A 144,179-nucleotide genomic window follows, 5' to 3' on the forward strand; every position below is an offset into this window, starting at 1 on the left:
TGGCCAACAAACGAAATACTAACGCAATTAAATTAGCTACTGTAAAAAGACCTTTAGTTTTAACCCCTTCCCGCCAATGGCATTTTTTGATTTTCATTTTTGACTCCCCTCCTTTTAAACCCCATAACTTTTTTATTTCTCCGCTCCCAGAGCCATATGAGGTCTTAATTTTTGTGGGACAAATTTTTCTTCATGATGCCACCATTAATTATTCTGTATAATGTACTGCGAAGCTGGAAAAAATTCAGAATGGGGGGAATTTGAAGAAAAAGTTCATTTCTGCGACTTTCTTACGGGCTTCGGTTTTACGGCGTTCACTGTGCAGCCAAAATGACATGTCCCCTGTATTCTGTGTTTCGCTACTATTCCAGGGATACCAAATTTATATGGTTTAATTTACATTTTAACCCCTTTAAAAAAAAAATCCAAAACTGTTAAAAAAAAAAAAAAAAATTTCTAAAAGTCGCCGTATTTTGACAGCCGTAACTTTTTTTTATACATCGGTGTACGGGGATGTATAGGGCATCTTTTTTTTGCGGGGCCAGGTTATCAGAATCAAAACAGTGAAAAAACTGGGGTGGCCTATCTCCTCTCCCAGCCCAAAATTCCTAGCAGGGCTTCTCTGAAAGCCTACTCCTCCGCTGCAACCTCGACCACACCTGTGACCTGTAAGTGCTTCAGCACTGGGTTGTGGAGATGTCAGCAGGTTGTGCTGAAGCTCATCAGCTTGGCCGACAGAAAACCCACTTCCCCCGAGGTCAGAGATGCCATCCTCGATGCGACGGCAATGTGGTTTTCCCCGCTGCACCTGGGCCCAGGCATGTTGGCGTATGTGATACCTGGTAGCAGATCTGGAGCTTGCCAGACTCAAATGTGGTCCACACATGGCCCACGTTTTCAACTTGTTGGTACAAAGGTTCTTTGAAACCTTCACCATTGTGCCTGATATACTGGTGAAAGTGCAGCCATTTTCGTAAGTGATAAGTAGCCTCTGCTAGGCTGAAAACATTCAGGGCATACTCCTGTCATCTTCGCACCGTTGGCTTACGGAGGAAGACGAGGGGGATGAAGTGGCATTTCATGTCACTGTCCCACATGAGGCTTGAGGGGCAGTTCAGTGCATCCCATTGCTTCAGCACGGATGGTGTGAAGGGGAGTGTAAAATGGAGGAAATGGAGAGTGACCCTTACAGTTGGGGGCAGCGAGGTCATGCCAAGTAACACTCTGGCACACATGGCTAACTTCATGTTGGGTTGCTTTTCAAGAGACAAAGGCAGAGTTCACATCATGAAGAGCAAACAGTACTGGATTTTTGAAATCCTTGACCCCCAGTATAAGAAAAAAATCTCTTCCTTCGTTCTGGTAGGGGAGAGGAAAAATCGCATAAATGATTGCCACAAGCAGAATATGATGGAAATGTTTCTGTAAACCCTCGCTGGTGGCAGAGAGGAGATTTTCTCCAAGAGGCTAACAACTGCCATACGGTCCACAACCACCAGTGGAACACTCTCCAAGGTCTGGAGCACGTTAATGGCCCTCCCCCAGCCAAACTACTACCACTGAGGGGCCTAGTGTCATCAGGAGGGAAAAGTATAGGCGCATGTTGCGTGAGTACCTGGCCAACCATAGCTCTGTCCTCTCCGATCCCTCTGTGCCTCACACGTATTGGGTGTAGAAGTTGGACCTGTGGCCCTTGGGGTGAGTGTAGGCTTCCCCCAGCTGAGGTTTAGGTCAGTTTGGCGAGGGGTTGCAAGTACGCCCCACAGTTAGTCTTTTTGGTTACATAGTAGATGATGTTGGATAAATACATTAGTCCATCAAGTCCAAACTATAACCCTACAATCCCTACAGTGTTGATCCAGGGGAAGTAAATAAAAAAAAACATGAGGTTTATGCCAATTTCACCATTTCAGGGGAAAAAATTCCTTCCTGACTCCAAATCTGGCAGTCAGTATAAAAACCCTGGCTCAACGTCTCCTTAAAATCATGGTGGCATAGAGTGTACACAATGAATCCCAACTGTCACTTGCAGAGCCACTCTTCTCCTTGTAACTGCATGATAGAACCTGTGTGTCTATGCTCTCTTGAGTTAGACACAGATTGCGGCCCCTACATTTTAAGTTTATGCCCCATTCTTTTGCTTCAGCCCATAAACAGATGTTATTTTGTGCCCATTAGTGCCAATTCAGTTGTGCCACCCCCAGGATTAATTCTCTTACCCCTCTTTTGGAGTTGTCACTTGCCCCAGCGGAGTATACAGTGTCAGGCCGACCATTCAGCTTCAGCCCATAAACAGAGATGCTATTTCTTATTTAGCTGTATACCACTTTTATTTGGGAGTGGAATACAACCAGTAAAGCTGGATTCAGCGTATATATACTACTAGAGGGAGGACCCGGCTTCGCACAGATATATTACATTTTATGTTTGTGTAGTGGCCCCGTAAGAAATGTCCAATTTTGCACTGGTGCATTTTGTATGTGGTTTGTGTGTATGTCCATAAGCGTCATGTGATTATGTGTATCTCATTTTGGATATCAGTGAAAAACCTGTGATCAGTTGTTATGGATACCTGGATTAAAGCTGTATCTAATCCTTCCCCGTGTAGTACTGTGTTTAGACTCAAGTATCTAATCCTTGGTGTGGTACTGTATGCAGATGCACATATCTAATCCTCCAGCGTGTGGTACTGTGTGCAGATGTGTGTATCTAATCCTCCCCCGTGTGGCATTGTGTGAAGAGGCACGTATCTAATCCTCCGGTAAGTGAAACTGTGTGCAGAAGTGCATATCTAATCTTACGGCATGTGGTACTATGTGCAGACGCACGTAATTAATCCTATGGCATGTGGTACTGTGTGCAGACAGGTGTATCTAATCCTCCCCCGTGTGGTACTGTGTGCTGAGACGCGTATCTAATTATCTGGCATGTGGTACTGTGTGCAGACACGTATCTAATCCTCCCCTGTGTGGTATTCTGTGAAGAGGTGCGTATCTAATCCTACCGTGTGTGGAACTGTGTGTAGACGTACGTATATAATCCTATGGCATGTGATACTATGTGCAGATGCGTGTATCTAATCCTCTGGCGTGTGGTACTGTGTGCAGACGCGCATATCTAATCCTCCCCGTGTGGTACTGTGTGCTTAGATGCGTACCTAATTCTCTGGCTTGTGGGCCTGTGTGCAGAGGCATGTATCTAATCCTCCAAAGTGTGGTACTGTATGCAGACACACGTATCTAATCCTCCTCTGTGTGGTATTGTGTGAAGAGGCACGTATCTAATCCTGTGGCACTGTGTGCAGACCGCATATCTAATCCTCCCCATGTGGTACTGTGTGCTTAGACGCGTGTCTAATTATCTGGCTTGTGGTACTGTGTGCAGACACACGTATCTAATCCTCCCCTGTGTGGTATTGTGCTAAGAGGCACGTATGTAATCCTGCGGCGTGTGGAACTGTGTGTAGACACGCGTATCTAATCCTACGGCATGTGGTACTGTGTTCAGACGTGTGTATCTAATCCTCCGGCGTGTGGTACTGTGTGCAGACGCGCGTATCTAATCCTCCCTGTGTGGTACTGTGTGCTGAGACGTGTATCTAATTCTCTGGCTTGTGTTACAGTGTGTAGAGGCATATATCTAATCCTCCAAAGTGTGGTACTGTATGCAGACACACGTATCTAATCCTCCCCTGTTTGGTATTGTGTGAAGAGGCACGTATCTAATCCTACGGTGTGTGGAACTGTGTGTAGACGCATGTATCTAATCCTATGGCATTTGGTACTGTGTGCAGATGCGCGTATCTAATCCTCTGGCGTGTGGTACTGTATGCAGATGCACGTATCTAATCCTCTGGCATGTGGTACTGTGTGCAGATGCGCGTATCTAATCCTCCCCTGTGTGGTACTGTGTGCAGATGCACATATCTAATCCTCTGGCATGTGGTACTGTTTGCAGATGTGCGTATCTAACCCTCCCCCGTGTGGTACTGTGTGCTGACGTGTATCTAATTCTCTGGCTTGTGGTACTGTGTGCAGACACAGGTATCTAATCCTACGGCATGTGGAACCGTGTGTAGATGTGCATATCTTATGCTCTGGTGTGTGGAACTGTGTGCAGATGCGTGTATCCAATCCTTTGGCATGTGGTGCTGTGTGCAGAGGCATGTATCTAATCCTCCAAAGTGTGGTACTGTGTGCAGACACACGTATCTAATCCTTTCCTGTGTGGTATTGTGTGAAGAGGCGCGTATCTAATCCTACGGCATGTGGTACTGTGTGCAGATGTGCATATCTTATGTTCTGGTGTGTGGAACTGTGTGCAGATGCGTGTATCCAATCCTTTGGCATGTGGTACTGTGTGCAGATGCATGTATCCAATCCCCCGGCGTGTGGTACTTTGTGCAGATGCACGTATCTAATCCTTCAGTGTGTGGAACTGTGTGTAGAAGCGCGTATTTAATCCTCTGGTTTGTGGCACTGTGTGCAGACGCGTGTATCTAATCCTCTGGCGTGTGATACTGTGTGCTGATCTGTGTATCTAATCCTCTGATGCGTGTATCTCAGTTTGGATATCAGTGTTGGGTTGTGTATGTGGAGTGACCGTGTGTATTGCAGTTGGAATATGAGTGAAAGACTTGCAGGTTTGTATTGGCTAAGGAGGGGGGCATTGTGTTTGGAATGCTGTATCTCAGCAACGGTATGTCCGAGCGAGTTGGAGTCTCGTCTTAAACCTTCGCGGATACCTGAAGTATCTCTGTACTAAATTTGGTGAAGATCGGTCCAGTCGTTTGGTTCGCATTAGAGAACAGACACACAGACAGACAGAAATTCATTTTTATAATATAGAGAGATACACAGATTGTATACCACTTAGGTTTTTGGGGGTACACACCTTTAAAAACTGGATTGAGCGTACATAGCCTGACAATTGCTGTGTATCCCCCTTAGGTTTGTGAGGGGGGACACCTTTAATAACTGGATTGCGTGTATACAGCCTGACAATTGCTGTGTATCCCCCTTAGGTTTGGGGGGAGACACACCTTTAATAACTGGATTGAGCATATACAGCCTGACAATTACTGTGTATCCCCTTTAGGTTTGGGGGGGGGAACACACCTTTAATGATTGGATTGAGCGTATGCAGCCTGACGATTACTGTGTATCCCCTTTAGGTTTTTTTTTTGGGGGGGGACACACCTTTAATAACTGGACTGAGCGTATACAGCCTGACAATTGCTGTGTATCCCCCTTAGATTTGGGGGGGACACCTTTAAAAACTGGAGTGAGCTTATACAGCCTGACAATTGCTGTGTATCCCCCCTTAGGTTTGGGGGGGGGACACACACCTTTAATAACGGATTGAGCGTATATAGCCTGACAATTGCTGTGTATCCCAATTTGGAGGTACACACTGTAGATATCTGGGTTGAGCGTCTATATCGACTCCTCTCCCCGCAGTATAGCTCTGAAAAGAGCTGTTGTTGTTCTTCAGTTTTTCCCTGCCTAGCAGAATCTAATCCCTCTCTAGCCCTCAGCAGCACCTCTGTCCCTACCTCTCACCAAGCCGCAAAATTAGACAGAGAAGGCGGCGACTGTTCTTATAAATCCGAGGTCACCTGAATTCGGAAGCCAATGGCTTTTTCCATTTATTTTTCAATGCCTACGTTGTCGTATTTCCTGTCCCACCTCCCCTGCACAGTTATTGGTGCAAAAAAGGCGCCAGGGAAGGTGGGAGGGGATACAAATTTTTACTGCGTTTGCCGCGTGGTATTCAATTGGAATCGAATACCTCGAACAGCCTGATATTCGATGGAATACCAATTCGATCGAACGCCGTTCGCTCATCTCTAGTTGGTACATAAATATATAGCTATGTGTATTTAAAGGGATTCTACCACATAAGCAACATTTTTTTTCTAATTACCACGTCAGAATAGCCTTAAGAAAGACATTCGTCTTTTACCTTTAGACGTGGTCTCCACGGCGCCGTTCCTTAGAAATACCGGTTTTAACCGGTATGCAAATGAGTTCTCCGCAGCAATGAGGGTGGGCCCCAGCGCTCAAACAGAGATGGGGGCGTCCCTACTGGTGCCCGAGAGCTCTTCAGCTCCAACCCCGCCTCTTCTGTCGGTCCAACTTCCGACGCCTGCGCAGTACGCTCCTGTATTGAACTACAAGAGCAAGAGCAGCCTCACAAAAATGGCCGCCAATGATGGGGTCACTTTTCAATATGTGCCAATGTTTCCCTAAAATATTTCTAATCGTGTTGTGTCAGTGACTGTATGTGGTAATAAAGTTAAACTTCCAATTCTCATTGCTCAAGTTAATGTCTTTGGTTGAAGGCATTCATTTTGCGTAAGAATGCCTGCTCTATCCCTTGCTGCTGATATGACCTGGCTGGGATATTTCTTTTTTGTAAATCTTTTGGACATTATGCTGCTTTGTTTCTGGTAGTCAACATTTAATCAGTTTCTACCTCTTGAACCTTAGGTGTTATGTTACTACTGATAATCAGTTTGAATGGGTAACCTATTTATCTTTAGCAGAATTCGACATTAATAACATCATGTCTCTCTGAATACTTCACCATTTTTTTTGTTTCACTTCGTTGTCCTCAACTCCTGAATGTCCACAAGATAATGTGGAATCAAAAAAATTGTGCACAGTTTGGGCTTAGGCTCAGTCAAACCTGAAGAATTCCCAATTAAGTTCTAAGAAATTTTAGATAAAAGATGATCAGCAGGTCCAATTATGGCTCTAGGGGAAAAAGTGTCTCTCTCTTCAGATTCTGTCTCCTAATTTGGGTCCTAGGTTTAATGGCCCTTATGAAGTTTTGGAGGCTCTTAATCCTGAATCTTTTTGTTTACATATATTTCTCCCTACTTCAACTTACACTTACATTCAGGGAGCCCTTGATGTGAACAAGCGGATAAGTGGGTCAGGTTTTTCTTTGCCCATGTAAAAATGGAGTCGAGGATGACTCTTTGAGGAGAGGCTGAGACCTGGTTCCTCCCTGCTTGTTCAGGTATAGTACAGTGGAAATACAGGCTGACTGTAACTTGACCGCTTTCCCTCTGAGAAGCGGAGCAAAATGAAACAGCCCCAGGAAATTGGCTCTGAGTTCTTTCTGATTGGATGATGTTCCCACCTCCAACTTGTTCCAACAAGGTTGAACCGAGAACCTTCCATCTTTCGCGTATATCCACCATCTGAGGGAAAGATGGGTACTGTGAGAAGGGCAGATCTTCCTGTTCAGACTCCTCGAAGAACTGTTCCAGACACTCAACACCTCACTCTGAAGGGGATGCAAATGCCAAAGTGCCCAGGGCACCGCCGTGGCCGAAGATGACATCAGGCCAAGGACCCTCTTTGCAGTTCTGATGGAAACGTGTCGCGTCCTGAAGAGAAACCGGAAAGCTGTTATTATCCGTTGTTTCCTTGGAATGGTCAAGGAGATCTACAATTTCACAGAGTCTAGGAGCAATCCCAGAAACTTCCTCTGGGTGGATGGCACTATCTCCGATTTCTCCCAATTTATCAGCCATCCTAACCTCTGTAGGAAGGATATGGCTATCTGAAGATGTTGAAGATGGATGGTATCAGACTGAGCTTTTATGAGCCAGTTGTCGAGGTAGGGAACTAGGGCAGCAACAACTGCAGCCACCACCTTGGTGAATACTAGGGGGGCGGAGGAAATGCCGAAAGGGAGAGCGGCAAACTGGTAATGCTCCCTGTGACTGGAAATTTGGCAATTCTTAGGTACCTTCCTATGTGGTGGGAAGATGGGTATATGTAGGTAGGCATCTTTTAAATCCAGTGTGACCATGACCTCGCCGTGCTGTAGAAAGGAAGTCCAAGATTCCATCCTGAAATGTCTTCTTCTTATAAACAGGTTTAGATATATGAAATCTGTTATCATCCTCCAATCTCCTGAAGGTTTTGGAACCAGAAAGAGTGCGGAGTACATACCTAGCCCATACTCTGAAGGAGGAACCCTTTCCAGAGCTCCCTTCCTCCTCTTCGGCAATCCATCCTAGAAGAATGGATTATACTTGGACCGATTCTTCTAGGATGGATTGCCGAAGAGGAGGAAGGGAGTAGGTCCACACGAACCGATCACATGAAGGTCAAAGAAACTTATCGCGTAACCACGCTCTATGACCTGTAACACCCAGGGGTCTTAAATTAAATCCCACCATGCTGCCAAAAAATGGGGTAGACGACCTAGGACACGGGAAGCAGAGTCATGTCAAAAGTTGGGCTTCTTTTTAGGGTCGCCCCTTGAGGCCCCCATCCGGACCCTCTGGGGCGGAATCTTGAGCACGACTGTGCCTGAGGTCTGCCCTGGGAAGAGGAACCATGCCCTCTGGCAGAGGCCCTGTGTCTGCCTCTAACCGCCTGGGGCAACAGCTTCCCCTTAGTATCTGCCAGACCCTCCATTAGCTCACCAAGGCCTTTACCAAAGACCCGGGATCAGAAGGCAAAGAGAGGACTTAGAAGGTAAGTCTGCCCTCCAGCTCTTAAGCCATAGGGGCCTCCTGCTGTGGTAGAGAGAGCCATGGACTTAGAAGTGAGCCTTACTTGCTGACGGGAAGCCTGCCCCAAATAGTCAGCTGCCAAAAACAATGGAGACAGAGAAGAGAGGATGTCTTCCCTTGGAACTCTCTCCAACTGATAGTATACTCCAACTGAGCTAATCGACCTCATAAGCTGTCAGAGACAACAGTGGAAGCTATGGCGACTAAAGTCTGAGCAGCAGCAGTGGAGTAACACTTCTGCATAGTTCTATTTGCCCAACAGGCCAGGGGGTCTTGTAGGTCTGAACCGTCTTCAACTGGAACCACCGCCCATTGGGATAGTTTAACGACCACCAAGTCCACCTTTGGTACTGAGCCCCAACAATCCAGCTGTGATGATGAGATCGGGTACATAGCTCTAAAATACCGAGCCACTGGATGAGCCTTTTTGGGGTTGATCCATTCAGATAAAGATGGCGCCGCATGAGTGGTCTATGACCAGACATAATAGTAATGTAGAGAATCTGCCATAGACGGCAATACACTTGTATTGCTGTCTATGGGACTTGCAATCAAATGATTGCAGGTTCAAGTTCCCCAGGGGGGAGCTAAAAAAAATAGTAAAAAAAAAAAAAAATAGTAAAAAAAATAAAAGTTCTAAATCACTCCTTTCCCTAGAATACATATAAAGGTGGGTTCACAGCACCTGATCTCAGTTTTGCAGGTTTCCGTTTTCTGTCGGCAGAAGACAGAAACCGACATTCAGTGTCAGTGAGTGTCTTCTGCTGCCCATGGCAGGACACAAAGTCCTGCATATCCGACCAAAAAAAAAAAAAAAAAAAGGTTTTGCTATGGAGAGCAGAAGATGCTCACCGGCAGACACTTTCAAACCCATTAATAATAATAATTAATTAATAATTAATTAAACCCATTAATTTTTCTCGGGCAGGGAACGGAAACCTGCATAATGGAGATTGGGCGCTGGTGTGAACCTGCCCTCAAAGTAGAGAATGACTGTGAAACACATACACATTAAGTATCCCTGTGTCTGAAAGTGCTTGGTCTACTGAATATAGGGTACCTGCAGTGCTTCTATTCCGTCGGGAAGGGGTTAATAGGAGCACTGCAGATACCCTATATTCAGCCAGGCTGAATTCCAAGTGGGGGTAAAAAACCCAGTCCTCAAGCTCAGGGAAGGGGCAGACAGACAACTAAAACATCCCCTCCCCTTCCCCAGCATCTACTGCACCCAAGAACTCTGCCATTTTAATTTTTGAAATTTTCCAGTAGCTGCTGCATTTTCCCCCTAGGCTTATACTCGAGTCAATAAGTTTTCCCAGTTTTTTGTGGTAAAATTAGAGGGGTCGGCTTATACTCGAGTATATACGGTATATATGTTGCAGGCAAAGTACGAAATGCAGTCATTCTATAGAATACCTAGGCATTCTATAGACTGCCTGGCGTTTTTAGGCAAAGTATGAAATGAGAGAATCGTTACGTACTTTGCCTAGATATTCTATAGAATGCCTAACGCTATTTAGGCAAAGTATGAAAAAGCCCCTCAAACGAGCTGCTGCTGTTCCGTGAAGTGGCGTGAAAGAATAAATGGGAGTCCATGACGTCGTACCGGATATTAGTTACTGACGCCTTCTTTAAAGGGGTATTCCCAACTCGCCTGTTCACCAACTTGCAGGCTGTATGCTTTGTTCACTTCCTGGTTTTCTCTGTGAATTGGTGGGCGGGGATTTCACTTGCTGTCTCCTAGATAGCTCTGCTATCTCTCTTCATAGCAGTACATGTTTGCAGTCAGTAATGATGGATGGTTGCAAATAATTTAGCATAGTATCACTGGAAGATACACAATATAAAGCTGATGTAGCAGAGCTGGATTTGATAGATGATGAGAATCCCAAATTTACATGCTACAGGACAGAGAGTCAGCTTGCAATATACTCACTTTTAGGTCTGGGTTTACATACAGAGGTAACAGACGTCCCATCTCAGCCCTTATCAGCAAAATTCAATTAGCAGACCTGATAACTGTTAAAGCGGGGATAAACAAGCCCGCTCTGAGGAGCACTCAGCTCCCCCTCCCTTCCTGAGAGCAGGGAGCTGTGTCACTTGTTCTGGGCGGAGAGATAAGATCATCCCCAGGTCTGTGGTTATGGAGACGCAGTGCTGAAGCAATGTATTTAAGGAAAAGCTGCCCGGGAGCTGCCGCTGCTACGAGACTGGAGAGACTGCAAACTTCCCCAGGGCAAGGACGGAAGAAATAAGGGATTCATTGACTTTGTTCGTTTCCACTCCCTCCTCTGCTTGAAGTTTTGCAAGAACACACAGGCAGAGCTAAAGTTCCAGCAGACACCGCGTTCCCTGTCTCTGCCTGCTTGGGATTGAGGCTTTCACTTGTAGGGATTAGTTTGAGGTTTTGGTAATGGTAGCAGGGTGCTGCTGCCTGTCTGCGGAGGAGAAGGAGTCCCAAAGGATTAATGCAGAGATTGAGCAACAGCTCCGCAGGGACAAGAGGGATGCTTGGAGGGAGCTGAATCTGCTTGCTGCTGCTCGCCTAAGCTATTTCATACTTAGCCGTCTTCTTGTCAGGCATTTTATAGAACGCCTAGGCAATGTGTGAAATAACTAATCATTTCATACAATGCCAGCTAGTTTTAGGCATTAGAATGCCTAGGCATTTTATAGAATGGCTGATTTCATACTTTGCCTGTAACATATATAATATTAAAGGCTCTATGCAGTGGCATAATTAGGAATGGCGGGGCCCCGTGGCGAACTTTTGACATGGGGGACCCCCCCCCCCCGAAGATCTCGACCGAGTCCCTACTACGCATTCCTGCGCGCTATTATGACCAATAGTGGCCACTGCACACAGTATTATGTCCCTTAGTGGCCCCTACAGGACTAAATACTGTCACGGTCGTGGCTAGAATGGAGTTGCTCCTGGTAGGTATGATGTCACAGGGAGGGGCGTGGCCTCTCAAAGGAGGGCGGAGTTTCGGCCATCACTGCTCGGTGCTGTAGAGAGGAAGCCGGAGCCGAGCACATGTAGATGGAGAAGAGAAAGCAGAGAGGATTGTGTTGTGGTAATAGAGGATGGAAGGGGAGAGACAGGTTTGTTCTACATGGGACTGCATGTTGGATGAGGCTGAGGGGAGAGAGTGATGTAGTTACATGGGACTGTATGTTGGCTGAGGGGAGAGAGTGATGTAGTTACATGGGACTGCATGTTGGATGAGGCTGAGGGGAGAGAGTGATGTAGTTACATAGGACTGCATGTTGGATGAGGCTGAGGGGAAAGAGTAATGTAGTTACATGGGACTGTATGTTGGCTGAGGGGAGAGAGTGATGTAGTTACATGGGACTGCATGTTGGATGAGGCTGAGGGGAGAGAGTGATGTAGTTACATAGGACTGCATGTTGGATGAGGCTGAGGGGAAAGAGTAATGTAGTTACATGGGACTGTATGTTGGCTGAGGGGAGAGAGTGATGTAGTTACATGGGACTGCATGTTGGATGAGGCTGAGGGGAGAGAGTGATGTAGTTACATAGGACTGCATGTTGGATGAGGCTGAGGGGAAAGAGTAATGTAGTTACATGGGACTGCATGTTGGATGAGGCTGAGGGGACAGAGTGATGTAGTTACATGGGACTGCATGTTGGATGAGGCTGAGGGGAGAGAGTGATGTAGTTACATAGGACTGCATGTTGGATGAGGCTGAGGGGAGAGATTAATGTAGTTACATGGGACTGTATGTTGGCTGAGGGGAGAGAGTGATGTAGTTACATGGGACTGTATGTTGGATGAGGCTGAGGGGAGAGAGTGATGTAGTTACATGGGACTGCATGTTGGATGAGGCTGAGGGGAGAGAGTGATGCAGTTAAATGGAACTGTATGTTGGATGAGGCTGAGGGGAGAGAGTGATGTAGTTACATGGGACTGCATGTTGGATGAGGCTGAGGGGAGATAGTGATGCAGTTAACTGGAACTGTATGTTGGATGAGGCTGAGGGGAGAGAGTGATGTAGTTACATGGGACTGCATGTTGGATGAGGCTGAGGGGAGAGAGTAATGTAGTTACATGGGACTGTATGTTGGATGAGGCTGAGGGGAGAGAATGATGCAGTTACATGGGACTGTATGTTGGATGAGGCTGAGGGGAGAGTGACGTAGTTACATGGGACTGCACGTTGGATGAGGCTGAGGGGAGAGAGTGATGTAGTTACATGGGACTGCATGTTGGATGAGGCTGAGGGGAGAGAGTGATGTAGTTACATGGGACTGCATGTTGGATGAGGCTGACGGGAGAGAGTAATGTAGTTACATGGGACTGTATGTTGGATGAGGCTGAGGGGAGAGAGTAATGTAGTTACATGGGACTGTATGTTGGATGAGGCTGAGGGGAGAGAGTGATGCAGTTACATGGGACTTTATGTTGGATGCGGCTGAGGGGAGAGAGTGATGCAGTTACATGGGACTGCACGTTGAATGAGGCTGACGGGAGAGAGTGATGCAGTTACATGGGACTGCACGTTGGATGAGGCTGAGGGGAGAGAGTGATGTAGTTACATAGGACTGCATGTTGGATGAGGCTGAGGGGAAAGAGTAATGTAGTTACATGGGACTGTATGTTGGCTGAGGGGAGAGAGTGATGTAGTTACATGGGACTGCATGTTGGATGAGGCTGAGGGGAGAGAGTGATGTAGTTACATAGGACTGCATGTTGGATGAGGCTGAGGGGAAAGAGTAATGTAGTTACATGGGACTGTATGTTGGCTGAGGGGAGAGAGTGATGTAGTTACATGGGACTGCATGTTGGATGAGGCTGAGGGGAGAGAGTGATGTAGTTACATAGGACTGCATGTTGGATGAGGCTGAGGGGAAAGAGTAATGTAGTTACATGGGACTGCATGTTGGATGAGGCTGAGGGGACAGAGTGATGTAGTTACATGGGACTGCATGTTGGATGAGGCTGAGGGGAGAGAGTGATGTAGTTACATAGGACTGCATGTTGGATGAGGCTGAGGGGAGAGATTAATGTAGTTACATGGGACTGTATGTTGGCTGAGGGGAGAGAGTGATGTAGTTACATGGGACTGTATGTTGGATGAGGCTGAGGGGAGAGAGTGATGTAGTTACATGGGACTGCATGTTGGATGAGGCTGAGGGGAGAGAGTGATGCAGTTAAATGGAACTGTATGTTGGATGAGGCTGAGGGGAGAGAGTGATGTAGTTACATGGGACTGCATGTTGGATGAGGCTGAGGGGAGATAGTGATGCAGTTAACTGGAACTGTATGTTGGATGAGGCTGAGGGGAGAGAGTGATGTAGTTACATGGGACTGCATGTTGGATGAGGCTGAGGGGAGAGAGTAATGTAGTTACATGGGACTGTATGTTGGATGAGGCTGAGGGGAGAGAATGATGCAGTTACATGGGACTGTATGTTGGATGAGGCTGAGGGGAGAGTGACGTAGTTACATGGGACTGCACGTTGGATGAGGCTGAGGGGAGAGAGTGATGTAGTTACATGGGACTGCATGTTGGATGAGGCTGAGGGGAGAGAGTGATGTAGTTACATGGGACTGCATGTTGGATGAGGCTGACGGGAGAGAGTAATGTAGTTACATGGGACTGTATGTTGGATGAGGCTGAGGGGAGAGAGTAATGTAGTTACATGGGACTGTATGTTGGATGAGGCTGAGGGGAGAGAGTGATGCAGTTACATGGGACTTTATGTTGGATGCGGCTGAGGGGAGAGAGTGATGCAGTTACATGGGACTGCACGTTGAATGAGGCTGACGGGAGAGAGTGATGCAGTTACATGGGACTGCACGTTGGATGAGGCTGAGGGGAGAGAGTGATGTAGTTACATGGGACTGCACGTTGGATGAGGCTGAGGGGAGGAGTGATGTAGTTACATGGGACTGCACGTTGGATGAGGCTGAGGGGAGAGAGTGATGTAGTTACATGGGACTGCACGTTGGGTGAGGCTGAGGGGAGAGAGTGATGTAGTTACATGGGACTGCACGTTGGATGAGGCTGAGGGGAGAGAGTGATGTAGTTACATGGGACTGTACGTTGGATGAGGCTGACGGGAGAGAGTGATGCAGTTACACGGGACTGCATGTTGGATGAGGCTGAGGGGAGAGAGTGATGTAGTTACATGGGACTGCACGTTGGATGAGGCTGACGGGAGAGAGTGATGCAGTTACACGGGACTGCATGTTGGATGAGGCTGAGGGGAGAGAGTGATGTAGTTACATGGGACTGCACGTTGGATGAGGCTGAAAAGAGAGTGATGTTTTACATTGGACTGTATCCTGGAGGGTCTGGGGGATTGGATTGATGTTTAGGGTGGTATAGGAGTCGTTGGCATGGAGGGAGACAGGGTCCTTTGGGTGTTCCTGGCATCTATGCTCAGCAGTGCCCGCCCCCGCCGCCGCCACAGTATTATAGGATTACATGCCCAGCAGTGTCCTCACCCCCAAACAGGATTATATGCCCATCAGCAGTGGCGTAACTACCGGGGTAGCGGCTGCCTCAGGGCCTGGAACATTAGGGGCCTAGCGACAGCCGCTACCCCTGCCTTTTTTTTCTTTCTTAATAGGCTGTTACCGGCAGAGACCGGGATCGGTAAGTGACACCGTGGGGCCCCCAAGCACTATTATTATACTAGTTTTTTTTAATACTACTATTATACTATTTTCAGAACCCCAAGTATAATGATTGGAGGCCCCGGAAAGGTAAGAGAACATAATAAACGTCACACAACTAGGCCCAGGTCATGTGACGTCCGTACGTCATTAAAGGTGGCCGACACCACCGAAGACTGCAGCGGAGCGGGTGATAGGTAAGTTACAGTGTTTTTTATGTTTGTATCACCCTTGGTCTCCGATTATTATACTCTGGGGTCTGAAAAGACACCAGAGTATAATAATTGTTCATGGGTGGTCATTATGGGGCATAATACTGTGTGCAGGGGCCACTATGGGGTATAATACTGTGTGCAGGGGACACTATGGGATATAATACTGTGTACAGGGGCCACTATGGGACATAATACTGTGTGCAGGGGCCACTATGGGACATAATACTGTGTGCAGGGGCCACTATGGGACATAATACTGTGTGCAGGGGCCACTATGGGACATAATACTGTGTGCAGGGGACACTATGGGTATAATACTGTGTGCAGGGGCCACTATGGGGTATAATACTGTGTGCAGGGGCCACTATGGGACATAATACTGTGTGCAGGGGACACTATGGGACATAATACTGTGTGCAGGGGCCACTATGGGTATAATACTGTGTGCAGGGGCCACTATGGGTATAATACTGTGTGCAGAGGCCACTATGGGGTATAATACTGTGTGCAGGGGCCACTATGGGGGATAATACTATGTGCAGGGGCCACTATGGGGCATAATACTGTGTGCAGGGACCACTATGGGGCATAATAGCGCATGCAGAAATGCGGCGGGGGGGTCGTCGGTCGAGGTCTTCGGTGTCGGTCAGGAAAGGGGGGCATGTCAAAAGTTTGCCATGGGGCCCCGCCATTCCTAGTTACGTCACTGCCCAGCAGTGTCCCCCACCCCCAAACAGTATTACCGTATTTTTCGGACTATAAGACGCACTTTTTTCCCCCAAAATTTCGGAGGAAAATGAGGGTACGTCTTATAGTCCGAATGTGGGGGGAGGAGCGGATTTACAGCATGGCCGCGCTACTGCCACCGCTGATTTTCTGCAGCGGCAGGAGCGTGACAATCTGCAGGCCCCGGCAGCTAAGACACTCCCCGGCATCCGCCGGTCTATTACAGCAGATGCCGGGGACTGTCTTAGCTGCCGGGGCCTGCAGATTGTCACGCTCCTGCCGCTGAAGAAAACCAGCGGTGGCAGTAGCGCGGTCATGCTGCAAATCCGCTCCTCCTCCGCAGGTCCCGGCAGTTTAAAGTTATCCCTGGGGCCGGTCCCCACCGGCCCCATACCTTTAGTGATGCAGGCCGGCTCCTGCACGGCGAGGCCGCAGGAGCCGACCTGTTCCGATGACAGTCGGGAGCCTAATGAAGGCTCCCAGGCCTGTCATAGATATATATTACTATCGCGGCTGGTCTATGACCCTCCGCGATAGTAATGTATAGAATCTCCCATAGACGGCAATACACTTGTATTGCCGTCTATGGGACTTGCAATCAAATGATTGCAGGTTCAAGCCCCCTAGGCGGGGGATAATAAAATAGTAAAAAAAAAAAAACCACTTAAAAAAATATAATAAAAAATAAAATAAAAGTTCACCTCCTTTCCCTAGAATACATATAAAAGTATAACATTACTGTGCTAAACCACCGGGTTTTTCTCACTGTTTTGCCTCTGATTTAAATAAAAGGTGATCTAAGCAATAAACATTCCCCAAAATGGTATAACTAAAAAGTATACCTGGCCCCACAAAAAAAAAACAAAACGCCCTATACATCCCTGTACAGCTGCAGGGTCACCTGTCAATGTGGCCTTGCAGCTGTTCCAAAACTACAACTCCCATACATTAAATATTTTACCATTTTTTGCCTGAAATTTTTTTCCCCTATTTTTCTCCTCTAAAAACTGTGTGCGTCTTATAGTCCGAAAAATACGGTATATGCCCAGCAGTGTCCCTCCCCCAGTATTACATGCCCAGCGGTTGGGATTTCCATCCCATATTCCAATAAAATAGTCAGAAAAGGCTGGAAAAAGAGATAATTAATCCAAACATGTGAAGCTCATTGTTCTTTGTGCCTGAACTACTTCTTAATACTTTAGGGGAACCAAACAGAATTCTGGTGGTTTGAGGGGTTGAATAATAAATGACCCTCTAAATAAACTTTTCACAATTTAAAAAAAAATTAAACAAAGAAATAAAATTCTTTTTTGCTGCAGTGCATTTCACACTTCCAGGCTGATCTACAGTCCAAATGTCACAATGCCAAGATAATTCCAAATGTGTAAACCTGCTAAATCTGCAGGGGGTTGAATACTACTTGTAGGCACTGTAAAACCGCATGTACCCCAAGTGATGAAAGGTCCTCTTTAAACACCGTGGAGAGTGAGCAGTGCAGAATGTTTATGCATACAGCTCACAACCTGGATATAAAGGGTGGGACAGTAGGATGTGGGGGCCATTCTATTTATAATGCAGGAGGAGTGAGAATATATTTAACACAGGGGCACTACTGTATGTGATAACTTCAGCGTCCCTGCGCTATGTAACCAGAGATACGTGATTTACTCTGCTTACACCCAAGCAGCCCCCTTCCCCAACCACCTACTTCACACATGCAGAAACACCCCAGGGACTCCACACACACTAGAAAAGCGGCACTCCCCAGGATCCCCCTCCACCAACACACAGATGACAACCCACCAGGGACCTGACCCCATGCACACAGGTGGCAGCCTGCCCAGGGACACCCACAGCCTCCCCTCACACAGAGGCAGCGCGATCGACGTATTGGGCACCCCTGCTCTAAGGGATCCCCCTTCCCAAGGCATAGACGGCAGCCCCTAGGGACTGGAACCCGTATCATACAGGCAGCCCCCCAGGGTCCAGATCACAACAGCTCACAGACAGCAGTCTCCCAAGTACCGGAGATCCTAGTACACAGATGCAGGCCCCCAGCATACAGGCAGCAGCCGCTCATGGACCGGACCCTCGCCCCCAACACACAAGTGGTAGCTTCCCAGTGTCTGGATCACCTCAGCACACAGGCAGCAGCTCCCCAGGGTCCAGATCACAACAGGGTCCTGGATCCCCCTAGCTTACAGACGGCAGCCCCTGCGCCCCTCTCAGGATACAGATGATAGCCCCCCAGGGACTGAAGCCCCCATCCCCCTCAGCATACAGCAGAAGCACCCTAACACATAGGTGGCAACACCTCAGGTGCCGGACCCCTCCAACACACAGGTAGCATCCCCACACGCACACCGGTGGTAGCATCTCAGAGCCCATCAACAACCCCCGCCCACATACAGGCAGAAGCCGCCCATGGACCCTCAGCATACAGCAGAAGCACCCTAACACATAGGTGGCAACACCTCAGGTGCCGCATACCTCCCAACTTTTGAAGAACTGAAAGAGGGACAAAATGTGCAGCGCGCGTAGAAAATGTAGCCCCGCCCACTTTTGTGTTGACTCCGCCCACTTATTAATTTTCCATGTGCCCGCACACAGTATAATCCTCCTACAGTCACCCGTAAATTATATGTCCCCCCTCTATCTCTCCCCCAGTTTCATATACACCCTTCATCTGCCCCCAGTTTCATGTCCCCTCCATCTCTGCCCCAGATTCATGTCCCCTCCATCTCTGCCCCCAGATTCATGTCCCCTCCATCTCTGCCCCCAGATTCATGTCCCCTCCATCTCTGCCCCCAGTGTCATGCCGTCCCCTCCATCTCTGCCCCCATTGTCATGCCGTCCTCTCCATCTCTGCCCCCAGTGTCATGCCGCCCTCTCCTTCATCTGCCCCCAGTTTCACGTTCCACCTCCACATTAAACTTACCTTCTCCTCCGCTCCCTCGCCGCTCTCTGCACGCCTCTCTCGCTGACACATATGCGGCTGAAGCGAGGAGCTGACACAGGTCAGCTCCTCGCTTCAGCCGCATATGTGTCAGTGAGACCGGTGGCAGCGGGGAAGCGAGGAGCTGACACAGGTCAGCTCCTTGCTTCAGCCGCATATGTGTTCAACTCAGATCTGCGTCCTCTGGACGCAGATCTGAGTTGAAATCGGGACATACCTCCCTCCATCCGGGACCGCGGGACATGTCACTCAAATCGTGACTGTCTCACGGAAATCGGGACGGTTGAGAGGTATGGGTGCCGGACCCCTCCAACTCACAGGAAGCATCCCCACACGCACACTGGTGGTAGCATCTCAGAGCCCATCAACAACCCCCGCCCACATACAGGCAGCATTACAGGAATCCTCCATTTACATGAAGACATCACCAACATGACCTAAACACTACAAAGCAGTACCTCGGAACCTCTGCCACATGCCCACAGGTGGAAGTACCCAAGGGGCCACCACGAGCACCCCCTCACACACACAAGTAGCATCCCAGGGACCTCCAAACAAGGACACAGGTGGCAGCACCCTGAGACCACCTCCAGAACTCCCTCTCACACACAAGTAGTGCCCCAGGAACCCAACACACAAATTCAATACCCCTGGGATCCCATACAAACGCATGCAGCAGGTCCGCTGCCCACCATTACATGCAAGCAGTACCCCAGGGATGTTTACTCCCCCTTTAGATGCCAGCAGCACCCCAAAGGCCCCGCCGCTCCTTCAGATGCAAGCCATACCCACATATAACATTAAGTACTTTTTCTGGGTACACCAATTATATACATGTTGGCATAAACTGTAGACTGGGCACACAGCAGGGGGCAGATGTGAAGGAGCTCTACGTGGCTTTTGACGTGTATATTTAGATGTTTGGTATCTTAACCCCTTCCCGACATGCGCCGTAATAGTATGACGCATGTCGGGTCTGTAACTATGGTGACTGCCCGGGAGCCGGGCGGCCGCCATAGCCGCCGGGTGTCTACTGCTTTAAGCAGTAGACAACCGGCTCTAATGCCTCCGATCGGTCCCCGGACCGAACGGAGGCATTAACCCCTCCGGCGCCGCGGTCAAAGGCGCCGAAGGCGCCATTTTCCCGGCGGCGCATGGGCGCCGCCATTTTGGCCGGAATCGCCAGCTCCTGGAGCATGCTCCAGGGCTGACGTCCCATTGCCATGACAGCCGGGAGCCTTGTACAGGCTCCCAGGCTTGTCTGCAAATCCTCTCTTTTGCAGGCTGGTCTATGCAGCCTGCAAAAGAAAGGATGCTTTTTTGCAATGCATTAGCATTGTAATGCATTGCATTAGTGATCAGACCCCCTGGGGTTCAACACCCCTAGGGGGTCTAATAAATGCAAAAAAAAAAAAAAAAGTTTTAAAAAAATATAAAAAGAATTAAAAGTTCAAATCACCCCCCTTTCCCTAGAACACATATAAAAGTAGTTAAAAACTGTGAAACATATACATGTTAGGTATCCCCGCGTCCGAAATCGCCCGCTCTACAAATCTATAAAAATATTTTTCCTGTTCGGTAAACGCCGTAGCAGGAAAAATAGTCGAAAGTGCCAAACCGCCGTTTTTTCACTGTTTTGATTCTGATAAAAATTTGAATAAAAAGTGATCAAAGCAATAACATTTCCCAAAAATGGTAGAACTAAAAAGTACACCCGGCCCCGCAAAAAAAGACGCCCTATGCATCCCCGTACACTTACGTATAAAAAAAGTTACGGCCGTCGGAATATGGCAACTTTTAGAAAAAAAATTTAACAGTTTTGGAATGTTTTTTAGGGGTCAAAATGTAAATAAAACCATATAAATTTGGTATCTCTGGAACCGTACTGAAACACAGAATATAGGGGACATGTCATTTTGGCTGCACAGTGAACGACGTAAAACCAAAGCCCGTAAGAAAGTCGCAGAAATGCATTTTTTCTTCAAATCCACCCCATTCTGAATTTTTTTCCTGCTTCCCAGTACATTATATAGAATAATTAATGGTAGCATCATGAAGAAAAATTTGTACTGCAAAAATTAAGACCTCATATGGCTCTGGGAGCGGAGAAATAAAAAAGTTATGGGGTTTAGAAGGAGGGGAGTCAAAAACGAAAATCAAAATATGCCATCGGCGGGAAGGGGTTAAGCCTCTAAAGTACCAGCAAAGTGGATTCCCCAAAGGAGTGACCCCATTTTGAAAACTGCACCTCTTAAAGAATTTATCAGGGAATGTAGAGAGCCTTAGTATCCCAGACGTGACTGCACAGCGGATGGTGAAAAGTAAATATGAAAGCTGCGCAGAGTACATTGAGAATACCAAACTCCCTACTATTTCCCAAGTAGCTCCTATGATTGGGGGAGGGGGTCACTCTGGGGTCTTTTCCCTTGTAAGCTGTAAATTTGGGGTGTCTTGTGATATACACTAACACAGCTTATACATTCCCTTCCTGCCGCAGCCAATTGTGTTCTAATGATTTGGTGATCTTTGGGGGTGTTATACAAGCTTTTTTTTTTGGTGATGCAGCCATATGAGGGCGTGTAGTTTGCAGGGTAAGATGCATTTTGTAAAGACATTTCTGTGTGCCTATAACTTATAGTTATTCTGGTATTGCTTTCTACCTTTTTACCACGCAGTGTACAGTATAACTTAGGGCAGTTTCACACCTGCGCCCGGTCTCCACTGTACAGGTTTCCGTCCCCTGCCCAATAAACTGGATGGGAGGTGGAAACGGGCAATCAGTTTTCTAACGCATTCATTTGAATGGGTTTGCAAAGTGTCTGCCCATGAGCGTCTTCTGGTCTCTGCGAAGAAACCATTTATTTATTTTTTTAACCGGACACAAAGTCGGACAAGCAGGACTGTGTGTGCCGCAGGGGGTGCAGAGGGGGAAAGTTTGCAAGGTGAAACCCCCTTAGACGCTGCAATCAAACATTCAAGGGGTGAAAGTCACCAATCCGGGCTCATCTCCAATTCAGGGTTAAGAACCTAGGTGTTAACTGTCAGTTACAGCTAACATCTGCTCCCGCCCATGGCATTCACTGTTGCAGAGAAAAAATTAAGATACCGCAGTCACTACTGTCTGCGGCATCTTCTGGGTTAAACAGCAGGCATTGGTGTTATCACTATCCCCGCTGTTGCAGCTGGGGCCCCCCCCCCCACAGTAATCGCACGGGCTCTGCTTCTGAGCGTGCTTTATCACCATCATATAACTGTACATGGAGGATATGGGAACTTCGTAAAAATGCGTTAAAGTGTTTAAAGGATATTATACTCCTACCTTCCATTCTTTTCTTCTCCCCACCGTTTGTTTATATCTGTTTCTTGCAATATGCAAATTATGCTCAGGGAGAACAGGGCATCAAGGTGCCTCTTGATGAAGCCATCCAGGCGAAATGTGCGTCAGGCGTTTCATCTTTAGTCTCACCTTTGGTAGGCAGAACTCCTCCCTGACTGGTGACCACTTATGTCTTAAACATGTCTCTGGGTATGTGCTATTGATTTACTATACTAGTAGAATATGTTGTATTTCTTGCATATATATTTGTACCATTTCCTTTAGAGGGATTTTTGTTCTGCTCATTCATCTGTGAGAGGATTCTGGTATTTGTTCACCACTGCGTGCTGAACTGTTTTTTTTGTTTCCCCTTGTCATGTATATGTGTTTTATTTATTGTAATTTAATAAATATTTCTATTTTTAGTAGTACATTTTTTGTTGTGTCTATGTTTTTTGGTGCGTTGCTGATATTGGTTGGAGACTTCTTATATTATTTGAGGTATTTTTTGTTTTTGGTTATATTGATGCAAAAGCCTGAACATTAGTGTTGAATAATTCTGCTCACGAGACAGATTCATCCTGAATATTCCAAATTGTTTGGTAAACAAACAATCTGGGATGTGCTCCAGACAAACAAAAATGGCCACAGCAACATGATTTGCAGTAAAATTACTATACTCTGGGGTCTGTAGAGGTGTAAAAAAATTAAACATTTATACTCACCTTCCTTCATCTCTTTCAGGTCTCCTTGCGGCACTCAGCAACTTTTGTCTCAATTTTTTTTTCCTTTTTGTCCCCCCCCCCCCCCAAGAATGCGGGTTGCAGAAAATACATACCGTATATACTCGAGTATAAGCCGAATTTTTCAGCCCAGTTTTTGTGCTGAAAAAGCCCACCTCGGCTTATACTCGAGTCAGCAAAAAAAAATATTTTTTTTATTTATTTATTTATTTATTTATTTATTTTTTTTTTTATTTTTTTTTTTAGGAGGGAGGGTCTATGATCAGCCACAATATTAATGTATAGAATCTCCCATAAAATAGTGCAAAAGAAAAAAAAAAAAAGATTTTAAAAACATAAAAGTTCTAAAAACACTCCTTTCCCTAGAATTCATACAAAAGTAGAAAATGACTGTGAAACACATACACATTAGGTATCCCTGTGTCTGAAAGTGCCCGGTCTACTGAATATAGGGGATCTGCAGTGCTCCTGTTCCGTCGGGAAGGGGTTAATAGAAGCACCGCAGGTACCCTATATTCAGCCAGGCTGAATTCCAAGTGGGGGGGGGAAGAAAAAACCCAGTCCTCAAGTTCAGGGAAGGGGCAGACATACAACCAAAACACCCCCTTCCCCTCCCCTTTCCCAGCAACTACTGCACCCAAAAACTCCGGCCATTTTAATTTTTGAAATTTTCCAGTAGCTGCTGCATTTCCCCCCCTAGGCTTATACTCGAGTCAATAAGTTTTCCCAGTTTTTTGTGGTAAAATTAGGGGGGTCGGCTTATACTCGAGTATATACGGTATGTGATTGTGTCTTGTTAGTTGTTATAAGCATTATAATGTCAAGAATGATTCTATCCAAACAAGTTTGAACAAAGCAATCCTCTGGTTTGGTTAGTCCAAACACAATGGAATTAATCTTCAGAGGTTTGCCCACCCTTACTGAAGATGAGGATATCATTTTACCCACGCCAATGCATTACCCAGCACCAACAATGATATATGTGACACTTTAAAAACGCTTTCTTTGTATTGTCCCAATTTTAAAGCCACCAAATGGAATAGAAATATTAATTACATTACATTACTAAAACAAGAGAAATCACACAGGCATGGCAGTCTCCAAAAAAGTCTGAGACCGAGACCTGGGCGGAGATGGTATCTTCCTGGCAATTTGGGAAACCATTACTCTGCACACCTAGAGCAGTTTGTCCTCATACTGGCTCTTGATCATCTCTCTACCCCCCAGCACCATTTGGGATGTTTGGTTAGAAATTGTATGAGTGAGTATGAGTATGGCTCAGTATGACAATTTACCTTTACAGGGCATGTCTGCATGTTAGAATACCTCTAGCATGTTAGAGCACCTTTAACCCCTGATGATTTAGGATTTTTTGTGTTAAATTTATCCTGATGAAACATGCATGTCGGGTGTCATGCTCTATGGTTTTAATTATTCATGAGTGACTTCAGAATTCCTACAGGGTGGCCATATATTTAGGGAAAGGTTCCAGTCAGGCCATTTACCAATAGGGGGTTTAGAGGGCTAAATAGCAATCTCTCCCCCTTCCTAGTGTGTGTCTGTTACCTATATACCTTGGGCCACTCTTATCGTGGAACTATCTGATTATGTACCAGTTTGTTACTATGAGCAACCTCCCACCTAGAATGGCACTACACGCAACATCATCTGATAGGTGAGTGTTACTGGTTTCATTTTTTAGAGGCTGCCATGCCTCTGTGATTTCTCTTGTTTGCACAGCATATATTGGTACAAGATTTTCCTTCCCCTGCCTTTTAGGATTGTTATTAATGCATATTTATTAAAAGTTATGTTTTATAATTAATATTTCTATTCCATTTGGTGGCTTGTGATAAGTTGAATAGATTAATAACATATTTTTTTGGATAATTTGTCCCAATTCTAGACATTCGTTAGACATTACCCTACAGCCTGTCAGCTGGCCACAGCATTTTTATAATACAAAGAAAACTGTATGTCAGATAAGTTTTCGTTTTCCCAAAAATGCTGTCAGAAATATTTAATGGATAAAAAAAACTACTTAAAAAAACCCTTGCATTTTAAACAAACAAGGCTCATCAGTGCCGAAATACTTTAATAAAAATCAAGCATGGTTATCTTTCACACAGACAAAATATGGAACAAGTTTAAAATCGGTTAAAGTCCATCTGGCAGTAAATGTGATACAAACAGTAAAAATGTAAATGAAAATACAAAAACCTGAGATGGTTTGTATAATACAGACTTATTACAGATTTATTGTATTAGTGGAGAAGCCTATAAGTAAACAATGTCTGGAATGCCAAAATACAAGAATAGAATTTCAAGAAATAGAAATGTACAACTTTTTAAGAAGGGTATCCGAAAAGACATGAATGAACCTTGGTACTCACCACTCTATGCATAGGTATTTCATGGAGACAAAAACAACCAAACGAGTACAACAGACACTCAGCATAAATGTCACTGATACTATGACACGAATAGGTATTTCATGGTCTAGATGCAAGGTGTACTACCTACAGCCATAGGTTGTAGACTTGTATCCAAAACATGAATTAAAAAAAAAAAACAAAAAAACAAAAACAAAAACACACAACATGCATGGAATGGGGAGTGCAAAAATTTTGTCTTTACAGATACATTTGATTAAGACTGTTCTTCTACATCTGGGAGCATCTCTGCACGCATGAAGCTGAGCCTGAGGTAGAAGTCAAGCTTTAATGAGAACAATCGAGTCAAGTAGTGCCGATCTGCCTATTTCTTTTGGTTTTCTTTTTAAGAAGGGTGCCTTAAGTTATCACAGCTTAAAAGGTGTATGCTATCAAAAATAGATTAAAAAATACATCACATACAGTGAACTATATCATAAAAATGCAAGTCTGTTCTCCCAAGCAATCCTCAGTTGCAGAGGGGGAAATCTCAGCAGTTAGCTTCCACAGGCAACAAGGTAGAGATAGAAAATGAGGAAATGGAAACTGCATCTCAGTGGCACATCCTCAAGGTCATTTCTTTCTGTAAAATACAAAATTTAGGAATTTAAAAATCACAAATGATGACTTTCAGATTATGTGATGTACAGGGAAATATATAAAATATATACACACATATGAACGGCGTTGATATTTCAAAAGGGTATCAAAAAGTCAGCTTAGAAAATACACACCCTATGAATCATTGAAAAAAACCTGCTATTTTGAATGCAGCAACAACAAAAAGTAGTTTAGAAAATAGATCTTTATTGTGCAAAAGAACATTTAAAACCCCCCAAAAACCATAAATGCAGCATCACTGTAAACATATGGCTGGTAAAATGAAAATTATTTGGGATATAGCGTGCTGAATGTTATACGAAGTGAATTAAAAAAGCACCATTTGGCCTACCCGACATTACTCCTAGTTCTCATAACCAAAATATCCTAAACGCCCCACATCTACCCAATTTATCACTCCTGTTTTTGTATTTCCACTCTTCCATTGTTAACAGTACAGTTAGCCCTGTAATGTCAGGTTCACACTAGCATTTGGGTTTCCGTTCTTCAGGTCCCCTTGAAAACCCCAAAATAGACACCTTACCAGCATGCAGGACTTTTCGCTCTGCATATTTTAAGCAGAATGGGGGCGAGAGTCCCTGAACGCTTGACTGCAGCCTAACATGTAAATTATTTGATTCCCACACGTGACAACTTTAGTACACAATGTAGAACTCTATATGTTGGTTACCAATTAGTTAAAACCTAAGTTCTGGTGAAAAATATATATATATATATATATATATATATATATATATATATAAAATTTTAATTGAATGTGCTCCATATGTAAAAGGTTAAGAAGTGAGAAAACTGGAAGCAAGGTTTGGTCTAAAAAGGACTGGGCACAATACACCTCATTATACACCAATACAGCCTATTATAGCAAGAGCAACCATAGGTCAGGAAAATGTAATCCTTAGTTTTCTACACTGCCAACCTATTCCCACCTCTGTGGAGTTTAACCCCTTAGAGACACAGCCCAAAAGTGACTTAAGGACCAGGCCTCTTTTTTCAAAACTGACGTGTCACTTTAAATGGCAATAACTTTGAGATGCTTTAACTTAACCAAGTGATTCTGAGATTGTTTTTTCATAACACATTGTACTTCATGTCAGTAGTAAATTTTCGTCAATATGTTTTGTCTTTAAGAAAAAATAGAAAATTTGGTGAAAATTTGGCAAAAAAAAAAAAGTTTTCAAACTGAAATTGCCAGCCTTTCAAATGGAAATCCATACTGTCCAAATTTTTTCATAAATATAATTAACCAGGTCTCTGATTTATGTAGAAGTCAAATTTTAATCACCCTTTTATTTTTTTCAGATATTATAAGGCTTACAAGTCAAGCAGTAATTTTCAAGAAAGTTTCCACAACACATTTTTCAAGGGACCAGTTCAGTTCTGAAGGCAACTTGAAAGGCCTCTCTAATAAAAACCCCCATAAGTCACCCTTATTCTAAAAACTGCACTCCTGAAAGAATGCAAAACAGCAGTTAGAAAGTTTCTTAACCCTTTCAGCAGTTCACAGCAATTAAAACAAAATGGAGGTCAAATTTACATTTTTCAATTTCTGCCACTAATATATTCATTTAGCCCTAGAATTTACACATTTACTAAGAGTTAAAGGAGAAACTGCAGCCCACATTTTGGTACACAATTTCTCCCGAACACAACAATACCCCATATGTGCTGGTACCCTAATGTAAGGGCACACGGTCGCTCTCAGAACGGATGGAGCGCTAATTGGATTTTGTAGGCCAGATTTTGTTAAAATAATTTGCAGACACCATGTCCCGTTTGCAGAGCCCCCAAGGTGCCAAAACAGTGGAAACCCCCAAAATGTGACCCCATTTTGGAAATTAGACCCCTCAAGGAAATTATCAAGGGGTATAGTGAGCCTTTTGACCCTACAGGAGTGTAACAGAATTGACCAAAAGGAACAAAAGGAAAAGTGACATTTTTTTGCCATAAAATGTTGCTTTAACCCCAAATTTTGTATTTCCACAAGGGGTTAAAAGAGAAAATGCACCCCACAAATTGTCAAACATTTTGTCCCAAATACAGAAATGCCCCATATGTGGATGCAAAATGATCTATGGGCACGCTGTAAGGTCCAGAGCGGAAGGAGCGCTATTGGGATTTTGGAGGGCAAATTTAGCTGGAATCTGTTTCAGGCACCATTTTGCATTTGGAGAGCCCCAGACGTGCCAGAACAGTAGATTCCCCCCCCCCCCCTAAATGACCCCATTTTGGAAACTAGACCCCTCAGGGAATTTATCACTTAGCACTTGGATCCTACAGGTGTTTCACAGATTTTTTTTTTTTACCATTGAGATATGAAAATGAAAAATTACTTTTTTTATAATAAAATGTCACTGTAGCCCCAAATTTTTCATCTTCACAAGGGGTTAAAGGAAAAATTGCACCCCACATTTTGTTACACAATTTCTCCCGAACACGGCAATACCCAATATGTGGCCATAATCTGCTGTATGGGTTCATTGTGGGGCTCAGAGTGGAAATAGCGCTATTTGGCTTTTGGAGGGTGGATTTTGCTGGAATAATTTTTAGGTGCCATGTCACATTTGCAGAGCCCCTAGAGTACCAATACAGTGGAAACCCCCTAAAAGTGACCCCATTTTGTAAGTTACACCCCTCATAGAATTTATCTAGGGGTACAGTGAGCATTTTCACCTTACAGCTGTTTCACAGATTTTATTAACTATGGGACGTAAAAATTAAAAATTACTTTTTTTTTTCCAATAAATCGTCCATTTAGCGCCATATTTTTAATTTTCGCAAGAAGTTAAAGAATTAAAAGACCCCCCACCCACCCACACACAGTTTGTTACACAATTTCTCCTGAACACGGCAACACCCCATATGTGGTCATAATCTGCTGTATGGGTACATGGTGGGGCTCAGAATGGAAAGAGCGCTATTTCATTTTTGGAGGGCAGATGTTGCTGGAATAGTTTTCGGGTGCCATGTCGCATTTGCTGAGCCCCTGAAGTACCAATACAATGGAAACCCTTCAAAAGTGACCCCATTTTAGAAACTGCACTCGTCAAGGAATGAATCAAGGGGTATTATCATTTTGAGCCTAAAATGCTTCCCAAAAATTAATGCACAAAATGAAAATTGAAATTTTTAAAAGAAATATGACATTTCGGTGCCCTGTACGTTGCACCCACTTTGTGTTGTCAGAGACCTGCACTCCTAAAACTATTAAGGGGCCATCCTGAGGGGCAAAACGTGTGGGTGTAAACTGCTGCTTGGTCACACAGCAGGGCTCAGAAGGGAAGGAGCACTGTGCTTTTGAGATTTTGGGGTACAGTCTAATTCTGTGCTCCAAAAATCAAATAACCTTCTTCCCTTCTGTGTCCGGCTGTGCCCTAATATCAGATTACACCCATATATGACATTACATACGTTATCCTGGGTACACCAGTGTCATACATGTGCCCTGATATCAGTTTATACCCACATATAACATTACGTACATTATCCCGGCTACACCAGTGTCATACATGTGGCATAAACTGCAGTTTGGGCACACAGCAGGGCGCAGAAGGGAAGGAGTGCTATGCGGCTTTTGGAGTGCAGATTCAGATGTTTGGTATCTGGACGCCATATCATGTTTGTAGAGCTTGTAAGGTATCAGAAAAGTGGATACCTTAAAGGAGTGACCCCATTTTGAAACTGAACCCCTCAAAGAATTTAATCAGGAGCTGTAGTGAGTATTAGTATCCCAGACGGGACTGCACAGCGGATGGTGTAGAGGGAATATATAAGCTGTGCGGAGGACATTGCAAATACCAAATTCCCTACTATGTGCCAGTAGCTGCTATGATTGGGGAGTCACTCTGGGGGGTCACTTTTGGTGTCTTTTCCATCATAAGCTGTAAATCTGGGGTGACACCTGATATCCGCTCGTACAGCTTATACATTCCCTTCCTGACGCAGCCAGTTGTGTTCTAATAATTTGGCGATTTTAGGGTTTTTTGTCCTCACATTGCTAGATGCTATATTTTCTTTACTTTTCTGGTGACGTGGCCATATAAGTGCTTGCTGTTTGCGGGATGAGATGCATTTTGTAATGACACCATATTTGGGTGCCTACAACTTATTGAATACATTTTATTAACTCTTTATTGCTGGATTAAAAAAAAAAAATCTGGCATTGCATTTTACTTGGTAACACATGAAGAGGTACTCCTTAAGTACAAAATCGCTAAGACATAACTTTTAATAGAACCAATAAAATATCTAAAGCTCGTCCCCCCTCAAGTACTAAAAATAAAAAGGAAATAAGGGATAGGAATTATGTAGCATCAGCAAGCCTATCCCTACATGTATGATTAGATAATACAGGAGGGGAGGGTACGGGTGTTCCTAATCAGTTCCATGTTATTGCCTACCATGCATCATTGGCGATATACTAACAATAGAACTTATATGAAACCCCCACTCCGTATCCCCTCTGACACTCAGTTAAGCCTGCATGCAGCCCTACGCCTGTGTTCAAATGGTCGGTAAGTGTTACTAAATAAATCAGGAGTACATTGTAACACCTTAACATTCATTTATAGGTTGGTGCACAAATATACCCCATATCTTCTAATCAATATACAACCCAATGAGAGTTCTCTATGGCAAACACCCTGAATAGTGGGAGAGTCTCTCTAACTAGGGAGGTTGATATTGGACTGCATTAGATAGGCATAGGTAGCCCCGGCGCTGTTTTTTACCCAGGAGCTATCAGTTGATACCGCGATCTAAACCCTCTCTACGCGTTTCGTGTTTAACTCCTCAGGATATATATAAATTTCAATATGAGCGTCAAAAAATAAACAACTGCGGTAAACACCACATTTCCTGCAGCCCAAATGGTGGATTGCAGTACTGAAGCGAGTCCGACGCTGAGTGCTGTCTTAGATGTGTTTAAAAAGGCCGGGATCCGGTCTCCGCTCCTCCCCCTCAGAACACACCCATCACAGACCGACCATACAGAGTGTCGCAGGTCGGACAGCGTCATGGTGGGCGTGATTGGGGCAGAGTCTTGTTCTTCGCACAATCGCCGTACTAGTCTACGAAGGATGCCCCATAGTCTCGGGCATCGACAAGTTGACGCAAGGGATTAGCAATTATCTTGACATCATTTTGCGCCCTTATGTCTTGGCGCTCCCGTCGTATGCCCGAGACACCATGGATGTCCTCCGACATCTGGAGGGCATTCAGATACCACCTGGGGCGGCCCTTGCATCACTTGACGTGGAGGCGCTCTACAGTTTTATACCCCATGAATTGGGGTGTAGGGCTGTGGGGCGCTTCCTTGGGACCCGGGGGACTCAATACAACCGACACAGCTCCTTCATCCTAAAACTCCTTGAGTTTACCCTCACCCACAATGTATTTTTGATCAATGGTCGAGTGTTCCATCAGCGGCGGGGCACCGCGATGGGGTGCCCCGCCGCACCGACCTACACAAATCTTTATCTTGGGGTGTGGGAGGAGGACATAGTTTTTGGAGAGGCTAATGAACAATGGAGTCGGCACATTGTTGTCTGGTTAAGATATATAGACGATGTGATGATGATTTGGTCAGGATCTACCCAATCCTTTGAGGAATTTGTTAGCCATCTTAATAACAACCAGCTTAACCTGAGGTTCACTTCCATGATTCATCCAAAAACGATTTCATTCCTGGATATTGAAATCACAATATCTGAGTCAGGAGAACTGACCACTACCTTATTCAGGAAGGAGACGGCGACCAACGCGTTACTGCGATATGATAGCCACCATCCCCAGCCCCTGAAAAGAGGGATTCCAAAGGGGCAGTTCCTCAGAGTCAGGAGCAACTGCTCCGATATACAGACATGCTAGAGATACCCCGAGGGAATCTCTTCTGACACCCAAACCCAAGAAAGAAAAGGACAATACCATCCGCCTTATAGGAACCTTTGATAAACACACACAGGAGGTTCGACAGATCTTGGGGACATATTGGGAGATATTACTTCAAGACCCCGACATTCAAAAGGTCATTTCACCAATAGCATCAGTGACATACAGACAGGGCCGCAATTTAGGGGATATACTCATGCAGAGCCACCTGGATCCAGATAAGAGATCTACATGCCTAACCCCTGAATTGACACCAGGTACACATAAGTGTGGCTCTTGCAGGGCCTGTGGCTATGTTAAAAAGGGTCGCGAAGTTATAGCGTACGCCACGGGTAAGAGATACACCACAAACCAATTTATCTCCTGCTATACGGAGGGCGTCGTTTATGTCATCTCTTGTCCATGTGAACTAAACTATGTGGGAAAGACCAAAAGAGAATTTCGACGACGCATACTCGAACATGTAGGAGATGTGGTGAGGGGCACTGATACACCTGTGGCGAACCATATCCGTCATATACATGGAGGTGACGTATTTTGCCTGAAATTCCAAGGGATGGAATGCATCCACAAAGATGAGAGAAGGGGTGATTGGGACAAAATGATTCTGCGCAAAGAAGCGCAGTGGATTTTTAGGTTCAACTGTGTTAGACCAAAGGGCCTAAATGAGAATTTATCTTTCCTTCAGTTTCTGTAAAATGGGATGGGAAACAAGAATGAGGGTGTGTGTTTAGATATGAGAATGAGACCAAGTATAGTCAGGGGTGTTCATATATGAGAATGCAATCAGGGACCAGCTGTCGGTATTTCCGGAAAAGTGAAGACCCTGTACATGGATCAGTAGACACCCTGAGTATGGGAACTAGAGAGAAATACGGGGATCTACATATGGAATTAGTGTATAACCATGATTCTCTGGGCAAGGCCTTAATCATTTTAATCATTTGAGCCGTGGGGTTATACACAAACAGAGGGTATGAATAAAGGCTTCGATGGTCGTGAAAATTACAAGAACCCGTGTGGAGTTCTTGGGCCCCAAGAAAGGATGGTGGTACTATAAGGCATCTGCTGATACCCCCAGTACGTGGGGGAAAAATATAGATAGATAGATAGATAGATAGATAGATAGATAGATAGATAGATAGATAGATAGATAGATAGATAGAGAGAGAGAGAGATGTGTGCCACATGAGTTGACGCCTATGGGTACTTACCTACAATCTGAGTTGTGTCATCATCGGAGAGGCTATGACCACATGATCGGCAGATTGCCACTGTGTCCATGTGTTTAAACAACTATTAGCAATGGCGATTGTGGCCATGGACTAGTGAGTGTATTGACTGATGTACTGCTTTACATGGGTCAGCTGACAGTCTGGATGCTGATAACATGATCGGGGATGAATTGCTGCTATTAGTAATCCCAATAGACCTGGCATCGCTGATACCCATATTAAATGGGGGAATATATGTACATATGTGCCACAGGAGGGTATACTGAGTGATACGGGCGATGATCACAGGACCGGAAGACTATCACTAGATCCATGTTTATAAACAACTAGTAGCAATTGGAATCGTGGACTAGTGAGGGAATTTGATTTATGGAGTAATATATACGAGCCAGATGACGGTCAGGATGTTGATGTTATGATTGGGTATGAAACGTTGTCATTAGTACTCCCAATAGGCCTGACACTGCTCAGATTCCAACATCATGACCAGGTGAGAAATGCAGATATAGTTACTTCTATGGAAACGTGATCGTATGATACATTGTGAACGGTCTGTGGCTGAGTTACCCTGTCAATCATGGCTCAGTAGCCCCTGTCCTGGACACTTCAGGGATCAATTTGTTCGGGATGATAACACAATTGGTATCAATGAGACACCCACTACTTGTTATACCTACCTATTCAGAGATCCACTATGCTGGTTTTCCTTCGTAGACTAGTACGGCGATTGTGCGAAGAACAAGACTCCGCCCCAATCACGCCCACCATGACGCTGTCCGACCTGCGACACTCTGTATGGTCGGTCTGTGATGGGTGTGTTCTGAGGGGGAGGAGCGGAGACCGGATCCCGGCCTTTTTAAACACAGCTAAGACAGCACTCAGCGTCGGACTCGCTTCAGTACTGCAATCCACCATTTGGGCTGCAGGAAATGTGGTTTTTACCGCAGTTGTTTATTTTTTGACGCTCATATTGAAATTTATATATCACTCTCCTGAGGAGTTAAACACGAAATGCGTAGAGAGGGTTTAGATCGCAGTATCAACTGATAGCTCCTGGCTAAAAAACAGCGCCGGGGCTACCTGTGCCTATCTAATGCAGTCCAATATCAACCTCCCTAGTTAGAGAGACTCTCCAACTATTCAGGGTGTTTGCCATAGAGAACTCTCATTGGGTTGTATATTGATTAGAAGATATGGGGTATATTTGTGCACCAACCTATAAATGAATGTTAAGGTGTTACAATGTACTCCTGATTTATTTAGTAACACTTACCGACCATTTGAACACAGGCGTAGGGCTGCATGCAGGCTTAACTGAGTGTCAGAGGGGATACGGAGTGGGGGGTTCATATAAGTTCTATTGTTAGTATATCGCCAGTGATGCATGGTAGGCAATAACATGGAACTGATTAGGAACACCCGTACCCTCCCCTCCTGTATTATCTAATCATACATGTAGGGATAGGCTTGCTGATGCTACATAATTCCTATCCCTTATTTCCTTTTTATTTTTAGTACTTGAGGGGGGACGAGCTTTAGATATTTTATTGGTACTATTAAAAGTTATGTTTTAGCGATTTTGTACTTAAGGAGTACCTCTTCATGTGTTACCAATCAATTTTGTATGGTACTACTAACCCAGTGTGTTTAAATGCAGCGTACAGTATAAGTAACATGTGACCTTTATTCTGTGGGTCGGTACGGTTATGGCGATACCTCATTTATATTTATTTTAATGTGATACTAAGTCTACAGAACAAAAACACATTTTGGGACATAAATCAGTGATTTTTGCATCGCCATCTTCTGAGAAGTGTAGCATTTTTATTTTTCGGTTGACTGTGTTGGTTGGGGGCTTATTTTTTGCAGGACCACCTGTGCTTTTTATTGGTACTGTTGGTGGGTACAGATCACTTTTTATAGCATATTTTGTAAGGCAAGATGGCGAAAAATCACTACTTCCGGCGGGTTTTTTTCCCATTTATTTTATCCGACGTTTTCCGTGTACATTAAATATTGTTTCAGTTTTATTGTACAGATTGTTACGAATGCGACGATACCAAATATGCATTGTTTTTATTAATTTTTAGTTTTTTTTTATATCATTCATTTTCTTTAGAAAAAAGGGAATTTGGGGAGCTTTATAACTATAAATTTTTTCAAACACTTTATTGATTTCTCTTTTTCTTTTCTTTTTTTTCTGTACTTTTTCACATGTCCCTATGGGACATTTGAATCAGTGATGTTTTCATCACTGATCCTGTATTATGCAGTACGAGACATAGCATTCAGTGTCTCGTACTGCATAACAGGAAGTGAGGCTGTGTGCGCACACAGCCTTGCTTCCTGTTCAAACGGCAGGATCAACCAGGCAATGGGGGCATGTAGTAGCCTGGGGTCACTGGCCAGACCCCAGGCTACATGTTTTACACACTGGCACCCCCCGATCTCGCTGCGGGGGGTGTCGGGGACCCCCACAAGATCAGGCAACCCGTTGTTTGCCGCAATCATATTTGATCGCAGCAATCAATGGGTTAAAACCCCAAATCGGCGCTCAGGTCCGATGGGGGGTTAGGGAGCAGCATGTTAGCTGTCAGATACAGCTAACGTGCTCCATTTATGCCCGACTGAGAAGGGGACTGTTTATACCCATGACATACTATTACCTCATGGGTCATTAAGTACCTAACTCCCATGAGGTAATAGTACGTCAAAGGTCGCTAAGGGGTTAATGGGGCAGCCATTGACTGATCACAGACAAACAAGAACAAAAAATTATCCTAGTCCTGAAAAGGGTTAATGAGAGATACAAAGTCTCTTAAATTCACCTGCACTATTGAATTATGAAAAGCAGTCTTGTAATAGGAGAGAACGTTAACATGTTATGTCGTTACGTAGAATGTACAATTATGGCCACCATCTTATTTCTCTGTTCTGTGTACCCTTGTAAAATCACTGCTCCTTGCACTGCACAGTATGTTGCGTAGACAGCACATATCCTCATATTTAGGGTCCATTCACACAGAGTAAAGTGGCGCTAATTTTGGCACGATAACTCGCGTAAGAATCAGCGCTGGAAAAAAAAAACAAAAAAAAAAACCCTCCCATTAACTTCAATGGGTTCCATGTGGAAAACGGAACCCATTGTAGTCAACGGGAGTCTTTTTCAGTGCTGATTCTTACGCGAGTTATCGTGCCAGAATCAGCGCCACTTTACTCCGTGTGAACGGACCTTTACATTTGTTGTCACTTGTATGGGTTTGCTTTCTGTTCTCTCCAAAAAACCAAGAGGTCCACCCACTGCAAAAAAAAAAAGAAAAAAAAAAAAAAGAAAAAAAAAAAAAAGTCTGCAGCAGAACTCGCAGCATGTCAATTATACCAACGTAAACACTGGCGTTTTCCGTATAGGTATAATAGAGGAAGAAAGTCTGCAGAGGAAAACTCAGTGGGGGCCCACCGTGGAGCATATAATACTGTGTGGGGGCCACTAAGTGTTTTTCTTTTACGTTAATATAGGAGCTGTTTTTCTCCAAAATAAAACCTCAGTGTTAAGGTTAAATTGCCATGTTGTCACTTTACAACCCAAAACCCAATAAATTATTGCAGTTTAGGCAATTGATCTCCAAAGGGCTAGTTCACATGGGGTAAAATGGTCAGGTGGTCTGGAATATACGTCAAAATCTTGCCGGCTCCCATTGAAATCAATGGGAGCTGGTCATTTCCTTTTTCCACGAGCGGTTTATTCCCGCTCGCGGAAAAAGAGACGCGAGCTGCCCTTTCTTCAGGCGGATTCCGCGGCTGAATTCAGCCGCGGCGTCCGCCTTGCGACACTACCCTCTGGACTAGGCCCATTCACTTGGGCCTAATCTGGAGCGGAAAGCCACGACAGGATGCCAGTGAACTGCAGCGGCATCGGAATGTGTTCACTCGGAACCCTGTGTGAACTAGCCCTAAAGGTTTGCCATCACTGCCCTAAAGTATTAATACAATGGAAACCCTCCAAACGTAACACCATTTTGGAATCTACACCTTTCAAGGAATTTATCAAGGTATATAGTGACCATTTTCACAGCATTAGCATTGGGACATAAAGATGAAAAATTACCCCCACCCCCCAATTAACTATCCATTTAGCACTTTTCATTTTTACAAGACGTAAAAACAGTTTGTTGCACAATTTCTCTCAAATACTGCAATAGTCCATATGTGGTCATGAAAGGCATGGATACATTGCGGGGCAGCTTTTTCACAGATTTTATTAGCATTGGGACATAAAAATGAAAAAAAAAAAAAAATGTTCCTCTCTCTAATAAACAGTCTATTTAGCCCCAAATTTTCACAAGGGGTTAAAAGAACAAAAAGCACCACACAGGTCGCTACACAATTTCTCTTAAATATGGCAATAACGCATATGTGGTTGTAAGGCATTGTATGGGTAATAGTGGGGCTAAGAATAGAAAGAGCTCTATTTGGTTTTGGAGGGCAGACTTAGCTAGAATAGTTTTTGACTTCCATATTGCATTTGAGGAGCCCCTATAGTACTATTATAAAAGGAAACAGCTGTGGGGTCAAAATGCTCATCATACCCCATGATAAATTTTATGATGGGTGAAGTTTCAAACATGGGGTAATTTTTTTTAGGAGTTTACACTGTACTTGTACTGCAGACATTTACATTATGTGGGACGGGGTTCAGGTTGTGCTCGGAGCACAGTGGGAACACCCCTGCATTCTGTGAACAATAATTTGCATAAGAAAAAACACAGCTTTTTCATGAAAAAAAAGGTACAGTGTTTCCCCGAAATGAAGACTGTGTCTTATATTAAATTGCGGTCCTACATATAGGACCTGTCTTATTTTCGGGGGACGTCTTATGACAACCGGCAGTCATTCCGGCGCTCCACTAAGGAAGTGCATGACTGCCGGTTGTCATAAGACGTCCCCCGAAAATAACACAGGTCCTATATTTAGGAACGCAATTTAATATAAGACAACCGGCAGTTGGTGTCCAACGTACTTTTCCCATATTCGTAGTAGCGCTGGTGCTGCTGTTTGTCCCGGCAGTGGTGGGCAAGGCTTAGCGAGGCTTTGGGGGCGGGGCTTAGCTATCCTCACTTCACTGACACATCAGCCGGCTGGATGCTGTGCTCCATGTGCACGGGAAAGCCGGCTGCTGCCTCTTGGATGAGCTGGGAGAGTGAACTCCCCTCAGCATATGAACAGCGGGCATCTCCCAGCATATCCTACAGCAGCAGGGACAGTGGATACAACAGCAGAGGCAGCAGCTTTTTTTGGGAATGCCTTATTTTCGGGGGGTGCCTTATATTAGGCAATTCAACAAAAAAACAAAACCCATGCCTTACTTTCAGGGGGTGACCTACTTTCGGGGAAACACTGTATGCCCATAATAGCCTTTTTACAGGCTACATGAAGATAGGTTTAGTTAAAATTAAAAAAATCCCAATGATAGACTCCCTTTAACTTCTGGTCAAGTTCGTATCATCTTACCTTTATTTTCTTCTTTGTACGAGAATATTGGGTTATGTGCACTATATATATGACAGGGATCGACTATTTACGTTTTTGATTTTCTTTTAGGTGGCTATTGACTTTTTGCACTTTATATTACACACGGTTGTGTAGTGTTGGGATAGTTTTGGGAATTTTTACAATCTAGTAGGTAATTTTACTTCTCATGGTGCACTTTACCTTGATACACTCGTGCTATATCATATTTCAATTGGAGAGGTCTATTCTCTAAGTGTTTTAGCATACTTTTGCCAATAAGATTTACACATTTTATAACTTTGGGTTGATCACTTTCTACAAATAATTTTGCCCTTTTTCATTGTTACTTGCATGTTGTGGTTTAGTCTACTCCACTGGGGAGTTATTCCCTTGCATTGGGCAACATGTGAAATCACACAGTGTGGGGGGAGAAGATAATCCCATCAAGATAACGCCTTTTAATCTCATAGCCATGACTAAAAGTGTGGGATTTAATTTCTCTTGGTTGTATGTATAAAAAAAACAAAAAAAACAAGACACCACTAAACTGTACTCTTTAGAATTTAAAAAGTTTACAGCTAATGCCGTCACACAGTGCTGATGGATGCACACATCATCCATACTTGTATTGCTAATTATGAGCTACACCTGTACCTGACGTTGCGTCACATTACAGGTACGACTCAACAATTCGTGGTAACAGCATACAGTTGGGAGAACTGTGGGGCACCACAGTTATTTGGCTAGTCAACCTCATCAGTATGTTGTTAGTATGAGTGCCCAGCTTAAATGGAACAAAGGTGGCCATCAAGTCCATTTTCTTTAAAAGTATGCTGTAAAAGTAAGGTCTACTGTGTTTTGTCATTATAAATACTTACCAGTGGCTCAAGTTCCTTGGTGTCTATCAGATTGAATTCTGTTACAAAGTAGTAAAAATGCTTGTAGCAGGTATTTACATGAGCTTCTGCTCCCATCTGTATTATTCTGTCAAAATGGTGAATGTAAACATGAACAAATACTCGAAAAAGTCTGGACAATATTTTTTTCACAACTTGTAGAAAATTCTTTGGGAAAGGGGTACCTTAAAAATAAAAAGAAAAGAAAATAGTGAAAATTACACACACAAATTTTTTTACAGATTCTGCAATCCTCAATTAAAAAGTGCCCAATAATGCAAAACCTTTCCTTTAAAAGCTAAGGTTGTGCTTTATCAAGCCAGCAGGATTCTGCTTTAATCCAGAAATGAAACTGATTTAACCCCTTTCTGCCGAAGCCAGGTTTTGACTTCTTAACAGAGCCAGATTGTTCAAATATGACGTGTCACTTTATGAAGTAATAACTTCGGAACACTAACTCAAAGTGATTTTGATATTGTTTATTTGTGACACATTGTCTTAGTGGTCAACTTTGGTTGGTCTGTTTTGGGTTTATGAAAAAAATAAATAGGAAATTTGGTGGAAATTTTGAAAAATATGCATTTAAAAATGTTTTTAAATTATATTCTTTGCATTCATATAGGTCATACCACCCAAATTAGATCATAAATCTAATGTACCAGATCTGCTTTATGCTGGCATCAAACTTTATCGCCCTTTACATTTTTACAGACATTATAAGGCTTACAATTCACACAATATTCAAAATTTTCAAGAACATTTCCAAAACCCATTTTTCAAGGGACTAATCCAGTTATGAAGGGCTTTTGAAAGCCCCTTGTATTAGAAACCCCCATAAATCACCCCATTTTCATAACTGTGTGAAAAACAGCATCTACAAAGTATCTTAATCCTATAGGCGTTTAACAGGAATTAAGACAAAATGAAGGTAAAATTTGCACGTTTCACGTTCATTTAGCCCTAGTAGTTACACATTCACAAGGGGATAAAAGGAGAAAATGAACCCCACAATTTGTTATGCAAGTTCTTCAGACTACCGAAATACACGACATGTAGGTGTAAACTGATATATGGGTACACAGCAAGCCGCAGAAGGTAAGGAATGCCAAAAGAGCTTTTGGAGGACAGATTTTGCTGTGATCAGTTCCAGGCACCATGTAGCATTTACAGAGCCCCTGAGGTGCCATAACAGCGAAAAACTCTAGAAAGTGACACCATTTTGGAAACTAGAGTCCTCAAGCAAGTTATCAAGGTGTATAGCGAGTATAGTGGGTATAGAGGTATAGTGACCCTAAAGGGTTTTCACTGAATTTATTACATAGGGATGTGAAAATGAAAAATTACCTTTTTTTTTTTCAATAAAATGTCATTTTAGCCTCAAATTTTTCATCTTCACAAAGGGCTAAAAGGAGAATAACCAACAAAGTTTTTTCTCCTGAACACGACAATACTCCATATGTGCTGGTACACTGATGCACGGGTACATGGTAGTGCTTGAAACGGAAAGAGCACTAACTGGCTATTGAAGAACAGATTTTGCTGGAATAGTTTTCAGGTAACATTCCATTCGTAGAGCCCCTGAGGTGCCAAAACAGTGGAAACCCCCATCCCCTTTAAAAGTGACCCTATTTTGGAAACTAAAGCCTTGAATAAATTTATTAAAGAGGACCTTTCACGGTCTAGGGCACAGGCAGTTCTATATACTGCTGGATTCAGCGCACTGTCGGCTTTCCCGATCTGTACCCTGGGTAAAGAGCCATCGGTCCTGGTACCGTAGTGCTTTACAGTCAGAAGGGTGTTCCTGACAGTCAGTCAGGGACGTCCTTCATCACAGCAGCGCCTATCGCGCTGTACAGCACTATAGGCGATGCTGTGAGGAAGGGAGTTTCCTGACTGACTGTCAGGAACGCCCTTCTGACGGTGAAGAGCTATGGTACCGGCACCGATAGCTCTTCACCTGGGGCACAGATTGTAAAAGCCTTTCTAGCGGTATATAAAACCGCATGTGCCCCAAGTGATGAAAGATCCTCTTTAATTTTGGAAATTGCACCCCTCAAAGGGTATAGTGATCATTTTGACCCCAAAGATGCTTTCCAAAAATACACAGAAAATGGTGCAAAATAAAAATTTATATTTTCCAAGATAGGCCATTTCAATGCCCAATAGGTCCTACCCCATCACGGCACTATGAAATGTCAGCTCTCCAGTTATGCTCTGTCTCCTGATTTTGGAAACCCCCTATATATGGCCCTATTCTTTTGCCTACAAAAATGGCAAGGCTCGAAAATTAAGAAATGCCATACTTATTTGAGGCCTAATTTAGTTCTTTACATTGCATTGGTGAGCCATTGCTGAGGTGTCTGAGGCAAAAATAAAAAAAATGCACCCCCTATTTTAGAAATCACTCCCCTCAAGGAATGTATGGAGAGGCACAGTGAGCATTTTTAACCTTCGAGTAATGCAATTATTTTAATTTCCAGAAATATATGTGCAGTGAAAATAATTTTTCCAGAGATTCACCATTTCAGTGCCTGATATGTTTTGCACAGATTGTGACAGTAGAGACATTCACTCCAAGAACAGTTTAAGCGGGTTACCCTTGGTACAACCACTTTTGAAGCATTTGTCTCTTGCCACAAGCTGGGCACAATATATTGTGCAATGAAATGATGTATTCCTGGAAAAATCCAAATTTTTCACTCTGCGCAGCTGATGGTGCATTCATTTCTGGAGAACAATTTAATGCAACAAATGTGGGATAAAAATTCAGTACCCAGTATAAATTTCCTTGAGGGGTGTAGTTTTCAAAATGGGATAACATTTATGTATTTAATTTATAAAAAAAAAAAAAAAAAAAAAACGAAATTTGGAAAATTAGCAATTTCCAAAATGTGAAATGCTCTGCTTTTATGGCATATATTAGAAGGTACCCATATAAATCACCCCATTTTCAAAACTGCACCCCTGAAATTTCTCCAGAGCACAAAGACACTCCAAAAATGAATGTAAACTGATATTTAGGCAGTGCATGGAAGGGAAGGAGAGCCGTTGGCCTATAAAAATATTATATTAGAGTGGCGGCTCTTCATGGGTAACGTATGATAGAGTGTGTGTGTTGTACTGCGGAGCATATAATACAGTGTGTGTGTGTGTGTGTGTGTGTATTGAGGAGCATATAATACAGTGGGGGGGGGGCATACTGAGGTGCATATAATACAGTGGGGTGGGGGGTATACTGAAGAGTATATAATACAGTGTGGGGGGGTACTGAAGTTTTGAAGTAGCCACCAAAAATATTTTTTGGTTTGGGGTCACTGCAACATGATGAATTGTATTGCGGAGTCACGGCATTAGAAAGGATGAGAACCACTGCCCTAGGCAGTGACCCCATGTTGAAAACTAACCAAAGAAATTAATCAAGGGGTTTAGTCAACATTATTATCTGGATATACACTAGCAAAGCTTATACATTCTCTTTCAGCAGAAATTAGGTTTGTTTTTTTAATGATTTGATGATTTTGATTCCTTTTGTTCTGATATTGTGCAAGGTTTTTTGTTTGTTTTTTTTATTTCCATTGATGTCATATGAGGGGTTGATGACTTTTTTGTTACCTATCAACTTCACTACATTTTATTAACTTTCCTGGATGATTTAAAAAAACAAAAAAAAAATGCTGGCATTTTCACTTTTTCCATTTTACAGCATAAGTAACATGTTACTTTTATGCATACGTACGATTACTCTGATTCCTAGTTTTTTTTTGTTTTGTTTTGTTTTTTTTGGGGGGGGGGGTTATTCCATTACCAATTTTGCAAAACAGAAAACATTTAGGCAAATCTTCTAAGTTGTGTAACATTTTGTGGAATGAGCTGTGCTTTTTATTGGTACTGTTTTGGAACATTCATGACTTTTTAGACTACATTTTGGTCAGAGAGATGGAAAAAAAATCTTTACATCCAGAGGTTTTTGGTTTTTTTTTTGGTGGGGGGGGGGGGTGTTTCCCACTGTGTTTACACAGGTTAAATAATGTTTAAGTGTCATTGTACAGGATGCTACAGACATGGTGATACCAAATAGGTTTTGCTTTTATCCCTTCATTCACAAGTTGTTTTATGTTACATAATTTTATATAGGAAATGAGCCTTTTTAAAGGGATTCTATCATTAAAATCCAATTTTTTTCTCGATCACACATAGGAATAGCCTTAAAGGCCATTCTTCTACCTTTAAAAGTCTTCTCCGTGCCGCTGTTTCTGTATGCAAATGAGTTCTCTCGCAGCATTGGAGGCGTCCCCAATGCTGCGTGAGAAATCTCCAGCGCCGCCTCCACCTTCTTCAGGAACGGCCTCTCCCTGCGTCAATCTCCTAGGCATGCGCAGTCGGCTAGGAGATTGAAACTCAGCGTGTCGAATATTTGATGCACTTAACCCCTTGGTGTTCGGCCACTTACACACATTCCTATGGCGGCGAGGTATTCGATCGAATACTACTCGCTCATATCTACGGTTGATCACATTTTATAGCATATTTTGGAAGTGATTGAGAGACGGCGGAAAAATTGTTAAATCCAGCATTTGTGATCTTTACGACGTTTACCATATAGGTTAAATAATGATTAAATTTTATTCTATGGGTTATTACAGACATAATCTGCCCCCTCTGTGCCGTGTGAACGAGCCCTCAGGCTTATGGTGTGTTCACTATCAATGTTAGGAAAGGTAAGTAATGCAAGTTTTACAGCTTTAGAAATACCCTGCCTCCTCTAAGACCCTGCCAAAAACAGCAGTCATAGGTTCTTCTAAGCAGCTGCCTAGTACTCTGAAAATGAAAATGGTGGAGGACCACAAAGCAGGAAAAGTTTGTGTATGGGGGCCCTCTTCTGTGGTGCCAGATCGGTGATCTGCATATCAGATCTTCTGATCCTGTGTGCAGCATCCACTATGCAAGCCTGTCAGCCTATATATAAGTGTAGGCTTACAGCCATTATAAACTACAACACTTCTGTAAAAAAATAAGAGCTTGATCAGCTCAGACAATAGAAATTTATGCCTCAGCAGATGGCAATGGAAAAAAATGATTCCCCCCCCCCAAATGGATTTGTATTGTGCAAAATTAGAAATGCACAGAGAATCTCCGCTTTCTTGGTATACTATCAAATATACAGCCATTTGAAGGAACTATCTTTCCCTTTGTCCATACACAAAATCTCTCCCAATGCTGTGAAGCACATACTCTTTAGGTAATCCGGTGTCTGAAAACGGCCAGTCTACAAATTTCTAAGAATATTTTTCCCAATATGGTCAATGTCATTGCAGGAAAAATCTAATTAAAAAAAAAACAAAACAAAAAACAAAAAACACCACAACAAAAAATAAATAAAACTGAACTGAAGGCGATCATGCATGTCAAAATATGGTAACTCCAAGAATTATTATTATTATTTTTTTTAAAGTGGTTAAAAACTATGTACCGTATATACTTGAGTATAAGCCGACCCGAGTATAAGCCGACCCCCTAATTTTACGACAAAAAAACTGGGAAAACTTATTGACTCGAGTATCTGCCGAGGTAGGGAAATGAAGCAGCTACTAGAAAATTTCAAAAATTAAAATGGTTTTTGGTTGCAGTAGTTGCTGGGTGCTGGGGAAAGGGGAGGGGGTGTTTTGGTTGTCTGTCTGCCCCTTACCTGAGCTTAAGGACTGTTTTTTTTTCCCCCCCCCCACAAGGAATTCAGCCTGGCTGAATATAGGGTATCTGCAGTGCTCCTATTAACCCCTTCCCGATGGAACAGGAGCACTGCAGATACCCTATATTCAGTAGACCGGGCACTTTCAGACACAGGGATACCTAATGTGTATGTGTTTCACAGTCATTTTCTACTTTTAGGGTGCATTCACACTTCGGATACGCTACTGATTCTGAACGTTAAAACACGTTCAGAATCAGCGCGTACAAAGCAGATCCCATTCATTTCAATGGGGGCCGGTATACGAGCACTCCCATTGAAATGAATGGGAAGTTAGAAGCGCTCGCGTGTACGGCTTGGAATAAGCCGAGTGCTTACGCCGTGTGAAGGGGCCCATAGAGAAAAAAGCAGCCCATTCATTTCAATGGGGAGCGCTCGTATGCCGGCTCCCATTGAAACGAATGGGATCTGCTTTATACGCGCTGATTCTGAACGTGTTTTAACGTTCAGAATCAGTGGCATATCCGAAGTGTGAATGTACCCTTACATGTATTCTAGGGAAAAGAGGGATTTAGAACTTTTAATTATTTTATTATATTTTTTTAAAGCTTTTTTTTTTTTCTTTTTCACTATTTTATGGGAGATTCTATACATTACTATTGCTACTGGTCTTATTGCTTGACTCGAGTATAAGCCGAGGGGGGCTTTTTCAGCACAAAAACTTAAAAATTCGGCTTATACTCGAGTATATACGGTAAATAAAAGTATAAAAATTTGATATCAGTGGAATGATCCCCACCCATACTGGTGACATTCATCTTGGCTGCACAGTGAACACCGTCAAAACAAGCCTGTATGAAAGTCAAACAGTTTTTCTCCAATTCCACCCCATTCAGAATTTTTTTCAGCATCCCAGTACATCGTGTGGAATAATAATTGGTACCATTACAAAAGTACAATTTTCCCCACAAACTAAAAGCCCTCACATTGCTCTTTGTACGGCCTGCATTCAAAAATGACAGGCACCTTTCAGCCATTATAATTTTTGTCCCATGTAGATATCCTCCACTACTCGCCCAGCCTTTCCCATGATGCAAATACACAAAGAAAAATCTGTGAATCCAGCTCACCCTCTGTTAAGAAGTAGCATGTCAGAAACAGCAAGCACGGAAAACCTTTTCGGATCCAAATATATACTTTGTATGAGATAAAAAAATTCCAGCTCCAGGTGAGGTCCAACAGATTCCAACGTACGTGGTAAAATAAAATATAGCTTTTATTTAAGCCAAAACAATAAAAACGTCACATAGTGACCCAGTAGTCAATAATACAAACTTTAGCTACGCGTTTCGGGATATCTCCATTCCTTACGGCTTGTTAACACAAACTGCTCCAAACCCTTATAAAATACACCCGAGTTACTGACTCCTCCTAACATTTAACCTGTTACTACCCATGTCTCATTCCAATCTCGTCCACGTACTTGCTATCATAAATACATCAAACATGTACACATCCAACATATGTCAATAGTTGTCCACAACATGATTACCATACATATACCATAGATTATAACCATACTATAGTTACAATTTTAACATTACATGATATTACATAATTTCCCATCAAAATATTCCAATTCATATACCACAATTCACAAACACATCGTTATAGTATCACCTCATTCATTATAGTTCACATATCATATATCACATTACTTAAAGAGGACCTTTCACCACTTTTGGGCACATGCAGTGTTATATACTGCTGGAAAGCTGACAGTGCGCTGAATTCAGCGCACTGTCGGCTTTCCCGATCTGTGCCCGGTGTAAAGAGCTTACGGTGCCGGTACCGTAGTGCTCTATGGTCAGAAGGGCGTTTCTGACCATTAGCCAGGAACGTCCTTCTGCCTCGCGGCGCCAATCGCGCTGTGCTGTGGAGCGGGGAGGAACACCCCCCTCCCTCTCCTGATAATACTCGTCTATGGACGAGCGCTGTGAGCAGAGGGAGGGGGGAGTTCCTCCCGGCTCCACAGCACAGCGCGATTGGCTCCGCGAGGCAGAAGGACGTTCCTGGCTAATGGTCAGAAACGCCCTTCTGACCATAGAGCACTACGGTACCGGCACCGTAAGCTCTTTACACCGGGCACAGATCGGGAAAGCCGACAGTGCGCTGAATTCAGCGCACTGTCAGCTTTCCAGCAGTATATAACACTGCATGTGCCCAAAAGTGGTGAAAGGTCCTCTTTAAATAATTCTATCAAAAAACGCACTTACCCCACATCTCTCAGCTGTTTTTAAGGGGAACCTAATGCGTCTTTTCCCTATACAGAGTCAACTCCCGTTTCCTCGATATATAAAACGTAACCTAGCAACACATCACGTGACTGAATCCCACACGTGACGTAGTCACATGATATGCCCCTCTATCACAAACGGAATTAATGACCTGTATTGTTACTATGTAACTGACAATACCCAAATATACCTGTAAATTGCCACCTACTAAAGTAGAAATAGGCGATCAATATTCACAACAGCCAATATGACCACCCAACTGCTACATGATCGCAAATACAATCATGACAACATGTAAGCGATTAGGTAAGTCAACAGGGTGGTCATACCTCAATATATTTCCCCTGATGCAGTGTGATGTAAATGAACTGCCCAAGCCACAACCTCAACCACCCCTCTCAGTGACTCAGGGCTCGTTCACATCTGCGCCCGGGGTCTCCGTTCTGCAGGTTTCTATTTCCTGCCCAAAACTGGGCAGGAGATGGAAACCTGCAGTCATTTTTCAAACCCATTCATTTGAATGGGTTTGAAAAGTGTCCGGCCGTGAGCGCCGCTGAGCGTTTTGTGTTGTCCGCAGCGAAACCATTTTTATTCAACCAGACACAGAGTCGGAAATGCAGGACTGTGTGTCCGGTTTATAAAAAACGGTTTCGCCGCGGAGAGCATAAAACGCTCACAGCCGTGCCCAGTCTGAAAGGTTTCCGTCGTCTGCATGCAGGAGATGGAAACCTCAGAACGGTGATCGAACACTGGCGTGAACCCAGCGTAAGAGATTATTAGGTAGCGGCATCTCTTCTTTGACTCTGTAGCTAGTTAACATGCAGCATGGTAGAGAAAAGTTCTTGGAACAGTGTCTCAGAGTGGAAGCTTTAGCTGAGGCTAGTCCCTTATCTAAATAGACAAACACTTCCTGAAAGCCAAGTTGACAGAAGGTTGAATACACAACTCTTGGTTTTAAAGCAGGCAGTCTGTCAATCACAATGCAAGAACAGGTCCTTGTACAAGAAGGTACAGTAGTAGGGTTACTGAGGGAAGCATAAAGCAATGAAAGAGTGCTAGTATCTATTTGTCATTCAATCACAACATGTATTTAATATTTTCACACCAATTCAATACTCTGACGTAGAAACAACAAAAAAAGTCCTTCTCAAGAAAAGTAAACACTTGCATATTAAGACGCAAGGCCAGTGGCACCTACCAGCGAGCATGTGTATTATAAGCGATCTTGCACTGGCTAACAGGCCTCTGTAGCGGAAACTACTATAGTATACGTATGTGTGCTAGGACTTAGAAAAGTTATGGCACGTATGACACACATGCTCCATAGTCACAACGTGTATGTTAAACAAATGCATGGTCTCTATAAAGCAAGAGGTATAGGTAAACATGCATTTAACGACTATTGCTTAAACCAAACTAAATAAAGATTTAAAGCCTACAAATGGCATGTCTAATAAAAGGAATACTATGCTTCTGCAAGGCAAATATTAGCGCAATCATACAAGGGTAACAAGGCTCATTCTTAAAATATTAAAAATCTTTCAAGTATTGAAATCGCAATCAAATAATCTGAAAAGTGTGACGTGCAAAAGTATTCAGCCCCCAATATCAATACTTTGTAGGGCCACCCTTTGCTACAATTACAGCTGCAAGTCTTTTGGAAATCTAGAGACTAAGATTCTTGCCCATTACAGAATGGGCTGCTGATGCCCCTTCCCCATTTCTCACCACTTTTTAGGCTCCTGAATGCCTACAGCATCATGTCCATGCTTCTCTTCACTGGCACTTCACTGCTAGCTTGCCCCGGCTTCTGATAGGCTATAGGATGCATCTCGCCCGGTGTATTCAGTTGTTTGCACTTGAGAAAGGACCCGTGGTCCGAAACGCGTCGTGCTTGTTCTTGTTCCACATCAATAAATTATCTATGGTTTATTCCAATATCTGACTACCCGTCATTTATCTAAGTCTACCAGTGAGCGCGGACCTGTGTCTTCCTATAGCCTACTCCTCCGGTACTTCTGGTGTTTTGCTGGTTCTGCTGCCACTCTCTCCTGGACCTAAACGTGACATACTCCAGGTGAGAGGCCATCTGGTTTTTTGCCTCTATATCATTACTCCATGTATTAAGCTCTATACAATACTACACTCAGAGCGCTTGGTGTCTCTCTCTCTTTTTGTTTTTACACCGGCTTCTGATAGGGGTGGGGGAGGGGGCGGGACGTGTGAAGTGAAGAAAGCATGGGTATGATACTGCAGACAATTACACTATCAGAGGTGGAGGAAGGAGGGCAGCACAATGATATTATCACTCTTGCTGGGAACAGGGAAGGGAGGAAGGGATTGGACTTACTTTACGCTGAACTCCAGCTTCTTCATCCCACAAGACCCTGCGGTTTCTGCATGGAGATAAGGGGCGGGGTTATGGTAATGAGGGAGAAGCTCCTATTCAGTGAATGAAGTGAGAGGCTCTAACAGACTGTAGTAAACGGATGCACAGTGCTGGCATCTGCTCACATAGGAAACTAATGGGAAGGGACACTGAACCCTCACGGATACGTTATGTTTAAATGACAGAAAAGCGGAGTAGAACACGCTTTTCTGTCCGTTAGAAATAGCGGAGAGGGACATTTTCAAGCTACAACGAAGTATTTTTTTTCATTGGAGTCAATGGGTCTACTGACTGACACGTTTTTATAAGGTAAAAAACTGTAAAAACGTGTCAGTCAGGCGGACCTACAAAACGTGATGTGAAAGCACCCTTAAATTTAGGGAGCATATGCAACTATTTAGTCATAACGACAGCACTTCAAACTTACATAGTGGCCGTATGGCATTTTGGTAGAGAGCAGCAAGCCAGCCAGCTCTCATCTGTTATTTAAAGGCATAACACTCCATATTTAATATTACTAATGGCACGAGGCAAGGGTGCCCCCTCTGCACCTTGTTTTTCGCTCCTTTGCCCAAATCAACAGTACTGCAATTGTACCCGTGAACATCATTGGACTTTTTGTCAATGACTTACTAACCTCACTGTATCCCTCCTCAACGTGTCTGCAATCATTCAAGTCTTCGGCTCCATTAGTTATTATAAAAGTAAAACAAACTAAAATCACTTCTTTGCAATATGGCCTTATCATAGAAGTGATTCAGCAGCTAAAAGATAACGGTCAGAACCAATGCACTGATGACGCCATTCCATATCTAGGTATTACCCCTTCCTTACCCAGTTTGTAACTTACTGTCAACAACAATATTCTTTTGCATACTATTACTAAATTTATCTATACATACATTTCCTATATCGTGGATAGGTCACAATTCAGCTGTGAAAGTTATATAAGATAATATTCCTGAATAATACTTACTACTATGTATTGTATAGTAAAAAATTTATTTGGAAGAGCCAGTGAGAAACAAAAAGTCTCCCTCCAAAATTCAGTATTTCCCCTATCATAAACTTGGGGTTGGGTTACCAGTGTGTTACTAATATTAGATGACTATATAAGATCAGTTGAAAAAGCTGGTGGGTGAGTGTTTTGTTTTTTTTAGTCATGGGTAGAAATTGAAAAGTCTATATTAGACCGCTGTTCGCTACCTAACTTACTATACTCAAGACTAGAAGTAGTAAAGCTCACCTGTTTATCCCTATCTATCTCAGTAGCTATGCATGTTTAGCCAATGGTTGCAAATCACCCTCTTGTGCTGCCAATGAGATATAAGTTAGAGGTCGTGCACTAAAATTACTGGTTCCATTTACTGCGATTGGATTATTATTTTGAATCTTTCAAAGATTCCATTTAGTGTCTAGGGACATTAAACACTCCAACAGGTAGTTGCTAACCATACAACTATAGATTGTCTAAATGACTTGCAATGGTGGGTGTAAGCTTCTCTAGCTGATTAATTTACTTAGTTAATTAGTAACTAAGTCTCTACAAATGAGTTCACTATTTTTCTTGGAGGCAATTTTTTTCCCTCCTTGAACCAATTACTAGGAACGGTTTCTGGAATACTTAATACGGTTTTCAACTTGTTTTGATTTGATACTATATGCATTGATAATTCCAATACAAACTCAGTAAAAAAAATTATGTATAAAATATAGCACCATTGACGCAGCTTATAAGGCTTACCAACATTCGTAGGGAAAATATCTTCATTGTTTATCTGAACCTCAATCCAATCCATTAATAAATTCATGTATTTTGGAGCAGACAGCGCTGTCGGTTTCCGATATCGATTTTCATCTTGCCACCGGTACTCATACTTAGGACCTCCAGACATAATTGGACAGGACTGCTCAGTACAGGTGTCGCTGATTGTACCATAGATTAGATTGATGCGATTGAAGAAATCCACAACATGAACTGCTACCCAGTCATTCTGATCCTCCTCATGTGGCAGCTGCACAGCCAATTTTAAGTCTAGTCCCGCATTGAGCGATGCTTGAGCTTTCTTATGCAATTCAAATCTCTGAGTACCTGGCTCAAATTTTCTTTTAGGACGAAATGTTCTGTCCTTATTAAATACTTGCTTGAGAGGATTTGACATCATATATCAGTTTAGCAGAAAGCCTTGTTAGCTATTAAATCTGTAGAAAAATGTATTTCTGTAATTCTGGAGAGTGGAGAAAAAAAAAGAAAAAAAAAAGCAAACATGAATAATGTTAACACTAAGTAGATCTATATTTTCCAAAACCACGTCATTTAAAGCAAGTAACTTATATTGGGTTAAAAGTGTTGTCCAAGAGAAATTGAAATCTCTACACCCTCCTATTTTCTAAGTAACAATTAATGAAAAATGTATATTTAGCCATATTCCTGGGGCTGTCCTGTGACTGCCCCAGGGATACTTGCTGAATTATCTGGTAACAGTCTGTTTCCCAATTTCCGGAAAAAGAACGTCACTACTACTACCCACTTTTCCCCATTCTACTCCATCATGCTTACTTTCCAGGCTTCTTCCTGCGGGACAGCTCCCCCTCCTCTTCTGACAGCCGGCGCTTGTCCCAGCGCTGCTCTTGCTGAGGATAATCCACCTCTACTGTGCAGAAGGAGGAGCCATTCCCCAGGAAAAGAAAGAGAGCTAAGTATATAATGGGGTCGGGGGTTAGGCTGAATAGGTTGGGAAGAGCTAGTAGTGGCCGGGATAGCTAGAGAGACGGGGAGGGGGTGTATGTGTATGGGAGGGAAGGTAAGAAAGAGAGGTAGCTAGTGTAGAAGCTACATAGCAGGAAACTAAATCATGTCAACAAATGCAGAAGATACCAGGAGCTCCCAGATACATCCAGAAATCACAAAAAAAAAAAAAAAAAATGGCTAAAAGGTATATGGGTGCATCTATTCATCCATTAATAGCACTAACAGACGTTTTGTTTTTTTGTTTTTTTTAAATTTGCATGGAAAACCCCTTTAATAACTGCACCCACATACCTTTAGCAGTGTTTTGAGTGAATGCTGGTATTCCTGGCATCTTCTGCATTTGTTTACATGCTCATCATCTTCCAGTATTTTCTTACCATGATGCATTGGGCTTCATTCAGAGCGGACTCGCACAGTCTCCCTCTCTCTCACACTCAACCGTTTCCTTAGCTATCCCACCCACTACACCCTCAGCAGCCATCTTTACACTCTCAGTTCACTATATAACCTTCTCCTTTTGCTGTAAAATTGTAATCACCTCTGTATATCATCATCACCTCTGTATATCATCATCACAGTTACACATAGAAAGCTTCAGGACAAAATCATGATTTTTTTATGGAATTTGATTAAAAAAAAATATATATTTTTTTTTTATTACATAAACAGTATAATAGGCTCCAGAGTGGCCCCCTAACACTATGCTCCACAGTGGCCCAAACACAGTATATGTGTAGCGTATTCGACAGTCCATATTATTCTGCGCTACATGACTCTATGAAAGTGTTCGCTGACACAAACTCCTTGTTATGTATAGCAGCCAGCACCTCCTCTTTGACCCATCCCCCTGCCCCATTACACTTAACTTCCTTTCAGGTTCAGACCCGGCCACCCACTGTATTGCACATGCGTAATAAACAGGCGGCCTTCCAGTTATGATGTCCTGTGACCTACATATATTTATTATGCTTGCTTATATAGCGCCATCACATTCCGCAGCGCTTTACAGATATTGTCAGTCACTGTCCCATATAGGGCTCACAATCTACATTCCCTATCAGTATGTCTTTGGTGTGTGGGAGGAAACCCACGCAAACACGAGAGAACATACAAACTCCTTGCAGATGTTGCCCTTGGCAGGATTTGAACCTAGGACTCCAGCGCTGCAAGGCTGCAGTCTTAACCACTGAGCTACCGTGCTGCCCTAGAACTAAAAGTAATTAGTAATACCGGTTATTTAGAAAATTGGAGAGGGGGGGGACTTACGGCATACTTAAAATATTAAGCTGTGAGGTCTTAGACAGGTGTGTGCCTTTCCTAATGAAGTCCAATCAGTTTAATTAACCCCTTCCCGACATTCGCCGTAATAGTACGGCGCTGCTGGGAAGGGCTTCCCGCAAACCGCCGTACTATTATTGCGGACGCACCATGCACAGCGGGTGTCAGCCGTAATACACGGCTGACAATGCCCCGTAACACCCGCGGTCGGAACCGGGTCCGATCGCGGGTGTTAACCCCTGATATGCCGGCGATCAACATGCCCGCCGGCACCTCCGGGGTTCCGTTCTAAAAAGGTGCCGATCAGCACCCCCCGCGCCGGTTTCGGGGGGTGCCGGTGTTCGTAGGGGGCAGCCCGGGGTCTGATCAGTGACCCCGGGTCTGCCCCTTCACTTACCTCGTCCTCGCACCTGGCTGATCCTGCCGTAAATGAAGCTGTCAGCCTGTGCGTCCACACAGGCTGACAGCTTCCTATACAATGTAATACACGTGTAACATGTGCTTTGCAGTGTATGTGTAGTGAAGCGGTGATCAGCCGATCACTGTTTCATTCCCCCATGGGGACAGAAAAAAAAAGTTAGAAAAAAGTAAAAATAAAAAAGTTTAAATAAGTTTAAAATAAAATAGAAATAAATAAAGCCCCAAAAATCCCATTTTGCCCATATAAAATGTTTTATTATGTAAAATAAAGAAAAATAGAAAAAAACATTACATATTTGGTATCGCCACGTCCGTAATAACCTTAACAATAAAATTAAAACATTATTTAACCCGAACGGCGAACGGCGTAAAAAAAAAAAAACATAGAAAACCGCACAAAATAATGATTATTCACCACCTTTCCCTTACAAAATGTTCAATAAAAAGTAATCAAATGGTCAGATGAAAACCAAAATGGTACCAATAAAAAGAGGTCTTCCCGCAAAGAATAAGCCCTCAACCAGCTCTGTCTAGCGAAAAATAAAAATGTTATGCCTTTCAGAAGATGGTGATGCAAAAATAATTGATTTTTTTCCCTGAATTGAATTCTATTCTGCATAAATAGCAACGCATTAAAAAAATCATATAAATGAGGATCGCCGTAACCGTACTGACCCGCAGAATAAAGGTAACATGTTACTTATGCTGTACGCTGCACGGAAAAAAAAAAAATGCTAAAAAGCAATGCCAGAATTGATGTTTCCTTTTACATCCCACCCAGAAAGAGTTAATAAAATGTAGTCAATAAGTTACACGCCCCAAAATGGTGGCATTGAGAAGCACATCTAATACCGCAAACAACAAGCCCTCATATGGCCACATTGCCAGAAGATAAAAATAAAAATCTAGCTTGTACAATGTGAAGACAAAAACCCCAAAAGTCGCCAAATCATTAGGACATAAGTGGCTGCGACTAGAAGGAAATGTGTAAGCTGTGCGAACGTTTTCAGGGGACACCCCAAATTTAGAGCTTATGACAGATAATACACCAGCGCTGATCCCCCAGAATGCCCCTCTTCCCCGTCCGCGTCATAGGAGCTAGTGGGAAAATAGAATGGGATTTGGTGTACCCAATTTACTCTGCACAGCTTACATATTCACTTCGGGGTTACTAATGCTCACTACATCACTTGATAAATTCTTTGAGGGGTGCGGTTTTCAAAATGGGGTCACTTTCTAGAGGTTTCCACTGTTTTGACTCCTCAAGGGCTTTGTAAATGCGACATGGTTCCTGAAACTGATCACAGCCAGATCTGCCCTCTAAAAGCTCTTTGGCGCGCCTTCCCTCCTGCATCTCGCTGTGCGTCCATATATTAGTTTACACCCACAAGTGGGGTACTATGGTAGTCAGGAGAACTTGCCTAACAAATTGTGGGATGCGTTTTCTCCTTTAACCCCTTGTGAATGTGCAAATTCTAGGGCCGGCTAAAAGAAATTAGTAAAATAAATTCAAATTTGAAAATTTCACCTCCATTTTGTATTAATTCCTGTTAAGCACTTATAGGGTTAAATTACTAGGTATATGTTGTTTTGGCTTATTTAAGGGGTGCAGTTATGAAAATGGGGTGATTTATGGGGGGGTTTAATACAAGGGACTTTCAAAACGCCTTCATAACTGGATTAGTCCCTTAAAAAATGGGTTTTGGAAATTTCTTGAAAATTTTGAATATTGTTGTTTCACTTGTAAATCTTATAATGTCCGTAAAAAATAAAAGGGTGACTAAAGTTTGATACGGACATAAAGCAGAGATCTGGGACATGAGATTTATGATATAATTTTGGCGGTCTGACTATCTGTATGTAATGCACATCATTTCAAACTTTATAAAATGCATATTTTTCAAAATTTCCACCAAATTTCCAATTTTTTCATAATTAAACACAAAACATATCAACCAAAATTTACCACTAACATGAAGTACAATGTGTTACGAAAAAACAATCTTAAAATCACTTTGGTAAGTTAAAGCGTTCCAAAGTTATTGCCACATAAAGTGACATGTCAGTTTTGAAAAATCGAGCGTGGTCAGGAAGTCAAAAAGTGCCATCGGCGGGAAGGGGTTAAACACAACTGAGATCCAATGGGAGAGTAGAACCATCATAAAGAGGATGAGAAGGAAATGGACAGCAAAAGAGTTAAATATGAGTGTCACAGCGAAAGGTCTGAATACTTATTACCATGTGATATTTCAGGGTTTGTTTTTTTTTTTTTAAATAAATTTGAAAAAATATCTAGAATTCTATTTTTTTTCTATTCAAACCCTCAACACTTCTTGCTGCCTCCAATTCAACAACAGCCATTGAATACACTACTTCCTTACACCTGAGACTATAAAAATGCTGGTCAATGCCCTCATAATCTCCCGCTTAAGACTACTGTAACACCCTTCTCCACAGCCAACAGCCAAGAAGGCCTACAACCTCCAATAATGCTACCATCACCACACCACCACGAACAGTCTCTACCCTCACCTACTGTCTCTATCCCTCCTCCCTCATAGACTGTAAGAGGGCATTCACACTACGTATACTGAAGCTTATTCTGAACGTAAAACACGTTCAGAATAAGCGGCGTATAAAGCAGCTCCATTCATTTCTATGGGAGCCAGCATACGAGCGCTCCCCATAGAAATGAATGGGCTGCTTCTTTCACTATGAGCAGTCCCATTGAAGTGAATGGGAAGTGCCGGCGTGTACGGCTCGGAATGAGCAGAGCTAGCTGTACACGCCGGCACTTCCCACTCACTTCAATGGGACTGCTCATAGTGAAAGAAGCAGCCCATTCATTTCTATGGGGAGCGCTTGTATGCCGGCTCCCATAGAAATGAATGGAGCTGCTTTATACGCCGCTTATTCTGAACGTGTTTTACGTTCAGAATAAGCTTCAGTATACGTAGTGTGAATGCCCCCTAAGCCCTTGCGGACAGGCACTTCTATCCAACTGTACCAGTTGGTCAATGTTAGTATTGTATTTGATTTGTATATTTTGTGTACTGTAAGTAAACTCTCAAATGTACAGCACCATGGAATTAAAAAGGACTTTTCATGTCCTCGGGCACATGCAGTTTTATTTACTGCTAGAAAGCTTTCCTGTTACGTGCCCCAGGGCTGGAGATATCGGTGCAGTTACTGTTTTCAGCCCACTGTCAGAAGGGTGTTCCTGACAGTCTAGCTGGGCTGTGAGGGAAACCCCCCAGCGACGAATGCAGCACACTGTCGGCTTTCTTGAGGCGTTTAAAACTGGATGTGCCTGAGAACATGAAAGGTCCTTTTTAACGGTGCTTTATAAATAAAAATAATTACTTCATTACCCAGCTTTCTCAGAAACCTAAAAGCATCTTCAGGCACGCCTTCCTCTTCTTTCGGCGATGCCCTTTGGTACTGGCTCTTCCCCGGCATCATCATCCTATTCTTCCGGCGGGATTGGTTCAAATCCGGTATGTGCGCAATATCGCTTGCCTCGAGCGTACTGCCTTTGAGAAAAATGGCGCCGGAGCATGTGCGGTAGCAGTGCCTGAATAGCATTTTTAAAGGCTATTCACACATATGTGGGGCTCATACAGCATAATTTTGCTGATAGAGCCCCTTTAATGCCTAACATATAGACACTCATGCCCAACACTCACAAGGGTCAGTTGTTTTACAGGAAGCCAATTCACCTACCAGCAAGCAGGAGGAAACTGCATGCAAACAAGGGGAGAACATAAACTTCATGTGATTGTTGTCTTTAAAGGGGCTCTATCAGCAAAATCATGCTGATAGAGCCCCACATATGTGTGAATAGCCTTTAAAAAGGCTATTTAGGCACCGTAAAAGTTATATTAAACTACCCCCCCCCCCCCCCCCCCCCGTTTTAAAATAAAACCCTAAAAAAAGAATGTTATCTACTTACGCATCGTGCACTGTGGGCGGGCATTCAGGGTGTGTCTTCTTCATCCACGCCTCTTCTTCCTCCGATATCCTCCGGCGCTCGCGAGCGGACACTGATATAAAAAAAAATGGCCTGGGCGCCTGCGCAGTAGCCGTAGTAGAAGCTGCATGCTACTGCGCATGCGCCCAGGCCATTTTTTTATATCAGTGTCCGCTCGCGAGCGCTGGAGGACAAGATCGGAGGAAGAAGCGAGGATGAAGAAGACGACACACCCTGAATGCCCGCCCAGCGTGCACGATCCGTAAGTAGATAACATTCTTTTTTAGGGTTTTATTTTAAAACTGGGGGGTAGTGTAATATAACTTTTACAGTGCCTGAATAGCCTTTTTAAAGGCTATTCACGCATATGTGGGGCTCTATCAGCATGATTTTGCTGATAGAGCCCCTTTAAACCCAGGACCACAGTGCTAATCAGAGAATAGATTATGAAAGTATGTCAGGTATCTGACTCCTGCTTATCTAATAGCGGTTGAGTTTGGTATTGTAGCTCGGCTCCATTTACTTGAATGGGACTGAACTGTACACAGGTCATGTGAAAACTGGACATAATGTCAAATGAACTGTGTAGCAGAAGCAGCGCTCTCTGAAATATCAATAACCCAGAAATCCCCTTTATTCCTCTGACTATGGGTGTTTTTTGTAACACAATTCTTCACAGTGGACAATTTGCATCAATAAACGCCGTTACATTCCGGGTAACACCAAACCAGCATCAGCCCCACCCTGCAAACTTCCCCCAGTCAATGGAACTCCAAGACCTTATAGTAGTGACATCAGGCCCCTGCCTCCTTTAGGACAGAAGCAAACCCTGAGCCAGGAGATTACACAACCACTAAGAAGAAAATAATGGCTGGGCATTTCTCTTCCAACATAAAGTCACCCTCAGTCTACAGCCCTTTCTCGTTACCGCAGCGTGTCGCGCCAAACATAGCGATCGACATTTTACACAGGGTTACAACGCAGACATTTATAATACAGAGCATCGTCATGAGCGAGAGGGGCGTGAGAGCTCGACCCCTAACCTCCTCCTACAGGGTACACTGAGCCTTACAAGCCTCCTCAGCCACATGAAAGCATCGCTGGCTTTTAGGAATTCCGTGACTGGAGAACAACCCTCTCATCCCGACTTACTGACAAACTATTTCTGCAAACTTCCCATAGCTCAGTCGTACAACAGACATTACTGTTACCTCCACTCCGCAAGTTCCACTGCGCGTCTATAAAGCACTCCCAGCTCGCAATGTCCTCGTCTCTTCTAAGAACGTATCAATAGAAAATAGAGGGCGGACAATAAAGCTGTGTGAGAGCGACACGAAGTGTGAGCAGCCGCCGCTTCCGCTCTGTAAGCTACTGTGGAGCACGTGACCACACCCCTCCTACATCTGTAATGGAGGCCTCTAACCTGCGGCTTTAGCCTTGCTTCCTCCACTCTGTATTACACCCAGCAATAGGATTAAAAACTAAACAGAGGCGTCAGGGCCTCTGTGACCTTATTACCAAACTTATAACATCCTGGGCCATTTTACAGGGGTTTTCTGGACAAAAAATTGTTTTTAGAAAAAGGTCTTTTGATAGTTTAATAACAGCACTTAAGCAGTGTTTTGAGTGATGTTCTGGGTTTCTCTTTGAGCTCCTGGCATCTTCTGCATTTCTTTACATGGGCATCTTCCTGTTCTGTTTTCCTAGAACTACCATGATGCCTTGGGCCCAGAGGCATAGCTAGTGTGGGGGGGCAGCTGCCCTGGGGCCACCATTAAAGGGATTCTACCATTAAAGCAACTTTTTTTTTCTAAGTACCACGTCGAAATAGCCTGAAAGGGGTTGTCCCATCACAAGGATCCTATCTATACTACTTGATAATGTGGATGTAAGACTTTTCCTAAATACATTGCTTCAGAAAAACTGCTTTGTTTGTCCACTATCTTACTTTATTCTTTTTTTTTTTTTTTTTGACACATCCCTTGACTTATCTGGTCATAAGTCAAGTGATGTATCTGCTGCTCTCAGGGGGGAGGGAGGAGGGGCTAAGTGCACGGGAGCGAGCCTGGAGGTGGGGGGGGGGTAGTTTACCCTTTGGGGGGAAGGGGCCGCCAATACAGACCCGGCATCCTCTGTAATAAAGAGGCGGATGCCGGGGAGTGTAGACGCCAGCACAGATGCCTGCAACATCGCTATGCTCCATGAAGCCAGCAGCGGCAGAAGCGATGCTGCTATTCCGGGAGCGGAATAACAGCATCGCTTCTGCCGCTGCTGGCTTCATGGAGCATGGCGATGTTGCAGGCATCTGTGCCGGCGTCTACACTCCCCGGCATCCGCCTCTCTATTACAGCGGATGCCGGGTCTGTATTCACATATGCAAAGCCAAGCAGCGAGACGCCGCTGGCCCTGCGTGCGTGCTCATAGACCAGTCTAGCCTTCACAATGCGAATACAGACCCGGCATCCGCTGTAATAGAGAGAGGCGGATGCCGGGTCTGTATTCGCATTGTGAAGACTGGTCTATGAGCGTGCACGCAGGGCCAGCGGCATCTCGCCGCTGGCTTTGCATATGTAACCCCACCAATGACGCAACAAAGCCGGAAGAAAGAAGAATTTACAGCAACGAAGACTGATGAGTATGCGACGTGGGAATACCCCTTTAAGAAAGGCTATTTGTCTCCTACCTTTAGATGTGGTCTCCGTCGCTCTGTTCCTTAGAAATACCGGTACTTACCAGTATGCTAATGAGGTCTCTGCAGCAATGAGGGCGTCCTTCTTCATCTGCCTCCTCCCCTTGTCTGTCGTCTTCTTTCTTCGTCATGTCTGACGCCTGCACAGTCAGCTCTGACAGCGAGACCCTGTTAGAGCCGTCTGTGCATGCCGGCTGGTGGCCATATTTCCAAGGCTGCAATTGCGCAGTACGCTCCTCACATCTTCACCAAACAGAGTGAACTCATCCAGGCGTTGGAGGGCTGTACGGACTTTACTGAGCATGCGCGACGGAGACCACATCTAAAGGTAGGAGACGAATAGCCTTTCTTAAGGCTATTCCGACGTGGTAATTAGAAAAAAAGTTGCTTTAATGGTAGAATCCCTTTAATGCTTTACTTATAACTAGATTGGTGTCTGTAGACACCAATCACTAAACTCTCCCCTCTACAATCTATTCTGAATGCAGCGGCCAGGCTCATCTATCAGTCTAGACGCTATAGCGATGCCTCGGGTCTGTGCCAGTCGCTACATTGGCTGTCTATTCATTATAGAATAAAATATAAAGTTATCACTCTCATCCACAAGGCTCTCCATAATGCTGCACCTCCCTACATTTCCTCCCTCATCTGTCTACTGCCCAACCCGTGTTCTCCGTTCACTCAATGACCTAACACTTACATCCTCTATTATCAGAACCTCCCACGCTCGTATACAAGACTTCTCCCGAGTTGCACCACTTCTCTGGAATGCTCTACCCCGGACAATCAGATTAACTCCCAATTTCTACAGCTTCAAACGCAAACTAAAGACGCATCTTTTCAGACAAGCCTATCACAATGTCTAACGTAAACCCTTAACCCTCCTCTGTCCCCGCTCCCACATTTCCCCACATGATATGATGCCATTTCAGGCTAACTTTATATGTCCAAGCTCCATCCATATGTTAAAGGGCACGACTGTTGACGGCTCATAAAGTCTTATGTTTATGTAATGACAGTCACCTCTATTACAAAAGTGTCTGACCTCTGCATAAGCAATGCCGCCCCTGCTACCTCTTGTGTCACCCCCTCTACCTCATAGATTGTAAGCTCTTGCGAGCAGGGCCCTCAGTCCCATTGTGTGAAATGATTTCTTTGTAATGTCTCTTTCTGTCTGTATTTGAACCCTACAAATTGTACAGCGCTGCGGAATATGTTGGCGCTATATAAATAAAATTTATTATTATTATTATTATCTAGTTAAAACCCATCCTTGTCTTGTAAAATGCAAGCTGCTTCAGGCCTGTGGTTTACAAGACACCAAGAATAGACAAAACCCGTCTGCTCCTGGCTCAGGCTGGCGCAATAACGTCATCGTGTCTCCTGCGTAGGGACGCAGACACCTTATGTGTGGATTCCATAGGGGGCATTATAGGACAATAGGGGGGGTCATTTACATAAGGGCTATTAGGGGGCATAACAAGGGGGGGAGGAGGTCATTTATATAAAGGGTCATTAGGGGTCCAGTATATATGTCAGGCGGAATAAGGGGCATAATGGAAAGGGGCAATTTGTTTATTTAAGTGATAATTGGGACTTATCAAGGCTAAGACCCCATGTAGTGGGCCACAGCAAAAAAAAAAAACGCTGCAGAAAAAAACTGCGTACTTTCTGCTTCCATTATACATATAGAGAAACCGCCAGTGTTTCTGTAGACGTGTTTTAGAAATCGCAGCATGTCGACTGTGTGTATTTTTCGGCAATATGTGGATGGAATTCTCTAAAATCCCATCCACTTTGCAGGAACTGTAAAACATTGCATTTTTTTCTACGGCCTTTACACCGTGGCCACACCACAGTAGTTACTATTTAAAGGGGGTACACAGGGAAATTATTCATTTAAAGATGCACTTGGGGATATTATTCATTATGGGGTTTATATTATATATTTTATAATTGGGTGTAGCAGCAGGGTGGGTGTGCAGGTGAGGACAATGTGGGTCAGGTGCCTGTAAAAGTGAGGAGCCAAAGAAGTCTGTGTTGCAAACTTTACAGAGATTGAAAGAAGTGGCCATGGTGATCCAGATGGAAGGGAAATGGAATGGAAATGTGAATGATTAGAAAAGACGTCACTGGTAAGTCACTAAATGTTACTGCACTGCACCTAAATCATCTGCAGAGCCCTGTATAGAGCTGGTATATACCACTATACAGTCACCGTATAGTGATAATATCATTATACATAAGTTGGGGGGCCCACTTGGACATGTCCGATCTCCATCCCCCTGTGCTCAACACCTAGCTACGGCTCTGCTTGGACCACTCAGAGCTGACTCACACCACCTCCCTCTCTCTTCCTCCCCCTCCCTTTCACACTCACACTCCCTTCCTGTTTCCCTAGCTATCCTGACTACTACTAGCCCTTTCTAACTAACTCTGGGTCTATTGGGAAGGCGTGTGCGGCTGGCAGACATCAAAAAGATTAGGTGCCAGCCGCCCAGGAGAAGTGACATCCCGTGCCCAGAAGTTCTGGACTAGAAGACAGGTAAGTATGATGGAGTGAGGGAGTGATGGGTGGTTAGTATAGGTGACATTCTGTTTCCCCCCTGTCGGAAGCAGAACGTCACCGGAAAATGTGCCTGAGGCGGTCACATGATTGACCCGGCAATCTAGGTTAATATAGATTTTTGGTAACCTAAGTAATTTAGAAGAGAGTGTGGAAGGGTGGTTGCTTAGATTAGAAAGATCAGATTATCCCGAACAACCTCTTTTACACATTAATAGGCCTAGTGGAAAGATTTTGTGAGCCACCATCACTTAGACATACAGTGTTGGCCAAAAGTATTGGCACCCCTGCAATTCTGTCAGATAATACTCATTTTCTTCCAGAAAATGATTGCAATCACAAATTCTTTGGTATTATTATCTTCATTTAATTTGTCTTCAATGGAAAACCACAAAAATAATTGTCAAAAAGCCAAATTGGATATAATTCCACATCAAACATAAAAAAGGGGGTGGACAAAAGTATTGGCACTGTTTGAAAAATCATGTGATGCTTCTCTAATTTGTGTAATTAACAGCACCTGTTACTTACCTGAGGCACCTAACAGGTGGTGGCAATAACTAAATCACACTTGCAGCCAGTTGAAATGGATTAAAGTTGACTCAACCTCTGTCCTGTGTCCTTGTGTGTACCACATTGAGCATGGAGAAAAGAAAGAAGATCAAAGTCTGAGGACTTGAGAAGCAAAATTGTGAGGAAGCATGAGCAATCTCAAGGCTAGAAGTCCATCTCCAAAGACCTGAATGTTCCTGTGTCTACCGTGCGCAGTCATCAAGAAGTTTAAAGCCCATGGCACTGTGGCTAACCTCCCTAGATGTGGACGGAAAAGAAAAATTGACGAGAGATTTCAACGCAAGATTGTAAGGATGGTGGATAAAGAACCTCGACTAACATCCAAACAAGTTCAAGCTGCCCTGCAGTCCGAGGGTACAACAGTGTCAACCCGTACTATCTGTCGGCGTCTGAATGAAAAGGGACTGTATGGTAGAATACCCAGGAAGATCCCACTTCTTACCCAGAGACATAAAAAAGCCAGGCTGGAGTTTGCCAAAACTTACCTGAGAAAGCCAAAAACGTTTTGGAAGAATGTTCTCTGGTCAGATGAGAAAAAAGTAGAGCTTTTTGGGAAAAGGCATCAAACATAGAGTTTACAGGGGGAAAAAAAGAGGCCTTCAAAGAAAAGAACATGGCCCCTACAGTCAAACATGGCGGAGGTTCCCTGATGTTTTGGGGTTGCTTTGCTGCCTCAGGCATTGGACTGCTTGACCGTGTGCATGGCATTATGAAGTCTGAAGACTACTGACAAATTTTGCAGCATAATGTAGGGCCCAGTGTGAGAAAGCTGGGTCTCCCTCAGAGGTCATGGGTCTTCCAGCAGGACAATGACCCAAAACACACTTCAAAAAGCACTAAAAAATGGTTGGAGAGAAAGCACTGGAGACTTGTAAAGTGGCCAGCAATGAGACCAGACCTGAATCCCATAGAACACCTGTGGAGAGATCTCAAAATGGCAGTTTGGAGAAGGCACCCTTCACATCTCAGGGACCTGGAGCAGTTTGCCAAAGAAGAATGGTCTAAAATTCCAGCAGAGCATTGTAAAGAAACTCATTGATGGTTACCGGAAGCAGTTGTTCACAGTTATTTTGTCTAAAGGTTGTGCTACCAAGTATTAGGCTGAGGGTGCCAATACTTTTGTCCGGCCCATTTTTGGAGTTTTGTGTAAAATGATCAATGATTTGACTTTTTTTTCATTCTCTTTTGTGTTTTTTCATTGCAAGCAAAATAAATGAAGATATTAATACCAAAGAGTTTGTGCTTGCAATCATTTTCTGGATGAAACTGAGTATTATCTGACAGAATTGCAGGGGTGCCAATACTTTTGGCCAACACTGTACCTGACCTGCCCAAAATATAATGTCCTTTAGCAGTTACATCCACTCACTGTATATGAAATTCTGGGGGTTATCCGTTCACCTTGCAAACCACTCACACGTTTGACCTAGATGCAGTCATAAAAGGGAACTCCACTTCCACTATTTCTCCCATCACACCAGGCTAAACAGGAATGAAGCACTCAAACATCCACATAAAAAACACATAGAAATCAGTATATCCACTCAATGCACAACTAGCACACATAAGGGCGGGTTCAAACCTGCGCCCGTGCACACTGTAGACAATCCAGCTGGGTTTCTGTCTTCTGCCCCGAGAAACTGGACTGGGGACGGAAACCTGGTAGTCAGTTTTCAAACCCATTCAAGTGAATGGGTTTGAAAAGTGAGCGCCCGTGAGCTTCTTGTACCTGTCTGCGGCAAAACTATTTTTTTTTAACCGGACACAAAGTCCTGCATGTCCCACTTTGTGTCCCGTTAAAAAAAAAACTGTTTCGCTGTGGATAGGTACAAAACTCTCACGGGCGCTCACTTTTCAAACCCATTCACTTGAATGGGTTTGAAAACTGACTGCCGAGTTTCTGTCCCCTGTCCAGTTTCTTGGGGCAGAAGACGGAAACCCAGCTGGATAGGCTAAAGCACGAATGGGCACAGATGTGAACCCGTCCTAAGACGGTAACACGGCTAGCAATATTCACTCTGTGGAAATGGGGAAAAGTTAGAGCCAAAGGACAATCTTCTTAAATTTTAGATTTAATAAATGTAAAAAAAGGTACAGTGTGTTACAGTCAAAAGATAGAATAACACATGCAAAAACAAGCAAACAGTGCAAACTAAAAGGGGATAACGTACAGACTTTGTGAGTTAAGCCTGACAGTGGAGGAAGCACTTGCAGTGTTGTCATGCACAGGATGATCGGGCCACAGGCCAAGCGGTGACTGAGGACTGGTTCTCTCTCATTCCCAACGGAGTAGCCCGACACCCAATAGCAGCAGTGAACTGAAGCCGAATTTAATCAACAATGCCCAAAGGCTGAACGCAAGGGATACCCAAGGGACCTAAGCCTTCTCATCTAGGCAGTTATGATAAGAACAGATACTCCATTGGATCTTAGTGAAAAGGCCAAGAAGCAAATTGCAGTACTGTAATAGACTAATACAAACAAGTGCTGTTCCACAAGTATCTAGAGGTATTCATTCTTTGTCTACATCTGTAGGTGTAAAAAGCACAACTTTCAGAGGACTGAAAGATGAACAAAATTTACCACTACAAGTTTACAAATCACTGGTCACCCTTCTAACTCCATCCATGCCCCATTGTGGCTCCACACAATACAGTGTATTACCCAGTCCCCCGTACACAGTATAAAGTCCTCTCTGTGGTCCCCACACTGTATAATACCACCTCATTGTGGCCCTAAGGGGCCATAGCACCTGGTTTAAATGCACTGTTGCCCTTTGAACAACCACAGAGTATTAAGATACTCTGTGGTTGTTCAAAGGGCAACAGTGCATTTAAACCAGGTGCTATGGTAGCAAGGCTCCCTTGGGATAGTGGGACATCCCTGTATATAGAGTGTTGTCCTTGGCATTGGGTCCAGGCTGCCAAGACTTCAGCTTATCTGTGTACATGAATTGAAGACAATGAGAAAGCAGTCCCTTGGGAGCAATAAGCACGATGTAGTAGCATCATTTATATTGTGCCTGTTGCTCCCAGAAGACAGATCAGAGACAGAAGAGTACACAGAACAGTGGAATGCAGAAGGTAATAGACTTTTCTCTTCTATACGTGTTTGATACATTGTACTTGGGGACACTGGTGGAGGACAGTGTATACTGTGTGGGCAACTGAAGGCGGACAATATATACTATGGGGGACAAGAAACTGTGGGAGCAACTGGAGGGGCACATTAGACTGTGGGAGCACAAATGGAAGGGGATATTATAAAATAAAATGGAGTGAACAGGTTAGTGTCTGAAGAGCCATGGGCATAGAAAGGTTAATGGCTGAGGGATCACTAGTGGTGACATGTTAATGTCTGAGGGACCAAGTTAGTGTGTGATGAGCCATTATATTGTATGGGGCCACTGTAGGGGGATTTTACTATGTAAAGGGCCATTGAGGATCATAATATTGTAAGGGGACTACTAAATAGGCATTATACTATTTGGGGGCCACTGACAATGTCACCTCCCAGCAAAGGAAAGCTATTGACCATGGCATAGATGATCAGGAAAGCTGTGTAGGAGGTGAGCTGTTGTATAGAACCCATTATTGAGATGTGTCTGAGCAATGACTTGTGAGTTAACTACCCTTGTGACGTCATTAAAAGGGGAGGTTTGATGAAATATGTAGATATTGTGGTGTAAGTTGTGTATCTATGTAGGAATTTTGTTATAATTATAGGTATTAGGGTTTTTTCCATTCGTGTGTAATTGGTATAGTCATTAGTATAGGCAAACCTGGAAGCTCAGTGTAATTTGTGCAGAAAGAGCAAAACCAGTCCCAGGTAATAAATCAATTATAGTTGATATAATTAGCAAGCCAATGGCAAAATGTCACAATGCATCAGGTTAACATAAGAGTAGAACATCTTATCCAAACCAAGTGTACAACGGCTTTGCCATGAAGTTGTGCAGACATTGTGGGAGACAGATGCAGTTCCAGTGCAACCTCCAAGCTGCTCACTGATATGGTAACTGAAGCACCCCATCAGGACACTGTGAGTAACATGTGTAGGGGCTCCATGTATTATTCATGGAGCCTCCTGGATGGCTTGAATTTGTGTACACCTCCTGGGCAGTCAGAAAGATGAAACACTCTATGGTCCCCTGCTTCTTTGACCACAGGACCATTCACTTCCAGGGGACTCTCGGCCATGATTTTTCATCTGGCTTGGGATCCTCGAAGCTGAAATGTGCCCTGCTGGCAAATGAGGAGCTGCGGGAGGAGCTTAAAAATGCATTCTTGTTTTTTTCAAAATGAACAAGTCAGATTGGTGGGAGTTTATTACCGTGAAGTTTTTTTGTTTCTTTCAGGCAGAAGGGATGCAACAGGCATGTGAGCGGAAGAGAAACTTCAAAAAACTGCATAGATAGCTACGGTCCCTTTGAGATCTCCAGTACTGCGCTTGGATGTCAGAGAGGAAGTGGAGAAAGCCAAGAGGAGTCTCAAGAGGCACTTTGATGAAGAATCCAAGTGAATCATCTTCCATTCCAAGGTGGAGAACCTGGAGAATGGTGAGAAATTTTTCAGGAAGCTCCATATAAGGCCACAAGTCCCTGACTGAACTGCAATAAGAAGATGGAAACATGCGAATGGAGAATAAGGATGTGATGGGGGTTGTAATCGTCTACTACCATAGTCTATACTCTCGAAAACCACTGACCCCGAAGCCACTGATAAGTACCTGTCAAGTATCACTAACACTGTTGATCCTTCAGGTGTGGAGGCCATGGATGTTCCTCTGAAGGCTGAAGAACCAAATCCTTCCTATGTGGCAGGACGCTGGCCTGTGATGACCTCCTAGCAGAGCTCTGTGTAGCGCTGGTGGACCTCTAAGCCCAGGCATAAAGGATCTCTACAGGAAGACAGTGACGTAGGGCAGGATGCCGACGATGCTGAGAGAAGGTATGGCTACAATCTTGTACAAGCGGAAGGAGGTAGAGATACAACCTGAAGAATTGTTGTCTCAACTCTCTGTTGAACATGGATTACAAAATCCTCGCAAAGGTGCTGGCAAACAGACTGAAAGTTGTTATCGGCAACATCAGAATCATCTGGACCATACCTGCAGAATTCCTGGTCGCAGGGTGGCCAACAGCCTCGTTCTTGTGAGATACACAACTTTATGTCAAAGCCGTTGTACACACTTGGTTTGGGTAAGATGTTCTACTCTTATGTTAACCTGATTTATTGTGACATTTTCAGCACAGTTTTGGTGAGAAGCTAGAAGACTGAACCCTTTCCTGTCAGCTCTGTGGTCAGACAGGACGGTCATCTTTCGCCTTTTTAGTATTCTGTCCCCAGTAACAGCCTTTCATATCACTTGATACTTTACTTTTGCAACCTATTTCCTGTAATACATTCCGAAGAGGCAAATCAAGCAAGCTGTTTGATTTGAGAACTGGTGGACTGTGTGAACTGATACTAATAAAAACTACAAGTTTGAGCTGGTCTCTCTGTCTCCATCTGACTGATATACCTGGTAACCAGCTTACCCTGAAGGACCTGCATTTACAGTATATACTGCAGTTTGGGCACAGAGCAGGGCGCAAATGTGAAGGAGCACTATGTTGCTTTTGCAGCACAGATTTAGGTTGTTGGTTTTTGGATGCCTTGTCATGTTTGCAGAGACCCTAAAATTTCCTCTGCAAAATGGGGTCACTTCTCGGGGTATTCCATTTTATTGGCACCTCTAGGGTCCTTCAAAAAGAACATAGCGTCCAGAAACCAGTCCCTCTAAATCTGTACTAAAGCTAATAAACATAGTGCTCCATCCCTTCTGAGCACTGTCGTGTGCCCAAGCAGTAGTGTACGTCCACATATACAACTTTTTTGTACCTGGGAAAACCCACTTACAAGTTTTAGGAGTGCATGTCTCTCTTGACATAAAGTGAGCACAGCTTATTGGGCACTGAAATGGCATATTTCTTTAAAAATTTGAATTTTCACCTTGCACATTAATTTTTGAGAAGCACTCTCTAGGGGTCAAAATGATTAAACCCTTTGAGAGAAATTCCTGTAGAGATGTAGTTTCTAAAAATGGGGTCACTTTTTCAGCATTTCTTTTGTACTGGTGTGACATGGCACTCAAAAATAATTCCAGGAAAATTTGCTTTTCAAAAACCAAATAGCACTCTTTCTATTTCGAAGCCGGCCATGTACCTAAACAACAAAATGGATGGTTTATTGGGAAAAAAAAGTCATTTTTAATTTTCACATCCCAATTTGTGAAACAGCTGTGGGGTCAAAATGCTCATTATTGATAAATTCTGTGAGGTGTTTAGTTTCCAAAATGGGATCACGTTTTAGGGGTTTTCATTTTGATAAATAACTGAAGAGTCAGCTGTAGTCTTTAGAAATTTTAAAGCTCTTAATGCAATCTGTAAAAGGGAAATAACATCAGCTAAAATTCATAATGAAACGCAGGTACTATTGAAAGCAAAACGAACCCTCAAAAATTATTTAAATATATAAATGCAAAAAAAAAAACAAGGACAGAACAAGTAGGTCCCCTAAATACAGGTAATTGAGAGTTGGTCACTGGGGATCAAGAAAGATTAGAGCTACTAAATGGGTTCTTTAGCTCTGTGTATACAGATGAAAAGGAAGTAGTTGATATAGGAGTCATCAATGCTTGGAATACATCAAAGAATATACTAAACTGGATAAACATAGAAGTGGTCCAAGCCAAACTAAACAAAATAAATGTGAGCAAGACTCCATTTCCAGATGGATTACACCCACGAGTACTTGATATATTGTTCCTGGACTTTGCAAAGGTGTTTGACACTGTCCCTCAGAGATGTGTAATGGATAAAATTAGATCCATTGGCTTGGAAAATATAGTTTGTATTTGGATTGAAAACTGGTTAACCCCTTCCCGCCGATGGCACTTTTTGACTTCCTGACCAAGCTCGATTTTTCAAAACTGACATGTGTCACTTTATGTGGCAATAACTTTGGAACGCTTTAACTTACCAAAGTGATTTTGAGATTGTTTTTTTCGTAACACATTATACTTCATGTTAGTGGTAAATTTTGGTTGATATGTTTTGTGTTTAATTATGAAAAAAATAGGAAATTTGGTGGAAATTTTGAAAAATATGCATTTTATAAAGTTTGAAATGATGTGCATTGCATGCAGATAGTCAGACCGCCAAAATTATATCCTAAATCTCATGTCCCAGATCTCTGCTTTATGTCGGCATCAAACTTTAGTCACCCTTTTATTTTTTACGGACATTATAAGATTTACAAGTGAAACAAAATTTTCAAGAAATTTCCAAAACCCATTTTTTAAAGGCACTAATCCAGTTATGAAGGGGTTTTGAAAGACCCTTGTATTAAAGCTCCCCATAAATCACCCCATTTTCAAAACTGCACCCCTTAAATAAGCCAAAACAACATATACCTAGTAATTTAACACTATAAGTGCTTAACAGGAATTAATACAAAATGGAGGTGAAATTTTCAAATTTGATTTTATTTTGCTAATATTTTCGTTTAGCCCTAGAATTTTCACAAGGGGTTAAAGGAGAAAACGCATCCCACAATTTGTTATGCAAGTTCTCCCGACTACCATAGTACCCCACTTGTGGGTGTAAAGTAATATATGGACGCACAGCGAGACGCAGAAGGGAAGGCACGCCAAGGAGCTTTTAGAGGGCAGATCTGGCTGTGATCAGTTTCAGGAACCATGTCGCATTTACAAAGCCCTTGAGGAGTCAAAACAGTGGAAACCTCTAGAAAGTGACCCCATTTTGAAAACCGCACCCCTCAAAGAATTTATCAAGTGATGTAGTAGCATTAGTAACCCCGAAGTGAATATGTAAGCTGTGCGGAGTAAATTGGGTACACCAAATCCCATTCTATTTTCCCACTAGCTCCTATGACACGGATGGGGAAGAGGGGCATTCTGGGGATCAGCGCTGGTGTATTATCTCTCATAAGCGCTAAATATGGGGTGTCCCCTGAAAACGCTCACACAGCTTATACATTTCCTTCTAGTCGCAGCCACTTACGTCCTAATGATTTGGCGACTTTTCGGGTTTTTGTCTTCACATTGTACAAGCTAGATTTTTATTTTCTGGCAATGTGGCCATATGAGGGCTTTGTGTTTGCGGTATTAGATGTACTTTTCAATGCCAACATTTTGGGGCCTGTAACTTATTGACTACATTTTATTAACTCTTTCTGGGTGGGATGTTAAAGGAAACATCAATTCTGGCAATGCTTTTTAGCATTTATTTTTTTCCCCATGCAGAGTACAGCATAAGTAACATGTTACCTTTATTCTGCGGGTCGGTACGGTTACAGCGATACCTCATTTATATCATTGTTCAATGCGTTGCTATTTGTGCAGAATAATATTCAATTTAGGGAAAAAAAATCTATTATTTTTGCATCGCCATCTTCTGAAAGGCATAACATTTTTATTTTTTGCTAGACAGAGCTGGTTGAGGGCTTATTTTTTGCGGGATGACCTCTTCCTTTTATTGGTACCATTTTGGTTTTCATATGACCATTTGATTACTTTTTATTGAACATTTTGTAAGGGAAAAGTGGTGAATAATCATTATTTTGTGCAGTTTTCTACATCTTTTTTTTTCGCCGTTCGGCTTAAATAATGTTTTAATTTTATTGTTCAGGTTATTACGGATGCGGCGATACCAAATATGTAATGTTTTTTTCTATTTTTCTTTATTTTATATAATAAAACTTTTTACTTTTTTCTAACTTTTTTTTTCTGTCCCCATGGGGGATTGACGCAGTGATCGGCTGATCACTGCTTCACTAGATATACACTGCAATACACGTTTTACACGTGTATTGCAGTGTAGAGGAAGCTGTCAGCCTGTGTGGACACGCAGGCTGACAGCTTCCTTTTTAGGCAGGATCAACCAGGTACGAGGATGGGGTAAGTGATGGGGCAGACCCGGGGTCACTGATCAAACCCCGGGCTGCCCCCTACGAACACCGGTACCCCCCGAAACCGGCGCGGGAGTGCCGATCGGCACCATAACATAGTGAAACCCTGGAGATGCCGGCGGTCATGTGGACCGCCGGCATCTCAGGGGTTAACGCCCGCGATTGGACCCGGTTCCGACCGCGGGTGTTACGGGACATTTGCTGTCCTTCCCGGCGGCGCCGTACTATTACGGCGGATGTCGGGAAGGGGTTAAAGGATTGTAATCAGAGACTTGTGGACAATGACTTCAGCTCAGACTGGTAACAGATTCAGTTACAAGTGGTGTATCCCAAGGGTCAGTACTGGGTACTCTGTTATTTAAATTATTTATTAATGATATAAAAGAAGGGATTAATAGCATTGTCTCTATTTTTGCAGATGACGCCAAGCTATGTAGATTCTAGATTTTAAGAACACGTTTATCCAGGGTTTTTATAGCTGCCAGATTGGAGTCGGGAAGGAATTTTTTCCCCTGAAATGTGGCAATTGGCATGAGCCTCAGGGGTTTTTTTTTGCCTTCCTCTGGATCAACACTGTAGGGCAGGGGTCCTCAAACTGCGGCCCGAGGGCCACATGCGGCCCGCCAAGCACTTCTGTCTGGCCCCGCCGACAACGCCGGCAGGCGTGCATTTATAATGAAGCTCCTGGAGATCTCGGGCCAGGCCATGGAGCACACTTCACTTTACCTATTGGAGGGCACTGCTCCCGATGTCTGTGCGACCTGCTCTACCTCCGGCCCACTGTTTAAAAAGTTTGAGGACCCCTGCTGTGGGGTTATAGGTTGGACTTTATGTACTGATGTCTTCATCCAACCTCATCTACTATGTAACTTTGTAGTACAGTGCAGTCTATAGAGGATGTACGTAGGTTACAAGTAGACTTGGACAAACTGAGTGTTTTGGCATCCACATGACACAGGTGGTTCAATGTGGATAAATGTAAATGTCTCGCAGGCGTGGCCTCCTTTCTCTCCTCCCACTTTCTCAAAGTCAACATGGAGAAAGTGGAGTTCATCTTTTCCCCACTTCAGACGGCCACTCTACCTGACCCATCTATCAGCGCTACCTTGGCATAACCTTTTACTCTGACCTATCCTTCAAGCCACACATCCAAACACCCAACACCATCCATCAAAACCCATGAAACTACAAAAATGATATTCCTCATCCTCATAATCTCCCATTAAGATTACTGTAACACCTTTGTCCTTGGGCCTCCCAGCAAATGCTCTCGTCCCCCTCCAGTCCAACTTAAGCTGTGCCAACTCTTCCCCCCGTTCTTCATTGGCTGCTCCCCTTTTCCAATCCCTTCACTGGCAACCCATCGCCCAGCGAATACAGTACAAAATGTTAAGGCTGACAGACAAAGCCATCCACAACCCCTCCCCTCCATACAGCTCTGACCTAATCTCCTGCTACCTGCAAATATGTAACCTCCGATGCAGGCAAAGATCTCCTGCTCAGCTTTACTCTTATTCACTCTTCACACAACCATCTCCAAGACTTCTCCCTTGCATCCCCTATACTCTGTAACTCACTACCACTACAGTTAAGGCAGTCCCCCATAATCACAAGCTTCAACAAGGCCCTTAAGCTTACAACCTCCAATAATACTACTGTCACCATACCACCATCAGAACAGCCTCTACCCTCATCTACTGTCTCCATCCCTCTTCCCTTATAGATTGTAAGCTCTTTCGGTCATTGTTAGTATTGTACTTGTTTTATATATTTTGTGTGTATGTAACCCCTCATATGTACAGCACCATGGAATTAATGGTGCTCTATAGATAATAATAATAATAATAATAATATTGACTTGTGTCACTTTACTTGTGGCAATAACATTGAGACTCCATAACTTACATTAAGTGAGTTTGACATTGTACTTAATGTTAAATACTTCATGATCATAGTTACACAGCAGATGAGGTTGGATAAAGACATTAGTCCATCAAGTCCAACCTATAACCCTACAATATCTACAGTGTTGATCCAGGGGAAGGAAAAAAACGCCATGAGGCTCATGCCAATTGCCCTATTTCAGGGGAAAAAATTCCTTCCTGACTCCAAATCTGGCAGTCAGTATAAAAGCAAGAAAAAACACAGTCCACTATAGACCTCTTGTGCTGAAGGAATATTTTTCTAGTCAGTATAAAACCCTGGATCAATGTGTCCTTAAAATCTAGAGTCCATAACTTGTTATATTTTTCTCTTCAAGAAAGGCATCCAAGCCCTCTTTGAACTTGTTCAGTGAATCCGCCATCACCACTTCCTGGGGCGGAGAGTTCCATAGCCTTGCTGTTCTATGTTTCTGGTGAAACCTTTTCTCCTTCAGACGTAGTGGATGCCCCCTTGTCACTGGCCTAGGAGTAAAAATATCCTTAGAAAGTTCTTTGTATTGTCCCTTCATGTATTTGTACATTATTATTAGATCTCCCCGTAGACGTCTTTTCTCTAAACTGAATAACCCTAAGTTTGTTAATCTATCGTTGTACTCCAATCCACCCATTCCACTAATCATTTTGGTTGCCCGTCTTTGCACTTTTTCAAGTTCACTTATGTCTTTGTTGTATATTGGGGCCCAAAATTGCGCAAAATATTCTAAGTGTGGCCGTACCAGTGATTTGTATAGAGGCATAACTATGTCCTTGTCATGAGAATCTAGACCTGTTTTGATGCATCTCATAATTTTATTTGCCGTGGCAGCAGCTGCCTGACACTGGTCACTAAAGGTAAGCTTGCTGTCCACCAAAATCCCCAAGTCTTTTTCATTGGCAGTCTTACCCAGTAATTTACTATTAAGTACATAGTCATACATGTTATTACTTCGACCAAAGTGCATTACCTTACATTTGTCAACAGTAAAATTCATTTGCCAAGTCTTCGCCCATGCTTCCAGTTTCCTTAGATCCCCTTGTAATATTCTACTATCCTCCTCATTATTAATTACCCTACAAAGTTTAGTATCATCTGCAAATATGGACACACTGCTTTGTAAACCCTCTACCAGGTCATTAATAAAGATATTAGACAAGAGAGGACCTAATACTGACCCTTGCGGCACCCCACTGGTGACTGTGGCCCAGTCTGAATATTTACCATTAACAAGTACCCTCTGTTTCCTATCAGTGAGCCAGTTGCTAACCCAAATGTTTTCCCCCAGTCCCAACATTCTCATTTTGCATACCAACCGTTTATGTGGAACAGTATCAAAAGCCTTTGAAAAGTCCAGATACATCTTGTCCACTGCACTTGTCCAAAATTCATGGAAATGTGAAAAAAAATCTAAGTTTTTAAAATGTGAAATGCTTTGCTTTTCAGATAGTCGTACCACCCAAATACATTAATACATATTATCTACTGCTATTAATTGATTTACTGCTATCTATATATATAAAACTCAAATTCTGTAGTAGTCTGCTCTATACAAATTCACAGTTCTCGCCAGTTTGGCTGAAATTTAGCACACCCCCTCTCCATGCACAGGAGCAGAATACTGCGCACGTTACATTTCGCTAGCGCCCCCCGCCCCCCGTCATGAGATTGGGCTCCCTGAAGTTAGGCCCTATAGATACAGTATAATGGGGAAAAATGAAAGCGAAAGTGCTGAGGGGAAAACAACAGTTGTAACTGACAGGGACGGATTATAGCGACGGTGGCAAAGGGTCGCTGCTAAAGGGGCCGCACCACCATTCACAACACACAACATTTCACAAACACCAACACACAAGCACAACACCACACAAATACCACAACACATCACACAAACACTAGACCACTCTAGACTCAAACAACACAAATACCACAACAACTCCCAGTGGCGTAACTAGGAATGGCGGGGCCCCGTGGCAAACTTTGGACATGCCCCCCGAACGCCCCCCTCCTACGCATTCCTGTGCGCTCTATTATGTCCCATAGTGGCCCCTGCACACAATATTATGCCCCATAGTGGCCCCTGCACACAGTATTATGCCCCATAGTGGCCCCTGCACACAGTATTATACCCCATAGTCGCCACTGCACACAGTATTATACCCCATAGTGGACTCTGCACACAGTATTATGTCCCTTAGTGGCCCCTGCACACACTTTTATGTCCTTCAGTGGCCCCTGCACACACTTTTATGTCCTTCCGTGGCCCCTGCACACAGTATTATCCCCCATAGTGGCCCCTGCACACAGTATTATGTCCCTTAGTGGCTCCTGCACACACTATGTCGCTTAGTGGCCCCTCCACACAGTATTATCCCCCATAGTGGCCCCTGCACACAGTATTATCCCCCATAGTGGCCCCTCCACACAGTATTATCCCCCATAGTGGCCCCTGCACACAGTATTGTACCCCATAGTGGCCCCTGCACACAGTATTATGCCCCACTGTGGACACCCATAAACAATTATTAGGGTCAGTTCACACGTGAAAACCGCCTAGCTTATTTGTGCAAGGTTAAAATCTGCGGCGAGTTTTTTTGATGCGATTTTTTGCATCCCGCGCGGTTTTTCAAAAAAACGCGTTGCCGTTTTCGCCACGGTTTTCGCTAGCGTTTTTTTCCTATTAAAAAAATATGTCCTATAAAAACCACGTGGTGAAAACCGCGCGTTTTTTTGCAAAAAAACGCGAAGTTTTGTATGCAAAAAACCGCGCGGTAAAAAAATGCGCGGTTTTGCCTCCCATTCACTGCTATGGATTTCTTCAGGCGTTTTCCACCTGAAGAAAGGTCATATCGCTTCTTTTTTCTGCTAGCGGCGATAAACCGCTAGGAGGAAAAAAGAAGCTAGCGGTCTACATAGACCACTATTGTAAAGGGGCGGTTTTTGAAGCGAAATCCGCTGTCAAAAACCTCCCCTTTGCCCACGTGAGAACTAGCCCTTATACTCTGGGTTTTTTTCAGACCCGAGAGTATAATAATCGGAGACCCAGGGGGAGAAAAACATAAAAAAACTCACCTATCTCCCGGCTCCTACGCTGTCGGCCTCCGCTGTAGTCCATCTTCAATAACGTCAAATGTCACATGACCCAGTACGCAGGCTGGGGTCATGAGACGTCAGACAACTAGGCCTGAAGCCTGCCCGGATCGTGGAGAGGTAATTAACAGTGGTTTTTATGCTTCTTATCTCTCCGGGCCTCTGATCATTATACTCAGGGGTCCGAAAAGACCCCCGAGTATAATGATAGTGTTTGTGGGGCCCGTGGTGTCACTTACTGATCCCGGCTGCTACGGCGGTAATTACGCCACTGACAACACCCCATAAATACCTCATGCACACCACCCACACACGCGCGCGCACAAGCAAGGACCACACATGCACGCAAGCACACTCAGCTAAATGCACACTATGCATACGGACGAACAGAGCACAACGACTGCGTGGATAGACACTTGCACTGCGCACGCACAAACACATGGATGGATCACATGCGCACATACAGCAGTTTTGCACATCGAAAGACTGAAATTCTTGCCCGTTCTTCCTTGCAAAACAGCTCGAGCTCAGTGAGGTTGAATGGAGAGCATTTGTGAACAGAAGTTTTCAGCTCTTTCCACAGATTCTCGATTGGATTCAGGTCTGGACTTTGGCTTGGCCATTCTAACACCTGGATACGTTTATTTGTAAACCATTCCATTGTAGATTTTGCTTTATGTTTTGCATCATTGTCTTGTTGGAAGATAAATCTGCGTCCCAGTCTCAGATCTTTTGCAGACTCCAACAGGTTTTCTTCCAGAATGGTCCTGTATTTGGCTCCATCCATCTTCTCATCAATTTTAACCATCTTCCCTGTCCCTGCTGAAGAAAAGCAGGCCCAAACCATGAAGCTGCCACCACCATGTTTGACAGTGGGGATGGTGTGTTCAGGGTGATGAGCTGTGTTGCTTTTACGCCAAACATATCGTTTTGCATTGTGGCCAAAAGGTTTGATTTTGGTTTCATCTGACCAGAACACCTTCTTCCATATGTTTGGTGTGTCTCCCAGGTGGTTTGTGGCAAACTTTAAACAAGACTTTTTATGGTTATCTTTGAGAAATGGCTTTCTTCTTGCCACTCTTCCATAAAGGCCAGATTTCTGCAGTGTACGACTGATTGTTGTCATATGGACAGACTCTCCCAACTCAGCTGTAGATCTCTGCAGTTCATCCAGAGTGATCATTGGCCTCTTGGCTGCATCTCTAATCAATCAGTCTTCTCCTTGTTTGAGATGAAAGTTTAGAGCAGTGGTTCTCAACCTGTGGGTCGCGACCCCGGCGGGGGTCGAACGACCAAAACACAGGGGTCGCCTAAAGCCATCGGAAAATGCATATTTCCGATGGCTTTAGCAGCTGAGAAGCCGCGCTACTGTCTGCAGCAGGGTAGATCCTAGTGGGCTGAAGGACCTGTGATGATGTCATGACCATGTGATCGGACTCTGGTGTGGGCGGAGCTATTCGGTACAGTGACGAGTTACACAGGAAGAGCAAGCTGCAGTGAGTGGAGGCTGGAAGGTAAGATGGAGAGAAGAGACTGCATGTGTAAGCTGGCTGTGTGTGAGCATGATAGTGGGGTTCAGGCTGTGTGTGAGTATGATAGTGGGGTTCAGGCAGTGTGTGAGTATGATAGGGGGGTTCAGGCGGTGTGTGAGCATGATAGTGGGGTTCAGGCAGTGTGTGAGCATGATAGTGGGGTTCAGGCTGTGTGTGAGCATGATAGAGGGGTTCAGGCTGTGTGTGAGCATGATAGTGGGGTTCAGGCTGTGTGTGAGCATGATAGTGGGGTTCAGGCTGTGTTTGAGCATGATAGTGGGGTTCAGGCTGTGTGTGAGCATGATAGTGCGGTTCAGGCTGTGTGTGAGCATGATAGTGGGGTTCAGGCTGTGTGTGAGCATGATAGTGCGGTTCAGGCTGTGTATGAGTATGATAGTGGGGTTCAGGCTGTGTGTGAGCATGATAGGGTAGTTCAGGCTGTGTGTGAGCATGATAGGGGAGTTCAGGCTGTGTGTGAGCATGATAGGGGGTTCAGGCTGTGTGTGAGCATGATAGAGGGGTACAGGCTGTGTGTGAGCATGATAGTGGGGTTCAGGCTGTGTGTGAGCATGATAGTGGGGTTCAGGCTGTGTGTGAGTATGATAGTGGGGTTCAGGCTGTGTATGAGTATGATAGTGGGGTTCAGGCTGTGTGTGAGCATGATAGGGGAGTTCAGGCTGTGTGTGAGCATGATAGGGGGTTCAGGCTGTGTGTGAGCATGATAAAGGGGTACAGGCTGTGTGTGAGCATGATAGTGGGGTTCAGGCTGTGTGTGAGCATGATAGTGGGGTTCAGGCTGTGTGTGAGCATGATAGTGGGGTTCAGGCTGTGTATGAGTATGATAGTGGGGTTCAGGCTGTGTGTGAGCATGATAGGGGAGTTCAGGCTGTGTGTGAGCATGATAGTGGGGTTCAGGCTGTGTGTGAGCATGATAGAGGGGTACAGGCTGTGTGTGAGCATGATAGTGGGGTTCAGGCAGTGTGTGAGTATGATAGGGGTGTTTCAGGCTGTGTGTGAGCATGATAGGGGGGTTCAGGCTGTGTGTGAGCATGATAGGGGGGTTCAGGCTGTGTGTGAGTATGATAGAGGGGTTCAGGCTGTGTTTGAGCATGATGGGGGGTTCAGGCTATGTGTCAGCAAGATGGGAGAAAGGGGGTTCAGACTGTGTATGAGCATGATAGTGGGGTTCAGGCTGTGTGTGAGCATGATAGAGGGGTTCAGCAGATTTAGTGGAAGAGAGCTTTTGTGATTAATCACTATGTTTAAATGATGTTTGATTTGTAGCAATGAGAATACATAATGCATTTCAGGTATTTACATTCCGAATCATAACTGTAGCAAAATTAAGGTCCGTTCACACAGAAGGGGCAGATTATGCCGCAAAATCCATGTCATAATCCGCCTCCTTACAATGGCGGTCTATTTAGACCGCCAGGCTTGTTTTCTGCATGAGCGGCATGCTGCCGCTCACAGAAAAAGAAAGCGGGCTGCCCTTTCTTCAGGCGGATTCCGCGGCTCGGTGAGCCACGGGGTCTGCCTGGCGGCAGCCACCTCCAGGGTCGGCCCATTCATTTGAGCCGACTCCGGGGGGGAAGCCGCGACAGTCATGGCAAGCGTGTTTTGACCAGAGAGTGACGCGGCTCTCCGCGTCACTCTCGGTGCCTAAATCCGCTATATCGCCCCCTGTGTGAACTAGCCCTTACAGTTATGAAGTAGCCAACAAAATTATTTTTTGGTTTGGGGTCACGGCAACATGAGGAACTGTATTGCGGGGTCACGGCATTAGAAAGGTTGAGAACCACTGGTTTAGAGGGACGGCTGGGTCTTGGTAGATTTTCTAGTGGTCTGATACTCCTTCCATTTCAATATGATTGCTTGCACAGTGCTCCATGGGATCGCTTCTCGGCCTTTTGGCTAAGATCAAGTGTAGTATCTGTTCTTATCAGAAGCAGAAAGTAAGTGAAACTGCCGGAGAGCGCGGTCCGGGACTGGCTCTGGCAGGAGTAGACCGAAATCTGTGGAGATGGGAACGTGAGAACCACTTTGGGCATGTTGCTGGGGGACGCAGCTAGTAACCGGTTCCGCCAGTGGTTTGGTCCTGGCCACTGTAGGGAGCCGATGAAGACTGCTGACGTTGGCAACACGACCACTTGGCACCTCAGTGCCATGGATCTTGGCCGGAGGGTCGGGAAGCGCTCAAAGGCCTCTTGTGTTGTGCCTCGGGGGCTGAGTGGACCCCGAGGTGCCTTATCTCACTGGGCGTGGGAGACCCACTGAGTGAGGCACATTGTGTGGCACAAGCAAACACCTTTTCTGAGCACCCACTCCCTATGCCTGGTCCACCAGTGCGGGGAAATTTTTTATAGATCCGTCGGTGAACCGGGCCTTGATTGGCACTTCACCTATTGTTTATATGTTTTTCACTTCTTTTGTTCACTCTGTCCACTTTTTTGTGTGTGACGAAGGGATGCTGTACCCTTTTGGGACGCCCCCGACGGTCGTCTGGAGGTGAAGTCTGTAATGGGCTTCCCTCCTGTCTCTGATTGATCCCCCCTGGGTATACTTGGGGGGACACTGGCTCTTGGTCTGAGTCCGGGAGTAGCCTTGGTGGTGGCAGCCCTAGGCGAAACTGGACAAAGGTCAGCTCGTAAAGGGGCCACACGGTGGCTCAGTGGTTAGCACTGCAGCCTTGCAGCGCTGGAGTCCTGGTGTTCAAATCCCGCCAAGGGCAGAAAACCATCTGCAAGGAGTTTGTATGTTCTCCCCGTGTTTGCATGGATTTCCATCCCATAATCCAAAGACATACTGATAGGGAAAAAATGTACATTGTGAGCTCTATGTGGGGCTCACAATCAAAAAAAAAAAAAGGTCAGCTCGTAGTACCCTGGGTGGTGGCAGCGCCAAGGGGAAAAGGGCAGTTGAGGGCTTTCGGCTTCGGCTGTTAGCCCACTGATACTCAACTCCGCTCGGCTCCTTTTGGACCTTGTGGGGAAGAGTTAGTCGGGAACCCCCCCCCCCTCCTTTTGGAGTGGGGAAGGGTAAGTTTTTGACTGACAGCATCCTGGGCACGTTTTTTTTTTTAGTGGCACCCCACTTTTTTCGTGCACTGTGGTGTTTACGTTGGCACTGTTTGAGGCCTTCGATAAAAAAAAAAAAGTGCTCCATGGGATGTTTAAAGCTTGGGAAATCTTTTTGTATTCAAATCCTGCCTGAATGTGTTCCTTGGTCTTCATGATGCTCTTTGCGCTTTAAACAGAACCCTGAGACTATCACAGCGCAGTTGCATTTATACGTAGACTTAATTACAAACAGGTGGATTCTATTTATTATCATCAGTCATTTAGGACAACATTGGATCATTCAGAGATCCTCACTGAATTTCTGGAGTGAGTTTGCTGCACTGAAAGTAAAGGGGTCGAATAATATTGCAAGCCAAACTTTTCAGTTTTTTATTTGTTAAAAAAGTTTAAAATATCCAATAAATTTCTTTCAACTTCACTATTGTTCCCATTTGTTGATTCTTCCCCCAAAAATAACAATTTTATATCTTTATGTGACAAAAGGTTGAAAAGTTCAAGGCGGCCAAATACTTTCGCAAGGCACTGTATGTGGGCTTAAACTACAGCTTGGACTCACAGCAGTGCGCAGAAGGGAAGGAACACTGTCCATTTTAGCCTTGGAGCATAGATTTAGGCTAAGGCCCCACTGCGCGGAAATGCAGCGTTTTTGGGCATTGCGGAAGTGCAGCAGAAAAAAATGCTGTGTTTTACCAGCATAGTGAATGCAGTTTTGTCTAATCCTAGCCCCACAATGCGGAGAAAAAACGCTGCGGAAAAGCTGCATTTTTAAAAAATGTTCGCCTTTTTGAAAAACACAGCATGTCAATTATAATTACGGAAACGCTGAGTTTTTCCCTCCATAGAATTCTATGGAGAGTGTGAAAACTGCAGCAAAGACGCAGCATGATAAATGTGTTGTGGAAACTTCGCAGAAACGCCGCAGAAAAGCATCAAAATCCACAGACAAAAACTCACTGTTTTGCTTGGTTGAGACTAAGGCCCCACGGGCCGTGAACGCATTGCGGTTCTTCCCTCAGCGCTTTGAACAGAAAGTTCACACAATTTTCCTCCTCAGACTTTCTGTTAAAATTATATCTATGGGAAAGCTGCGTTTCCGTAGAGATAATTGACATGATGCGATTTTCAAAACCGTGACAGTTTTGGAGATCGCAGCGTATCCGCGTTGCGATTTTTTCCGCTAAGTCGGCATGGGATTCACATGAATCCCATCTACTTTGCAAGTACTGTAAAACACAACGTTTTTCCCGCGGTGTTTCCGCCGTGGCCAAATCACGGAGTTTCCGGCCTGTGAGGCCCCTTAGGGAATTTTCCCATTTGAAAAGTGCACCCCTCAAAGAATTTATCAAGGGGTGTAGTGAGCATTATTTTTCCGGACGTGAAAACACAGTGAAAAGCTGTGTGGAGTACATTGGGAACGCCACAGATTTGTCATGAACACAGAAATACCCCTTATGTGGTTATAATCTGATGTATGAGTACATGACAGGATTTAGGATGAAAAGAGCGCTATTTGGCTTTTAGAGGGCAGATTTTGCTAGAATAATTTCCAAGTCACATTTACAGAGCCCTTAAAGTACCAATACAATGGAAACCCTCAACGAGTGACCCCATTTTGTAAACTAAACCCTAGAAGATCCCTGGAGGCCTAAAATAGGATCCAGCACATTCAATAGACGTGCACACAGATAGCCATGGACTTTTAACACACTTACTTAACCTCATGAGTGGCTGGTGCAAGTGTCCTGCACTTCCCGAGTTGCAGCCAAGTGACTTCTTGTTTTCTTCTGTTCTGCCAACTGCTTTATTTCTCCTGGAGAAATATTCAGTTGTAATAAGTGGAGCTCTGCTGACTCCTAGTGGCAGTTTTAAGTATGTACAACTTTAGCTGTGACACCTGTCTTATTTGACTCTCAGGATCGTCTTTATTGGAATGTTAATATATTGTGAACTTTCTGACCTCTCCTCCTGGATTATTGAAGCGTCCTATTCATCAGGACTATGGGATCCTAATTGATCAATAAATTCCTAAATAAATTAATCTACAAAATTCCACCAAGAACATATACAAAAAGTTTGGTATATCCAACAATATTAGAACAACCTACATGATCATACCAAAAGAATTCATATACAAAACATAATCGAAAAATAGTGAATATTTTATTAGATAAAAATATTAGCATTAAAAACAATTAAAAAACACTCAATTCATAGTTGAGGTCCCATCCAAACCCCGGCATAAACATAATTATAAATATAAGCATGCTGGTAAGTACAAAATAGCACAAGAAATGGAATATACACAGGCCACACAGTGGCTCAGTGGTTAGCACTGCAGCCTTGCAGCGCTGAGTCTTGGTGTTCAAATCCACCAAGGGCAAAAAACCATCTGCAAGAAAGTGTGTATGTTCTCTCCGTGTTTGCATGGATTTCCATCCCATATTCCAAAAAGACATACTGATAAGAAAAAAAATATACATTGTGGGGCTCACAATCTACATGAAAAAATAAAGAAATGACAATATACAATGTTTTTGGAGGCTTCAAGGGAGTTGCTGGAGTGGTGGGGACAATAGACCCCAAACTTCTACATCTGCCCATGCCGCTATCCAGTCTCAAGCAGTGTCACAAGCTGTCACGTGTCTTATCATCCCTATATTTGATAAATGCATTGACCTTATTCAGGCCTCCAAGACTGGATTGGCTTTACAGAATAAGTTCTGGGCCCCGATATATAAGAAAGACATAAGTGAACTTGAAAAAGTGCAAAGACGGGCAACCAAAATGATTAGGGGAATGGGTGGACTGGAGTACAACGATAGATTAACAAACTTGGGGTTATTCAGTTTAGAGAAAAGACATCTACGGGGAGATCTAATAACAATGTACAAATACATGAAGGGTGCATGCAGGGTTTTTCTGTCCGCTTGAGAAGTCGGACCTCTTCTCTTGCGGACAGGGGACGGGCACCAGTGGCGTAACTACCACCATAGCAGCGGTAGCAGCTGCCACAGGGCCCGGGACATTAGGGGCCCGATGACAGCTGCTACCGCTGCTATCATTATACTCGGAGGTCTTTTCGGACTCCCGAGTATAATGATCGGGGCCCCCTGTTGGTGGAATACTTTCCACCAACAGGGGGCCCCGAAGCTGCAGCAACGGCTGAGACACAGGAGCTGCAGCTCTGGCTCCTCTCAGCACTTCAGCACGCTCCCCCTCTCTCCCCCTCTCTCCCCCCTCCCTTTCTCTGCTGTCCTCTGCTCACCAATGAGAGGAGGAGGCGGGGCTTATCCCTGCCGAGCTCCTGCCGTCTGCACTGGAGGAAGAAAGGAAGAAGGAAAATGAAACTAAAGCTACACAGGTACGTACTGGGGTTACTTATTAATGTCAGGCATTTGGGGTGATTACTTGTGTTTTAGTAACTCCATGTGCCTCATATTAATAGCAGTTAACCCCATCATCTCCCTCACATTAACCCCTGTTTGCCTCACCATAAGAGTTACTGATATGTGAGACATATGGGGGTAATAGTAATGAAGATACTTTATTATTACCTCCATGTCTCTCACATATCAGTAACTCTTATGGTGAGGCTTACAGGGGTTAATGTGAGGGAGATGATGGGGTTAACTGCTATTAATATGAGGCACATGGAGTTACTAAATTGTAATGCACAGGGCCAGATTTTTTATCCACAATTTGTCCTGGTATAGCGGTCAGCGGGTGACGTGACAGTATTTAGTCCTGTAGGGGCCACTAAGGGACATAATACTGTGTGCAGGGGCCACTAAGGGACATAATACTGTGTGCAGTGGCCACTATTGGGTATAATACTGTGTGCAGGGGCCACTATTGGGTATAATACTGTGTGCAGTGGCCACTATTGGGTATAATACTGTGTGCAGGGGCCACTATTGGGTATAATACTGTGTGCAGGGGCCACTATGGGACATAATACTGTGTAATGGGGCCACTATGGGGCATAATACTGTGTGCAGGGGCCACTATTGGGTATAATACTGTGTGCAGGGGCCACTATGGAACATAATAGAGCGCGCAGGAATGCGTAGGAGGGACTCGGTCGAGATCTTCGGTGTCGGGGGGGCCCCATGTCAAAAGTTCGCCACGGGGCCCCGCCATTCCTAGTTACGCCACTGACGGGCATGGAGTGCAAAAGAACGCACCCGATGCCCATTCAAGTGAATGACAGGTGTCACGGACACAGCTAGTGTCCGCTCCTAGTGTCCGTGACAGATTTTGAGCGGACACTAGGAGCGGACACTACATGTCGGACACCGACGGTAGTGTGAACGCTCCCTAAGGATATTTTTACTCCTAGGCCAGTGACAGTGACAAGAGGACATCCTCTACGTCTGGAGGAGAGAAGGTTTCACCAGAAACATAGAAGGGGATTCTTCACAGTAAGAACAATGAGACTCCGGAACTCTCCGCCCCAGGAAGTGGTGATGGTGGATTCATTAAACAAGTTCGAAGACGGCCTGGATGCCTTTCTTGAAGAGAACAATATTACGGATTATGGACTCTAGATTTTAAGGACACGTTGATCCAGGGTTTTTATACTGACTGCCAGATTTGGAGTCGGGAAGGATTTTTTCCCCCTGAAATAGGGCAATTGGCATGAGCCTCATGGGTTTTTTTTGACTTCCCCTGGATCAACACTGTAGGGATTGTAGGGTTATAGGTTGGACTTGATGAACTAATGTCTTTATCCAACCTCATCTACTATGTAATTATGTAACTAAGTTTTACAGCAGGAGAAACAGGGTCTGAAGCCTACTGGCCCATCTTACATGTGTACTCTGTGCTCCTACACCAATCCTTTCAGTGATGGACCCGATTGCAAATCGTGGATTTGGCCTTATTTCACCTGTCTAATGTGGAGATGTATCTGAATCCTCTATACATCTGAGGAGGAGAACCGTTAGTTGATCTCTAGTTTCCCAAATGACAAATTACCAGGCCCAGATGAATGTACTATCGGATATTACAAACTCCTATCTCGAGAGATACTTCTTTACCTCACCCATCTCCTTAACAACATTTATCATAGTTTACTGTAGATTCCTTCTATGACTCAAGAAGAATTCTGCTTCCCAAACCATTGGGTCCATTCACATGGAGTTTTTTGGCGAGGATTTCGTCAGAATCCACATGGGAAAAAACGCCTCCCTATACAGTTCTATGAGTTCTGCTAGCTTTTTATTTCTGCTAGTGGAAAAAAAGCTTCAGTACACTGAAAAAATTCCCTATCTAAAATAAAATATAACTTTTATTTCTTTATAGATAAAAAACGTGGACCCAAATAAAAACAAAAGGGTTTATAAAGTGAGGCAGTGTGATACAGCTTTCCTGAGCAGTCGAGTGACAGTGGGCAGTAACCCTCTCAAATATTTCTAGCCCACCCTGTCCTTGATATCATAGACTTCTGCTCCTATATAGCTGTTCTAATTAAAGTGACACAGTATCCACACTCACAACCCTACTACAAGCAGTGAGGAGGTAAAGCGGGGGTTAAACTGGAGAGACTCGACTGGTCTGTCAGCTTGTAAACAATAAATCTCTAGCCCTTCGATCCCCTAGGGAGAGACTGTAAGGCTACAGACACTGCTCTACCCCCCTCCTCACTATAACCAAGACCTCTACGCGTTTCCCCCACTGTTCATCAGGAGGCACGATATGTAAATGAGCACAATAGCTAATAAGATAGTTGTGCAGTTCACGGGACCATGAGGGTTGGCCCCGTTACTTTATATGGATTCTAGGGCTAAACGAAAATATTAGTAAAATAAAATCAAAATGTGTAAATTTTGTATCTTAATTCCATTAATTTCATTTTGTCTTAATTCCTGTTAAGCACTTATAGGGTTAAAATACTAAAAATATATTGTTTTGGGTATTTAAAGAGGACCTTTCATCAAATCGGGCCCATGCAGTTTTATACACTGCTGGAAAGCTGACAGTGCGCTGAATTCAGCGCACTGTCGGCTTTCCCGATCCGTGCCCGGTGTAAAGCGCTATCGGTCCCGGGACCATAGCGCTTTAGTGTCAGAAGGGCGTTTCTGACTGTTAGCCAAGGACGCCCTTCTGCCTCACGGCGCCTATCGCGCTGTACTGTGGAGCGGGGAGGAACTCCCCCCTCCCGCTCCTGATAATACTCGTCTATGGACGAGCTGTGTGAGCAGAGGGAGGGGGGGAGTTCCTCCCCGCTCCACAGTACAGTGCGATAGGCGCCGCGAGGCAGAAGGACGTTCCTGGCTAACAGTCAGAAACGCCCTTCTGACACTAAAGCGCTACGGTCCCGGGACCGATAGCGCTTTACACCGGGCACGGATCGGGAAAGCCGATAGTGCGCTGAATTCAGCACACTGTCAGCTTTCCAGCAGTATATAAAACTGCATGGGCCCGATTTGATGAAAGGTCCTCTTTAAGGGGTGCACTTTTGAAAATGGGGTGATTTATTGGGGGTTTCTAATACAAGGGTCTTTCAAAACCTCTTCATAACTGGATTAGTCCCTTAAAAAAATTTAAATTTCTTGAAAATTTTGAATATTGTTATTTCACTTGTAAACCTTATAATGTCCGTAAAAAATAAAAGGGTGACTAAAGTTTGATGCCGACATAAAGCAGAGATCTGGGACATTAGATTTATTATATAATTTTGGCGGTATGACTATCTGTATGCAATGCACATCATTTCAAACTTTATAAAATGCATATTTTTCAAAATTTCCACCAAATTTCCTATTTTTTCATAATCAAACACAAAACATATCAACCAAAATTTACTACTAACATGAAGTATAATGTGTTATGAGAAAACAATCTCAAAATCACTTTGGTAAGTTAAAGCATTCCAAAGTTATTGCCACATAAAGTGACACATCAGTTTTAAAAAATCGAGCTTGTTCAGGAAGTCAAAAAGTGCCATTGGCAGGAAGGGGTTAAAGCCAAGAAAAAAATCCAAAAGTCATTATCTCAGAAAATTAGAATATTATTTAAGACTAACTGTAAAAAAAATTATTTAACACAGAAATATTGGCCAAATGAAAAGTACCTGTAAGGTATACAATTGAGGAATCACATTGTTGATGCTGTAGTCAAATTTGGTGGCTTCCTTAAAGGTCTTAAGAGGCCAGCACATTTCTCTGAGTCTACAATGACATATCTCAAATGAGTCTACAATAACGTATTGTCTCTGTGGTCTGCTGCATGCAATATTCATTCCCCACCTTCTGCTGCTTACACAGACACTCCATTACGTTCAAGGTGTAGATCTGCCAAGTTGGAACGATGCAGAAAAGGTGTAGCAAAGGTAGATTGTTTTCAAGCAGGGTGTTTTTCTACATAAAAATGGCAGAAATGCACAGTGACTTTTCTGGCCATGAGGAGTACCTTTTTTTTAGCCACTGTGCAAGTTAACAAAGTGCAAACAACCAGCTTAAAAACATGCTCCATATAGGGAAAATGTGTCATTCATCCTAACTGCAGCGACAATGTTAGTGCCATACTTGTGGCTGGATACAGCGAAGCAGCTCCTCCTATGTGGTTACTCTGATCCAGGTTCATTCATTGTATCACTGTAAGGCTTCACCTTACACCCATTCTAAAAAGAGAGGGGGGGGGGGGGAGCGGAAGCAACAGTTTGCCTTGGTGAGGATTAGGAAAATGTTTGTCTTTGTACTGTATTAGCCAGTGGGTAGGAAATATAAAAAAACAAAAAAACAAAAAAAAAACAACTTGAGAGTCTTCAGTAGTTGATACCTTTTTTAATGGCTAACAATGGCTAATAATGATGGTAGATTATGTTTTGAAGCTTCTTCTTCAGGTATATCTAAAACAATTTCTGAAGGATGCATATTTATGTATTGGTGTAATATCTCTGCCTGTTCGGGCCTCTGCGCCACTCTCTGCTCGCGTGCTGCGGCGCAGGAGGCGTGTGCAGTTTGATAATCTGCTTAAAGTTTTTAGTCGCACTGTGTGAACACGGCTCTAGTTCTGTGATTGCATTTGCACCACACCCGTCTTCTGCCCTTGTTGCCTCTGTCCATTCAGTGGTTTGATTTTGTCTTGCCTGTGATTGACAGCTTTCCTTCCTATCAGGTTCAGGGCGGGTTCTTCCTCCCCTATTTAGTCTTGGCTCACAGTCACACTGGTGCCGGTTATTGCCTCTTGCTTGCTGGTTTTTCTTGCTGTTAAAATACTTGTATTCTAATCCTTGACCTCTGCTTCCCTACTGATTATTCTTTTGGACTCTGATTTGGCACTGCATCGCTCTACTGTTACCGAACCCTGGCTAGCTGACCTCCCTTTGTTGTTGTTCGTCTTGTCTGCGTTTTGTGTTTCACGTATTCAGGGAGGGACTGACTTCGTGGTTGTCGCCTATTACCTAGGATAGGGTCTGGCAATAGGAAGGGAAAGTTGGGGGCTTCAGCTTAGGGCTCACTGTCCCTTGTGCCCCTTCCTCCAGGGTTCACCAGCAGCTTCTGGGGAATTATCATCTGGCTATTCCCTAACAGAATAACCAGTCAGAAAAAAACTACATCCATTGCTTCCCTACAGATAAGCATGGATCCTATTCAGTGCCTTGCAGCCAAGTTGGAGGGATTGACAGGCCTGGTAGCTGAGCTAGCAAAACAGGTTCAGACCCTTACTGAGGCTGCTGCACCATCCCCAGCTGTTTCTTCCCTTCCTAGGGTTAAGATGTTACTCCCGGATCGTTTCTCAGGGGACCGTGAAAAATTTGAGACGTTCAGGGAGTCTTGTCGCTTGTATTTTCAGATTAATCCACATGTGACTCAGGCCCAAATGGTGGGAGTGGTTATATCTCTTTTACAGGGGGACCCACAAGCTTGGGCCCTTAAACTCCCTGCTGAGGCTGAGGAGTGGGTTGATGTGGATAATTTTTTTAAGTCCCTGGGCTCTATTTATGCTGAACCAGACCACATTGCGCTTGCGGAATCTCAACTCCTCACCATGCGGCAGGGCAAACGCTCTGCAGAGGAGTATTGCTCTGAGTTCCGTAAGTACAGTGTAATGGCAGGTTGGTGTGAGTCCGCTCTTAAGGCTCACTTTAAACAAGGGCTATGTGATCGTGTTAAGGAGCTCTGGGTTGGTCACCCAGATCCCCCTACTCTTGAGAAGGCTATGACTTTGGCGGTCCGTATTGACCGTAAGACCGTAAGATTCGGGAAAATTTAAAAGAGAGAGTAGGGCCTGTTTCCTCCAAGTTTTCTGTCTCTTCCTCTCTCTCCTCTGACAAACTTACCTTTCCTCCCATCACTTCTGGAGAGGAACCCATGCAACTGGGAGCTGTGGACGCCAAGACACGACGACAGCATCGTCTCAGGAATAACCTGTGCCTGTACTGTGGTTCCTCTGGTCATGTCATCCGAGACTGCTCGATCAGACCCTTGTCACCAGTGAAAAAACTTCAGTGCCTGAGTGGTAATCAGGAGAACCAATCAGGCAACCAGGTATTTGGTGGAAATAAAAATAAGATGATGTTATCTGTGTCACTGTCCTCCGGGGACAGATCTGTTTCTGGCAAGGCCCTAGTTGACTCTGGGTCTGCAGCAAATTTTATTAAATATTCAGTTGTTGAATCTTTGGGCATTGAGCTTTTGCCACTTGACACACCTATGTCTGTTACTGGAGCGGATTCTACTCCACTGGCCAGGGGTAAAGTCAGTTTTAAAACCCCTTTGATCAAGTGGGATCGACACACACTGAAGTCATAGGCTTTTTTGTTATGGAGCATCTGTCTTCTGATATAATTTTGGGGCTCCCCTGGTTGACCCTCCATAACCCTATTTTTGATTGGGGTAAAAAGGAGTTGGTAAAGTGGGGAGATCAGTGCTCATCCCACTGTATTGCTTTACATTCTGTAGATTGTGTTACTGAGGAGAAGGTCTCAGCTACTAAAAGTTGGGAGCGCCCCTCCGGTATTAAAACCTGGTGGTGGGGGCGTGGCCTAGGCTATGGCGGTGTAAAGACGTGGACATCCAGAGCTCTCGGACTCCTGCGGCAATTTCTCCGGTTTACTCGGGTCACAGAACCTACCTGCTCCCCGCTCCAGCATGGTGCGACGTGCGAGTCGCAAATCCTCCGTCTCGGCCCGGATTGATCCCCCCCTGGCGCGATTCCTCCTGTCTGCGGCCTCCTCAGCTCCCATGCCTGGCGGCTCCAAAATGGCGCCGGCGCGCGCCCCCGCCGGAACGTCAGAGGCAGCGATGTCGCAGAAGCTGTCTCCTCCGCGTCAGACCCTGGACCCGGCCGACTCTCTCCATCCTCCGGCTCCGGCTCTTCTCCCTCCCGATGTGGGGACTCCCCGGCACGCTACTGTTCAGGTACCTGGCCTTCAGTATGGTGGTGGAGCGGACCTCATGGCGGCCCCCCTCCCCCCCTCTTCTTCCGGCAGCACCCCTCCTGGCTCTTCCCAGGCTGCATGTGCCCGTTCTATTCCACCTCATGGAGGGCTTTCACAGGACTCAGCCCCCCCTCGCCCCCAGGACTCTGGAGGGGTGCCCTCTCTGTTGGCATCTCAGGCCCCATCCTCCCAAGGACTTGTCCATGATGCCCCCTTGGCCCCCACTACTGTGTCTTCCTCACTGGCCCCCATCACATCCCCTGGGACACAGGTAGCCCTATCCCACGTGGCTCCGTCCTCATCTGTCTCCCCAGTGCTGCAGTGGTCTCTGCCTGCCAGAGGCGACCCCTCTCAGCCCCCGCCACAGGTTGATCCTGACATGGATTTCTCTGCTACCCCTACTACCCTGCGGACCCCCACGGTTCCTGATTTCTCTGATTCTTCCTCCTGTACCTCACCGTCCCGGAGACGGTCCAAGCGCCCTAAGTTGTCGGATATTTTGGAGTTGCTCCGTACTATGCCTACTAAAATGGACATGGAGGCGATGGTCCGCAGGGTTGAGGAAAGACAGGATCAAATTCTCTCCGGCTTCAAGGCGGACCTGCATTCTTTGTCGTCTCAAGTCTCTTCCCATCAGCTCCGCACGGATTCCCTTGATCAACGTCTACTTGTGGTGGAGCAAACCCTAACTACTCAGCGGACGCTTAACCGCCACTTACTGCTGCAGGTCGATGATCAGGAAAATAGGGGACGCCGGAACAACATTAAGCTGAGGGGTATCCCTGATGCTGTCCCTACTAAAGAACTCCGCTCCATCGCTATCTCCGTCTTCAACACTGTTCTGTCCAGGCCGATGGACACTGACATCCATATTGACAGGATCCACCGTGTATTGGGGCCAGGGAGGGCCTCCTCTTCGGATTCCAGAGATGTTCTTTGCCGTATCCACTACTACAGAGAAAAGGAGGACATTCTCCAAGCTGCGTGGCGTCATGGTCCGGTCCCGTTTCTGGATGGTTCAATTACTCTTCTTCCGGACGTTTCGCGCCGCACGCTGGCTATGCGGCGCCTCCTAAAGCCCGTTCTTCGTCTCATCCTGGATTCTGGTGCCACTTATCGCTGGGGTCACCCCTTCCACTTGCAAATACATCGCAATGGCGCCATCTTTACCCTCCACTCCCCGGATCAGGTTGAGGCCCTGGCCCATTTCCTGGATGTCCCGGACTTATCCCTTCCGGACTGGCTGGAATTTCCTCTCCCTGCCCCCCCGCCCGCCACCGGGCCCTCCTCCCCGCCGTTGCCACGCCAGGGGTTCCGAGCTGTAGACTCCCCCTTGGTTCCTTCCGAAGGATCTGTGCCTCCAACGGTCACATGAACTTTCCTGGGCCGGTCGGTCCTGATGGACGCTGGTCTGCGTTCCCTCTGAAATGTTTTGTTTCACTGTGTGCATCTGTTCCATGCTTTATTTTCTCTCTTTTGCTTTGAGCTAAGTTTTGTACCCCGCGTGTGGGCGGTTCTGGACTTCGGTCTGCACCGCCTGCCCGTGGTGAGTCTCGCCCCCCCTCCGTCTCCTGGGTGGGTTGGGGCGCCTCGCAACCCCCCTCTCTCTGCTCCTGGTGGTGGGGCTCCCCTATCTGGGGGCGCCGCTCCTGGGTCTGCAGACAGTTACATTGTTTTCGTTTTCTTTTTTTTGGCTGCGGGGCGCTCCGGCTCCCTGGGATCTGGTGGTATCCGAGTTTGAGAGAGATCACAGTCCTGAGGATGATGGCTCATGGCTGTGACCCCTTCACTCTCTCTTTTACTGTTTGTTAGAAATTGCCGCTGTGGGAATGGGTAGCTCGGGTTTTATGATCTACCTCTCCCCCAGTTAGTTGTACTTGGCAGCTCTCTGAGCGCATACCGCGGTGTGCCTCTGAGACTTGCATTAGTGGGTTTGTCCCACTGTTTTGTGTTTTCCGTACCTGGACTAGCCGGGTTCGGCTTCTGTTGTTTCCCATATTATTTCGTCCTAGTCTGTCTTACTTGATTTTGACTTTGCTCCTTCCCCTCCTATTTGTCTTTGCCTTCCCACTCCTGTTCCTCCCCTACCCCCCCTCCTTTTCCCCTCCTTCCCCCCCTCCTTCCCTTTCCCTTCCTTCCCTTTCCCTTTGCCCCTTCCTCCTCCCCTTGGGGTGGGTTCCGGGTCCCGACTATGGACTCACTGATCTTCTCCTCCATTAACGCTAATGGGCTTAATACCCCCGAAAAACGGTCCTCCCTCTTGCGGTTGCTCTGGAGCAAGAGATCCTCCGTGGCGTTTGTCCAGGAGACGCATTTTCGTGAAGGCTCCGTGCCTTCTCTTTCCTCTCCGCGTTACCCTGACGTTTACCATAGCTGTTTCTCCGAGTCCAAATCTAGGGGTGTTAGTATTCTGATTGGCCGTGCGGTAGCTTGGAAATTCAGGGCAGCCCTATCTGATGCCTCGGGTAGATTCTTGTTCGTCAAGGGTGAACTGGCTGGCACATTGTTTACCTTTGCTAACCTTTATCTCCCTAACGCCGACCAGGTTGGTACCTTGGAGCGAATCTTGGATAAGTTGTCGGACTTTTCTGAGGGTACTCTCTTGGTGGGTGGGGACTTTAATTTTGCTCTAGACCCCTCGGTTGATGTCTCTAGGGGGGTATCGTATCTTCCAGTCCGGGCGCTCCGTAGGGTCTGTAGGCTTCTTCATTTTCACCAATTGATTGACGCTTGGCGGACGGTTCACCCGGAGGTTCGGGATTACTCTTTCTACTCTCACCCCCGTGACGTTTACTCTAGGCTGGACTACTTTTTCGTCCGCCATTCTGATGTCCCCTTGCTTCGTGGTTCTACGATAGACCCTATCACCTTTTCCGATCATGCGATGGTTCATGTTGTGCTCGCTTCCCCCACCACGAGACCTAGGTCCTGGCAGTGGCGTCTCAATGAGTCGCTCCTACAGGATACTCCTACCTTGTTAGCGGTCTCGTCGGCCATTGATCTCTACTTTGCAGAAAATGACACCGCTGATGTGTCCCCCGTCACACTCTGGGCGGCTCACAAATGTGTTATTAGGGGGGTGCTGGTACAACATGGTTCTCGTGTGAAGAAGGAGAGGTCCCGCGAACTTGCGGCTCTGATAGCTGACGTGGTCTCCCTGGAGCAGACTCACAAGCGCTCTCATGCGTCGGACGCGCGTGCTGCTCTCCTCTTAGCCCGTAAGAAACTGCGTGAGCGTCTTGATATTAGGACCAGATGTCTTCTGGCTAGGGGCCGCCGCCACTTTTACGAGTTCGGTAATAAATGCAGTAGGACTCTAGCTAGATCCCTTCGGGAACAGCACTCGCGTAATTTTGTCCCTCTTATTTCTGACCCCACCAGCAGGCATCTCTCAGACCCGATCCGTATTGCGGAAGAATTCGCCAATTTTTACCGTCAGTTGTACAACCTCTCCCCTGCCCCCATTTCCCCCCCAAACTCTTCGCTTCTCCCCGTGATCACACAGTACCTCTCTGACTCGGGCTTGCCCCGTTTCTCCGACAGTGCCCTGTCCTCGCTGGAGGATCCGATCTCCGGTGAGGAAATTGCCCAGGCCCTCGCTTCCATGCAGCCTAGTAAGGCCCCTGGCCCAGACGGCCTCCCGGCCTCGTATTACAAGAAGTTTTCGTCCTTGCTAATCGGGCCCATGATGCGCGCTTTTAACTCGGTCTCTGAGGGCTCCCTTCTCCCTAAGGATATGACCAGTGCTCACATTACCGTGATACATAAGGAGGGCAAGGACCCAACCCTGTGTTCCAGTTACAGAGCCATCTCCCTCCTTAATGTAGACTTGAAAATTTTCTCTAAGGTCCTGGCCACACGCTTGGCTCCTCTCCTTCTTGACCTAGTGGACTCCGACCAGACTGGTTTCATCCCAACCCGAGAGGCTAGAGATAATACTGTCAAGGTTATCAATGCCATATATTTTGCTCGCTCTCGGGACCTCCCGCTCTGCCTTCTCTCCACTGACGCGGAGAAGGCATTCGACCGGGTGGGCTGGCCCTTCCTTTTCGCGGTCTTGGACCATATTGGCCTTGGCCCCGTCATGAAGTCTTGGATCTCCTCCCTGTACTCTGGTCCCTCGGCGTCTACTAGGGTCAATGGGATTTTGTCCTCCCCTTTCCCGATAGGTAATGGCACGCGCCAGGGCTGTCCCCTTTCCCCTTTAATTTTTGTCCTCACTCTTGAACCTCTCCTCCGAAAAATCAGGGCGAACCCCACCATACTAGGTCTTGAAATGGGTAAGCACCACCTTAAGATTGCGGCCTATGCAGATGACCTTTTATTTTTCCTACGTGACCCGGTCACTTCCCTTCCTGTCCTCTTGTCGGAACTGGACGAGTTTCACCGCTTGGCTAACTTTAAAATCAATTACCAGAAATCTGAGGCGCTTGACGTTTCTCTGCCGCAGGGACTAGGGTCTTCTTTAGCTCTCACCTTCCCCTTCCGATGGTCTAGTTCGGCGATTAAGTATTTAGGGGTCTGGATCCCTAGTGATCTTAGTGGCCTCTTCCCTAAGAACTACCTTCCTCTTCTCAGAACTGTCCGTCTGGATCTGAAGAGATGGTCCCGAGGTACCTACACCTGGTTTGGCCGTTGTGCTATTTATAAAATGAACGTGATGCCTAGACTTCTCTACTTGTTGCAGACCTTGCCGATTCACATCCCCCCTAGTTTCTTCAGGTTACTCTATACAGATCTTGTCCGCTTTGTCTGGCAGGGTGGGCGTGCCAGATTGGCCCGTTCTATCCTGACTCTGCCTAAACAGTGGGGGGGCCTGGGTCTCCCTGATCCTCGCGGTTACTATGAGGCCGCCCTTCTACAAAGAGTTATAGACTGGTGTCGTCACTCCCCCTTCAAGCAATGGGTCTCCTTGGAATGCTTCTTCTCGCGTCTCCCGCTGCACTTACTCCCATGGTTGGACTCGGTTGCCCCTCCCTCTGTCTCTACGCATCCGACTATTGGCCCCACCCTTAGAATGTGCAGGTCGCTATTTAGAAAGGACTGTCTCTCTCCCTCTCCTTCTCCCCTTTTCCCTATCCTAGGTAACCCGGTGTTTCCGGCAGGCCTCTCCCCTGGCCTGTTCAGGTATTGGTCTGATGCAGGTATGCAAAGAGCTCTCCATTTCCGATCTGATGGCTCCTGGTGTGCTCTCGGGGACGTGCCTATTGTCCGTGACCTCCCACCTCTTGACCCCTGGAGGAAGCTGCAGCTTTCCCACTTCCTTTCCTCTCTGACCAATCCGGAGGCCTTTGACAGGCCTCTCACGGGATTTGAGAGGGCCTGTACGGGCTCCGGTCTCCTCCGCCACTCTCTTTCGGAGCTCTATCTGCTCTTGGTCTCCCCTCCTCCTGGTCACAGACCCCCCTTTTTAGCTAAATGGGAGTCTGACCTCGGCCTCTCCTTTTCGGATGTGGACTGTGTCAGGATCCTGGAGCTCGCCCATAAAAGCTCGGTGGCCTGTAAGTTTCAGGAGGCGGGCTACAAGATTCTCACCAGATGGTATCATGTTCCGTCTCTATTGCACAAGTTTTTTCCCGCCACTTCTTCACTTTGCTGGCGTTGTGGCCTGGAGGAGGGGACCCTCCTACATGTCTTCTGGGACTGCCCGACCCTGAAAGACTTCTGGGACGGTGTTCACCGTTTGACTTCGCAAATTTTTCAGACCTCTCTTCCCAATACCCTGGCCTGCTTTCTTCTACACCTCTCTAATATTCCCCGCCGGGCATACCGCCGCTCAGCAATCCGCCACCTGATTAACGCCGCCAGGGCTTGCATCCCGGCCCTTTGGAAATCTACCAGCCCCCCTTCTCTGCGTCATTGGCTCCGCAAGGTGGAGGACATCCAATCAATGGAAGACCTCACAGCGTCTCTTCGAGACAAGTATGAGACCTATTTGAGGGCTTGGTCCCCGTGGATCCTATTCCAGGGTTCACAGCAGTACAGGGACCGGATGGGTCAACCTTGAGATCCGGTTTTGGTCCTGGTTCCCCCCCTCCCCTTCTTTTTCTTTCCCCCTCCCCCCCCCGTCCCCTCCCCCCCCCTTCTCCCCCTTTATTTTTTAATTCCCCCCTCCTCCTTTACTGTGCTGTTTTCCCCTCAGGTTTAGTTGTGTGTTGATGTTGTCTTTTCGGCCTCCTCGTCCTCGGGAGGTCTAATCCTGGTAATTTTTGCTTTGATTTTCATTTGGGGCCTTGTTGTTATTTGTGGCCCTCCTTGCCTCCTTATGTTTGATTTTGCAGATGATTTCCTCTTTTACCTTTGTTTGTTTATAAATAAAGAATTTATAAAACCTGGTGGTATCAGAAACGCCGGATGAATAAAAAATGTTTGCCTGGTTCTCAAGCATCTGTGGTTCAAGCAGAACCAAAATACAAGGCAGGGAAAACTCAGAATCCCTCTAGAACTGGTTTGTCTGGTGAGGGTCCGGTGGCCCCTCATAAAAGGGGGGGGTACTGTAACATCTCTGCCTGTTCGGGCCTCTGCACCACCCTCTGCTCGCGTGCTGCGGTGCAGGAGGCGTGTGCAGTTTGATAATCTGCTTAAACTTTTTAGTTGCACTGTGTGAACACGGCTCTAGTTCTGTAATTGGATTTGCACCACACCCGTCTTCTGCCCTTGTTCCCTCTGTCCATTCAGTGGTTTGATTTTGTCTTGCCCGTGATTGACAGCTTTCCTTCCTATCAGGTTCAGGGCAGGGTCTTCCTCCCCTATTTAGTCTTGGCTCACATTCACACTGGTGCCGGTTATTGTCTCTTGCTTGCTGGTTTCTCTTGCTGTTAATTACTTGTATTCTAATCCTTGACCTCTGGCTTCCCTACTGATTATTCTTTTGGACTCTGATTTGGCACTGCATCGCTCTACTGTTACCGAACCCTGGCTAGCTGACCTCCCTTTGTTGTTGTTCGTCTTGTCTGCGTTTTGTGTTTCACGTATTCAGGGAGGGACTGTCTTCGTGGTTGTCACCTATAGGGTCTGGCAATAGGAAGGGAAAGTTGGGGGCTTCAGCTTAGGGCTCACTGTCCCTTGTGCCCCTTCCTCCAGGGTTCACCAGCAGCTTCTGGGGAATTATCATCTGGCTATTCCCTAGCAATTAGTATGTATTGGTGAGGATTGTGGTGGGAAATGATCCAGAGAGGAGAATTCAGAGGAGATAAATAGACCCTGCATGTTGATCTGGCCCTGCACAATCAGGGTGGAACTACCACCTGGCCTTATTGTGTTTCTGAACTGTTACCCGGTGGGCCGTGAAAGCCATGTATTGTACATAATTGCTGCTTCACATTCTGACGGTGGCATGCACATTTCACCAGACTGACATGTCTAAGGAAAGGCCCACATTCTCCAATTCAAAGCAATATAAAGTAGGGATAGCTTACACATCTTTGCCTGAGGTCATCTTGTCACTCCAGTTTTCAGGTCCTATTCACAAAAATACCATCATCAGCAATGTCATTATTATCTTCCCCACTTTTTTCTGACACATCATGGCCAAGCACATGCTCGGAATTTTCACTTCCAGATATTTTGCTTAGGAAATAATTTGAATATTTTAGAGTTTATTCAAGAGTCTTTTTTCAGCTTAGTGTAGGCTATACTCAGGGCTGGCAAATCAGGGCCACAGCACTATTAGGGTCCCTACAATGGGATACTACCCCTACTGTGGATATGTACACTGTACATGTGGAGGATGGGACACGAGCAGCAGCTGCAGCATATGATAATCGCTGCTTGTACACAGCCTCTGCCCTTAGCTAGCTCCAGCTTCACAAAACTGCCTGTGCGCAGCTTTAAGAACATCTCCTCTCTTCCCCTCTCCTCTTCACGCACGCACGGAACTACCTGGATGTGCAGAGGAAGTGTGGAGGTGGATGTGTGCGGGGACTGCCAGTTATCAGTCCTGCAGTCAGCAAGTTGCTTATTCTACTACTCTTAACTCAGCATTTTAGCCACAAAGTACAGTATGTCTCTCTCTCTCTCTCTCTCTATATATAGATAGATGTACACACACACACACACACACACACGGACACATACGTGTGTGCGTGAAAATCTGTGTGTGTACATATATATATATATATATATATATATATATATATATGTTACAGGCAATGTATGAAACGCAGGCATTCTATAGAATGCCTGGTGTTTTTAGGCTATGTATGCAATGGGAGAATCATTACGCACTTTGCCTAGGCATTGTGTAAAAGTGTGAAATCACCCCCCCCCCCCCCCCCCCAAATGAGCTGCTCCTTGAACTGGCGTGAAATGTAATTGAAAATAGTCCGTGACATCATACTGGATAGTAGTTACTGAGGCCTTCTTTGTTAGGATAAATGAGTTTACTTTTGTTTCCTACAATCACATCAGAAACCAATAGTCCCTGGGTTCCTTCTTAGTAGTCATTTTGGCTTTTTGGACATCATTGATTAACTTCTGGTAAGTAGTTTGGCTTCATCAAATATTGTTTTTGGCAGCATTCCTTCAAAATTTGGACAGTTTCTCATCGAATTGTTGTTTCATTTCCTTCTCCAACCTTCCAGCTTGCTCCTCCTCCCCCCGTCCCACATTTTCATTCACGAACAAAACCGAACTAAGTGGAATTTCAAACACCTGAGGCAACGGCAGAGCAGAGAAGACCGTTGGGTATCATGCTAGAAACGAAGCGCATGCGCACGCGTATGAGAGAGAGATCATCAGAGATGCTGCTGAACAAAGTGTACGCCTGAGGCAACGGCAGAGAGACCGTCGTATGTATTCTGCGTGCGCGGAAGCGGCTTCATTCTAGAAGCGAATTGCGTGATCAACATTGGAGATGATGCTGCTGCTAATAGTGCCTTGCCGAGGAGCAGAACGAAGGTCATCTATTAGTTCTTCATGCTAGAGGCAAAGTACGCGCACAATATCATCAGAGATGATGATGCTGCTAGTGCCTTGCAGAGGAGCCCGACGAAGCGAAATGAGAACGAAGGTCACCTATCATCTCATACTTTGCCGGCTTCTCGTTCGGCATTGTATAGAATGCCTAGGCAATGTGTAAAATGACGAATCATTTCATACATTGCCAGCTAGTTTTAGGCATATAGAATGCTGGATTTCATACATTGCCGGTAACATATACACTGCTCAAAAAAATAAAAGGGAACACTTAAGCAACAAAATGTAACTCCAAGCAACACTGATTGACAATCAATTTCACATGCTGTTGTGCAAATGGAATAGACAATAGATGGAAATTATTGGCAATTATGAGACACACTCAATAAAGGAGTAGTTCTGAAGGTGGGGACCACAGACCACATCTCAGTACCAAAGCTTTCTGGCTGATGTTTTGGTCACTTTTGAATGTTGGTTGTGCTTTCACACTCATGGTAGCATGAGACGGACTCTACAATCCACACAAGTGGCTCAGGTAGTGCAGCTCATCCAGGATGGCACATCAATGTGAGCTGTGGCAAGAAGGTTTGCTGTGTCTGTCAGCGTAATGTCCAGAGGCTGGAGGCGATACCAGGAGACAGGCCAGAACACCAGGAGATGTGGAGAAGACGGAAACCTGATATGGAGATCCGAACGCTGGTGTGAACCCAGTGTTACTCCATCCTGTGCCTGACTATTCTGGCTGTCTGCTCCTTGTTGCCCTGAACCTCACCACTACTTTGCTGCTCCTGTGTACCGAACTTTGCAAACGTGTAACTACGACTGATCTGTTCCTCCGGTGTACCAATTCCTGCAACGTCTGACTACGGCTAATCTACTACTCCTGTGTAATCTACAGAAACCAAAAAAAAGGTAAACAGACACTCAGAATAATGAGGTCATAAAAGACTAAGATTCATAATGAATAAAATATACAAACTTTAATATTACCACATTAAAAAATTATACAAAATATATGATGCAAATGGCAACAGTAAATACACAATAATGAGCACAGCAAAAATGTCCAATGGTGCCCTAACTAACAATAAAGTACAGATAATAGAGAGATGTACATTTGTAAGCCACATAGACCAAATGGGTCAGCTATCCAGTGAGACTCAAATACACAGTTGGTACCAACAGGATTAGGTAGAGTTGTAGTATAGTAGATTGTGTATGCAGACACAACAGGATTAGGTAGAGTTGTTGTATAGTAAATTGTGTATGCAGACACAACAGGATTAGGTAGAGTTGTAGTATAGTAAATCGTGTATGCAGACGTCTGCAAATATACAAAAGGCCTCACTGTAATAATGATGGAATAGTGGCCAAACACACAATTGTTAGTTATTAAATATTAAAGTGCAAGGAAAAAGGATAATATAAAATGTACATGGAGCTTGCTCTACAATAGTAAGGTTTAGTCACAAGGTGTACAACACGTCATATACATATTGAAGAGTAAAGCTTACCCATCATAAAAGCAGCATGGGAATAAATTATAGGGCATTAAGAGGACACGCCGGCGCTCACCCGACGCGTGCGTTTCGGCACGCCTGCCTTTGTCTTCGTCCTGCTTTTTGTTATCCTGTGTAATCTAGTAGATTAGCCGTAGTCAGACGTTTGCAAAGTTCGGTACACAGGAACAGGTATGCAAGCTAAGTGCCATTTCCTCCCTACTGAGCATGAGCGGTGAGGTCATGACCACTGCCCCTATTGGGCAGGGACTTGCCTTTAAATAGTGTGAGCCGACGCCCGCCCGGCGCTCACACTTTGACTGAAGTTTGTTAAATGACAGTAGTTCAGGGCTAGGCTCCAGGATCCAGGCAGGTGTTCAGACTAGGCCTCTGTGTGGGGTTTCTTTAGCCCTATCTGCTCTGTAGTTAGTACCCTGTAATTCCTGAACTGACAGCTCTATACCAGGGTTAGGAGCAGTAGACACTGTTCCAGCCCATAGAGTTGCAGCAGGTTTGGGCTCTTAGATAGCCTCTTTAACTGTCAAACTTCCTTTACTCTCCTGGCTGTTGCAGGAGCATGTTTAGTTGCTGACCTGGGGTGACTGTTAACCCTTGGCAGCCTTGCTGTGTTAGCTGTACTGTTGCACCTGTCCAGTGAGGTTAACTGGCAGGGCTTTCTTGCAGCTTGTTCACATTAAGTATCGCGTCACATATCTGCCAGTGAAGTTTAACTGGTAGAGGACTATTCAGACATACAGCCCACCATTGGGCCTGTGGACCTCGCTGCAGTGTCTTGCAGACTAGAGGTTCTGTTGTTTAAAATATTATATATATATATATATATATATATATATATATTATATATATATATATATATATATATATATATATATACATACAGAACCATAACACACAGCCTCTGTTTACCACCACACCATGTCCTGGCAATATGACGTCTAACCGACCTCACTTCACCAGTTCAGCTTTCGTATGGCTCCTACAAGTACTACAGCAATGTTGGATTCCAGTGCAGCTGGAAATTTTATGGACATTAAGTTTGCATTTGATAATCATATTGAGCACAGTGCAAGATCTTCACCAGTTGAATTAGTGACTGTTGATGGGTCACCTTTAAATTCTGGTCCTGTTACTCATGAAACTACCGAACTGGAAGTATTGATTGATCCTGGTCTTCAGGAGGGGATTCGTTTCCAGTTAAACTCTTCACCAAAATTTCCTATAATTTTGGGCATACCATGGCTCAGCATCCACAATCCTTCAGTAGACTGGAAGTCAGGAAATGTAACTTTCACTTCTGAATATTGTCAACATAATTGTCAACTGAAGCAGCCTATTCCTTCCCAGGTGGGAGCTATTGAAAGATCTATCACTATCGCAGTCGAATTACCTGAACCTTATAAGGAATTTAAATATGTTTGTGACAAAAGAAATGCTGACCAGCTACCTCCTCACCGCACGTATGATTGTCCTATTGAACTTTTACCAGGCGCATCCATACCTTATGTACTCATCTATCCACTTGCAGAGATAGAGCTGAAGGTCCTGGATGAGTACATCAAAGAAAATCTGGCCAAAGGATTTATACGGCATTCAACTTCTCCAGCAGGAGCACCTATGTTCTTTGTACCAAAGAAAGACGGCATGGGTCAAGAAAGAGCTTCACACAGGTATACGTGTCAACCCAACAAAAGGTGTTTATTGGTAGAGCTTAATGAAGCAAACGTTTTCGGTCTGAGTAGACCTTCCTCAGGCTCTACATAAAAAGGATAATATAGCAATTAACAAAAGCAAAAGGGATATCAACATAAATCCCGATAAGTGTACATAACAACCAAACACCAAACAGGAAATATCAGAAGAAAAAACATAAATATACAGTATATACAAAATATATACATAGAACCATGTAACATAAAGGGCTTAGGAGTTATCTCTGAGGAAAACCCGGAAATATCTGTGAATATGCAGTCAAGGTGAATGGCATGTCATATAAAAGTATTGAAAAAACCAGCATCAAGAAGGTCAATTAAAAAGTGCAAAAACATATGTAAAAATGTCCAGAACAGTATGGAGTGCAAGCTGGAAAAATCACATATGTGCAAAACAATGTCAAATATGAAGTATCTCAATACCTGTATGATGTTGATAAAGGTCAGCAAGTTCCCGCGAACCATGGATCAACTTACCTTCTCTTTCAATAGAGAAGAAACTGCAGACATCCTGGCTGGTGTTACCTTTGACAAGGATTTCTTGGAGACAGCCCCTGTCGAAGTTAAGACGAGGGACTTGGAACGTGATTCAAAAAAATTAATTGGCATGCAATTACATTGTGTAACCCTTGCGGAATATGTAAAAAGTCTGAGGATCCCTAGGGGCCTCAGAATGACGGTAATACCTACCTTGTTCAAAGACAACAAGGAATATTGTCAGCAATTTGAGCAAATACTTAACAAATGTTCATTTGATTTAATGACTTTAACCATCACCTATTTACAGAAAAACATTATCACACTACAGAAACAGATAGAAGGGGCAGAGCTCCAGTTACGTTCTTCATGCCCTGATGGTGAATTTTCTGCCCTGAAAGAGAAGCTTGATAATACGTTATCACAGTTTCGTAAAGAGATTCAGGCGCAGAAAAGGAAAAAATTTCTTAGGGATCAGGAGGATTATAGGACCGAAAGGGTCTATAGGTGGAAGGAGGGGTATCAAGATAACCGTTCTAATTATCGTCAGAGATTTGCTTCCCCAGATACCTCAGACTCAAGCATCACAAGCAACAAGTCCTTTGGGAGTAGAACTACTGGCCAATTTTCTAGAGGCACAACAAGGCGAAGAGGAAGACAGAATACGACATCTTCTTCTTCTGCAATGGCCACAAGATCACAGGTAGGGATGACATCCCCTATTCTGGCCACATTCCCACGTAACGAACAGGAATCACTGGTAGTCAATATATCATCCAAGATTCTAAGTCCAGCACAGATGGATTTGTTACAAAAGGGTTTATCTTTCTGCCCCACCTACGGGTTTAATCTTTTTCAGCACGATCTTGATATGCATAGACTATATAGATTGCTTAGACTAAAAGTCTACTTTTCAAAATCCCCTGTGGCAACTGACTCACATGATTCACCAAGCCTGGTATCATGTAGAAATTTAGGCCTATCAGTGAAAAGTACATTTGGTCCTCCGAAAAATTCACCCGCGGTTGAAACGGTCATTTCATTGATTCAGAAAGACTTAGAACACTTCAGAAATAGTGTTGAGAGGGATAAGCTCAGATGTACATCCAATCTTTCCCAAAATGATAAGCTAGCACTACAACAATTGACCGGTGATGATTCCCTGATTATTAAACCAGCCGATAAAGGCGGGGCTATTGTCGTTATGGACAAAGCCAATTACATTAAAGAAATCCAAAGACAGCTTGCTGATACTGATGTCTATACCCCATTACAACACAATCCCCTACCCAGAATTGCTTCTCGTATTACTGGAGTTCTAACCAAACACTTGGCCACAAACACGATTGATAAATATACCGCCAATTTCCTGAATAAACAAGATCCGATAACTCCGGTTATATATGTATTACCAAAAATACATAAATGCCTGACTGACCCCCCGGGTCGCCCTATTGTAGCGTCCAGTGACTCGATCCTCTCCCCTCTCTCCATATTGGTTGAGAAAATATTGACACCACATGTAAAGAACACTCGTTCTTTTCTACTTGATACATCCACTTTTCTACACCTGGTTCACAATATGGACACTCTCCCACCAGATGCACTCCTGGTTACATTAGATGTGGTAAGCCTGTACACGTCGATACAGCATGACAAGGGGATACGGGCCAGCCGTACTCTTTTGGAGTCCAATAATGTGGATCCAAAGATCATTGAATTAGTTACGGATTTGTTGGACATCATTCTCAATGAGAACTACTTCATGTTTCAAGATACTTTCTTCGCACAAAGGCGGGGGACCGCCATGGGGTCTAATGTGGCGCCTCCCTATGCTAATGCCTATATGGCTTTCTTTGAAGAATCATTTATTTACACCAACACTCTATTTATTCAACACGCAATTATCTGGAAAAGATATATAGACGATGTGTTTTGCATCTGGAGGGGGTCTGTCACAACTCTTTTTGAATTTGTTCATTACCTTAATAGCATCTGGCCCGAGCTACAATTTACGCTCCATTATGACTCTGACAAAATTAGTTTCCTTGATACACTCATTACCAAATCAGAAGCTGGCACATTAAATTCTGACATCTATACCAAGGAGACTGATCGCAACAGCATTTTACATTTTTCTAGTTGCCATCCGAAACCTACAAAAAGTTCTCTTCCTAAATCTCAATTTCTCCGGGTCAAAAGAATAGTCCAGAAAACTGAGACAAGAGAAATCAGATATCGAGAAATGGAGGGTAGATTTTTAACTCGTGGCTATCCCAAAAAAATCCTGCAGGATGCTTTGAGGGAAGCACGGCACGATGCCCCCATTCGTTCAACTTCATCAGATTCGGAACAGGAGGAGAAAAGGATTACATTTGTACATTCCTACCACCCTTTCAGTTATAAAATACATAATATAATAAGGAGACACTGGCCCCTTCTGACTAAAGCATATCCTGACATTCCTGAATTCCAAAACAACTTCCGAGCTTGTTTCAAACGGCCCAAAAATCTAAGGGATAGACTGGTGAGAGCTGACCTGGGATCAGACATCAAAAAACCTCGCCAAACCTTTTTAAGCAGCCCACGAAATGGGACTTTTGCATGCCTCAGCTGTCATCAATGCTCTAATATATTGAAAGGCAACAAAATTTACCACCCACATACAGGTCAGACTTTCCCCATCCGTGATTTTTTCACTTGTAACTCCAATTTCGTTATTTATCTGATTAAATGTCCGTGCGGTCTCGCATACGTTGGGGAAACCACCCAGCGTGTGCGAGACCGCATAAAACAACACAAATCAAACATTCGCTGCCGTAACCTGCTTTTACCCATACCATCACACTTCATTCAGGCTGGACACAGTGTCTCCCAACTTAGATTTCAAGTTTTAGAACATGTGGAAAATCCACGGAGAGGCGGTAACAGAATAGCCATCCTTAAAAAACGAGAGGCTTTCTGGATTCACAAATTACAGACCATGGAGCCACGTGGTCTCAATAGAGAATACGAGATCCAGGCGTATTTGTGAACCAAGGGTCCTATCTGTTCAGTGTTTTAATTATGTTTAACAACTCTTTACATCGATATGTCATGTCATTGTTTCCATCTCATTTACCTGTTTGTTTTTTATTTTTCATTTCACAGACTCGTTAGGCCACCCTCTGACTGACCACTACCGGGCCCGCCCACCTCAGTATCCTTGCTGGTTTGAATACCTTCATTTTTCATTTTTTTATTTTTATTTTTTTATTTTTTATTTTTCATCATATTTCTATTTTTTATTTATTTTTTTATTTTTACTTATATATTTTTATATCTACTTTTGTACATTATTTGCCATTTTTTTCAATTTTACATTTTATTTTTATTTTGTTATTTTTTCATTCTCATTTTTTATTATTATTTTTTTATTTTTATTTTTTATTTATTTTTTTCTTATTTTTCACTTCTTTTATTTTTTCTTTCTTTCATCCATTTTTTTGTTTTATTCTCCTGGATTTAATTTTCTTCTCCAGCCTTATCCTCTTCTTATTCTCTTACGATTTTCCTTGGTTGTTCACATTACACACAGGTTATTTAGCTTTACTCTTTCACTTTCATTTATTTACCTTCCATTTATCATAATCCATTTGGGTCATATAATTCCATTATTATGTTTATTTTTCCCACCTATTTTTGTTTCATCTCCTTCTGCTTTTATCTTCCTTATGATCTGTTATCCTGTTACTTTGTAACAATTGGGTCATTCACTGCTGGGTCAGCTCTACTCTATCTATTGTATCTGTCCATACCCCGGACGAACGCAGCACACGCATGCGCAGTCCACATTTCCATTCAATCCCACACGATAGCTTGTTTTCGCAGCGCGTACTCGCGCATGCGCACTGACATTATTACATTCAAGTGTCCATGCGCAGGCGTCTATCGGACCAATTACGGCAGGTCCGGCGCCTTATTTAAAGGCCGGGGGAGACGCAGTACACACGCGCTTCCCTGCGGCTGACAGCCTTGTTCATTGCGCAGTACTACTACCCATATTTTTCATTTTTTTCTCCACGGAGAGAGCGGGCCTCGGAACAGGTGGCGGCAGAGGTAAGAACCCCTGGAAAACGAGCTAAGTTGGTCTATGGTCTGAAGTTTGTTCCTTCATTTATTTACTAGTGGGATCTAATTTTGATCATAATGCCCTTAGGTTATTGGCTTCTCCCCACCTCCAGACCATAGTCATCTGTGACCTTTATCAACATCATACAGGTATTGAGATACTTCATATTTGACATTGTTTTGCACATATGTGATTTTTCCAGCTTGCACTCCATACTGTTCTGGACATTTTTACATATGTTTTTGCACTTTTTAATTGACCTTCTTGATGCTGGTTTTTTCAATACTTTTATATGACATGCCATTCACCTTGACTGCATATTCACAGATATTTCCGGGTTTTCCTCAGAGATAACTCCTAAGCCCTTTATGTTACATGGTTCTATGTATATATTTTGTATATACTGTATATTTATGTTTTTTCTTCTGATATTTCCTGTTTGGTGTTTGGTTGTTATGTACACTTATCGGGATTTATGTTGATATCCCTTTTGCTTTTGTTAATTGCTATATTATCCTTTTTATGTAGAGCCTGAGGAAGGTCTACTCAGACCGAAAACGTTTGCTTCATTAAGCTCTACCAATAAACACCTTTTGTTGGGTTGACACGTATACCTGTGTGAAGCTCTTTCTTGACCTATTGATACGGGGTGGGACCCTAGCTTCTACACTGGAACACAGTCTGTATCCCTGTGATATTAAAGAAAGACGGCATGTTACGTCCTTGTATTGACTATAGAGAACTAAATCAAATAACAGTAAAAAATCGTTATCTTCCTCCGCTTATTCCAGAGTTACTCGAGAGGTTACGGTCAGCAAAGATCTTTACCAAGTTGGATCTACGAGGGCATACAATCTTGTCCGTATACGACCTGGGGACGAGTGGAAGACAGCATTCCGAACACGCTACGGCCATTTTGAATCCCTTGTCATGCCATATGGACTTTGCAATGCCCTAGCAACTTTTCAACATTTTATCAATGATGTCTTCCGAGATGTGCTGGATCAATCTGTGGTGGCGTATTTGGATGACATATTAATATACTCTGAGAACCTAGAAGAACATCATATGTAGGTTACCATGGTTTTGAGCCATCTAAGAGAGAACCAACTATATATTAAATTGGAAAAATGTGAATTTGAAAAGACAGAAATTCAGTTTTTGGGGTACATCATTTCTACAGAAGGATTGCGCATGGACCCTAGTAAGATCCAAGATATTTTAGACTGGCCTTCTCCCAAGAATGTCAAGGAGATCCAAAGATATTTGTCACCTTTGCAAACTTCTACCGCAAATTTATTAGGAATTTCTCAAAAGTTATTAGTCCGATAACAAAATTAACCCAGAAAGGAATTCCTTTTAAATGGTCTTCAAGTGCCGATGAAGCATTTAACCAATTAAAGACACTTTTTACTTCTGCTCCTATCTTAGTTCATCCTAATCCAGACCTCCCATTTATAGTTGAAGTGGATGCCTCAGACTCAGCAGTAGGAGCAGTGTTGTCCCAAAGAGTTGGAGATAAACAGTTGCTTCATCCTTGTGCTTTTTTCTTGCCTGATGTCTCCTCCTGAAATGAAACTATGACTTTGGGAATAAAGAATTACTTGCAATTAAGAAAGCATTCACGGAATGGAGGCATCTTCTTGAAGGAGCATTTTATGTGGTTCAGGTTCTTACAGATTACCGAAATCTATAATTTATTAGATCAGCCAAGAGACTTTCTGGTAGACAGGCTAGATTTATTTTTTTCCAAGATTTAATTTCATTATTTCCTAAAGACCAGGATCCTGCAATGGAAAAGCAGACGCCTTATCCTGGATGTTTTCTGAAATAACACAAGATGACATATCCAAAACTACCATCTTACCTGCTAATAATTTTGTAGGGGCAACCATTTCCAAATATATACTTCAGAAGATCAAAGAAGGTTATAATGGAGATCCCTTCTTTAATCATCCCCCCACAGATATAGCTTTAGTGTTTAAAGATGGGGTTTGGACTCTTGATCAGTGTGCATATGTTCCTGAGACTACTCAATTAGAGATTTTGCGCCTTGTTCATGACCCTAGACCTGCAGGTCACATGGGAGTCAAAAAGACCAAAGAACTTTTGTCTTGCTCATTTTGGTGGCCTAAATATCAGGTGGATGTCAAGAAGTAGCTTTCCTCCTGTCAAACCTGTGCTAGGAATAAGACCCCTCGAGCCTCACTAATGGGATTACCTCAACCCCTAGTCCTTGGGGTTCTGTTTCCATGGATTTTATTGTTGAACTACCATCTTCAAAAGATATGCGAACAATTCTAGTAGTGGTAGTAGTAGTGGTCATCTTACCAAAATGGCTCATTTTATACCAACAAAGGGGGTACCCTCTGATGAAGAGACTGCGGAATATGTCATCCGAGAAGTTTTCCGCCTACATGTCATACTCGAGAATGTAGTTTCTGACCGTGGGGTACAATTTACCTCAAAATTCTGGAAGAGTTTTTGTGCCACTCTAGGAATTGAAGTGAACTTAAGTTCTGCTTTTCATCCACAATCTAATGGGCAAACTGAGCGTACTAACCAAACCCTTGACTACTATTTGCAGTGTTACACGAGTTATCTCCAGGATGACTGGGTTAATTTCCTTCCTACATTGGAATTTGCTTATAACAACTCCCAGCATTCTTCTACATCTCAGATTCAATTTTTTTTGCCAATATGGGTTTCAATCTTACATTCATTCCCAATCTTTCAATTTATTCTTCAGTTCCTGCTGTCACTGACAGACTGTCTACCTTGAAGCAAGTACAAGAAAAATTGACAAACACTCTGCATGAAGTTCAAGATCACTATAAGAAAACTGCTGATAGACATCACAAGACTTTTCCTTCCTTTGGTATAGGAGATAAGGTATGGCTCTTTACAAGAAACTTGAAGCTCAAGATACCTTCAGCCAAGCTAGGTCAGAAATTTATTGGACCATTTGAAATTGTGGCTTAAATCAATCCTGTAGGGTTTCTACAGGACTCCCAGATTGTATGTGGATTCACTCTGTTTTTCATTCCTCCCTCCTCAAGCCTTTTGTGGAAAATCCATTCCCAGGACATAACTTGCTGTTAGGGTTGCTCTCCCAGCTCAGACTTTTGGAGCCGCTCACAAGCTAAGTGCCTTTTCTCCCCTATTGAGCATGAGCGGTGAGGTCATCATCACCGCCCCTATTGGGCGGGGGTCTCCCTTTAAAGCCGACGCCCACCTGGGCTCAATCTAAAGATTGATTGAATTTTCCTAAAGACCACGGAAGCTTGTTTAATGACCGTAGTCTCAGGGATAGGCTCCAGTATTCAGGCGGGTTGCCAGACTAGGCCTCTGTGTGGGGTTTCTCTGCTTCTATCTGGGTGCTGTTAGTTAGGACCTGTAAAGCCTGAACTGTCAGTTCTTCACCAGGGCTAGGAGCAGTAGAGACTGTTCCAGCCTGAAGAGCTGCAGCAGGTTTGGTCTTTGAGATAGCCTTATTTAGACTGTCAAACTTCATTGGTAACTCCTAGCTGTTTTCAGGAGCATGTTCATACTTCCGTGGTGTCTTCTAGCTGTTGCAGAAGCGCTCGTAGCTGTTGCACGAGCACCCCTAGCTATTGCAGGGGCATGTGTGTTTGATGACTCCTAGCTGTGTGCAGGAGCTTGCAAACTCCCTTGTAACTCCTAGCTATGTGCAGGAGCACCCCTAGCTGTGCAGGGGTAAGTGTGTTTGCTGACCTGGAGTGAGTGTTAACCCTTTGCAGCCTTGTTTGTTTCAGCAGTATTGGTGTACCTGACCAGTGAGCTTAACTGGTAGGGTTTAGTTGCACCCTGTTCACATTGAGTATCGCACCACACCACTGTCACTGCAGTTTTTCACATTGAGTACTGCGCCGCACCTCGACCAGTGTGTGTTGCACCCTGTTCACATTTAGTTCAGACATACAGCCACCTATATGGGCCTGTAGACCTCGCTGCAGTGTCTTGCAGCCCAGAGGTTCTGTTGTTCAAAAAATATTTATATATATATATATATATATATATACACACAGAATCTTAACACTTGCCTCCACCTAACCCAGTTATTGTTGAAGTAGAAGAGGAATATCTGGTAGAAGATATTTTGGATTCTTGAATTCATCAAAATCAGTTACAGTACTTGATAAAGTGGCAAGGATATGGTCCTGAAGACAATTCATGGGAACCAGTAAACAACATCCATACTCCACAACTGGTAAGAGAATTTCATCAGCGCTATCCAGGCAAGCCAAGTACTGTCCAGAGGACGCTCCTGGAGAAGGGGGAGCAATGTCACAAACTGAATTCACTGGGTCTTGAGCCCATAACTTCCTGACTATGTTCTGCAGCCTTAACCATTATAGTATTTGGAATCCTATTTGTTCTGTGCCTTGCCACGTCCCTATTAGAATGCAGGATCCATGGCTTCATGGAAAATACACCACTGTCACGAACTGAATTCGCTGGGTTTTGAACCCATGACATCCTGGCTATGTTCTGCAGCCTTAACCATTATACTATTTGGAATTCTGTTTGTTTTGTGCCTTGCCTGGTCTGTTCTATTGGAGTAATTGGTTTATGGAGATCACCTGTTCTGTGGCCAATCACAGTTTAGCCCGTCCTATATAAACTCACAGTTTACTCCATCCTGTGCCTGATTATTCTGGCTGTCTGCTCCTTGTTGCCCTGAACCTCACCACTAATTTGTTGCTTCTGTGTGCCAAAGTTTGCAAACGTCTGATCTGCTCCTCCGGTGTACCGATTCCTGCAACGTCTGACTACGGCTAATCTACTACTCCTGTGTACCGAACTTTGCAAACGGCTGATCTACTGCTCCTGTTTACTGATCTCTGCAAACGTCTGATCATGGTTTCTTCTCCTTCTGAGGTACTTATTCTGCCTTTATTACTATTTAAGTACTGTGCCATTTGCCTCACCATTTGGACTCCAGATTTGATAACTAGCATCGTTATAGCCACATGCCACCACTGTTCCATGGTCCAATCCTGATGGTTGCCAGCCCATGCCAGTCTTCGAGCTCTGTGTTGCGAGCTCAGCAAAGGGACATGGGTTGGGCGTTGACTGTTGAAACCTATGTGGTGCAGTTCTCGGTGTACAGTCCTGGTGCCCCACATTGAAATCGGCAGTGATTTGATCCACAGTAGACCATCAAGATCCCCGTACGACTCAGCAGAGGTGACGAGACGTCCATTCATCGAACAGCCATGGTCGATTGGTGCGCTGGTTCACACAGCTGCCAACAATGTCTCTGCAATATTGCAGGTCCACCTGAGACACTCTTGACCTTGGAAACCCATATTCTCCAAAATGATATTCCTCATGCGTCTTGCACCGATTATCATCCCACATTCAAAGTCACTTAACTTGTGACAAAGGTACCATGTTCACGACACACCTGTCTGCATCAGACTGCTCAGATAACCTGGCGACACTAGCGACATAGGCCGCATCATGTCACACTGTTTGAGAGTTATATCCGACACAACCGGCACTGTGAAATACCTTCCCGTGACTTTTGGCCACTGAATGTACTGTATATATATTGCAGGCAGTGGGAAAGGTTGTGGAGGGAAGATATATCCCATTAAGATGCTCCTCTCCACTTGGTGATGGACAAATCCATATCCAGGTTTTGGGGTTTAATTGTAGACCCAGGCCCAAAGCTCTATTCTGGGGTTTTTGTAACAGCAGTAGTGGGAGCTTTAAACCCTGTTCAGACTGTTGGGTGTGGCTCACTTTCCTTGCTGCTATTGAGAGCTGAGGACTCAAACCCTCTGGTTGTGTGGAGAACTACAAGTGCCAGCTTGCTGAGCTGATGGACTTTACTGCCTTGTGGCTGAAGTAAGCTGTTTGTTTTGTTTCCTTTTGCTGGAAAAAGCTATTTGTGTTGAACTTTGTGAATTGCACCTAATAAAGACACCAGTGTAAACTTGAAGAGACCACTCTCCATGTGTGTGCACTTGCCTGATAACCAGCCCCAAGGTCATGCAGTTACAATATATACTGTATATATTAGAATATCTATATGCATGTAATGATATATTCTAGATTACTGTTCTATAGTATAATAAACCATATATTGCAGTGGTTAAGAGATTTCCTAAGATCAAAGTTTATAACATGAAGTTAGGTGATAAGCTCCTGGCGTCTAGGAGAGCTATCAATCAGGTGTTCTTTTCTCTTCTGTTTTGAATGGTTTGGTGATTGAGTGTTTTCAGCTACTTTGGGTGGTCCTATGTACATGCTCAACTGTCATTCAGATGGGACAGCACAACAACTACTCTGTGTACAGGTAATAAACTAGGATTACAGGAAAACCACTTTGGTGTACAAAGAGGATTCGTGCAGACTTGGTATAAAGTGTGGAAATACTCAGTCTGTACAGTATACACTTTCTAGAAGATTTGACCATGTTAAATGCCATTGTGAAGCTCCACGTAATGTTAGCCTAAAAATATCTGCTAATACAAGGTCATGCAATATCATCAGCATCTATTAAAGGGGCACTATCACTAGAAACAGTCATTTCTAATTAATCACACCTTTGCATAGCCTTTAGAAAGTCTATTTCACACCTACCTATAGTATGTAGATTGCCTCAGTGGTTTCTGAATAAGTCAGTTTTTATTCATATGCTAATTAGACTGGTGCACGATAGATCGTGCACACCTCTTCTATTGTTTTTTATGGGAGACTACTGCTGATGATGACCCCAGCTTCCTGTTTGCTTCACACACATAGAAGATAATAGGAGAGAGGAGGCTGCTGGGAACTTCCTGAGCTGGCTGGAGGCTCATTAGCATATTAATAAAAACAGACTTATTCAGAGACCACTGAGGCAATCTACATACAAAAGGTAAGTGTGAAGTAGCATTTCTAAAGCCTATGCAAGGAAGTGATTAGATAAAAATGACTTTTCCCAGTGATAGAGCCCCTTTAAAACGCACTCCTCTTGCACCAGTTTCCTATGTCCATACCATCACTGGACTCAGGGCTGGTTTTACACAAAGTGTGGCCCTGGCAAAACTAAAAGCGGGGCCCCCATAGCCTGACATACCAACACCTTCATATTCAGAATTCAGGGCTGCACTCTCAGCAACATTGATATACTGTATATTGGGAGAACTAAACACACACACAAAAAATATGCTTAAATAGCTCTATATGATGCATCAAAATGAAACCTAGACCCTGAGCTAACACCACCATTACTGTCTGCAACTAGCTTCTAGTCACACTTGGCACAACTTGTATATTGTATATGACATCAGCATTGTGAGGTGTCCACCCACAACTGTCTATTGGCTGAGAGACTGTCAGGTGGTGCTAGAACATGAGAGAAAGTGACTCAGTCATGCACATATGTCTCTTCTGTATTTGCTGCTCAAACATGTAATGGCAGCCTTTCTAGATGATCTGAGATGAATCACTGTTTGTTTGGTTTTGTTATAAACCCAACAATTTGGAATATTTGGCTCGAATCCCGTTTTCCCATCTCTGACCTGTAAACGCCCAGGATACGGATTGAAATTAGAATAATGTTTCGGACAAACTTACTAACAGAACTACACAATGAGCAATCTGACGTAAGCGCTACCATGTACAGACTTTCTAACTACTAATGGCAAAAAAAAAAAAATATCACTAGGCTCATAACTTGTAACTCATCATAATTATTGCATAGTGATAAAATGGGTATTGTTATATGGACAATCAAAATATTCATAGACATTAATATCCTGGATTGAAAAAGAGGCGATTAATTTTAACTATTTTCTAATGAATATTGCTAATTATGAGGGTTCAAACATATGCATCTCACCCTCAGGTGGAGGAAATGTTAAATATTATGAGTTTCAATATTTACTAGAGGAGGAATAAAGAGTTAACTACACATACTGCTGACATACACTACAAGATTGTAGTGTACAGATGGGTGTATCCCCGTTCCACCTTCTCTATCTGTCTTTTCTGACTCTACAGCTGCTATAACTCTGACCCCATGTAATAGTTAGATGTCTGCCAAATTGACACTTCTGCAGCTATTCCTAATTATACAGTGTTGGCCAAAAGTATTGGTACCCCTGCAATTCTGCCAGATAATACTCATTTTCTTCCAGAAAATGATTGCAATCACATTTTTTTTTTTTTTTTTTGGTATTATCTTCTTTTAATTTGCCTTCAATGGAAAACCACAAAAAGAATTGTCAAAAAGCCAAATTGGATATAATTCCACATCAAACATAAAAAAGGGGTGGACAAAAGTATTGGCACAGTTTGAAAAATCATGTGATGCGTCTCTAATTTGTGTAATTAACAGCACCTGTTACTTACCTGAGGCACCTAACGTGGCAATAACTAAATCACACTTGCAGACAGTTGAAATGGATTAAAGTTGACTCAACCTCTGTCCTGTGTCCTTGTGTGTACCACATTGAGCATGGAGAAACGAAAGAAGACCAAAGAACTGTCTGAGGCCTTGAGAAGCAAAATTGTGAGGAAGCAATTTCAAGGCTACAAGTCAATCTCCAAAGACCTGAATGTTCCTGTGTCTACTGTGCGCAATGTCATCGAGAAGTTTAAAGCCCATGGCACTGTGGCTAACCTCCCTAGATGTGGACAGAAAAGAAAAATTAACGAGAGATTTCAACGCAAGATTGTGCGGATGGTGGTTAAAGAACCTCGACTAACATCCAAAAAAGTTCAAGCTGCCCTGCAGTCCGAGGGCACAACAGTGTCAACCCGTACTATACATCGGCGTCTGACTGAAAAGGGACTGTATGGTAGGATACCCAGGAAGACCCCACTTCTTACCCAGAGACCTAAAAAAGCCAGGCTGGAGTTTGCCAAAACTTACCTGAGAAAGCCAAAAAAAGTTTTGGAAGAATGTTCTCTGGTCAGATGAGACAAAAGTAGAGCTTTTTGGGAAAAGGCATCAACATAGAGTTTACAGGAAGAAAAAGAGGCCTTCAAAGAAAAGAATATGGTCCCTACAGTCAAACATGGTGGAGGTTCCCTGATGTTTTGGGGTTGCTTTGCTGCCTCTGGCACTGGACTGCTTGACCGTGTGCATGGCATTATGAAGTCTAAAGACTACCAAAAAATTTTGCAGCATAATGTAGGGTCCAGTGTGAGAAAGCTGGGTCTCCCTCAGAGGTCATGGGTCTTCCAGCAGGACAATGACCCAAAACACACTTCAAAAAGCACTAGAAAATGGTTTGAGAAAGCACTGAAGACTTGTAAAGTGGCCAGCAATGAGTCCAGACCTAAATCCCATAGAACACCTGTGGAGAGATCTCAAAATGGCAGTTTGGAGAAGGCACCCTTCAAATCTCAGGGACCTGGAGCAGTTTGCCAAAGAAGAGTGGTCTAAAATTCCAGCAGAGCATTGTAAGAAACTCATTGATGGTTACCGGAAGTTATTTTGTCTAAAGGTTGTGCTACCAAGTATTAGGCTGAGGGTGCCAATACTTTTGTCCGGCCCATTTTTGGAGTGTAAAATGAGCAATGAGTTGACTTTTTTTTTTTTTTTTTTTTCATTTTGTTTTTTCAATTGCAAGCAAAATAGATATTAATACCAAGAGTTTGTGCTTGCAATCATTTTCTGGAAGAAAATGAGTATTTGACAATTGCAGGGGTGCCAATACTTTTGGCCAACACTGTACGTGTGTGTATGTCGCCATTAGAATCGGCACCTCCACTGTAACTCTTACAGTGGGTAATGGTGGAGTTACAGTGGAGATGCCCTCTGCTGCGGGAAAGCAGCAGGCGCCGCCATGCCCCTGGAGAGAGTGGACGCGACCGCTCTCTCAAATACGGCCCTGAAGCATTGAGGGAGATTCCTGGCCTCCGGAGCTGAAGGGGAGATCCCCGGCTGCCAGCAGGAGTGCGTACCTGAAGAAAGACCTCGGCTGTCGGATCTGAAGGGGAACTGCCGCCGGCAAAAGCGCTGAGAGGAAATCCAGGCAGCTGAGTCTGCTGGGGATTCCCCTCAGTGCTTTTGTTGGTGGCTGGCCACAGTTCCCCTTCAGGTCTGGCGGCTGAGGTCTTCCTTCAGGTCCACACTCCTGCCTGCGGCCGGAGATTCCCCTCAGCGCCTCTGTAAAGGCTCCCCGGCTGCAGTGCTTTTCTTTTGCAGGCTGCTCTGCAGTCCGAGGGTACAACAGTGTCAACTAAATCACACTTGCAGCACATACACATTAGGTAGCCCTGTTTCCGAAAACACCCGCTCTACCAATCTATAAAAATATTTCTCCTGTACGGTAAACGCCATAGCTGGGGAAAAAAAAATTGTCTAACTGCCCCCCCCCCTCGGAATTCAGTCTGACTAGCCAGGCTAAATATAGGGTATCTGCAGTGCTCCTATTCCGGCGTGAAGGGGTTAATAGGAGCACTGCAGATACCCTATATTCAGCCAGGCTGAATTCCAAGTTGGGGAAAAAACCCCAGTCCTCAAGCTCAGGGAAGGGGCAGACAGACAACCTTGGGGGTGCTAGCGGTAACACTACAATAATTACAATGCAGTGATATTTTGTGCAGTAATACTCAAAGGAGACTTCTTCCCACATTTCCCATCTCTTCCCTTTGGGCCACCATGACCACTTCTTCCAGCTGTGACTTGACTGTGTAAAGGAGCAGCAGATCACAGGAGGCCAGAGAGGGGTGTGGGTTGACTTGTGGATTGCGGTGATTGTTGGTGAGCAGAAGCTTGTCAGCGGCTGGGCTGAACATCCCAGTGCCGGGAGGACACGGTGAGGCTGGACGTCACTCCCTGATGCTGCAGTGACACGGTCTGTCATGGTGGCACACTGCTCACGCCAGGCCTGGCTCCACCATCCTCTCTGCACTGCGAGTGAGGGCAGGGTCTGGGTGCCCCTTTCTGGTGTCCTGTCATCCGCTGCTCCTTTACACAGATCCAGTTCCAGCTAGCATCGGTCCAGCAGTCAGCAGTTTAGCATGTCCTGATGCTAAACTGCAAAGCTGGCCCAATAATGGAAAAGTACCAAAAACAGGGGGAAAAAAAAGAATCGCCCGTTCTGCCGCCCCCTTCCGATCCACTGCACGAGGCGGGTGCCTCACCTTGCCTCATTAGAGGTGCGGCGCTAGGTATTTTCACAATGTTCAAAGTGTGGTAAAAATAACGTTACATATTTCATGGGTAAATATGACCATAGCAGTAACAAATTAATGCAATTTTAAAAAAAAATACTTTCAATACAAATAACCAAAAATTAGCTTATGTATCCCATATTGTGACAGTTCTTGATATTTATATGCACTGCACTGTTTTGTTTTTTTTTTTGTTTGTTTTTGTTTTTTTTGTACCTCTACAACAGCACTAGACAAAAGGTATGCTTTAAAGGGAGTCTATCATTAGTGTCAGTGGTTTTCAGATAGACATGCCTGAATAGCCTTAAAAAAGGCTATTCTACTACTACCTTCTCTTTTTAGATTCTTCCCGCCGTTTCGTTGTAATCCTGTTTAATAACTGTATGTAAATGAGCTCATGGAGTAGCCTGGGCGTTCCCCCAGGCCTCCAAGCACTCCCCTGCATCATAACTTTCTTTCTGCCTCCTCCAGTGCATGTGCTCCGTCTGTCCTCCTCCCCATATACTGTGCTGCCCTCTTTTCTCCAATCTCGTTCTGGCACTTCAAATCCTGGGCATGCATACAGTATGCTCAGTTCTCCAGCGAACTACAACAAAATGGTCATAGTGCATGTTCGAGATTTGGGGGCAGTAGTTCCACAGCTCCAATGGACCAGGTAGATGGCAATTGTCTTTAGTAGCAGACAAGCTTGCTGGAAGCAGTAGTTCCATAGTTACAATGGACCAGATAGTTGGCAATAATCTTTAGCAGTGGAAAGGCTTGCTGGAAGTTGTTCAAAGGTAGCAACCAACTTAAAACAATCGGTAAGAGCTTGAGGACCTTGGCAGAAGACAGGCTTCTGAAACAATACTCTGGCAACTGGATAATCACATACACACACGTTAAATAATCAGGCATCAGGAAACCAGGGTAACATCACAGGCAGGAAACATAAAAAAAAAAAAAAACTCCATCTTAACTGCTGGCAAAAAAGTGCTCAACAAAACAAGATCCTGACAAGCAGGCATCAGCAGTACATAATAAATGGAAAATGATACAGGAAGAAAGCGGCAGCTGTATTCAGAGACAAAAGCAATTTTTCACTGGCACTGAACAGTTTGGTCCATATAGATGTTACAATACCACCAGCACTAAATGCCCTCAAAGCCTTTATGCTTGAGACTGGACAAAATAAAGCTTCCATGGCAAACTGTGCAAGCTCCTTCCACTGCTCTAACATATTAGCCCAGAATTCCACAAAGCACTTTTTGAATTCATATTTTATAATATAAAGTATATTGTATGGCATTACAATTTTCTATTTACTTATTGTGACTTTATGGAATTATTTCTTGTATTTTGTTCCAGAACCACTTTTACTTCTAACTGCATACCAACTTTTTACACTGAACTTTTTATTTGCACATTTTTTTTGTTGCTGTTTTTGTGGACTTTATTGGTAACTCTTTATGGGCTACATTTGCCCTCTTGTACAGGATGCTTATTGCTCATTTCAGGATTTATTTTTTTTTTGTGGGGTTTGGATTGTATCCCACTTTTTTTTGTGGGGTATTTCACTCCAATACACAGTGGCGTAACTAGGAATGGTGGGCCCCGTGGTGAACTTTTGAATGGGGGAGCGGGGCCGCCCCTCACATTCCTGCGTGCACTATTATGCCCCATAGTGGCCCCTTCATCCAGTATTATGCTCCATTGTGGAAACCCATGAACAATTAATATACTCTGGGGTCTTTTCAGATCCCAGAATATAATAATCGGAGGCCTGGGGGGATAAAAATATAAAAAACACTGTTACTTACCTCTCCCTGGCTCCGCAGCATTCCTCGCTGATGGCGGCCATTTTCAATGACGTCCGGGGCGTCATGTGATTTGAGGACCTGCGTCACGACTCACAAGCACGCAGGCCCCGGTCAAGTGACGTCAGGGATGTAACAGGTAAGTAACCCTTTTTTTTTTTTTTGTTTCCTCACCTCTCCTTAGCCTCTGATCATTATACTCTGAGACCCCCCGAGTATAATAGTGCTTGTGGTGCCCATGGCGTCACTTACTGATCCTGGACCCTGCCTAGATCGATAAGTAAATAGGGCCCGTTACCGTAGCGGCAGTCGCCGGGCCCCCTAATGTTTTACTTTGTGATCCTTTGGGATATTAAGGTTTATACAGTATCTAGCTATATACTCTATGAACTATATATTGCTTTATGATGTTCTATATATAATCAACTTAGATATGTCTTCATTTAAATTTTTCTACCTGTATCAATAGAGATATCGACATGCTGTTTAGAACTGATCATTACTTTAGACTAGCCACTTCATAGCAAGTTCTCTTTGACTCACATAACAGCTGATGAATTTTTGCTTGCACTGTACAAGCGCACCTTTTTTATGTATTGTGTTGCGAGAGTTTCCTTTTTTCATATTCTAAGCCACTCATCCATGATCTGCTTGTGGGTTTTCCTCTTGTTAGGCGTTTTAGTTTTTACTGCATATGTGCATCTTTAGTTCTCATCATATCTCGCTAATATCGCACACGTGCAATTTATCTGTGATGCCAGCTTGTTCTAGCATGGTACTGGTCTCTCGTGATGTTTCATGTGACATTATACCTGTGCACTTGATCAGTACAGTCCTATTCACCATATTATTTACGAGGTTATAGCATATATATGCTACATCTATAGCTACCTAGAGGCACATGCTTTCTTCTCAGAGGCTTTATATTTATACTTCTGTGTTTGATTGGTAAATCTTCCTTATTTATACTTGGGCTTCCTACACTCTCACTTGTCCCAGACAAAGACTTTATAGAGGCCAAAAGTGTGTTGGAATAGGGTGCATTTGGAGGTAGGTAGCCATATTCATCTTTTATCTTAATTTTTTTTTTCTTCCTTTCCTTGTTTCTGTGCAGGTTTACTTAAATAACTATTGCATTACTAAGTATTAATTTATTTTTTGCTATTTTCTATCACTATTCTTGTCTACCCTTGGCAGTGACAAGTTGTAGGTTTATACATGCTATTATTTTGGTATCACCCTTTTTAGGCCACCACCTCCTTACATTTATCCCATTCATTGTGTATTTTGCAGTATTGGAAAACTTGTCCATCCCCCCCCCCCCCATTTCCTCTGTATTTACTATGTGTGGCTTTTTTTTTTTTTTTTTGTGACATTTGAATAAATGTGAACCATTTTATTATGTGTGCTATTTTTGTGTTTGAATTTGTCAGAATTCCATGGGGTCAAAGTATCTTCTGGAATATAGGTGCACTCTCTAAGTACAACTGTACCTCCTAGTGCAGCCAGTGGATGTCAGTTGGCTGTTGTGGGTCTAGTTGGTGCCAAGAGGTGAAACATTTTTGGTTCATTATGCTCCAAATACTGTATTGGCTGCTGATGCTTTACCACAACTACATGCAGCAGGAAGAACAAGCAAAGCAGAGTGGGAGCGAGCAGAGGCCACCTGGGACCGAGCAGAGGCCACCTGGGACCATGCAAAACTGGCAATTGTTGAGATCTCCATAAAAGCTCCACCAAGCTGGGTATACAGTTTATCCTGATAATATGCCAATTTTCCTTCCCTTTGGGAGGCAGGGAAAAATTTCCCCATTTTGGCTTTATAGCGAGGGTCTAAAAGCATAAAGATTCAGTACTCCTCTCTGCTTGATGCTAATAATATGGTTGTAACTACATAAGTAGCAGAGCATACAGCATGCCATGATAGAAGGTGTGTACATGGACCTGGGGGCCTGCAATCGTTGGTCTTTTTGGCCAGCATGGTCGTTATCATCTTGAAAGAAATAAGGGTCAGTCTTCTTCCCTGGCTGTCCCTGTGACATATCAAGGGCCCCCTCTGCATCCAATAGAGAGTCTTTGACTGACCAGATTTTCATCCTCTTTCAGTTCCCCATGCACCAACCCCTGAGCAATGTTAATCTAGAAGTGGAAGCCGTTCTTCCTCTTCCATCCCCTCATTGCAGGAGTATGTTTTTTTTTTTTTTTTTTTTTTTTTTTTTTGTAAGATGTATAATAAAGAAATGATATCTCTGATACTGCATTTGTTAATGTCTTCAAAGGGCAAGAGAAAGCAACACACTTCCCTCATGAGCTTTCAATGGCGGATCTTGAAATAACATATTGACCCTATAGTCTCCTACTTAAAGTAATTTTTCATCGCCTTCTGTTGCTCACACAGATTCTCCAGCACTTTTAAACTGGAGTTTCAGATGGAATGCTGTAGATAAGGCGATGCAAAGGCAGACCGTTTTGTTGCTGCAATTCTAGCAGGGTGTTTTTAGCCACATAAGAATGGCTGAAATGTGAAGACACACTTCTAACCATGAGCCGAACCTTTTTAAGCTACTGTATACGTTAAAGCAGTGTATCACCAGATTTGCCACATGCGCTATACAGGAACAATGTGTTATTCAACCCAACTTCACCACAGCAATATCCTGAGGAGGAGCCATCCAGCAGGAGGAACTCTACTGCTGCAGGGTTATCAGCTGTAAAACTGGAATGGCAAAGCCATGACTTGGTGAACATGATGGTGGGAAACAATCTAGAGTGGAGGAAACAAACTGAGACCTGTATGATGTTGAAACTGGGCATTCACTAACGTGGTGGAAGCACATGACCTTTTTGTGTTTCTAGACTGTAGCTACTGCTGCTCAAAACATTATTCCAGTGGGCCATGAAAGTCATGTTTTGTCCTTGTCCATAATTGCTGCTACATGTGACAATGGTGACCTGCACCTAGAAAGTCATATCCAATGAAAGGCTCACATTCTCTGACAAGTGGAAATATAAAACAGGGAAAGCTTTTGTAGATAAAAATGATGGCATCTAGATTTTCTCCATCGTGGTTGAGCACATGTCATGAGTTGGCTAAACAGATATCACTATGCGATATGGTAGAAACTGCAATGCAAGGAGCTAGGCTAGCTGCAAGATAAGCTGCAGTATGACAAGGCACATATTATTGTATTCTGGTGTGGGGAAAGTACCTTGGTAGAAGCAGTGGTGCGGACCCACACAGGGACCAAAAATATGCAGCAAACTGTTTACAGCACAAAATGAGGAAAACAAAATGCATTATTAACTTCAGGCAAAAACAAAATAAAAAACCTGTTTGTCTGAGCGACTAACTAAACAGTAGGGTTAACCAACTATACGTGTGGCTTACTACCAGCCACACAAACAAAACAAGCATAATTTTGTCTCACTGGACTCAAGGTTACAGGCCAGACCCAACACCTTCTTTCACTCCAAGTATGCGCACTGGAATTCAGGATCTGCAGCCTTTTTCTGCCCCAGTAAAGAGCCAAGGATCTACACCTGGGGCGAGGCCTACCCCAGATCCACCCTGGACCACACGTATATCAGAAACCTGGGGCTAATATATCTGGACTCTGCCTGTCACCATCTCACACTGGATACACATTCCCATATGGATGACTGATGTTGGCATGGAAGAGGAGGAGAAACAGTTGGTGGTGATGATGATAATAATGACAACCATGTGCAAGTAATAGATTTGGCCATATTTTTTTTTTTTTTTTTTTTACAAAAAAAGGGAGAAGTAACATGGTCTTGCTCACTTTCCCAGTCAGTGCCACTGCCAAATCTATTTTGCCAAATAAACTGATACCTTTTTATGTGAGTACGTACAAATGTAGTTTCTACATTTCTTCCTGCATGGCCACAGATAAGTTTCTTCTTGAAGATCTTCCACATTGACAGGGAAATGTACATAAAAATTTCCACACGGGGATGACGGCGAGTAGTTGCTGCCACCACCACCAGTGGAAACCTGTCTGCCACTATCCCCCGAGCTTAACCTAGGTCTGCCCCCGGGCAGTGATATGAGGGCTGTTCATTGACTAGAATTGGTACTATCACTACTGCCACCATGCTCTTCCTTTGATAGGACCAGACAATCGGGCCAGGGTTAAATCAGCAAGGGCATAACTAGCAAATACTGAACCCAATAGCAAACATTTGACTGGAGAACCCCCCCCTGCCATAATGCCCCCACACGGTATAAGGCCATTTTCCTGACCCCATTCAGTGTAATGCCCCCTTTGTCACCTTACCCACACACTGTATATTGCCTCCTTATTGACCCTCATACAGTTTGCTGCATCCTTTTACAGTCCAATAAATGCTAGCTGTACTGGTCCCCCACACAGTATACTGATTCTTTATTGGCCCCCATGCAGTATTTGCCCTCTTTACAGGCCCACATATAGAAAGAACTAGTGACTTTATGCTGTCACCTGCCCCAGGCTACTCTGGCATTTGTCTAATTCCTGAACAACCCCTTTAAGAAGAAAGTCCTGTAGAGCACTGTATAATGTCCCAAAGCAACCTTCAACATAGTGTAATATCCCACAGTGGCCCCTTCACACAGTATAATGTCCCATAGTGACCTCCATACAACATATAGTATACAGTATATCAGTGTTCTATATTGGGACCTATAATGTCTCACAATAGCCTTTTCACATAATATAGTATTTCATAGTGGCCCCTACATACAGTAAGTCTCATAGCTCCACTCACTATTATAGCGTTGGATTCGCTTCAGACGCCAGAGTATAAGTGGAGGTCCAGAAGAAGAGGCTATACTGGCGTCATTACACTGCCGTGACTGCTGAGGCCCAATCACTGTTTTTTTTTTTTTTGTTTTTTTTTTTTTCCAACATTCAGAAGGAGCAAAGACCCACGCCAGAGCCCTGGAGAGGTGAGTAACACTTACTTTTACTCCCCTTCTCTGGGCATCTGCTCATTAAACTCTGGGGTCTGAAGAGAGTGAAGCTGCCATGTGAATTTTATGAGGTTCACGCAATAAATATTCTCACTGTTGCGGCCCTACTTACCGATCCATGTTTCCGTGTGCAATACTGAATACAGTCAGTGATGTTCTGACACTATTCAGCATCAACTATGGGAATCATATGGGAGGGCTGAAGGGAAAACCTTAATAGCAGTGGTTATAGCGGTAGTTTTGCCACTGTGTGTGTTAGCTGGGCGTTACATCTTCTGCCCCTTGTTACCATCATGTAAGTTTCCTGGTGCTTCCTAATAGTTGGTAAGGATATGGAATTATCGTCTGGTTGTATAGCACAACTGCACATAAATGGCAGGAGGGGCGAACATAATAGTATAATATTGGTATTTTAGGATGTTTTTGGGAAGCTAAAAAAGATCAATATCAAGATACATTACTGACAGGCATCAATCATTACTTTACTTCCATCGTCAGGTCGTGCTCCTAGATTTCTACTTGGCATCATGTGCCGCACCAACTGGCAGTGCAGTCTGCCATTAACGGATTTTTTTCTTCCTTATCATGTGACACCAAGCTGAGGGAGGGCACTGGAAGTAACTGGCCTCCATTTTTCTGTGTGGACTTTGTCAGTAATTCACGCGCTGATGCTTTAGGCCGTAGCGCTACTTGCTAGTCTGATAGATGCTTGGGTTGTTACTGTGTGTGATTTTGCGCTGGCCTTTGCTAATTCCAGTCACTGACGCTTCGCGACCTCATGCGCCATTGCTGCTCGGTGCTGTTTGTAAACACGTTTACAACATCCCGATCCGCCTTCTTGTGCTCCCGCCCACAGGAGCTTTCCCCATCCAAGATGGCGGCAGGAGGGAGCGGTGGCTTGTCCTTCCCAGGAGTAGTGGGCAATAGCACCCCAAGCAACCGCCTTGGCTCGTCAGCATCATCTTACAACTACAGCGGCGGAGCCGCGGCCTCGTCCCCTGGTAATCAGGCTGCGTCTACGGTCTCCTCAACCGGGGCCTCCCCTCCTGCGGTCCCGCCTCCACCCCCTCCGGCAGTGGCTGGCCTCCTGCACCGGGAGCCCGTGTACAATTGGCAGGCCACCAAGACCACGGTCCGAGAACGCTTCACGTTTCTTTTCAACAACGAAGTCCTCAGCGACGTGCACTTTCTGGTCGGGAAGGGAGTAGGCAGCCAGCGGATCCCCGCACACAGGTACTAGTGCAGCATCAGGCTTACACAACATGTGATGTCACACCCACTAGTGATACATTACAGCAAGCTCTGCATAGTTTCTTATAGGCTCCGCACTCGCCGTGTCGGTTTGTATCCGGCTGCACTTATTCGCAGGGTAAGTGTGCAGAGGGTGTGCGTAGTTTACTATGTTGTATTCTGCATGACGTGCTCCATGACAAGACTACAGTTATCTTGTCCCTAGTTAACGGTGGTGGCTTCAGCCAAAACAAGCTCCACCAGAATAGACTGCAGTGGGAGACACCAAGGACAGGTGAGTATGGGTTTGTTGTTATGTCTGACTACTGTGCTGTGAATATAAGGAGCTGTGCACCAGTGTGCATCACATGACTAATCTTTATTTCCTGGTACTAAGCAGAATCAATGACAGCAAGCAGAGATCTAGAAAACTGTCTACAAAAAGTATAACTTGCATTATGCAAACAATAACATTTTCTTTTTTTAGGGTATGTTCACACTGCGGATTTTGCAGGCAGATTTTGAGGCAGAATCTGCCTCAAAATCCACCTGCAAAAAATGTCCCCCATTCATTTCAATGGGAGTCGTAGTGATTTTTTTTTTCAGCTAGCGGGGAAAAGAAGCGACATGCATTGTCATTCCGCGGTTGAGTCAGCCACGGCTCAAGACTCTCTCCTGATTAGGCCCATTCATCCAGACCTAATCAGGAGCGGGATGCTGATGCACTGCATGGGTATCCTATTGACAATAGGGCTTGACTTAAACCACTGACACCTGATTTACCCCATTTACCTCTCCAAAGAGAGGTGACCGATTCTGATAGGGAAGTTAACTGTTTTTGTAGCAAAGGTCTCTATACATTTAGTGTCAATGCAATGTTACTGCTGCTCACCTTGAAGTGAGTGGAAGCTGATGCTGCAGTAATGTTGCATGGCCACTATATAATGTATGGACCCTTTCTTATACTCCTCCTATTTCATGTATGTGGTAAAGAGTGTCCTGTAAATAGACCCACAAAATGTTCCGCATAGGGGTCAATGTAAAGAAAATGAAGAAAAAATAAAAAGTTGAAAAAAAGTATATCATGTACATAATAAAAGAACACTAAACCTACATGAGACAAGGCAAATGAGAACAAAAAAGTGTTGAATACATATAGTAGTACAGATTCCAAAAACACAAAACTTTAATCCAAGTGTACAAGTCAAGCCGAAATGGAGGGGGCACCCTGCGTTAGATATGCAGTATGATATTTAATCCCTTGGGGACGCAGTTCAAAAGTGCCTCAAAGAGAATCTTCATGTCCGCCTGCACATGCGGTTTTATATACCACTAGAGAGCAGACAGTGCGCTGAGTTCAGCAAACTGTTGGCTTTCCAGTTATGTGCCCAAGGTCTAGAGATATCGGTGCTGTTAGTTTCAGCCGCTGATCTCTGCCAACCATCAGAAAGGTGTTCCTGACAGTGTAGTTGGGCTGTTAGGAACGCCACTTCTGACAATAGAGGGCTAAAAACGAGTACTGTCATGGGGGGGTGCTCAAAACCCAGCTAGACTGTCAAAAATCTCCAGCCCTGGGCACATAACGGGAAAGCTGACAGTGCCCTGAATTCAGTGCTCTGTAGATTTGATCGGCTAATAGCAACAATCGCCATGGCTGGGAGGGAAAAAGTTTCCCCCCTCCATGGTGCCAGGATTGTTTGCCCTCACAGATAGCAGAAGGCCTACAGAGGTCCCCGAACTTGGGGACACAGTGACACCTGTCCGTTGCTCTGTATTATTACGGCGCATTGCCATAAGACCCAGGCAGCTGCGCTGTAATAGTATGGTGCTCCTCATCTACGGGTTAAAGGGTTCCTGAGTTTTCACGAAAAGTTTAAATATTTGCAAGGGTCTTGCTGGGCAGTCTGTTCTATGACTGTATAATCCTTCATACGTGGTGTCTTATCTGTTTTGCTGCTGCTAATGTGCCCATTTTAGATGAAGCACATTTTGTATTTTACTTTAAGGCTGTCGGTGTGCGTTATCTCCACTAGAACTAGTTTGGTTTGTTTATACGCAGTTGTGCCAGGACTAATTAAAAGAAACAGCTTAGAAAAGCCCAAGTGACCATCGTATAGGAGATTCCGGAACAGTGAATTGCCAGTATAGAGCAGGTGCCTGCAGTTACTCACTCCATTTTAGTATCTAGCATGCAGGCATGAAAAAAAAGGCAATCTGTGAGTACAGTCAGTAAAGCTGCTTGTTGTCTGTGAATAATATACCATCTGTAAACACACAAGCAGCCGGAAATACTTAGAAGCATTTTTTCTTATCTTAGAATTATCCCTTCTTATCTGTGTTCACTGTACGATGAGAGAAAACCCACTTGCCTCTCTGTCTTGCTCCTCTAATGTATCTAGGCACGTACTTAACTAGTAACAAAGCAGTCAACTGCAAGTTAGAATGGAGTCATATAGTGGTGGGAACTTTTTAAGCTGGGTCCCCACGTTGCGGAAACGCAGCTTTTTTTGTTGCGTTTTTGTTTTTTTGGGTTTTTTTTTTTTGAGCCAAAGCTGGAGTGGATTGAACAGAAGGTGAAAGTGTAACAGCTTCCCATTCATTTTGTAGCCATTCTTGGCTTTGGCTCAAAAAACCACAGCAAAATCTGCAACAAAAGAAGCTTTGTTTCTGCAACATGGGACCTCAGCCTTAGGGTATGTTCACACATCAGTATGCCATCAGTCCGTTTGAATTCAGTTTGAGACTAAAAATGGACTGATGCACATACTGATTGTATACTGACACCTTTTTATGCTGATAGCAAACACTGTGTCCTAGAGGACAGATAAGGGGATTAATAGTAGCAATTGTAAACAGAGTAGAGATAAGGAGATATAATAAATGTCCCTGTGTCCTCCTTATCTCTACTTTGTTTACCATTTTCTACTTTTAATCCCCTTGGGGCTCATTCACATCTGCGCCCGGTGTCCATACTGCAGGTTTCCGTTTCCTGCACAAAACAGGTGCAGGATACGGAAACCTGCAGGACTCTTTCTCACCCATTCATTTGAATGGGTGAGAAAGTTGTCCGGCCGTGAGCATTTTATGCTCTCCGCCGCAAAATCGTTTTTTTTTAATCCGGGCACAGAGTTGGACATGCAATACTCTGTGTCCGGATTTTTAAAAAAAACAGTTTTGCGGCGGAGAGCATAAACTGCTCACGGAAACCACAGAACGGAGACCCGAACGCAGGTGTGAACCTAGCGTTAACTGTCCTCTAGGGGATGGACGGCGTTTGCTATCAGCATAAAAAGGTGTCGGTATACAATCAGTATGTGCATCAGTCCGTTTTTAGTCTCAAACTGAATTCAAATGGACTGATGGCATACTGATGTGTGAACATACCCTTAGAAAGGTTTTTCAGTCAAAATGCAGTCACATTTTTAAAGTGCAATACATGTTGGTCCAGAATCACATGTTCTGTAAAATGTGACTAAGTTGTCTGAAAACTTGGGGTCCCTTTAACAGCAGTTTGTGGAGGATAAAGCTCTGACCATGGTCATGTGATTTACGGTCCATGGTCATGTGATGAGTACACAGGTGTCGCTCGTTACAGTCACAGCACAATAATCAGACATCTGCCTGGTAACGGCCATGGACCGTAAATCACATGACCATGGACCGTAAATGTAGTGACCATGGTCTGAGTTTTATCCTCTAGAAGTAATAGAATGACAGCAAGCCGAGATCCAGAAAACCGTGAGGAATTGATACAGGAAGTAATTAGAAAATTGTATATCTTTTTATTGTACATTTGTTTGTCAACATTGGTCTGAAAGTGGCCAACCCCTTTAACACAAGATTTTTCCAAGCACTTACTGGGTACAATGGGGGAAAATAAAGATAGATATGATGGTGAAATGCATCAGGACCACTACAGTGCAGACATACAGTGGGATGGGCAAAATTTGGTTTATGAAGAAACCTATGGTTATGATACCATGTCATTAACAATATAAACATATTTTTCTTGTACGGGGTACGTAAAGAACCTTTAAGGTGCTCTGGACAAGATCACATACAAATAAATTGTAAAGGATTTCCATTCTCAGCCAATACCCCATCTATGCATATCTGTGTTGGGGGGGGCAGCAGTAATCAATGATACTACACATTATGCCCTTACTTGTAGGACACTGAAGAAGCCCTGGTCAAACAGTATCCAGGCAGGGAGCTTACAGGGTGAGCAGTACTGTTGTGAAAATATATATGGCCACCTCAGCCGATCGAAGGCCTTTTCAACAGCTAATCCCAAATGCAAGGCCTTCAATACAGTTAGCGGCATAATTGAGGTCAACCACCCTCCTGGTACTATCCTCAGCCTGAAATCCACCTAGTCTCTATTTACCAGGTAAAGTAGCCAACTGTTTAACCTTTGTTAGGACACAGCCTAAAAGTGCATTAAGGACCAGGCCTCATTTTTCTGTACTGACATGTTAGTTTATATGGCAATAACTTTGAGATGCTTTAACTTAAACAATTGTATTTGAGATTATTTTCATGACACATTGTACTTCATGTGGTAAATGTTTTGTTGGGGCAATTTTAGGACTCTGTAAACATGACGTGGCATCCAAAAATCTAAATCGGCTGTCAAAAAGCACATAGCGCTGCTTCACATCTGCACCCTGCTTGTGTGCCCAAACTGCAATTTATGCCCATAGGTATGACATTTTTATACCCAGGGTATGTCTGCATGTCTGCATGGTGGGTATGTGGGTATAAATTACTTTTTGAGTACAGCAGGGCGCAGATGGAAGGGGTGCTATTCTAGTTTTTAGAGCAGAGTTTGGTTTTTGGACATCATAGCACGTGTTCAGAGCTCCTAAACTGCGATTAAAGTGAAATCGTCAGACATACGACCCCATTTTGGAAACTATACCACTGAAGTGATTGATCAAGTGGTGTAGTGAGCATTTTTAACTCTTGAGCGATGGATTAATTTAATTTCCAGAAATGAATGCGCAGCTAATGGTGAAAATTTCAAATAAGTGACAACTTGAATTTCTGACCTGCACACGTGTTACCTCAGAGTTGAGATCTCCAAAATCCTTCTTCATTGGAATCTATTGGACATAAATCCAAATATCAGTGTGTGGGTGTGCTGAATCAAAAGATGATAATGAGGAGGACAAAGACTAGCGCCCAGGGGTAGAAGTGGCATACTGAATATCCTGAGGGATATTGCTGAGAGTTTATGCCCTTGATACTGTTTCCTTTTTGTGTCTAATAAGGTGTAGGGCAGTTCCAAGTCCCAAAAGAGAGGGCCAGAGGGAAAATGTGCTCTGTGGCGCCATCTTGGTTCTGTAGAAAGGTGTCCATATGTAGGATTAGAGGGAGAGACAAATTGTCCTCGAAAAGTTTAGGCACCTTCCCTAGCTGTTTTTACCCCATAATCTCCTAGGGAGAGACAAACGAAATGTTCCATGATACATGTTTAGAGAGGACCCTTCATATATACCACTAGAAAGCTGGAAGTGTGCTGAGTTCAGCACACTGTTGGCTTTCTCGTTATGTTCGCCGGGGCTGGAGATATTAACGGCACCGATCTATCCCCATTGTCAGAAGGGCGTTCCTGATAATCTAGCATTCACGATGGGCTGTGAGGAGTGTCTCCCTTTGACAGTACTTGCTACAAAGGCTTGTGTGTGGGGTGGGGGGCATTCCTCACGGCATATAAACAGTGCACCACAAGTGCTTACATCCCAGGGTATGTCTGCATGGTGGGTATGTGGGTATAAATTACTTTTTGAGTACAGCAGGGCGCTGTAGGGTTAGATGAGAAAAATGTTTTCATTGTATTGCTACTCATTTATTGTACATACTTTTGTCTATTAATCTTGAAGAGGGGTAGGCAACCATCTGCACTCCAGCTGTTGTAAAACTATAACTCCCAGCACGCATACTTGCTTTGCTCTTCTTGGAACTCCCATGGAAATGAGTGGAGCATGTTGGGAGTTGTAATTTCCCAGCATCTGAAGTGGTGAAAGTTGTTGACCCCCGATCTAGAAGGTCTGAGTATACTTATGCACTTGCTTTTCTGTAAGTTATTCCCCTAACAAAAAAAAGTCAATACTCCTCATTCTGGTTAATATATTTCCATTCTAGAATAATTCCCATAATTTTTTTTTAATTCATTATGTACCTAGTTCACCAGTATATATAATTCAGCCAATACTTCCTTTTTAAAGGGGCTCTATCAGCAAAATTATGCCGTATGATCCCCACTCTTTTTAAAGGCTATTCAGGCACCGCTAATCTTATTTTAAAAGCTCCCCCCGTTTTTAAAACCCTAAAAACAATTATTAAAATCAGACTTTCCTGTGCACAGTGGGCGGTTCGTGCGCTGATGGACGTCATTTTGCTGGCACGCCTTGCTCTGTTTCTTCCAGCGCCGTCCTCCTGGGCTTGCTCTTCTCTGCCTTCATCTTCTTTTCTTGCGGAAAGAAGAAGTTTGCAAGCGTACTGCGCACGTTACGGCGCAATTTTTGACGTAGTTCTAAGTCCCCCTTGCACATGCGCAGTACACTCGCGAACTTCTTCATTCCCGGAAGAAAAGAAGATGTAGGCATATAAGAGTGAGCCCAGGAGGACGTCGCTGGAAGAAGACACAGAGGAAGGTGTGCCAGCAAGATGACGTCCACCAGTGCATGAACTGCCCACCGTGCACGGGTATGATTTTAATAATCGTTTTTAGGGTATTATTTAAAAACTGAGGGAACTTTTAAAATAAGATTAGCGGTGCCTGAATAGCCTTTTTTAACCCCATAGAGACACAGCTCAAAAGTGACTTGAGGACCAGGCCTCTTTTTTCAAAACTGACATGTCACTTTAAATGGCAATAACTTTGAGACGCTTTAACTTACACAAGTGATTCTGAGATTGTTTTTTCGTAACACATTGTACTTCATGTCAGTAGTAAATTTTAGTCGATATGTTTTGTCTTTAATTATGAAAAAATAGGAAATTTGGTGAAAATTTTGAAAAAAATGCCGTTTTCAAACTTTGAAATTGCAAGCCTTTTAAATAGAAATCCATACTACCCAAATTTTTTCATAAATATAATTAACCATATCTCTGATTTATGTAGCAATCAAATTTTAATCACCCTTTCATTTTTTTCAGATATTATAAGGCTTACAAGTCAAGCAGTAATTTTCCAAATTTTCAAGAAAATTTCCAAAGCACATTTTTCAAGGGACCAGTTCAGTTCTGAAGGGTACTTGAAAAGCCTCTCTAATAAAACCCCCCATAAGTCACTCCATTCTAAAAACTGCATTCCTGAAAGAATCCAAAACAGCAGTTAGAAAGTTTCTTAACCCTTTCAGCATTTCACAGCAATTACAACAAAATGGAGGTCAAATTTACATTTTTCAATTTCTGTCACTAATATATTTATTTAGCCCTAGAATTTACACATTTACTAAGGGTTAAAGGAGAAACTGCACCGCACATTTTGTTACACAATTTCTCCCGAACATGATAATACCCCATATGTGCTGGTACCCTAATGTATGGGCACACGGTTGCTCTCAGAGCGGATGGAGCGCTAATTGGATTTTGTAGGCCAGATTTTACTACAATACTTTTCAGGCACCATGTCCCGTTTGCAGAGCCCCCAATGTGCCAAAACAGTGGAAACCCCCAAAATGTGACCCCATTTTGGAAACTAGACCCCTCAAGGAATTTATCAAGGGGTATAGTGAGCCCTTGGACCCTACAGGTGTTTCACAGATTTTTTTACCGTTGAGATGTGAAAATGAAAAATTACTTTTTTTATAATAAAATGTCACTGTAGCCCCAAATTTTTCATCTTCACAAGGGGTTAAAGGAAAAATTGCACCCCACATTTTGTTACACAATTTCTCCCGAATATGATAATACCCAATATGTGCTGGTACCCTAATGTACGGGCACACGGTTGCTCTCAGAGCAGATGGAGCGCTAATTGGATTTTGTAGGCCAGATTTTGCTAGAATACTTTTCAGGCACCATGTCCCGTTTGCAGAGCCCCCAAGGTGCCAAAACAGTGGAAACCCCCAAAATGTGACCCCATTTTGGAAACTATACCCCTCAAGGAATTTACCAAGGGGTATAGTGAGCCCTTTGACCCTACAGGAGTGTAACAGAATTGGCCCGATAAATGGAAAAGTGACATTTTTTGTTATAAAATGTTGCTTTAACCCCAAATTTTGCATTTCCACAAGGGGATAAAAGAGAAAATGTACTCCAAAAATTGTTACGCATTTTGTCCCAACTACAGAAATGCCCCATATGTGAATGTAAAGTGATGTATGGGCACGCTGTGAGGTCCAGAGCTGAAGGATCGCTATTGGGATTTTGGAGGGAAAATTTAGCTGAAATCTGTTTCAGGCACCATGTTGCATTTGGAGAGCCCCTGAAGTGCTAGAACAGTGGAAACCCCCTCAAAATGACCCCATTTTGAAAACTAGACCCCTCAAAGAATTTATCAAGGGGTTTAGTGAGCACTTGGACCCTACAGGTGTTTCACAGATTTTTTTACCATTGAGATGTGAAAATGAAAAATTACTTTTTTTCCAATAAATTGTCCATTTAGCGCCATATTTTAAATTTTTGAAGTAGTTAGAGAATTAAAAGCCCCCCAGAGTTTGTTACACAATTTCTCCTGAACATGGTAATACCCCATATGTGGCCATAATCTGCTGTATGGGAACATGGCGGGACTCAGAATGGAAAGAGCGCTATTTGGCTTTTGAGGGCAGTTTTCTGGTGCCATGTCGCATTTGCTGAGCCCCTAAAGTACCAATACAATGGAAACCCCTCAAAAGTGACCCCATTTTAGAAACTACACCCGTCAAGGAATGAATCAAGGGGTATTATCATTTTGAGCCTAAAAATGCTTCCCAAAAATTAATGTACAAAATGAAAATTTTAATTTTTCAAGAAATATGCCATTTTGGTGTCCACTACATTGCACCCACTTTGTGTTGTCAGAGACCTGCACTCCTAAAACTATTATGTGGGCCATCCTGAGGGGCAAAAAATTATATATGTGGGTGTAAACTGCTGCTTGGGCACACAGCAGGGCTCAGAAGGGAAGGAGCACTACGCTTTTTGGGGTACAGATTTAGAGGGACTTTCTGGGCGCCATGTTTTTGCAGAGCCCTGGAGGTGCCAGTGAACTGGAATTCCCCAAGAAGTGACCCCATTTTGTAAGGGCAATTTTAGGCTCTCTGCAAAAGTGTCATGGCATCCAAAAAAACCAAACCGTCTAAGTCTGTGCTCCAAAAACCAAATAACCCTTCTTTCCTTCTGTATCCGGCTGTGCCCCAATATCAGTTTATACCCACATATCACATTACATATGTTATCCCGGGTACACCAGTGTCATATATGTGCCCTTATATCAGTTTATACCACATATGACATTACGTACATTATCCCGGTTACACCAGTGTCATACATGTGGCATAAACTGCAGTTCGGGCACACATCAGGGCGCAGAAGGGAAGGAGCGCGATGAGGCTTTTGGAGTACAGATTCAGATGTTTGGTATCTGGACGCCATGTCATGTTTGTAGAGCCTGTAAGGTACCGGAAAAGTGGATTCCCCAAAGGAGTGACCCCAGTTTGAAAACTGCATCCCTCAAAAAATTTCTCAGGGGGTGTAGTGAGTATTAGTATCCTGGACGTGACTGCACAGCGGATGGCGAAGAGGGAATATATAAGCGGTGCGGAGGACATTGGGAACACCACATTCCCTACTATGTCCCAGTAGCTCCTATAATTGGGGGAGTCACTCTGGGGGTCACTTCTGGTGTCTTTTCGCTCATAAGCTATAAACATGGGGTGTCCCCTGATATCCGCTCGCACCGCTTATATATTCCCTTCCTGCCGCAGCCAGTTGTGTTCTAATAATTTGGCGATTTTTACGGGCTTTTGTTCTTGCATTATTAGATTCTATATTTTCTTTATTTTTCTGGTGACGTGGACATAAAAGGGCTTGTTGTTTGCGGGATGCGATGTATTTTGTAATGACACCATTTTTGGGTGCCTACAACTTACTGAATACATTTTATTAACTCTTTTTTTGCTGGATTAAAAAAAAAAATCAATTCTGGTATTGCGTTTTACCTTTTAAATTTTTCGCCATGCAGCGTACAGTATAAGTAACATATTATCTTTATTCTGTGGGTTGGTACGGTTACGGCGATACCTCATTTATATTTTTTATGCAATACTAATTCTGCAGAATAAAAACACATTTGGGGACATAAATCAATGTTTTTTGCATCGCCATCTTCTGAGAGGCGTAACATTTTTATTTTTTGGTTGACAGTGTTGGTTGGGGGCTTATTTTTTGCGGGACAATGTGTGCTTTTTATTGGCACTGTTGTGAGGTGCATTTGACTTTTTGATCACTTTTTATAGCACATTCTGTAAGGTGAGATAGCAAAAAAATCACTACTTCCAGCGGGTTTTTTCCGTTTTTTTTTCCCGTCATTTACCGTGTACATTAAATATTGTTTCAGTTTTATTGTACAGATTGTTATGGACGCGGCGATACCAAATATGTATTGTTTTTATTAATTTTTAGGTTTTTTTTTTATATAATTTTTCTATAGAAAAAAAGGGTTTTTGGGGCTTTATAACTTTATTAAATGTTTGCAAACACTTTTTTTTTTTTTTCCACTTTTTTTTTTTTAACTTTTTCATGTGTCCCTATGGGACACTTAGAGCAGTGATGATTGCATCACTGATTCTCTAGTATAGAGTGAGACACAGGCTGCAGTGACAGCCTGCGTGTTATCACTCTATAAACAGGAAGTGAGCTGTGCGGACGGCACAGACTCACTGCAGAAGATCCCGGCCAGGATAAAACCAGGATAAAAAGGTAAGTGGGACTCATTGCTGGCTGGGGTCACTAAACAGACCCCTGGCCACATAGTGGGGGTACCAGCACCCCCCGATCTCGCAGCGGGGGGTGCCGGGGACCCCCACAAGATCGGGCAACCTGTTGTTTGCCGTGATCATGTTTGATCACAGCAATCAACGGGTTAAAACCCAAAATTGGCACTCATGTCCGATGGAGGGTGATGGAGCAGGGTGTTAGGTGTCAGATACAACTAACACCCGCTCCTAGAATGCCCGCACTGCGCTGTGGGGATTGTTTACATCCATGTGGTACTATTACCACATCGGTCGTGAAGCACTAGACATCCATGTGGTAATAGTACCACATGGGTCGGGAAGGGGTTAAAGGTCTTTTTTAAAGACCATATGAGGTCTTAATTTTTGCGGGACAAATTTTTCTTCATGATGCCACCATTAATTAATTATTCTATATAATGTACTGGGAAGCAGGAAAAAAAATTCAGAATGGGGTGGATTAGAAGAAAAAATGCATTTCTGCGACTTTCTTACGGGCTTTGGTTTTACGGCGTTCACTTTGCAGCCAAAATGACATGTCCCCTATATTCTGTGTTTCGGTACGGTTCCAGGGATACCAAATTTATATGGTTTTATTTACATTTTGACCCCTTAAAAAAAATCCAAAACTGTGTTTAATTTTTTTTTTTTTTTTTTACTAAAAGTCGCCATGTTCCGACGGCCGTAACTTTTTTTTATACATAGGTGTACGGGGATGCATAGGGCGTCTTTTTTTGCGGGGCCGGTTGTACTTTTTAGTTCTACCATTTTTGGGAAATGTTATTGCTTTGATCACTTTTTATTCAAATTTTTATCAGAATCAAAACAGTGAAAAAACGGCGGTTTGGCACTTTTGACAATTTTTCCCGCTACGGCGTTTACCGAACAGGAAAAATATTTTTATAGATTTGTAGAGCGGGCGATTTCGGACGCGGGGATACCTAACATGTATATGTTTCACAGTTTTTAACTACTTTTACATGTATTCTAGGGAAAGGGGGGTGATTTGAACTTTTAATACTTTTTATATATTTTTTTTTTTTTACTTTTTTTTTTTTTTTGCATTTATTAGACCCCCTAGGGGTGTTGAACCCCAGGGGGTCTGATCACTAATGCAATGCATTACAATGCTAATGCATTGCAAAAAATCATCCTTTCTTTTGCAGGCTGCATAGACCAGCCTGCAAAAGAGAGAATTTGCAGACAAGACTGGGAGCCTTGTAAAGGCTCCCGGCTGTCATGGCAACGTGACATCGGCCCTGGAGCATGCTCCAGGAGCCGGCGATCCCGGACAAAATGGCGGTGCCCATGCGCCGCCGGGAAAATGGCGCCTCCGGCGCCTTTGACCGCAGCGCCGAAGGGGTTAATGCCTCCGATCGGTCCGGGGACCGATCGGAGGCATTAGAGCCGGTTGTCTACTGCTATGGCGTTTGCCATAGTTACAGACTCGACATGCGCTGTACTATTACGGCGCATGTCAGGAAGGGGTTAAATGTTCGTTTTCTTCAAATATGTGTCATTTTAAAGGTAGTTTTTGCACACAACACATCAAAAAGAAGAATCACACCCCAAAATATATCACTCCACTTCTCCAGTGTTAAAAATGTACACTTTGTGACCTTAGTCCTATGTACGCACATACAGTAGGGCCCAAGAGGTAGATAGGGCCAATTGGATTTCAAAACACAAATTTTGCTTGCAGATATTTTAGGCCATTGCACGTTCGAACAAGATTTGAGTTGCCAAAGGAATTGAAAACCCCCATAAATGACACCATTTTATAAACTAGATCCAGGGTTATAGTGAGCGGACCCTATAGCAGTTTCACATATTTTACTAACCTTGGGATGTGTAGGTTAAACATTTGTAAAATGTCCCTTTATCCCCAAAGTTTTCATTTTCACAAGGGGTTAAAGGAGAAAAAAGCTCCACACAGTTAAACAATTGAGTATAGTGAGTATTTTGACCCCATAAGTTTTGAAAAAATTTGCGTCAATAAAAAAAAAACTTTTATATTTTTTACATAGAAGTGTCATTTTAAAGGCAGTTTTTGGCACATAACACATGGAAATGAAGAAAAACACCCCAAAATAGAGGACCCCATTTCTCCTGTGTTCTAAAATGTACAATTTGTGGCCTTAATCCTATGTATGGACGCACGGTAGGATCCAAAAAGAAGGGAGCACCAACTGGATTTCAAGACACAATTTTTGCTTCAAAATGTTTCAGGCCCATTGCACATTCAAACAAGATTTGAGTTACCAAAGCAATGGAAAACCCCCACAAATGACATCATTTTATAAACTAGATCCTTTAAGGTATTCATTGAGGGGTATAGTGAGTAGTTTGACCCTATAGCTGTTTCATATATTTTACTAACCTTGGGATGTGAAGGTTAAACATTTGTAAAATGTCCCTTTTATCCCCAAAGTTTTCATTTTCACAAGGGGTTAAAGGAGAAAAAAGCCCCACACAGTTAAACAATTGCTCATGAACACGGCAATACCACATATGTGGCCATAATCTCCTGTATGGGTACATGGCGGGGCCCAGAATGGAAAGAGCGCTATTTGGATTTTGGAGGGCAGATTTTGCTGGAATAGTTTTCATGTGCCATGTCACTTTGCAGAGCCCCTAAAGAATCAATACAATGGAAACCCCTCAAAAGTGACTTCATTGTAAAAACTACACCCATCAAGGAATGTATCAAAGGGTATTAAAATTTTGATCCTAAAAAATGCTTCCCAAAAATTAATGTACAAAATTAAAATTGAAATTTTTAAAGAAATAGCAGAAAAAGGAACCCTTTGAAGTCAATGGGAGCGCAGAAATTCCTCACTATTTTTCTCCGTGTGAATGGACCTTAAAACTACTAAGTGGGCCATCCCGAGGGGCAATAAAAAAAAAAAAAAAAGTGGCCATATTAGGGCTTGTTTGCGGGATGAGATGCATTTTGTAATGACACTATTTTTGGGTGTTTACAACTTAAAAAAAGTTATTAAAATGCATTCACTTTTTTATCACCATCTTCTGAGAGGTGTAACACTTTACTGTGTTGGTTCAGGGCTTATTTTCTGCGGGACAACCTATGCTTTTTATTGGTACTGTTGGTACATATGACTTTTTTGATCACTTTTTATTAGCATATTTTGTAAGGTGAGATGGCAAAAAATCACTTCCGGCAAGTTTTTTCAGGTTTTTTTTTTCGCGTTCACCGTGTACATTAAATATTGTTTGTTTTATTGTACAGAATGGTATGGATGCAGCGATACCAAATATGCATTTTTTTAAATTCATTTTTAACTTTTCTTTATATAGTTAATTTACTATAGAAAACAGGGAATTTTTTGGCACTTTATAACTTTATTCATGTTTTCACTTTTTTTTTTTTTTTTTTTTTTTTTTTTTTTTTTACTTTTTCATGTGCCCCTTTAGGACATTTGAATTCTTTAGTATAGGCTGCAAGACACAGCATTGTGTCTTGCAGCCTATGGACGAAGTTATCCGCATAGGCTGACTTCCTTCATTGCCAGCAGGATCAACTAGGTAACGAGGGACATCAGGCAGCCTGGGGTAACTGGCCAGACCCCATGCTGCATATTAGAGATACCGGCACTCCCAATCTCGCCACAGGGGTTGCCAGGGACCCTGGCAACATCACGCAACCCCTTGGATGCCGTGATCATGTTTGATCATGGCATCCAAGGGGTTAAAAAAAACAAAACCTTCGGCGCTCAGCTCCAATGGGGGGGGGGGGGTTAAGGAGAGGAGGTTAATTAAAGAGAAACTGCATTTTCGCCATTTTCTTATCGGTTTCTTTATATGGCATTTGTTGTACAGCCAAAGGGTTCCCTGTATTCTGTGAGTCCTTGCGTTTACAGAGATACCAAATTTATATAGTTCTACTGTGCCTGAATCAGGCGAACTGCCATAAACATCACAAAAATTGTAAAAAAAAAAAAAAAAAGTACTTTATTAAATTTAACACATTAAAAATACACAATAATGAATGTACAGGGGATAGTACAAACCAT

The 144,179-nt window shown here is 43.9% G+C and overlaps 2 protein-coding genes and 1 pseudogene across 5 annotated transcripts in view; 2 read left to right on the plus strand and 1 right to left on the minus strand.

Annotated features, from left to right (window-relative positions):
• Nucleotides 1–25,248: 25,248 nt before the first annotated feature.
• LOC142215098 (MOB kinase activator 3A) lies at nt 25,249–84,665 on the minus strand. 3 transcript variants are annotated; one of them, XM_075283676.1, is made up of 4 exons: nt 84,646–84,665; nt 51,839–52,322; nt 39,705–39,907; nt 25,249–26,156 (listed from the first exon to the last, which is right to left on the minus strand). In XM_075283676.1, exons 2-4 carry the CDS (start codon nt 52,257–52,259, stop codon nt 26,127–26,129), a joined length of 654 nt encoding a protein of 217 aa, XP_075139777.1. In that variant the 5' UTR covers nt 52,260–52,322; nt 84,646–84,665; the 3' UTR covers nt 25,249–26,126. The 3 variants fall into 3 exon arrangements, with proteins under 3 accessions (XP_075139777.1, XP_075139775.1, XP_075139776.1); XM_075283674.1 differs by lacking the exon at nt 84,646–84,665 and adding an exon at nt 59,726–59,859; XM_075283675.1 differs by lacking the exon at nt 84,646–84,665 and adding an exon at nt 57,916–57,934.
• LOC142190759 (U2 spliceosomal RNA) lies at nt 81,748–81,897 on the plus strand (annotated as a pseudogene).
• Nucleotides 84,666–128,602: 43,937 nt separating the features above from the next.
• Nucleotides 128,603–144,179, plus strand: part of LOC142214470 (BTB/POZ domain-containing protein 2-like) — a 102,271-nt gene continuing 86,694 nt past the window's right edge. For both annotated transcript variants that reach the window (XM_075283420.1, XM_075283426.1), the window contains exon 1: nt 128,603–129,199. In XM_075283420.1, the coding sequence (XP_075139521.1) occupies nt 128,745–129,199 (455 nt within the window). In that variant the 5' untranslated portion in view covers nt 128,603–128,744. The remainder of the gene's footprint in view (nt 129,200–144,179) is intronic.

The sequence above is a fragment of the Leptodactylus fuscus genome, chromosome 1, assembly GCF_031893055.1.
Source record: "Leptodactylus fuscus isolate aLepFus1 chromosome 1, aLepFus1.hap2, whole genome shotgun sequence".
In the NCBI taxonomy this organism is placed as follows: Eukaryota; Metazoa; Chordata; class Amphibia; order Anura; family Leptodactylidae; genus Leptodactylus; species Leptodactylus fuscus.

Bases quoted from the DNA above. Each gene is read 5' to 3' on its own strand.
- LOC142215098 (XM_075283676.1), bottom strand. From the start codon at position 52,259: ATGATGTCAAATCCTCTCAAGCAAGTATTTAATAAGGACAGAACATTT. The intron at 39,908-51,838 runs GTAAGCCTTATA...TTTATTTTTAAG, and splicing joins TATTTTCCCTACGAATGTTG to GTACCCCTTTCCCAAAGAAT. The intron at 26,157-39,704 runs GTAAGTATTTAT...TGTATTTTACAG, and splicing joins CCAAGGAACTTGAGCCACTG to AAAGAAATGACCTTGAGGAT.